This window comes from Cyprinodon tularosa, unplaced genomic scaffold, assembly GCF_016077235.1.
Source record: "Cyprinodon tularosa strain WSP-4 unplaced genomic scaffold, ASM1607723v1 ctg529, whole genome shotgun sequence".
Lineage (NCBI taxonomy): Eukaryota > Metazoa > Chordata > Actinopteri > Cyprinodontiformes > Cyprinodontidae > Cyprinodon > Cyprinodon tularosa.
In genome coordinates, this window is record NW_024039262.1 from 599,906 (window position 1) to 744,084 (window position 144,179).

The window sequence follows — 144,179 nt, forward strand, 5'->3', positions numbered from 1 at the left end:
CTGTGAGCAGATTGAGTTTCTGGATCATCACATTTGTGGGGTAAATTAAACGCTCAAAATGGCCAGAAAAAGAGAACTTTCATCTGAAACTCGGCAGTCTATTCTTGTTCTTAGAAATGAAGGCTATTCCATGCAAGAAATTGCTAAGAAATTGAAGATTTCCTACAACGGTGTGTACTACTCCCTTCAGAGGACAGCACAAACAGGCTCTAACCAGAGTAGAAAAAGAAGTGGGAGGCCGCGTTGCACAACTGAGCAAGAATATAAGTACATTAGAGTCTGTAGTTTGAGAAACAGACGCCTCACAGGTCCCCAACTGGCATCTTTATTAAATAGTACCCGCAACACCAGTGTCAACATTTACAGTGAAGAGGCGGCTGTGGGATTCTGGGCTTCAGGGCAGAGTGGCAAAGAAAAAGCCATATCTGAGACTGTCCAATAAAAGAAAAAGATTAAGATGGGCAAAAGAACACAGACAGTGTGAGACGCAGAACAAATGAAAAGATGCTGGAAGAATGCCTGACGCCATCTGTTAAGCATGGTGGAGGTAATGTGATGGTCTGTGGTTGCTTTGCTTAGGGTGGGAGATTTGTACAGGGTAAAATGGATTCTGAATAAGGAAGGCTATCACTCCATTTTACAACACCATGCCATACCCAGTGGACAGCACTTGATTGGAGCCAATTTCATCCTACAACAGGACAATGACCCTAAACACACCTCCAAATTGTGCAAGAACTATTTAGAGCAGAAGCAGGCAGCTGGTATTCTGTCGGTAATGGAGTGGCCAGCACAGTCACCTGATCTGAACCCCATTGAGCTGTTGTGGGAGCAGCTTGACCGTATGGTAAGCAAGAAGTGCCCATCCAACCAATCCGACTTGTGGGAGCTGCTTCTGGAAGCGTGGGGTGCAATTTCTCCAGATTACCTCAACAAATTAACAGCTAGAATGCCAAAGGTCTGCAATGCTGTCATTGCTGCAAATAGAGGATTCTTTGACGAAAGCAGTTTGATGTAAAAAAAAAATCTTATTTCAAATACAAATCATTATTTCTAACCTTGTCAATGTCTTGACTCTATTTTCTATTCATTTCACAACATATGGTGGTGAATAAGTGTAACTTTTCAGGAAAACACAAAATTGTTTGGATGACCCCAAACTTTTGAAGTTTGTATATATTTTTGTTATATATTATTATTCCCCCTTTTGAAATGATTTTATATTTAAAATGTTATTTTTGTGATATTTCTTTTCTATTGGTCTGTATTAGGGCGTTAGCCTTTATATTGGCCAAAAGTAAACGTTTTTATTGGGCATTCAATGAAGAAAATGTGACCTCTATAAAGCAATTTGAAAAGAATGCAATCTGTAGAACTCAGTTGAAAAATAAGACATGAATTTAAACGAAACCTATAAAAATGAAATAAAAATGTAAAATATGAAGATACGAGGTCTGTTATTTTTAAAAATTACTAAAAACACTAACAATATGGACAGCAAAATTACGTTCAACTTTTTGACAAAAATCTTTGAATTTTATTCATTACTAATTTCCATTTACTTTCTTTTTTTCTCAAATTTCCATTTACAAAGTATTTTCTTTGGTTCCAACAAAAATAGAACAAATTCACTTCATATTTTCATAACCTTAGACGGAAAAAATTACAATTGCCAAGTCCGATGTGATCAATTTCATCAAAACAGATTTTAATAATATTTAATTACAATTTATGGGATGTGCTTTACAGTTTGTTACATAAATAAGTACATTAAATTTAGTGTATTTCACCTTTTACAGTCACTACCACTCATAAAACAGTCAGCGGTCCTGGGGAAGGTTTCATGCATTTAAAACATGTTTTTAGTTCACCTTAGAAGCAACAGGTTTAAAGCATTCATGTGGACAAAAAGTCCTGATGAAGGCAGAAATTGTTTTGTTGTATTATATGTGGCACATGTTATAAAGTGACCGTAAGTTTACACAAAGAGAGTGAGGATTTGTTGAAAGTAAATGTCTGCAGGTTTATAGTATAGTTTCTGCACATGAGTCTCTGAAGTGGGCGTGCTGTTTCCTGGAACAGGTCCTCGGTGTTAGAGGTGGCGGCAGGTTGGGAGGGGCGAACAGGCTGATCTGCTGCTGCGTGGAGAAAAAGCAGGGCTCCTCACGGTCGCAGTCTGAATCCACCTGGATGCTGACTTTGGGGTAGGGCTGGTGAGGTGGCCTCTGAGGCAGGTCTTCCCCGGAGGCCAGGCTCGACTGGGAGTGGGTGGGTGAAGGAGGGCAGGAGATCTTTAGGTGCAGAGTGATGCTAGGGTACAACATGGAGGGAAACATATTACTTCTATGCTCAAACCAGTTCCACTGTCCTGCAGGAAATTCATCAGGAACATTTATTACTTATAACAGTAAATATTTTTTCTCCTAAGGAGGCCAAACTGTTAATAGATATGTTCCAGCATTTAACCCTATAATGCCAAATGTATCATATTTGATGCATACAGTTTCTGAAATGTTTTGCGTCTGACACCTTTTGCATAATTTCATGGTAAAAACTTTGCTCAAAATCCTATTGTACACAATCAGATTTACCTGATAACAGAGGGCAGAAGACTACACAAAAGATAATCTTGACTTGTCGCATAGTAATAAATTATTAATATCAAAAATGTATTTCTGTTTTTCCTTTTCACCTATTTTGTTAAAATGCCAAATAAGGACTTCAAACCAAAAAAAAGTAATTTTCTGTTTTGTTTTATTCTTGGACCGGGCTTTAAAGGGTTAAAATCAAATGTCCTTACAAGAACAGAACGTAAAATAAATATTTTTTAAAATGACGGTGTTTTAATGAGACAGAACCATGCAAAATAGAGGTAGAAGCATGGATCTATAAATAAATTCTATATTAGAAAAGGTAACTATAAACTTGCACCCTAGTTGACTCTGTTCAGGAAAGGAATGGCTAAGCAGATGAGCTCTGAGTCCTTTTTCATGTCAAAGGGATGAAAGAGAAAATATACAGTTAGTCGGAGTAATAGCTGAGCCCATAGCTGTCTCTTTGTCCAGGAGAGATTCTCCCTTGCAAGGATTTTTAAATTATGGAGGAAAATAAGTATTTGGTCAATGGACAAAAATTTCAACTCAACAATTTGTATCATAACCTTTGCTGACAATGACAGAGGTCAAAGGTCTCCTGTCAGTCTTCACCAGGTCTGTAGCTGGTATTTTGGTCCATTCCTCCATCAGATCTCCTCTAGAGCAGTGATGTTTTGGGGCTGTTGCTGGGCAACACGGACCATCAACTCCTTCCATAAATTTCCTTTGGGTGACTGTTTGGGCCTAGCCTGACGTAGTCCTACTGAATTCTAGTCAGAATATGAGTCTGATACTGCTCCATAGAGCTGTGATTATGGGGCGTGTTTCGAACGAACCAGGAAAAAAAATGCCTCTGCATTCAATTGGATAGACCTACAACCAATAAGAGCAACGGAGTGCCTGATGTATGTTAAGCGACGCATAGTTGTCAACAAAAATTAAAGCGTGCAGTTGCACGCCTAGAATAAGAAGATGAGACTTGATCGCGTTTCTGTTCCTCTTTTAAAATTAATTTGCTGTCGATATCTTCTAGAACAGACCTAATAGCAGAATCTATACACCTCAACTCTCCGGCGGCAGCCATTGTTGTTGTCACCCAAGCGCGCATTGGTGACGTGGTTGATTACGTTACTGTTGATCATCTGTCCATCATCGTATAAAGCCCGCCCTGACAATTTGATTGGCCCGCCACATATTATGCTAGCATACCCGCGCTACTATTGAGCAATGCCAGACCGAACTTCCCGACCTCAAACGTTATGGGCGGGACTAAGTTCGGAATGGTACCCAGGCTAGTTTGGGCCACTCCAGGAACTTGAAATGCTTTTTTACAAAGCTGCTCCTTGGTTGGTGAGTTTGTGATCTTTGTCTTGCTGGAAAACCCAGCTATGTTCCATCTTCAATGGTTTTACTGATGGAAGGAGGTTTAGCTTAAAAGCTCACCATACATGCCGTTTATTCTTCATTTAACAAGGATTAGTTGTCCTGTTCCCTTGGAAGAAAAAAGGTGCAAAGCATGATGCTTCCACCCCCATGCTCCAAATTAGAGATGGTCTTCTTGGGATGCAGCTCAGCATTCTTCTTCTTCAGTTTGTGCCAAAAGTTTTATTTTGGTTTTATCTGCACACATTATGTTCTCCCAATCCTCTTCTGGATCATCCATCTGCTCTCTGGCAAGCTTCAGACGGGCCTGAACCCGTTCTTTCTGAAGCAGGAGGACACATCTGGCCCAGTAGGATGGGAGTTCTTCCGGGTATATAATGTTACTGATGGTAGCCTTTGTTTCATTGCTCCTAGCCTTCTGCACTTCAATCATCAGGTTCCTCCTGTAGTTTGGGGATTTTTGCTCAATTCAATTCAGTTTATTTTTATACCTCCAATTCACAACACATGTCATCTCAAGGCACTTTACAGTTCACCAGATCAAACAGTCAGATTGATTTAAAGTTTTCTGTCTAAGGAAAACCAGTTGATTGCATTTGACTCATTAAGTCAAATGCAATCCCTCACACTAAGCATGCTTGTAGCGACAGTGGAGAGGAAAAACTCCCTTTTAACAGGAAGAACCCTCCATGAAGGATGAAGAGAGCACATCCAGTTAGTCACAGTCAGAGAAACAGGACTATACCGTTCTCATGATCTCTTCGACATCAAGGGATGAGATCCTGCTTTGGACCCCAGATGGAGGGAGATTATTCATGGTCTTCTTTGTCTTCCATTTTCTCCCAATCGCTCCTACAATTGATTTATTCTGACTGTCTGAGGGTGGATGGGTCTCATTTATACAGACATGTTCAAACATTAATAAAGGTAATTAGCGGTGAACCAAAGAACTTATTGAACAAAAGGTTAAAAGTCTGTGGAGGCCAGAATTCTTGCTTGTTTGTGCCTGAACGAATAATTATTTTCCACCATAATTGACAAAAAAAAAAATTATTTTAAAATCTTGCAATTTGATTTCCTGGATAATTTTTTCTTGTTTTGCTCTCTTATTAAAGTTAAAGTGAACCTATAACAAAAAGTACAGATTTTTTAAAGTAGTCTAAATACTTTTTTGCCACAATGTGTGTATATGTGTGGTGGTCTGGAAGTGTTCTCAGGCAGTGAATTATGAGGTGTCTGTAAGCGTCATGCGGCCGTAGCGCAGAGTACCTGCGGTCTAGTTCATTTTGATCAGATGTGACTGTTGAGTAAGGATTGATCTCCTGTAAGGAAGCACATAAACGTAACACGAGCAGAGAGAACGTGCACATAACAACACAAAGCAAGCATACAAGCATGTACATGAAAACAAACACAAAAAAGACATGAAGACAGAGTTAGATGATTGGAACCGTTAAAAACCGATTCCCACTGGGCAAGAAAGATTTTTAAGATTTACTGAAAAAAAAAAAACAATCTCTTATTTTAAATCAATAAATGCAACCAATAAATGAGAAAACAGTCATAACGTTGCTTATACAAAATACATTAAGATTTGTGGAGTGATTTTTGTTTCAATAATGGAAATTAAAAAACAAAAATAAAAGCCCACAAATTACATTTTCCGTAGTGCTTCTTAATGAAATAAATAAATAAATGTAAAACAGGCCTTGAGAGAAACTTTGCTGTTTTTTCAAATTGTTTCATTTCAACTGGTTTTATTTAAAATTTCTATAACATTTTATTTTTGAAATTTCTTTCTGTTTCAGGAATAGCGTTCTTTTTAAATTACATTTTAAAAATCAAATTACATTTTCTTCACCTCAGGAGACAGGCTTTCCTCTCAAGTGAGGTGGAAAGATGCATTTATTTTTTTACATCTGCTGGACGTTAAATAACAGCGTTTTATTTCTAAAGAAAGAGGGTTTGTGTTCGGCTTGAAGTGAAGAGAATATAATCTGTAAAATGCAATTTAAAAAAAGTTGAATCTCGTAAAATGCATAATATGAAAATTGCATTTAAAATAAAAAAAATGAATATCAAATTTAGATAAAAAATATTATCTTAAAAAACAGAAAAGTTTTCATCACACTTTTTTTTAAATTTATTTTACAACAATAATGAAACAAAATTGACTCCATATAGGTCAAGCTATGGTTTATCTGTCAGGTCAGTGAGCGTAAAGGAAGGTTGATCTCCCTTTTCAGCTCATCAAAGCCCTACACTCCAGCAAACAGTTCAACCTGTCACATAAACAGCATCAAATATAGAAATACATTTACAGATACTGAATCAGGTCGCAGACAGAAAGGAGGGAAGAGGAACTGGTTGTTTTACTCACTCAGAGGTCTGGTTATTAATGCAGGGGTTAACCTGGGTGGGGTCTGACTCTATGTGGGGACCTACGGCCTCCATTTCTATCTTCACTGAAGACGGACTGTTGGGCTGAGGGAAAGAGGAAGCAGTTGGCATGCAGGCAAAACAAAAGGCTTCAAGGAGCATTGGACTGTTTTTCAACCTGGGCCCCATAGCTGGATTAAAAACACTTTACCAAAATAGGAAAGTTTTACAAATATACCATCAGTTTTAAGGTTTTCATATATATGAAAAAAATTTATTGAATTGAATGGAGATCAGATCAATTGGCTTCCTGTTAAATCCAGAATAGTACTAAAACATGCTCTCTCTAATATCGTAGGTGTTATTGTTTGTTATTTTCCTGACAGAGCACTTTGCTCTCAATCTGCAGGTGGTTCCTAAAATTCCTGAAAAATAGAATGGGACGCAGATATTTTATTTATCAGGCTCCTTAACAACCAGTATAGTTAGTGAGGCGAACACCGTGTCAACTTTTAAGGCTAGGCTCAAAACTCTCCTTTTTAATGAAACCTATTGTTAGAGTCGCTCAGGTTATCCTGAGTTATCTCTATGGTTATAGGCTTAGGCTGCTGGAGGACATAGGGACCACTTTTCTTTAGGGAATCAGCAGCACAAGTTAGTCTAATTCTAATTCTCTGTGGCAGGCTGGGCTGGCAGTAAATTTCAGTAAAGTCAGTGCTAGTGAATAACGGCCTGATTTGTACATTGAGTTAATGAAATGAAATAGATCCAAAGGACCTATCGGTAACCATGTCTGTTCCAGCGCATATCATCAATAGAATTTATTTATAAGTATTATGTATTCAGTACAGGGGCCATTACAGAACCGGCCATGCAAGTCATGTGTTCTTAGATCTTAGAACTAAGAACACATGACTTGACCAAGTGTTCCGTGACATCATTCCTTTAGTCTTTATGACATCATCAGTGGGTTTGGTCTTCATGTAAGGAAATTCCACATTCCATTCCAGTCTGTGTAAATCCCTTGTGGTGTTCAGAGCTCTCGAGTGATTTACCCTGTTACGCGTTTTACTGTGAAGACAAATCAGTCATTAGAAAAATCTTTGTGTTTAAAACTAACAAGCAAACGTTAGAAAAATGGAATCTACATTGAAGGAACTCAGGAATCTGGAAAAAACCCTGAAATTTACAAACTCCTCCGTCAACATTACCAACTCTGGTCAGTCAAACTCTGTGCCATTAGCTGGTATGAAAGATTTTCCTGGATTTGGTCAGATAATGCCAAACAATACTGGAAACCCCACTGTTACCCAGCCTGAGAAAGGTCAGAGCCAACTGGAAAACATCGCATTAGGAGCAGTTGGACCTTCCTGGAGTGAAGTTTGTATCTCCAATCCTGTGGTGACCCCATCGCAGCCGGCCCTGGTTAGGACACCAACCGCTGATACAAGCACCACACCGCTTATTACTTTGCCAGAGTCGGATTTTTATGCCACTTTAGGCTCCAAAGACAATATCATCTCAGGAATTCGACAACAAAATGCCAACTTATTAGGAAACATAGGCTATCTTGGTAACAAGTGTCATAAATTAGAGACAGAGAACCAACAAATGAAAGAGAGAGTGACGCAGCTTGAGAATGAGTTAACCGCTGACAGGAAAAAGCTGGAAGACTCTGAAAAGACCTTAATCTTCAAAGATACAGTGATCTCAGGACTCCAACAACAAAATGCTAGCTTGTCAGGAAACGTAACATTTTACGGTAGCGAGCTTTCTAAGATGCATACTCTGAACAAGCTACAAACGGAGAGAGCAAAGCAGCTTGAGTCTGCATTAATAGCTGCAAAGAAAAAGCTGCAGGAAACTGAGCCCTGCTTAAAATCTAGTGAAGGTGATGTTTTACCGGAGAAAAATTATTCAACAGATGAAGTGATGAAATTGAACCAGATAATAGAGAATCTGAACATGGAGCACGAGAGCGAACTTGCTGTTTTGCATGATAAACAAATCAGGACAGATAAAGGCCGACGGGACGCCATCAGACGGGCCGACCAGCTGAAAGTTAATCTGATGTCAGAGAAGAACAAAGCAGGAGAGAATGAGATCTGTTTGGCCAAGCAGATGGAAGAAACGTCTGTGTTACAAGCTACTCTGCTCCAAATGCAGAAAGAATTTGATGAACAAAAGCAGCAGTGGGAGCAGGAAAAATGCCGGCTTCTCACCAACAAACAAGATGCAGCCGAGGTAGAAAAGCTGAAATATCAGCTGGAGTCGCAGAAAGCTACACATGAGGTTGAGGTTTCTGCGCTGTACAACGAGCTGGTCAAGAGGAAGAAAGACCATAAAGATGCCATCAAAAAGGCAGAAGAGCTGGAGAAAAACCTGACTGATGTGAAAAATAGAGCAAAAGAGGCAGAGGACTGCTTAGCCAAGCAAACAGAGGAAATATCTACCCTTCAAGCTGCTCTCATCCAAACAGAGACAGCGTTAGCAAACCAGAAACAACAGTGGGAGCTGGAAAAATCCCAACTCATGACCAGCCAACACCAAAGAGATGAGGTGGAGCAGCTAAAACAACAGCTGGAGTTACAGAAAGCTGAGGCAGAACAGGAGAAAGCCGCTCTCCATTTGGAGCAGCAGAAAATGAACCAATGCCATCAAGATGCTGCTAAAAAAGCCACTGAACTAGAAATGACTTTGGGTGCTGAGAAGGCTAAACACATACAAACAATGACATCCTTAGTCGAGAAAATGCGGGAAAGCTGTAAAATAAAGGCTGCTTTAGTCAAAATGGAGCAAGATATGGAGAAACAAAAAGATCTCTGGGACCAGGAAAGACTCAGACTCCTGGAGCAGCAGGAAACTCTTAGGAATGAGAAAGCAGCTGTGAAAGATGGTCTACTCAATGAAAGGCAGGAGCAGCAATCAGAGAACACCTGCCCTCAACAGACCATTTTAGCATCCAAAGACGCTCTGGAAGAGCTACAGGAGGAGAATATGTCAACAGAGAGCAAAGAGGATGAACTGAAAAATCAGCCAGAGAAGATCAACAACTTACAAGGAAAACCTGCAAAGAAAACGTTTGGGAGAAAATTTAAAAATCTCTTTAAACGCTCTAAAAAGGAACATTGAAACCTCATGAAACCTCCTCCAACCAAACCATCGGTTTCTCCAAGCTTCAATTTGCTCTTTTTTGTTTTGACACCCATCTAGGGTGTCACCTTTTCTAACTTTTTCTTTACCACCACTCTTTTCACTTTTCATTTAAACACTGTAGAATAAAAAAAAAAAATCTACAAAAAAAAACAATAAAAAAAAAAATATATTAAAAAAACACAAAAAAACAAAAAAACACACAAAAAAACCAAAACAAATACACCTACAAAACACACACACACACACACACACACACACACACACACACACACACACACACACACACACACACACACACACACACATATAATCCTGCCATGAGGATCACAGTACTATGTGCTCCTGATGCTGGTCCCAAGCCCAGATAAAAGGAGAGGGTTATGTGAACATGTCAGACTGATAGCTAGATAGAAAAATAGACAAAGCAAAAACATTTACATCTAATTAAGTTCTGCCAAGTTTAGTTTAGGGACCATGCAACGCTGCTAGCTGCTTTCAGAGAAGCTAAACCTGGGATCTGTTTCACGAAGCAGTTCAAACATTTGTTGGAATAAACATAGAATCCCAAAACTGTGGCCAAATTGTTATACAACGTCTGCTATAGCGCCCTCTAGGGGGGAAAAAACCAGTGCTATAGTTCCACCTTTGTAGGGGAGACACGTGCTAAAGTGCCCCCTTGGTAGGGGTTAGTATTGGCATGGGTGCTGTGATACGATACCAAATTCTCGAGAATCAAATTTCCTTCTGAGCCTGAACTAACCGCAGTGTCTTGCCCTCACCTTTCAGTTCTGGTTGAGCAGTGTTCAGAGCAACACTGGATTCTTCACCAACTCCTAAATAAACCTGTTAAACCTTTCCCTTGGTAAAGGTTTAACAGTAAAATCATAACATATTCATAATCTTCTGGTCAACAAACCCTTCCTGGGGTTTGCATCTGTGTTTCTAGAGTAATGTGTGTTAATGGATTCAAATGTTTGTGTCTAAAGTGTATTAAAACTGGACACTGCTTCATTCATGCCTACAAGGCATCACCAAAACCAAGACCTGACTGCTCTGTGCCGATGCACAGTTAGAGGCAGGAAGGAAAGTGTCATTTTATATCAGATTATATCAACATTTTTCAGACATCCCGAGTCTCCCGGAAGTTCGGGGAGTCTCCCTGATATCGTGTTGGATAAATTATTCCGGATTTTAGACTATGTGAGGTGGTGTTTTTTCAATGCGAGTGAGAGCATCATGTGTGGATAAGAACTACTATGATTGCACAGACAACAAAAGAGAGCTGCGTGTAAGGAGGAGGTGCTGGGGAAACTTGTGCAGCGTATCTGTCCAAAGCAATGCTCTGTTCAACCAGTGTTCCAGGCGACTGGTTGTCAGAGAGCTGATTGGATCAGTCTGAAAAGTTTCTCTGGGTTACTCTCTGGCAGTCACCTAGTTACCACTCAAAGCTGTGCATCCTGGGAAACGGCAGAGGTTGAATTCTCGAGTAAAAAATGAAAACATAGGACTAATCTTACAGCAGAAAATACTAGTATATCCACGTCTAGGGAAGGTGAGGAACAGGGGCGGATCTAGACCAAATGTACCAGGGGGCAAGGAGGGGGCCAGCGTGTTTTCATGGGGGGCACAGAAAAGCATGAAATTAAAAACAGGGCAAGGGATTCATATATATTAATATAGCTGCATGAAGTGAAATTTCTTTTCAATGAGGTTCAATGAAAATATATTTCTTATGAGGTCAATATACATTTAGAATTTAGGAATTTTACATATTTTGACTTAATTTAAAGCTACAGTGTGTAATAATTACAGGCATATAAATTCAGAAATTTTATATATTATACATAACTATGTTATTTATCATCACCTATGAGCTCAGCCTTTTAACCATAACATTTGCGTTGCCTTAGAATTCGTTATTTATAATTACATAGGAGCGGGTCTCGCAGCCATGGAGGCTGACATCTTTGCGCTACGGCAGCGCAGAGGCAACAAACTAGCGATTGCGAGATCTCCCATGACGCTCGAAAATAACTACGGCAAGTTGAGAGAGATGAACTGAGACGGTACTGAACAGTAGATGGCAGTATTATGCCTGAGAAGCGTTTAGTCTGCCTGAAACCAAAGAAGAAGAAGAAGACGCAGGTATACTGCGCCTCGGTAACAAGAAAGGTAAACAAGGCGGCAGGCGTGAGTGACTTTGCAAACTGTTTGGCACTGTGTGGCCAAACATCAGACGAATGGAGGATCATGCCTACTCTGTATCACAACGAAAAGCGGCGGACACCGAACCCCCGTCATCTAAGAAGCGGAAACACGACGAGAATAAACGCAAGAGTGACAAGAAACGACAAAAAACACGGATCAACATTGGCACGGCATTTACACGATGGAAGTCACTGATGGAGGAAAAAGGTTTTCAAAGTGACGCTCAAGTTGCCAGTTTTCTCTTGGACAGGTAATTAATCCTACACACACAATTGTCTAATATCACTGCAGTTTTTGGAGTACAGGATGCTCAGACCTGTCTAAAACAATAACATGCTGCGTGATGATGCTGTTACTCTCCAGTATACTTATTCAGCAACGTCCCTGACGTTTCACAGGTAATGATTCAGTAATTTTCTGTAAAATAATTTTCTGGATATATACCTCGGTTACTTCTCTCCGGCTCCTTTGGAGATCTTCAAGCCTTTCCTCCTCTGCTCTCACCCCGCTGGCACCCCTCTCTCGCCTGGCCCCAGCTGCACGCTCACCCCGGCCTCTCTGCCCTCTTCCTTTCCCTCTTCCTTGCCTTGTAACCCCCGTGCCACAAACAAGACTTGGACTCTGTAAACGGGGAATATATATTCTTCCAGCGAACACAATCTCGCTGTTAAACTAATGACTACAATTACTTCGTCTGTTTATATCACCATGCAAAGCAGCTCACCAAAACGTCACAACGATGTAGAAAAAATAACGGGTATATTTATTATCTTAAGTCTACATGAAATCTATACCCTACACAGACTAATGAAATACTATCTGTAAAATTATCTATATAAACAAACCTCATCACTTGAGAAGGTAGGTGATGCGGACGTCGTGGAAGACATTTTGTCCCGTAACGCTCGCCGTACTGTTGGGGGGGAGAAGCGGTGGGGGGGAGACGTTCATGTTGCTGCAGTCTGCAGTCTGACCGCTAGATGTAGCTGAAAATTACACACTGTAGCTTTAAGTTTAAACTACCGTTTTCTACAAAATGTAAATGGGAAGAAAAACTGTTAAATTCATCTGTAAAAATTAGAGCATTTTTTTTATTTGTTGTGAAAAACAAAACAAAAATTTGGCAGAGGAAAACTTGGATCCTATCTCAATACCACTGAAGCTATATCCTTATTGTTTTTGAATAATTACTAAAACTGAATTTGTAATGAAAAGAATTAAATAGATCAGTAACCATGTCTGTTCCAGCGCAGATCATCATTAGAATTTCTTTAAGTATTATGCCTTCAGTACAGGGGCCAGGACATGAACTACAGGGGCACTGGCCCCCGTTGGCCCCTATCTAAAACCGGCCATGGTGAGGAATGATGACACCATGGCGAGGTGCACTGTATGCTGAAACAGAAAGTACAACTTTTAAGAAAAAATGACTAGTAGTTAATAAACAGTTGTTGAAAAGTTGGCCCCCAGGGGTCGGGGGTTGATAAACATCTCCCTGAAATGAGTTTTTGGAACTTTGGATGTCTCAGAAGGCAAGATTCCAAGGTTAGTATAATCCCACCATTCAGACAAAGATGCTACATGGGGCGAGTCACGCGTTAAGCTTCTAAAAGGTTACTGAAAGCTAACGCATGAAGGTATAGATACTTTTACCCGTTGGTGGATGCAAATACTTTTTTGCTGCTGTTAAGTTGTGAGGTTTTATCTCAGAGATGATCTGATCTTAAAGATTTAGCTTTTCCTTACATCCCTTAAACAGAGAAAATATGAGGCCCAGGTTAAGTTCAACTTCAAACTGAATTTTTCTTTCAGAGAGAGAAGCCAGATGTACTCCATGTTTGTGTTACTGTCAAACAAAGGTAATACTTGTAATTTGTTTGTCAGGTCGTTAATTTCAATGACTAATAAGAGTTGATTTTGTTTATCAAAATGTCTTTGTGTCAAAGCGTATTCAATGCAATTTAAGAGGTAAACTTTTATTCTATAAGATCTTAGCCATCAGTGTACATCAGTGTGGCTATAACCATCCAACACTTACGGTTTCTTATAATGTCTTTGATATTTTGTAAGTTAAAGGAATAGTACACCCAAAACATGATTAGCCTTCATTTTCTACTCACCCCCATGCTGAACAACACTCTGGAGTACTTTTTTGATATCTCAAATGCATCTGGAGATCTGGGAGGCTTCTTGCTGTCTGCTGACATTCAAATAGTGGAGTTCTATGGTGCCCGAGGCAGAAAGGTCCATAAAAGTCCACAAAAAACGTGTCAATATTCCTCCATACTGCTTGTCCAATGTATTCCAAGTGTCCTGAGTGGGAAGCATCCAGAATTTACTCGAAACGAAGTCATTTAGAATGTTTTTAGAGCATAAACAGTAGTGTATAGGATTTCCTGAAAGCGCGCGCCTGCGCGTTCAGGACGCTACGGAAGCCGGCAGACCAAACCAGATGAAAGTGCGCATTCAGCGTCTGCTCTGCCGATAATGCAACCGTAGAAGAAGAAATGTGCTGTTTACCTGTGCAAAGAAAGAAACAACGAAAGAAAAATGTCTGAGGACTTCAGTGTTGAGGAAGAGCATGAGTTCTTTGCCGAGCTGAATGCGCACTTTCATCTGGTTTGGTCTGCCGCGGTTTCCGTAGCGTCGTGAGCTTGCAGTCCTATACACTACTGTTTATGCTCTAAAAACATTCTAAATGACTTTGTTTCGAGTAAATTCTGGATGCTACCCACTCAGGACACTTGGAATACATTGGACGAGCAGTATGGAGGAATATTGACACATTTTTTGTGGACTTTTATGGACCTTTCTGTCTCGGTCACCATAGACCTCCATCATTTGAATGTCAGCAGACAGCAAGAAGCCTCCCAGATCTCCAGATGCATTTGAGATATCAAAAAAGTACTCCAGAGTGTTGTTCAGCATGGGGGTGAGTAGAAAATGAAGGCTAATCATGTTTTGGGTGTACTATTCCTTTAAGGCTTCTAACTGATTCTTCTAAGGGTTGTCAAATTTGCAAGCACTGCTAACAGTAAGGAAACACAGAGTACCATAAGCCTCCTCTAAATTTAACAAGGCATAATGGGCATTAATTAGCAAACAGACAGTTTCTAATGTGAAGGAAAATGTGGAAAGTGGAGAGAAATCTTCGAAAATAAGGAAGGACAGACAAAAAGACAATAGTAAGTGTTATACAGTGCCTTTTCAGCAACACTGTGGGGAAAGAGAGGAGAAACATACAGTAATAGTCAGAATAAACTAAACCAGAAGCAACACACCCTCAGCAGATGGAGTGCCTAAATACTCCCATTTTCAAGATAAGCAGAGTCACAGTTATGAGCATTAGAGTGAAAGCATGTTTATCAGAGAGACGTTGGCATCACATCTGCTCACTGATTTACAACACCATTTTCTCACCTCTTCGTCACTCTCTGGCTCGACTGTCTTTTTCTTCTTCTTCTTCTCGTCCTCTTTCTTCTTCTTGTCTTTATCTGGCAGGATGTCATCCAGCCAGGCCAGGTCATGTTGTGAAAACATCAGGTCCAGTAGCTTTCGTACAACCATCAGACCCAAAATCTACCCAGAGACAGAAACATGAAACCTGTTTTCACACTTTTTCTCTTACTATGTCCATCAGTGTATCTAAATACACATTTAACCTCTTAGAACCCACAGGGTCGCTGACGACCCGGTGGACCTTAAGTCTGGGTAATAATTCAGAATGCATAAAATTCCACTGGTAAAATTTTTACCAGCAGGTGGAGCCATTGCACGCAGCTCCAAGCTGACACCAAAAGTTCCAATCCCTGCAGCTCTGGAACTGTTGTAGCTAGAGGTCTGAAATGTTCTGCCTTTGTGGTTGACAGATGTAGAACAAATATAATACAATAAAATGTGATGTTAAAAAAAAAGACCTATCATTTCCGAGACTAAAAAAAAACAACTTTGAGTCATGTTTGAACTGATGCAGGTTGGTCTGTGTTCTAGTCACCCAATTTTAATTTATATTTTAGGAAACTAGCTGGTGTTATAATAAATTGCACATGTTTTTTGAGCTAACAGTTCCTAAGTTATTTGCTTTTCCATTTGGGTATGCAAAATAGGCGAGGATTGCCAAAAATGAGGCTCCCTGGGGAGCAGTGTGGGTTAAGGGTCTTACTCAGAGACCCAGAGTGGAAGTATGTGGGAACTAACACTAGAAAAATGATCTAGAAATAAGTAAAAATTTCTTAAATCAAGTCTATTTACCCTTGATTTGAATAGATAAATGAGATAGTTTGCCAATGGAATAAGTATTTTTACTCTTAAAATACGATAATTCGTTAATATGCACTAGAAATAAGACAATGCAATTGTGATTTCTCTTTTTAAATATAAATTTTCTTATTCCATTGGCAAAATCTCTCTTTTTTTATCTCCTCAATCCAAGAACAAATGCACTTATTTTAATAATAAATGATTTATCTTGATTTAGATTTTTTCCAGTGCACACTGGAACTGTGAGCCCAAATTCCATGTGCACTACATTATTTGAAAGCTAACACCCTCTAGTTTCTGAATATATAAAATAAATAAAATTGGGTAAGTAGAACACAGACCAAGCTGCATCAGTTCAAAGATGACTCAAAGTTATTTTTTTATTTTCTGTCTTTTTTGAAATGCAGTACTAAAAATAAGCTTGAGAAAAGGCAGGTCTCATTGTATTAGATTTGTTCTACATCATGTCAACCACATATGCAGAACATTCCAGCTATAACTGGAACAGACCTCTAGTGCACACTGGAAAAATCCAAATCTAGATAAGTCATTCTTTCTTAACATAAGTGCATTTGTTCTTGGATTGTGGAGGTAAAAGAAATATATTGCCAATCAAACAAGACAATTTACATTTAAAATAAGAAAATACAATTGCATTGTCTTCTTCAAGTGCATTTTATCTAATTATCTTATTTCAAGAGTAAAAATACTAATTTTAGTGGCAATCTATCTTATTTACCTACTCAAATTAAGGGAAATATACTTAATTTAAGACATTTTACTTAATTCTAGATGGTTTTTCCAGTGTAGAACCTCTGGATTTCAAGCTCTATGCTCTAAACCATAGGCTGCCACTCCCCGAAAGAGCTTCAGTTTCTAACTGAAACTGTTTACAGTTTAACCGGACTCCGCCAGGTTAAACTGGCAGCCTGACTCCGCCTGCTCCGCATATCCATCTGGAAACCTTCCGTTGAAGTAATTTTGGGAAGGGGCGAAAATACTGGTTAGCTGATTGGCCTATGTTGGTGATAGACGGGCCAAATAAACCAATAAGATCAACGAAGCATATGACGTACTAACAGAGCAACGACAAAAACACAACCACAAGCCAGGCTACTCTTGCCGAAACCAGTCGGGAGAAGAGCAAAAACATCTTTTCCTCTGAGAAAAGCCTCCAGAGCAGTGTTTTGCTCTTCTTTCAGTGAAGAAATACTCTGTAATTCCGATGAAACTTGCTCGATAGCCACGCTAACGCTAGCTTCATCGGCTGAAGCCGCCATGTTCTTTAGACTGAACTGTCGCGCTTCTCGTTGCGTCACACCTCAACCCGCCTCAAAGCCAACGCTGATTGGACGTTCGTTTGGTGAACTGCTCCAAATTTTTTTTGACGGAAAGTAGCCAGACTGATCTGCGAGTGAAATCTTGAAAGCTCGCGAGATCAGGATTGTCTCACGAGGCTATTTACGGTTAGCATCGGGATCAAAATGAGTACTTTTACTCTTAAAATAAGATATTTAGATGGAATGCACTTGAAATAAGACAATGCAATTGTTTTTTGTCTTATTTTAAGTGTAAATTGTCTTGTTCCATTGGCAAATTGTCTCTTTTATTACACTTATTTTAAGGGAAAAAAAGAATTATCTAGATTTCGATTTTTTTCAAGTGCATTACCAATGACAATGTTTATGGTAAAAAGAAAAATTACAGGATATTCAGGCCAACATGCTGACAACTCAGGGATCCCTTCCAAAAACAAACTGATATGACTTTTTATCTTGTAATAAAATGTTAATACAGCTCCTACTTCTACCAGTTGGTAACCTCCAGCAGCAGTATATGACCTGGATTTTTACTGAATGCTACCATGATTCCATGCTATAGATGTCTCAGCTGATAAAAGTAACATTATAACAATAAAAGCTATTCAGACAAGAATAGTTATTGTAGTGAAATGTTAACTGTCTGTATGCATTAAAATTACCCACATTTGATAGAGAAGCAATAGATTTTACTCAGGTAAAGTAATGTGCATGATTATAATATAAACTAAGCAAGAGTGAAAAATATTGTGCAGTAAAACTGCTCCTAAAAGTACATTTTTAATAAAAAATTACATAAATCAATGTAACTGAATTTGTGGCATCAGAAGTGACTAAACTTAGGCAGGCATTCACATCTGACAGATCTTTTACTGACCGATTGTTTTCATTTTGAAATCCGTACTTCAACATATTTTAAGCAATTCAAATCAACTGACTGAACACATAAAAAGAACTTACCATTACTGGAAAGATTATGGCCAGGAAGGTGGACTTGAGGATCCAAAGGACAGCCAGACAAATAATCTGAACAAGCGTGAAAAGATGGATGCGTCTCAGGGGGACGTGGCGCAGGAAGGAAAAGTCTGGTTGGTGTTTGGGAGGCATCAAGTACAACTTCATGCGTTCCCAGAACTAGAACACAAAGAGGCAGAACATGTTGCCAAAAGGATTTCTGTTTACAGACTGGGTTTTCTTTTTAAATGATATATTTTCAGAATTAATCTTTATGTCAAAAACATTTCCAAAACTTGAACATAAGTCGTTTTTTTCTCCTCTGCAGTATAATTTGGAAAAAACAAGGCAATCTAGAAATAGTACTTTAAAAAACCTTTAATCCAAACAGGTTTTTGAGAGTAACTTTGCTTCTTACTCAGATTTTATTTATCTTTTATAGTATTTTATATCTTTTAATTTTTATCACAGATTTCACTCATTTCTTTTTAGGAATACAGTTTGTGTGGGTTGTTTGTCTTCTCTTTCCACCACCAGGTGGTGCCCTGCCTTTGTTGGTCCTCCCGGCACACCTGCGGCTCGTTGGTGCATTGCTGGAGGAGTATTTGAGCTGTGGGCTGTCACTACCTTGACGCCAGAGTGTTTGCCAGTTTTGGGTACTCTAGCCAAGCTGAGATTAGCAGAGTCTAACTTAGCTTTGTTTCTCTGAGTTTAATGTGTTTTTGTCTTTGCTCTTTGACAGGAAGCCTTCCTGGGAAAACTGTTTGCCTGGACCTTCTCCCCCTGGAAGGAATAACTAAGATTAAACTGAGAAGGGGAAAACCTCCACATGATCTGTTCAAGCTCCCATCGGAAATCTAAGTGACAGGCCGCTCCATTTCTCCTCTGGGTCCAACGAATGTCTACCTGTCCGCTCTCCAACGAGTTCCCCCCTTCTCTGGATTACCCCCACACTGACTGGATTCAATGATTAACAAAAAAGCCGCCTCAAACGTGAGTCCCTCATTATTCAAGCCGCAGTCAAATTTCCTACGGTCCCTGAACTGATCTCTGTGATCTCCCCATCAGACTTTCCAGTTCCGGTTCACCAGTCAACTGAGTTCCAGATCCTACTTCTGTATAGGTTACATCAAATAAACCTGTTTAACCATGTGGGTCAGATTCCTTAAACTGATCATGACATTTTTATTTTATTTTTTTTTAAAGATCTTGTGTTTTCAAAGTTTAATATCTGTTTTTGTGATTGAGTTTTACAAACTGACATTTCCTCTGGAGTGAGGAGAAAAGACGCATTTGCACAGCTTCTGCATTGACATTAGCAACACCTATTTTATTGTGCACGTCAAGAGCGATCCTTTCCTGTGTTTGAAGTGAAGAATTTAATATTTGAAATGCAACTTCAAAATGATGAATATTTAAAAAATATTTTGGAATCTGAGAGCAGATAGTTCTGGATCAGCAGACAGAGAAGTCATGGAGTTCTTTGTAAAGATAAGGCCACATGTATCCCTCTTGATTAACATCAGAGAACCAAAAATGTGTCTGATCAGGTTAGGTTAGGGTCAGATACGTTTGGATGGCTAGCTTTTATCTTAGATAGTTCTTAGGAGCTCAGACTGCCAAAAAGCGGCGCTCTGGTTAACATGACTCATTCAGTGACAGAGTCAATCCAGTCAAGTTACAGTGATGAGTTTTTGAGATGAGCAGGATTGATATGTTGCAAGAGCCGTGGAAAGCAGAAAAGTTCTCCATTTGGTTTGGATTCAGCTCTCTAAAGATACACAGGGGAAGTGTTTCACAAGCATCGATATGCACCCAGTGCAATATATTGACTTGAAAGTAATTAAATATATTTAAAAATAGCCATATATTTTATATATTACATTTTTATTCACAAATAGAAAATGATGTTATTATTTAGTTTCCTGAGCTATCTTTATAGCTGTGCTGCTATAGGCTTAAGCTGCTGGATGACATAGGGACCACTTTTCATCACTGCTAGATTCTATCTCTGTTTCCCAATTCTCCAGCATATTTAGAAAGACAAACACCTTTTCAAAAAAAGATTTTTTAATAAATATACTTAATGTCCATTGTCACTTCCTGACAAGACATTTATATTTCTGTCTTAACTTTCAAACATACCTGAATACCACTCAGTGATGCAACTCCCATGTAAAGGAAAACTCCGTAGAGGACTGGCATTGGAATGTACTACACAGAACAACAGAAGAAGAAAGTTTTAAAGAAAATAAGGGAAAACGGTTATTAGCTACTTCATAATTAGGACTGGGTATTTTCACCAAAGTCCTGAATCGATTCGATTTTGATTCATAGAGTTCTAAATCGATTAATTCCAATTTAATCTGTTTTTACAATAATGAAAGTGGGTTAACTGTGTTTCAAAATACTGCTGTATTTTGTTTTGTTTTTTTCCTGTTACATTAAACACAAAGTGCAAACTTGTAAAAAAGTATGACTTGTGAAAAAGTGAAGCCTCACTCAAACAAGCAGAGGTGACACAGCAGACATGCATGAGCTGCATTATTTTCAATGCACAAACCATATTTGCAGAGTTGTCTGTAACAACTACAGGGTGTTTTCTGGTCAGCCCCATTTGTTAATGTCTTCAATCAACCTATTGAGTATATTTGCAGCTGTCTGGCTTGAAGTCATCCTGAGTGCATCTTTCCTGCTTATTTGAAGGTGAACGTCACGCGCATCACTATAAAAATAATCGATCTCATTCCCTAGACATCGATTTTGCAAAAATGTAAAGGAACCCAGCCCTATTGATAATGGTTCTACTGACCTGAAGGATGGGAGCGAGGAAGACTGAGAGGCCAGTCAGCACAAACACCAGAACACCTGTCAGCCGTTGCTCTCTAAAAAAACAACAACAATTTTTTGTTTTATTACCATCAAATATAAAAAAAACCTTGAGCTCCGTCTAGATCCACCACATATACAGAGTTTACTCATTAAACTAGTTTCACCTGACTCCTAGGAACTGAGGCTGCTCTCCAGGAGCACTGCATTCGCTCTCCATCTTCAGAGAGTCGATGTGGGCGATGGAGATGACAGTGGCGGCAACATACCAAGGCAAACCCATGAAGGAACACACAGCCATCAACACACCCACCCAGAACAGGTCCAAGTGGTATCCACAGCCTTTCTGAATTATAAAAGAAATAAATACAGGGAGTGATTTTAAAAGATCTATCCAATATTTGAATGGTGCGCACTATATCTAACTTACACTGCAACTCCAAGTAATCTCAATTATGTCACTGACATGATTTTGTTTCGATGATAAAGGGAAACACGGGGAATTAACTGAAAAGTGACCTTTATGTGTGCTTTGTATTGTATCAATAAGGTTTGACTGAATGATTTATCTGACTGTTTTGTGGAAACACCCTTTAGCACAGCTCCTTATAGTCCATGCATAACACTAACCCCCGTCAAACCTTTGACTACAGCTTTTATTCTATGCGCCTTAAAAGCCGGTGGGCCCTAAATATGCAAACTGTTCTAAAATAGGCCAAATTATTGAAGGTGCACTTTGTAATCCAGTGCGGAAAATACAGTATTTATTTCATAGGACATTCATATTTATGTATTTTTATAACATATAATTTGACCCTCCATATACCTAAGGATCACAATGACTGTGAAAAACCATTTGTCACCCCCTAATTGTCGTCTCATTACCCCCAGAGAAGCCTGACTCTCATTTTGGAAACCCCTGTGCTACAGTAAAAGCATGCTATCTTTTGGGCTCGCTCTTCTCTTTGGCTCATAATCAGCTTATCAGCTGGCCTGAGGGAACAGGACGGCATGGAGGGATGCAGGAAATCAGACACGTAGGGTGGGGGGAAGGCAAATCTAAAATAAATCTTTAAATTTAAGGGTAACTGGTTTAGAGAGGCAAAAATGCAGTGAACATGATCAAACTTTAATTGATAAAAAAAGATGTGCAGCAGCTTTCTGTATGCTCTGAAGAAGGGAGATAAATGAGCCGATTGCAATGCTGCAAAGGCAGGGCTTTCTGTTGCAAAAAATAGGCTTCACCATAGCTTTACATCTGGTGTAATTCAGAGAAGCCAGAATTTTCCAGCTTGGTTTAAGCTTCAGATCTCATTTAATTCCTAACCCAAGCCTTCTTTATTAAATTCAGTTCAATTCAGTTTATTTCTATAGCGCCAGTTCACAACACATGTCATCTCAAGGCACTTTAGAGTTCACCACATAATACATACAAATTGATTCAAGGTTCAAACTAGTTGATTGCATATAATTTGTTGGCTCTCGCCGCCTTCTGTTACATAATAGCACAGGAAAACTACTATCCTGCTTAAAATATGCAGCAGAAATATTTGGCTTTTAAACCGAGGAGCAACTACTTTTCAGACCTTTAGCTTGTTTTCTTTGCGGTTGACGATTACGGCACTGATCTGTTGGTCCATGAAGATCAGGATGGTGACGAGGAGAGCCGGAACAAAGGTGGCCAGGTACCACCACCAGGGGTTCTTCCCAAATGGAAGCACGAACCAACCCCGGTCAGAACGAGTCGGCTGTAGCACACAAACACATCCAGGTATGGAAGGTAAATATATATCAGATTAGAAGATAACACACCCACCCATAATATATATATATATGTAAATCATTATACATTTGAAAAGGAAAATATGAGAGGTAAAAACATCTTTTAAGAAAATAAAGGTGTAACACCTGTGTTTTCACAGTTTCATTTCTTGATTGCTTTTTTTCAGCTTTCATTCAAACTAAACATTTTCTTAACTTGCAAGCAAGATACATTTTTGCAGGATTTGTGAATTCACAAACTCATGAAAATACATCTTGCCAGGAACCAGCCTCGACACAGAAATATTTCTGACAATGAAAAGCAGGCGGAAAGCTGAAGCAAAACAAACATGGCTGCTGGCTGGTAGACCCTCAATTTCTTTTTGAAAAACAAGCAAAAACACTGCAGGCCAGTCTCTCACAGGGCAACACAGAGACATACACACTCACACCTGAGGACAATCTAGAGAAGCATGTTCTCCCTGCATGTTGTCCCTGCAAAGATCCTGGGCTGGGGATCAAACCCAGAACCTTCTTTCAGCCCTCTGGATCGATCCGTGTTGTTCAATTTGAATTCTACATGATATCAATCTGGCTTTTGCCAGGTTAGTTCTTGTCAACACTAATGTAAAAAAAAAAATCACTCCATGGAAAAAAGTTAATCTTAATGAGGCCTTAGCTGGTTAGAAAAAAGGAAATCAAATTAATTTCAAATTAATTTCTTCATATTCAGAAGGTTGCATAAGTTTAATCAGTACTTAGATTTATTTTTGTTGTAACTAAGATCAAGGGCTGCACTGTGCTGCAGAACAAAGCTTAAGGGTTCGATTCCTAGTCTAGGGTGTTTCTGCATGGTGTTTGAATCTACTCCCAGTGCATTTGTAGGTCCTCCCCAGCTACTCTGGCGTTCTCCCACATTTCACATGACTTAGGTTAATTGATGTCTCTAAGGTGGAATCTCTGTGTTGCTCTGCCACAGACTAGCAACCTATCCAGCGTGTACTCTGCCTTTCACCCATTAATTAATGGAGATAGGCGCCGGCCCCACCGTGACCCTGACGGAACAGGTGGGAGTGGATGGACGAGATCAGAGGCAACTAAAAAGCAATGGCTTCTTTTTCCTTTAAACATTTAGCTAATAATTGGCTGTTATACTTGATTGCCTTATCTAAATAGGAAAGCCATCTCTGCCCGAACTTTCGGGCTTTTTTAAAAATAGTATCAGTATTTACACCAATTCACAATGCACATCATTTAAAGCATTTTACCAAGTAATTCATTTAAATCATACAAACTAATGAGTTAAAAACTTTTCTGTCTTAGTTTAAATGCTCATTTATACTTATTCCATATTCTTTAAGATAACATTTCCCAAACATAAAATCAATGCCAAACTGTGATATTGCATAATTTTGTTTATTATGGATTTTAACCAATTTCATTCATTTTCTTATGTGTAAATAGTAGCTGATTAGTTTAATTGAGTTTTACTAAATCAACCAAGATGTTTTAATTGAAATGTGTTTGATGTGGAGTTGAATGATTTTGCTGATAAATTCTTAAATTTCAGATAGATGTTATTGTAATATTTTTCCATGCAGTATGCGTTCAGTTAGCTTTTTGACCATAATTTGAGCTTGAATCAGACTTTCACATGTTGTGCAAACACACGACCAGTTGGGTTTCATTACATTGCGAAAACTATTCCAGATTTCCAGCTATACAGTCGCAGCTATTTAAACTGGCCCTTCCCAGTCAAATGGCAACCTATCTCACAGCCAAATCCCCTCCAAATTTCAGCCACTGGTCTCCTCCTGGGCTTTGATTTTTTTTTTTTTTTACTCTGACTTCACCCTTTCACTGAATTACAGGGACTGACCAGGAGAGGATGCTTCTCTTTAGATCTTAATGTCCACTAATCATGACAGAAAGAATATTTTAGGTGTTCAAAAAGGAATTGTAGGGGACGAGCTAAGGGCCCATCAAGAAAAGTGGGAAATTTTGAATGGCTACTACTGTAAGATGGTGGGTGGTACTCCTCTTGTTATACTTCAAATAACTTCTAACTTTATGTCTTTAAAGAGGGCAATGCTGAAACCCCAATGACACAACTCTGTAAAGTTGATCTAGCCTTATAAAATGTGTGTAGGCTAGACCCTTCCATCTTTTTCAACTACATAAAGACAACAAATATAACAAAAGCATAACAAAACATCACAAAAAATCACTGATTCGACATGTTTTAGTCAAAAATAAATACCTTAAACTCTGTCGGAACGATTAGTTTTGGGGTGTCTAAACCCATCAACATATCCAGACCCACAAAGGACATGATTGACATGAAGATGGCAAAATCACTGATAAGCTTCCTCATCTAGTCCAGCAGCATGAAAACACAGAAACACACAGACCAGAGCAGAAGGAGGACAAACATGGATTGGGATCATGTGCCCAGAAAATGTTGGAACATGAGAAAAAGAAAAATAAGAGGTGATAAACTCTGTCCAAACAATGTTTTAATTATAATGAATAAAATATGATTAGAAATCTACAAATGATTGATTATCAGGTAAAGAGGTTCAAGCAGCAATCAGAAGGTAAGGAACAATGGACGATGAATGCATGGGGGAAAATTGGACCTTTATCTTGGTGGGTACATGTAATTTGGGGGTGTCCACCGCCAGAAGATAATCCAAGCCACAGAAGACCATGATGGAGATGATGATGGCAAAGTCACTTATGAGGCAACGAAGCTGAACACATGCAGGGAGAACAGGGGATAAGGGAACAAGGAAGACACTGAGGTACACAGCATGTCCAGAAGTGGGGATTCCTAGAACATGCAATGTTTAGAATGCATCAAAAGTAAACACACCCCCATTTCAGGAAGCATCTAAAACTTTGTAAAAAAAATTATTAAAAGAAGCGTATTTACCCTTAATTTGAATTGGTAAATTGCAGACTGTATACAGGAAAATGATCTAGAAATTAGGGGTGTAAATAATAATGGTTTTGTATCGATGCATCGATCCAACAGCCGACGATCCGATGCATCAACACGTCCGCAAGAGTATCGATTCATGTTTTTTTTCCCTCCGGTCTATTTTTATCCGTTCGCTCCTGGACGTAATTCTCCTCCCGTGCTGCGGTGGTGCTAAACCTATTTTGCCCTCCTACCTCGCTTCCTGGTTATACTCTTACAGCAGTGTGTCACAGTGAGCTTGACACAGACATTTGTGATTTATGCTCAATATTGAAGCGTGGTCTGCGCTACACGCTGTGGGTCTAGATATGGCCGAGGCGGCGAGGAAGTGGGGGCAGGTTTAATCCGACAACGGAGGGACATGAGGGCCAAAAAGAGCCGAGATCCAGGTGGAAAAAGGGTCCCAGCGTTCTCGCGCACCTCCCTCTTCTAGCGGGTCAAACTTCACGAGTTGTTTCCCGCAATTTCGGTCATAAAAACAAAACAAGCCGGCCTCCTGTTTGCGGTCTGCTACAATCTGGGAGAGGTGCAGCGGACGGGGCGGGGACGCCTGGAGCCGACGTATTGTATTGCACTCATTGCACTGATTTTGTCCAGTATTTTTTTGATGCAAGGCTTTTCAGAATCTATAACGCAGGGGTATCGTTATTTTTCAGTGAATGAGGCTTTAATAGGAATAGGTGGAGTGCAACTTTTCTACTTCTGTTATTTGCTGTCGTTTCTCAAAAAAAATGCATAACGATATTACAGCTTTCATTAATTTATTTAAAATTTGAAATATTGTCTAGCCTTTAAGGTGTTAAAAAAAAACAAAAAACAACCGATTAATTGAATCGAATCGTGGTGTATTCTTGAGTATTGAAAATAATCGAATTGTTGTGGCAGGAAACCGATACTGAATCGAATCGCCATGATGGGTGTCATTTACACCCCTTCTAGAAATAAGTAAACATTTCCTAAATTAAGTGTATTTATCCTTAATTTGAGTAGGTAATTGAGATGGTTTGCCAATGATGATGATTGATGATTGATCTGAATGAGTATTTTTTATCTTAAAATAAGATAGTTAGATAATATGCACTTGAAATAAGACAATGGAGTTGTGTTTTCTTATTTTAAGTTTACATTGTCTTGTTTCATTGGAAAATCATTATCTCTTTTATCTCCTCAATCTAAGAATAAATGCACTTATTTTATGAAAAAAATGACTTATCTAGATTTTTTTTCCCAGTTTATACAATGCGACACTACAACAGCAATAACTTGTGCAATGTATAATGTGCAGTTACTATTTGATTATGCAATTTAAACTGCAGTTACTTTACTTACTTACTTTCTATTTTTTTCCTATTTTCAATGTAAATTGTCTTATTCTATTAGCAAAGTCTCAACTACCTGTTCAATCCAAGAACAAATGCACTTATTTTAAGATAAATCAACGTACTTAAATTTCAGTTTTTTGCAGTTTCTTTAAACCAAAAGATGCCTGAAGAGGCTTTGTTAACTTTACTAGCTATGAACAGAAATCTTGTCTGAAGAGACAAGATTTGTCTGAAGAGACCAGATTTCTAGAAAAGTAGCCAATAACATGCTGTTTATTTTCTCAGGCTGGCTCCACTCTTAAAGTGACAAAAGTTAACATGAGTACACAGAAACCAGCCCATATAGTTTGCAGAGAATGAATTCCAAAAAAGTAAAAAAAAACAATCCACTAGACTTTGTTTCCAAGTTTGAAGTCATAAACAAAGTTTTTTAACTTTTTTTTTGGAATAACTATGACCTGGATGACTAAGAATCTTTACCAGCAGAGAGAATATGTGGCACATTTGCAAACTTAGCGAATTTGACGGTATATTTAGCAGCTTGTCAGACACCTATTAAAAAGCAACTAGCGACAAATATTCAGTATTCTTTTTGTCTTGGGAATTTGGTGACAAAATATGATTGTTCTGACTGATTGTGAACCCATCCATCCTCCATAGCGGTGACAGGATAATAAACAATGATAAAACCACAAATAAAACCTGATGCTCGCAGTCATCTAGAGCTGCAGTTTTACATAAATGGTGAAGTTCACCAATCCTAGAGATGCTGGAATACTAGGCTGATGCAAAACTATAAAATTATGTTTTCATTATTTAAATCAGGAGAAACCAATTAAAAATCAGCGGTGTCCAAATAAAGATAATCAAACACTAGTAAACAGAATTTAACACTGAAATAAAATGAGGTGTTTATGCATTCATGTTATATATTGAACCTTTCAATACAAAATATAAAAAAATAGAAGGTTTTTCCATTTTAAAATCAAATTTTTTTTTAAAGTTTGGTATTTAGACAATTTCCTGAATAACTTTTTTTATAAAACACCTGAACTGACCCTTATTTGATTTCTTTTTTCCGTCTTAATGTTGGCAGTGGGCTTTATACTGCCCTGCAAGGCTTTAAACCTGGTTTGAATGGAGACTAAGCCATTCTAAAGCACATATCAAGGTGCTCATTTTCAGCCTGGATCCATATTTATTTTTGATTCTGTTCATGGTGGAGAATCCTGCTTCACAGCAGCAGGTTGAGCCAAACATCCTCTAAATGTTGAGGGTAATCTTTGAGCACCATTTCACTTTTCTTTCACCAGTTCACCACAGTTCTTCCAGCAGTCCACACTTTCTCTGCTCTCTTTTTCTCATCGTCTTGTTTTCCATCGACCGGCTTGCCACAGGTTTTCCTGCTGTGTTTAAAAGTAGCTTGCCTCGTGAGACCATCCTGATCTCGCGAGCTTTCTGTAATTCCAATAAAACTTGCTCGATAGCCACGCTAACACTAGTTTCATCGGCTGAAGCCGCCATGTTCTTTAGACTGAACTGTCGCGCTTCTCGTTGCGTCACACCTCAACCCGCCTCAAAGCCAACGCTGATTGGACGTTCGTTTGAAAGGCTCCAATTTTTTTTAACGGCAAGTAGCCATCCTGATCTCGTGAGCTTTCAAGGTTTCACTCGCAGATCAGTCTGGCTACTTTCCGTTAAAGAAAATTTGGAGCAAGTTTTATCGGAATTACAGAGTATTTCTTCACTGAAAGAAGAGCGAAACACTGCTCTGGAGGCTTTTCTCAAAGAAAAAGATGTTTTTGCTCTTCTCCCGACTGGCTTCGGCTTGTGGTTGTGTTTTCGCCGTTGCTCTGTTAGTACGTCATATGCTTCGTTGATCTGATTGGTTTATTTGGCCCGTCTATCACCAACATAGGCCAATCAGCTAACCAGTATTTTCGCCCCTTCCCAAAATTACTTCAACGGAAGGTTTCCAGATGGATATGCGGAGCAAATCCAGCAAATCCATCTGGTGGAGTCAGGTTAAAAAGCAGCAGCGACCCAGACGGACAGCAGTTCCTTGGATAATATGGATCACATGTAGCCTGGTGCCGGACGCTACGGAGGGCTTTACCGTATTAACAGGAGAAGCGGTGCAAGTGACGTTTAGACACCGTTGTCGGACAACATGCAGTAATTTATAAATGTTTTAAGTCTGGTTGGGTCCGGATCCAGACCCTGGTCTGCTAATTCGAGACCTCTGATTTAAATGAGAAACTCATGATATTGAAGAGGATTGTCTATGTTTTTAGATTCTTCCAAGAATATCACTTCTGCTTGACTTTATCATAAGTCTGCACACCTATATATTTTTCCTTCGCAATGTCACTTCAGAAGCTGGTAAACACTGGCTGTTGCTTCAAATTGTGGATTTTTAGGCTCAGATTAAAAGAACATGAAGATAATATTCAAACACATTGGAGGAAAACCACAAGCTCTATTCTACAAACCAAACAACTAAGGTGCTTTGAGGATAGCTGTGTTTCTCATGCTGTAGATTAGGTGGACTGAAGGGATTCCATCAGGTTGGGGAAAAACAGGGGAATTTTCTACAAACTGCGTCACATGAAAGAGGCCTTACCTTTGTTGGGAAGTAGCGGCTGAACTTGAACTTTTTCAAAGAAACAGTCATAGAGTAGGTGCCGATGAAGAGGATGAAGGACATTAGGGCCAGGTCGGGAACATACTTACAGGATCCTCCCACCAATGCACCACCATACTTCACACACTCTTTCTTACTCAGCTGACTCCAATCCAGGTCTGTCAAGTTAAACTAGGAGTGGAAAAGGAGAGCAGGAGCAAAGGAGAGGTGGGAGGAGGGATTAAGAGGAAACCAAAGGGAGGGCAGTGGATCGGGAAAGAAGGCAAACAGAAGACAGAAGAAAAAAAAAACAGGCGATAACAGAAGAAAACATAGCGCAGAACAAAAACCCAGGTGTACGGTTCCTTCTTTGGTTTTTCTTTTCAGAATGACTTTTCAAAATGAAAATAACCTTCAATATAACTGTCAGTCAAATTTCAATCGATTTTAAGGCTGATCTCTCTATAATGGTTCAAAACGTATCCTAACTTCCACAACCAATATCACATAGAGGATTGTAGCTTTTTCCATGCACAGTATATTTTCTGATTATGGGGTTTTATTATGCCAAAAAGTAGACTCCATTGAGGGGTTTAAGTTTTAGTCAAAGTTTGATAAAAAGCTGTTGCTGCACTTCTTACCAGCTACCAACACATTTCCTTTGCTTAGCAAAAAGACTAATCGGGCCACTTTGAACATTTTCAAGCTGCAAAAGACCAATTTTAACTGCATGAAAAAACCAAAGACGTATGGAGGGAATTTTCTTCCGTCATTGCTGCAAGTAAAAAACATCATTTTAACTTCCAAGTTGCTTCTCAAATTTCTGAGACTGTTTACCACTTTTCAAAGATCAAAATAACACAAAATATATGAGACAAAAAATTAGTCAATTTTTGTTTTCATAAATGAGAAAAGGTCAACAAAAAGGGTTAGAAATGTCATTTTTTTGTGCAGTTGGTCACTTACCAGCAGAGTTATATTATCCTCTGACACAGGAGCTGAAACATTTAAACCCAGAGCAGACGCTGAAGGGGGCAAACAGAACATCTTTCAGCATAGGTGATTTCATCCTTTAAAATACATTTTTATTTTCTTGGATTTTATGAGTGCTTCTTCAGAGTTTATGTGGTCTATCAAGGTGTAACTTACATTTCAGACAGCATCCAAGAATGAAGCAAAAAAAAAAAAAAAAAAACAATATATAAAAGATGTATACGCCGTATAAAATAAAGGTTTAATTTTGGCCAAATTAATATTTTCCCTACCAAAAACTCAGGGTGATGTAATTTATAAAATGGTAATTAGTGAGAACTACAGTAGTTGTATACAACCACAGTCTAAAACTCATAACTTCCTCCCCACTCAATCAAAGTAAAATAAAATCTAGTTTGCATTCATTTAATAGGTTTATTGGTTGACCTGGCATTAAAATTTAATTCAAACTTTATTACAGACTTGTAGTCCAATATCATGAAATTTGCAACTTTTTTAGGGTATTACTTATGTCCTTCAAAAAGGTTTCAACAATTGTTTACTGGAATCTTGAGCCATTTCTCCAGACGGCACTGTATGGAACTAGATCGGTCTCAATTGTCACAAATACACATATGTGATTCATACATGCATAGGACAAGATCCACACACACTCAGCACGATTCATGCAAGCACAAAAAAAATCTGCACACACAAAGAACAAGATTCACACACGAACAGCACAACTCATGCAAGCAGAGGGGAGGATGTGGAATCTGGGGTAAGTTATAACACATGGAGTACTTTCTTGTGATTGGCTTATACAGTGGGGGAAATAAGTATTTGACCCCTTGCTGATTATGCAGGTTTGCCCTCTTACAAAGAATGCAACAATCTACAATTTTAATCATATGTACATTCTAACAGTGAGAGACAGAATCCCAAAAAAAATTCCAGAAATTCACATCATATGAATTTATAAAAATTGAAAACCATCTGATGAGGAAAAACAAGTATATGACCCCCTGGACAAACAGCAAGTATTCTGGCTCCTACAAGCCAGTTAGTCTTTCTTTAAGACACAGCCCCAATCCCAACCATTTATCTACATCAAATATGGCTGCCTCACCTCGTTACCTGTATAAAAGACAGCTGGTGCAGAAATGGAAGAAGCACCACACCACCGCCAACCTCCCTCGGTCTGCGCCTCCACACAAGATCTCCCCTGGTGGGGTGTCCCTGATCATGCAAACGGTGAGGAATCATCCCAAAACCACAAGGGGGGAACTGATGAATCAACTGAAGGCAGCTGGGACCACAGTTACAAAAGAAACGGTTGGTAACACACTACGCCGTCATGGATTGAAATCCTGCAGCACACGCAAGGTCCCCCTGCTCAAGAAGAAACATGTACAGGGCCGCATGAAGTTCGCCATTCACCACCTGGACGACTCAGAAGACGCCTGGAAGAAGGTGATTCGGTCAGATGAGACCAAAATAGAACTTTTTGGCCTCAACTCAACTCGTCATGTTTGGAGGGCAAAGAACACAGAGTACAACCCAAAGAACACCATCCCCACCTTCAAGCATGGTGGTGGCAACATCATGCTTTGGGGATGCTGTTCAGCCAAGGGGACGGGACAACTCCATCATATTGACGGGAGGATGGACAGGGCCATGTATCGTGGAATTCTGGACCAACATCTCCTTCCTTCAGCACACCGCCAAAGAAACAAAAGAGTGGCTGAAGAAGAAGCACATCAAGGTTCTGAAGTGGTCTATCTTGTCTCCAGAACTGAATCCAATTGAAAATCTTTGGAGGGAGCTTAAAATTCGAGTTGCCAGGCGACAACCTCGGAACCTGAATGATTTGGAGGCTGTCTGCAGGGAGGAGTGGGCCAAAATCCCTGCCGAAATGTGCACAAACCTTGTCACCAACTATAAAAACAGTTTGACATCTGTTCTGGCCAATAATGGCTTTTCTAGAAAATATCAACATGCTGTTTGTCCAGGGGGTCAATTACTTGTTTTTCCTGTATTGAAAATACAGGAAAAATTGGGGCTGTGTCTTAAAGAAAGACTAACTGGCTTGTAGGAGCCAGAATACTTGCTGTTTGGTAGGCGGTCAAATACTTCTTTTTCCTCATCAGAAAGCCAGAAGTCTGCGGTTAAAGTCAGAATTCTGAGAAAAAAAGTCAGATTTCTGAGAAAAGTCAGAATTCTGAGATCAAAATCAGAATTCTGAAATTAAAGCCAGAAGTCTGAGATTAAAGTGAGAATTCTGAGATTAAAGCCAGAAGTCTGAGATTAAAGTGAGAATTCTGAGATTAAAGTCAAAATTCTGCGATTAAAATCAGAATTGTGACTTTTTTCCATATTAAACTGAAATAATATTTAAAAATCTTCTTTTTTTTTTTTGTGGCCCTAATCCTCTTACGTCAGTCCCTTATTGCCTGTTGCAATATGAAAATACAGAAAGATTCTGATTTTTAAACTGCTTCACAACCTGTGCAGGTGTGGTGTTGCTCTCGGTTAGATGTAATCACTGATAACCTGCCTTTCGCGTAACTAGAATCACATCCTTCACTTCATAGTACTCCTGCTCTGACCTCTACATAGTGATAGCACAAATCGTTTACCGTACAATTGTTTGGTGTGAACACACCTGTAAAAAAAAATGTATTTTTTTTCAGTATCTAAACTCCTGTTTTCATTTGTGATTAATCCATGGTTTCAATCACTGACCTTTTAGTTCACATTGACTGTTAGTTGGTGGCATTTCATCATGTTTTACATCCCTCTTATAGAGCTATCTAAAACATATGTTTCAAGTAAAGAACCGACTGTAAACGGTTTGAAGTCTTACCCTGATCTGGAGCCACGCATTCACACTTGTAAGATGTTATGTAATCTGGCTTAAAGCCCCGGTTGATTGGGTAATATTTAAAGGTTCCAACCTGAGAAAAAGAAAACATGTTGCTTCACATCTATAACAAGGAAATCTACAAATGTTCTAGCATGTTACTGACCATCTTCTTTATGGCATCTGAGATAAAGATGAAGGAGATGAGGCTGGAGAAACCTTCCTCTGTGAAGCGGGTCATATATTTGATGATGTAGCTGGCGTCTGAGATGACCAGCAGAAAGCACTGCAGACATGAGTGCAGACCGATCCACAGACGGAGCTCCATGTAGTCTATGTTATTGTTCCTGGGAGGGAAGTCATTCAGAAAAAAGAGAAGATGGTAACTATTTACTATTGAGTTTTCAATCCCTTACTGAGCAGCAGGAGAACATGTAGGTAGTCAGGGATGCGCGTTTTTTTTATATTGGCAAAATAATGTAAAATACTTTCTGTGAGACACAGTCCGTGATGACATCTAACTATCTATAAAGCGTAAAATAGTCTCTGTGGCTTCTTCGCAGTCAAGTCCCTGTGATACCATCCTCAGTGAGATCACAGTTCATGTTCTCACATTGCGGGTCGACACTCTGATGCGATCTTATGACGGCCGACTGAATTTTTAAACATGTTTAATTTTCCCCTTATCTTACCCCTCAGTCGTGAGAGGCTGATCGCCCCTTGTTACCCCCTGTATACTACAGAAGAAGCCGAAACTCGGTCTCAGTAAAAATTTCTCTCACGACTGGAGAATTGGCCCTAAAAGGGCAAAAAAGTTGTAGTTTATGCAATTCATGGGATTTTTCTGTAAAGGTTTTTTACAAATTGAAAAATGGGTATTAAACAAAGCACCATCTATTGATATTCACATGAAAAAAATAATAAATTGAGTGCACATGTGAGGAATATAGCATGTGAACACAGTTTCCATGTGATCAAAAGTGGAAAGGAAAATGAAATAAATGAACAAAATGCTTTATCATATGTGAAAAATGCGATGGAATCACATTTTAAATTAATTTGATTTTCATGAGGAAGATACATGATTTTGAGGGTTGTGACTGTATGCAGTGTTGCACTACAGACTCGGACTAAAACTAACCTTCCAACAATGGGCATTCCCATTTTAAAATACTTTCTTCTTCTCTTCCTTCCCTTTGCCGGATCGCAATCAGTACTCGAGTTGAGGGGTGATGAGGGGGGACGGCCTCCGCCTTCTTAAATGACCATCCCCCCATACCATCCCCTGTGACGTTTTATTACTGAATGTGTAAAATTTCTACAATATATTAACAGTAATGGCAATATTATTGCCATTTCAACATTTGGCAGGCTATGAGCGTACGAGTAGCCTGAGCCAAATAAATAAAATCGAAGAAGTGGCCTACCATGATTATAAGCTTATCCCAGTGGGAAATGAGTCCCTAACTTTGTAGGGGCAGGGATAGCCATGCTAACTATTTAGGGGCAGTGATAGCCCTGCTAACCATGTAAGGGCAGTGATAGCCATGCTAACTATGTAGGAGCAGTGATAGCCATGCTAACTATGTAGGGGCAGTGATAGCCGTGCTAACTATGTAGAGGCAGTGATAGCCATGCTAACTGTGTAGGGACAGTGATAGCCATGCTAATTATGTAGGGACAGTGATAGCCATGCTAACTATATAGGGGCAGTGATAGCCAAAGCTAACTATGTAGGGGCAGTGATAGCCATGCTAACTGTGTAGGGCAATGATAGCCATGCTAACTGTGTAGGGGCAATGATAGCCATGCTAACTATGTAGGGGCAGTGATAGCGATGCTAACTATGTGGGGACAGTGATAGCCATGCTAACCATGTCGGGACAGTGACAGCCATGCTAAATATGTAGGGACAGTGATAGCCATGCTAACTGTGTAGGGGCAATGATAGCCATGCTAACTATGTAGGGGCAGTGATAGCGATGCTAACTATGTGGGGACAGTGATAGCCGTGCTAACCATGTAGGGACAGTGATAGCCATGCTAACTATGTAGGGGCAGTGATAGCCATGCTAACTGTGTAGGGAGAGTGATAGCCATGCTAACTATGTGGGGACAGTGATAGCCATGCTAACCATGTAGGGGCAGTGATAGCCATGCTAACTGTGTAGGGGCAATGATAGCCATGCTAACTATGTAGGGGCAGTGATAGCCATGCTAACTGTGTAGGGACAGTGATAGCCATGCTAATTATGTAGGAACAGTGATAGCCATGCTAACCATGTAGGGACAGTGATAGCCATGCTAACTATATAGGGGCAGTGATAGCCAAAGCTAACTATGTAGGGGCAGTGATAGCCATGCTAACTGTGTAGGGCAATGATAGCCATGCTAACTGTGTAGGGGCAATGATAGCGATGCTAACTATGTAGGGGCAGTGATAGCGATGCTAACTATGTGGGGACAGTGATAGCCATGCTAACCATGTCGGGACAGTGACAGCCATGCTAAATATGTAGGGACAGTGATAGCCATGCTAACTGTGTAAGGGCAATGATAGCCATGCTAACTATGTAGGGGCAGTGATAGCGATGCTAACTATGTGGGGACAGTGATAGCCGTGCTAACCATGTAGGGACAGTGATAGCCATGCTAACTATGTAGGGGCAGTGATAGCCATGCTAACTGTGTAGGGAGAGGGATAGCCATGCTAACTATGTGGGGACAGTGATAGCCATGCTAACCATGTAGGGGCAGTGATAGCCATGCTAACTGTGTAGGGGCAATGATAGCCATGCTAACTATGTAGGGGCAGTGATAGCGATGCTAACTATGTGGGGACAGTGATAGCCATGCTAACCATGTAGGGACAGTGATAGCCATGCTAACTATGTAGAGGCAGTGATAGCCATGCTAACTGTGTAGGGACAGTGATAGCCATGCTAACTGTGTAGGGACAGTGATAGCCATGCTAACTATGTAGGGACAGTGATAGCCATGCTAACTATGTAGGGGCAGTGATAGCCATGCTAACTGTGTAGGGGCAATGATAGCCATGCTAACTATGTAGGGACAGTAATAGCCATGCCAGTCCAGGGACTAACTGCAGTTCTACTTTAAGGTGCCTCGGTCAAGGTCAATGACCGGCGTACCTGACATGTAATAACCTGGCATGTAATATGCCATGCATATTGCTTTCGGTTAATGGACTATATTAATAGACCTTTTTCACGACAACCGGAAGTTGCGTCTGAAAGGGCTGGAGCACTTCCTGTTTTACTCTGAAAAATGTCTCTCCTCCGGTGCTTTTCGTCATCCTTACTTAGTTTGCCAACACTTTCTTTCGCGGATGCGGAGGAAATCGCTGCGGCGAATTCCCCCACCAACAAATCTGTGAAAGGATACAAGTTCTTCCACGAAGAATATATCCACAGCTATCAAGGTAAGAAAAGACGTAGCTTAGCGAGCTAACCGCTAGCTGCAAGATATGAGCTACACAAACATCGTAATGAAGCCTAACTTAGTATCTAAATTATGTGGAATATTGGAGACGGACATAGTTTAAACTTTTCAGTTATATTTTGACATTCTGAAATTTGTTTGCCACTACAGTTTGTGAAAAACAGCATGCTAGAATGTTATGTTAGTTCTGAGATTCTAGATGATGCTTGATGTTGAAACTATGCTTTACTTCTGCATGCCTGTAGTGTCAAATATTGTCGAGGGGCAGGTAGTTGTCAGAGCTAGATGCTTCAGATCCATGAAGAAAAATGAGGAACCGCACAAGCTGCAGGTTTGAAACAGTCAGAAAGCCGGTTGGCTCTTGTTCGTTGGTTCGAGTTCCTGTTCATGTTTGACGGCTGAAGAACTTTCACGTACGACTTCTGGACTACTTAGAGCTTATTCTAACATTTTCCTGTTCAGTTGTTACTATTTGTTTTATGTTTCTGTTGCGGTTGCAACATAATCTGTGGGAATGCATGATAGGACAGATATGGCTGTTTTCTTGCCCCACATGAACAACCAGGTACAGAACAAAAACAACTGCGCCGAGACTGAGCCATTTTCTTAGACTTTTATGCTAACGCTATAGCCACCGGAAGTTGTCAAACCCCACATCCGCTTTAAAACCCGGAAGTGTGAAAAAGGTCTATTAGGCTTTGTATGCTTCCAAAAAAAAAAAAAATCCCCCTTTTTTTCTTCTTTTTTTTTAAACTAGACTACTGATCGTAATGGTAGATTATTTTTAAATGATGATTCCATCAAGTTAAGTGGTCCCTCTTTCAACAACACATTTAGGTTAACACGGCTTAATCCCACTCTTTACTCTTCTCTTTGCATTATTTGATATAATAGAGAAGTTCATTTGCTTAACTGAGAGATTTTAAACTTACTGGAAGAATTTTGGTTTTCTTAATTAAGAAAATCCCATGTAGCACCCACAGAATTGCTTTCATTTTTAATACAGTCCTAAGATAACATTCTGATTAACTGAGTTAAGAAAAAGGAATATCATTTGGCTCCTGGCTCACTTGCTGAACTCGTAAAGCAGTTTTTCAAAGATGAGGATGGGTCCAGTTGAACTGAGAATGATGAGAGGCTGTCCACCAAACAAACAGAAGACAGTCCCTGCCAAAGCAGTACCAAGAAAACTCTCCATCACTCCCTGAGAGAAGAAGACTTGATTAGTGAAATGCAGTTAGTTTCAACATTGATTAGATCTTATTGCGTATTCATTAGGACCTGGTAATTATCCGTTGCATCTCCCAGCAGTCCACCAAAAGTAATTGCGTTGGTGATGCAGCCCAGGTAAATGAAGAGCACTGCAGAGATGGATTGGATATGGAAGCCATCGTAGATATCGCTGCAGTAAAATGGGATCTTTCTTTTGATGTCCAGCCACAGTCCACCACAAAATCTGTTAACAACACACAGGATAAAGTTAAGAAAAAACAAAACAATTAACATTAGTGTAGTATGGAACAGTTTACTTATTGTGAAGCTCTATTGCTTTTTTTATTTTAGTTCAGGGTGAACCAGAACAGAAACAAGCTGCTACATCTGCATTGTTTTTAAAAGTTTTAGGGTTTTACCTCTGCCAAGGAGGTTATGTTTTTAGGAGTTTGTATTTGTGTGCTTATCAAGATGTTTGTGTTCAGGATAACTTGAAAATGTATTATGGATTTTAATGACATTTTAACTAGAGGAGTGCCTCGTGCCCTGGCACAATCCATAAAATTTTTGTCATGATCCAGATTATAATCCAGATAAAGAATTTTCTTTTTCTAAGAGAGATATGTCCGTTGCATTTTACTAACCTGTCTGTGTAGTCTCTTGGGTCCCATTTCCTGTACATTAAACATTCCTTCTAGCTGTTACTTACTTATTCATACCTGACTCTCTCAGTTACTCCCCACCAGAATGTCTCTTCCTAGCCTGAGACTCAATTCAGTATCAGTGTGCACTCGCCTTGCCCTCTCTATGTGGAAAGCCTGCATTTCTGGGTCACTGTGCTCAGCTAGCCCTGCCTGAATTCCTTGAATTTACTTCTGATTCTGGTCACATCTGGACTGTTTCTGCCTGCCACAAGCTTGTTCTACCAGCATCCAATCTTCTACGTTAGCCTCTAGCCAGTTAGCCATAATCCAGTCTGCTCAAAACCTAAGACCAGTGGGGTCTGTCTTCATCTGCACTGATTTGAATTAAAATAGAGGGTTAATCTGCTCATCCACACCAAACTTAATAATGATGCCATATCCAGACATAAAAAGGTAGAAAATAGTTGTATTCTACCAACAAAACTATTAAACCCAGGAGAAAATAACAGCTTTTCAAACAAATCAGCGCATGCTCTGGCTATCCTGATATCCTCCCTACAATCTTCCTTGAGAAAAAATCTGTCTTTCGATGCACCTGACCTGATCCAAACAGTAAACACATCCCTCTCATCAGATGCTTTCCTCTAGACTCTAAAAACAGAAGTTATCATGTCTAAAAAAGTAAAATCTGGATAGATCCCTTTTGCAAAATTACAGTTCAATCTCAAACATTCCATTCATCAGCACAATTATTGAAAAAGATTTTTTTTAAGTTGAATAGCTTTTAATAATGACAAACCACTTTAATATATTCTGTCCTGCTTCCATGCTCTCCATAGCACTGGGACTCCCCTCGTCAAGTGTTCATTAATATCCACATACATAGGGAAAACAGCCACGGCGATGTTCTGTTGGACTTCAGCACAGCATTTGGCACTGTTGACAATTATATGCTATTGAAGCGACTGTAGAACTGGGTCAGACCTCAAACACTCGACTGGTTCAAATTCTACGGAACGAACAGGAACTTTCAAAAGCTGACTTTTTTCCGAGTAGACAGGGTTTACATTTGGAGTACCCCAATGTGTAATCCTGGGGACCCTTGTATTTATATGTACAAGTTCCCATAATCCCAAATTATAAAAAGTGATAAGATTAGTTATCATAACTATGGACCTTTTTGGTTTCCTGTTATGTTCATAGTTTTTTCAAAACTATATGTAAATAATATTCTAGAAACATTTTTGAAATACTTTAACTGAAAGTTTTATAAACGTATTCAGTTTCTGTAGTTTTGGTCAATAAATGCAAACATTTAAGATAGAGCATGCCACTCTTCTTTTTTTATTTATAATACCTTCCAGTGAATTTGAGCTCCTCTCCCAATTCATGCTGAACAGGAAGCTCGTCATCCTCTCCACCAGCGGCTCCACCAGCCGAGCCATTCATCTGACCAAGTTCATTTAGGTTGAGTACTGACTTCCTGAAATAAAGAGAACCTTTTTATTTCATTACAAAAAAAGTGTTCTTTGCTTGTGACACTGATGGAACAACTTTCGCTCTATAAACCAAAAAGTAAATGTACAGAGACGATAGGTCATAAACTCATCATTAACTACTTCATACAACAGCTTATCCTAAATATCGACTGCATCTAAACTTTACCAATCGCACTCAATGGTTAAAGCAGAATTGATCATTTTGTGAACATGATACCATTGGTTCACATTGTAATCTTCCAGGACTTGCCTCATTTCTGCTGATGGGACCTTCTTTGGAGGTTCAATACGTATTTTGGGGTCCCATTCTCCTGGTGGAAGGACAATCACTTCATCCAGGAACTCATCAACTCCTGCGATTAGGTCATCACGATCCCGTGCTTTGTAGGCAACATCACTGAACAGCTGATCAAAACAAAGACCACGGTCAAACCAATACATTAAATTGGATTATTTGCATAAAGTACTGAGGTTTAGCTTCTTACATCATCCACCATTAGAGTTGCGATGGCTCTGCCGATTTCATTGTAGGACTTAGTTTTACCTTGAGGACCCAGCAGGATAAAGAGGAACCTGAAGGAACCGGAGTGAAATTTTGAGTTTCTCATGAACTCCAAAACGTTTTCTAGTTTATTGTGAAAACAGTAATATACGCACCGGGTAGGTACAGGGACCTCAGTAAGGCCTCCCAGTGTGGTGGCTTGAGCCAGACGTACAAAAGATACAAACGGCTTGTCCAGGAAGTCCACTTCACCAATTAAGACATTGGAAGCCTCAGCGTCACGAGGAATCTTCTTCATGAACTTATTCTTTAGCTGTAAGAAGGGAGAAAGAGCATAAGAGAGTGACCAGGGGGGAAAACCAGTATTCTCTTCCTGAAGAAAGTTTAGCTGTCACCACAAAGGTGTTTCTGACACTTGGGAAGAGGGCGTTTTTGTTATTACTGTAACAACGCTAAGCATTTTAAAGACCACTGGTGCCCTGCTAGCTTCCTGGTTCTAGGGAATCGTTATCAGAACTCTCCTTTTTCTTCCAATCATGTGTGGTGTTCAAACTGGAGGCTTTTTTGAAGGGGATTCAATCTGAAGCTAACCCATATTAACCCTTTATAGGGCAAGTTCATATTTTTGATCACTTGAATAAGTCTAGAAGTACAAGATCTATATCCAGCCATTCAGCAAAGATACTGCTATATGGCTGTACATCTTATTTTGGCATTCAACAAATTAGATGAGCCCTTGAATGATATATTACCTACTGTAAAATAAGTCAAGAAAAAAAGGTAAAAAGCTAATTCAAAGATTAAAAAGTTAATAAGTCTAGTTAAAAATTATATTCAGGTTTATAAACTAACAAATGTAAGTGCCGGTATCAGCATTAATGCCTCTTAGATTATGTTGTACCAAAAAATGTGTTTCTTTAACTCTTATAGAAGCACTTTTGTTATTTTCCTTAATATATTCAGGCAAGTTGGTGTTTCTTGTGATTACATTGACATTTATTCTTGCCGTCAAAATATCCATATTTTTTTAATGTTACAAAGGTAATAAGGTATCCTGCATTCCAACAACACCATTGGCTTGAAATTTGGATTATTTCACTGATTGCCCTATAAAAGGTTAAGGTAAAACATTCATAGTACATTATATTCCTATACCAAAAACACCAAAATCCAGTTACCATAGTAACAACAAAATGGCTACAGTATATACAGTTGTGCTTGAAAGTTTAAATAGTATCATCAAAGAAATAAATTCACACTAGAAATCCAAAATACAAAATTGAAAAGGGTAATAATAAATACAATTTTATTACATGATGATTTAAAAATATTAATTTTGAATTTTTATTTTAAAAAAAGTGAACTGAATTTCCTGAACATTAAAGAAAAAATGTGATATGAGGGATTACCTCAAACTGTTGCTCAACAGAATTTTCCTTTAGGATATGATTTTATTCTGTCTTTAATGAAAAGGTAAGTAAACTTTCAAAGTGTTCATCCTGACTTTGTTTTTAAGCATAAATAGAACCCTAGCACTGGGCACAGTGAGTCGACATAAACAGACCTGGCGCCATCTACTGGCAGTAATGCTGAATCCCAGAAAGCCAGATAGTGGCAACTGACACAGCTATTAAATATTTGATAGACATGTCATCATCACATGTCAAAAGGTCATCCTGCTGGGCCGGACCAGGCATTATCGGGCAGGTGGGGGGGAAGCAGGGGGGGCACCGGTGTCCAGGCTACCATCACTGCAAGGCTGTAACTTTATGTGATGAAAGTTGGTGGGGACACTCGGGTGGGGGCTCATGGACCTACAGTTACACTTTCATTAGGCTAATTTTCCAAAAATGAGCTCAAACATATAGTTGTTGAATGCTTTACTGTTTTTGACAACAACAAACTGATATTTATACTACAGATGTTAAAGAGATGCCTTTTAGTGCATTACTCATATAGGGCCTCAAAACATCAATGCATGAAGAAAAGAATTAAAAAGAGCCGATGCCAATGCTAAAATTGATATATCATGCATCCCTAGAAGTACAATTTCAATTCCATTCAGAAAATATTGGATATGCTGCATTTTAAATATAGCATAGCATATTTTCTTCTTGTAAACTTTGTGGTAAACTTGGAGAGATATTTTATTGCATGTTGCATATCCCAGTAAATCTGGTTGAGCTTTAAATCTGCAGCTGTCCCCGCTTCTCTCTGTGCTCCGTTTAAAAAGATTTATGAACCTATTTACTAATATAATGATGCCAGAAACACACATTCTAGATATGAAGAAACTCTGCAGTCTGATTCTGTCTGCACAATAAAAAACATGTTAATTTAGTAAAGAAGTAAAGAAGAACAAACTATGTTTTTTCAAGATTCTTGCGTTATAATACTAACTTGGATAAACTTAGAATCTGATACTATTTTTAGCTGAAAAAGCTACATTTCTTATTTATTTAAAAATGTTATGTATGACATGGTGGCATTTTATTTCAGTGTTAAAAGCTGTTTAAAGTGATGGATGAAAACGTCTCCAGACCTTTACTGGTTGATGATTTTCTTTTTTCAGACCCCACTGATTTTCAATTGGTTATCCCTACTCTAGAATGTGCAACCCATAAAAACTGGGCTCCAGAGTCACATACCTCTTAGACTTTCTCTGCTCTGTTTCTGAACAAGTGCAAATCATAAAATAAACAAAAAAATCATAATAATTTTGTCCTGCAGTTTTGTTTTCATGAAGTTCTGCCTTTCAGCCAAGAAGCACGTGGCAGTGGAGCAGTGGGCGCTTAAACTAAAATCTCCTCATAATCTGTTAATACTGCTTTCGGAGTCAGTACACCAGCTGGTCCTCTTTTACTCCTTGTCTTTGCATCTTGCTCCTGGTAACAAATTACAAGATGGAGGCAGGAAGGGAGGGAGGCGATATTTGTCAACATGTCCCCTACCTGATCCCATGACTTTGAAAACTAGAAAGAACAAAAGAAATTAAGAGCTGCAAAGCCAGCTTCTGGGAATAAATACTTATTTTTGACTCAGTGGGTCACATGTGCATGCTTCATTGTAGTTTGCTTTGAAGTTTTTGGCTTTAATATTTCTCAATGCAACACGCAAACATCACCTGATTTCACCAGCTTATGTAATGCGTCAGTCTCTGGGAAAGCTGGGTTTTGATTTAGCTAACTATGAAAATACAATTGGAGTTGTTACTCATATAATAGACTCAAAAGTTAAAATCTTACACTATTGCTACTATCAGAAGAATGACTAGACTGAAAAGATCCTCGTAAGAACAGGGCTTCCCACATGTTGGGTAGTGTAGATATTCCTAAAGATATCTATTATTAGTTGTAACTAAAGACTTTATTTAAGACATTTTGATAAAAATACAAAACAGTGAAATAGGATTTTTAATTATTAATGTATTTGACAGGGACAGTGTACATTAAAAAGCATTCCTGTAGATGCACCAGAATTAGCCAAAAGGCTATTTTTCATCTGTTGTCCCTGGAAAGATCTTAAAACTGTCTAAAAAAAAACACAACAGTAAGCATTTTACAATGAAAAATGCAAATATAAAACGAAATAAAAACAGCGTACGGCTGCCTCAGTGTGTTGGTGCGCTGTGTTTTGCTTTACAATTACAATCCGACCACGTCATGGTTCACTTGATTCCTGCTAACAAGCAGAAAACTAAAGCTCTGCAAAGCCATAGTGAAGACATCAAACAAGTGTAAAAGTGAGGGGGCGGAGGATCTTGAGGCGTGTCTGGATTCTAGTAACTGGGATGTATTCAGGGCTACTACCAACAGTCTAGATCAGTACACAGCGGCTATGACGTCATACATCAGCTTCTGTGAGGACTACTTTGTTCCATCACGTACCAGGGTGAGTTACAATAATGAAAAACCCTGGTTCACCACCAAACTCAGAAGGTTAAGGTTGGATAAGGAAGAGTGGGGGGAAATACAGATTCAAAGACGCAAAATTTCTTGTGAAAGTGGCTAAACTACTGTACTCTGAGAAGCTGCCAACGAGCTGCCAATGAGAAGCTGCAGTTTTCAGCCAACGACTCTGCTTCTGTCTGGAAAGGGCTTAAAGAAATCACAAATTACGGTACAAGTCGAATCCTCCCAACTCCATAAACGACCAACGCTTAGCCAACGACCAGAATGACTTCTACTGTCATTCCAAAAAAGGAAAAAAAAAAAACAATCCACTGGACTTTCTTTCTAAGTTTGAAAATGTTTCACTTCCCATTCAGGAAGCTTTTTGAATTCAAAATGTCATAAATAGTGTCGAGTTCGAGGCTTTATAAAGTGGACCAAAAAAAGCCTTGCTTGGCTTGGCTGAAAAGGTGAGGTGTTCTGTTCCCCTGCATGGAGATGTGGGTTGCGACGAGAGCGAAAGGAGTCAACTCTATCGCTGTATTGTAGGTGTCTGAAAGCTGAAACCTGAGCGCCACCCCTCTGTTTAAGAAGGTTTTTCTTTCTTAACTTAGATGGCTTCCTTCAACTACCTGTCAAACTACATTCTGGTCCTCAAAAGAATGTCCTTTGTCCATGAGGTGTAGATGTGCCGCCGAGTCTTGTCCGGAGGTCTATGGTTATGACAGACCAAGGGACAGTCTTGCCCCTCATGACACCTCCCCCACCTTGGACTCGGACACCTCTCACAATACCCACCTTGAAGACCCACCCTCCTCCCCTCCACCCATTCCAGTGACAACTCTTTCCATAAACCACAGAGAAGTTAATAAACTCTTCAGAAGGAAGAACACCCAAAAAGCTGCTGGATCCGATTCTGTCTCTTCGTGCACCTTAAAGTACCGTGCTGATCAGGTGTCTCTAGTGTTCACAGACATTTTTAACACCTCATTTGCGACAAGTCATGTTCCAACCTGCTTCAAGTCTTCCACTATTAATCCTGTTCCCAAGAAGCCAAGGACCACAGGACTTAATGACTTTAGACCTGTCGCTCTGACCTCTGTGGTTATGAAGTCCTTTGAGCACCTTGTGCTTTCAAACCTGAAAGAGATCACTGACCCCCTCCAGATTGCCTACAGAGTCAACAGATCTACAGATAATGCTGCCAACTTGGCCCCCCACTACATCCTCGATTACCTGGATTCTGCAGGTCCCTACGCCAGACTCCTGTTTGTAGATTTCTTGCCTTCAACACAATCATCCAAGCACTGCTTCAGGAGAAGCTCTCCCAGCTGAGTGTGCCTGACTACACCTGTAGATGTATTACAAACTCCTGTCTGACAAGGGGCAGCAGCTGGGAAAACGTGTCTCAGACTAACAGGTTATCATCACTTGTTCCCCCCAGGGCTGTGCTCTTGCTACCCTGCTCTTCTCCCTGTTCACCAACAGCTTCACCAACAGTCATCAGTCTGTCAAGCTTCTGAAGTTCGCAGACGACACCACTCTCATTGGAGCTATGTCCCTGGTGCAGAGAGAACTACCTGGAGCTCAATGCTCCAAAAACAGTGGAGATGTTTGTGGGCTTCAGTAAGAACTCAGCCCCAGCTATCCCTATCACCCTCTGTTACTCCACAATAGACACTGTGGAGTATTTTTGCTTCCTGGGGACTATCATCTCGCAGGACCTAAAGTGGGAGCTGAACCTCGACTCCCTCACCAAGAAAGCCCAGCAGAGGATGTATTTCATGTAGCAGCTTAAGAAATTTAACCTCCCGAGGACAGTGATGTTGCAGTTCTACTCCTCCATCATTAAGTCCATCCTCACCTCCTTCATCATCATCATGTACTCTGGTGAGACCACCAAGGACAAGGGCAGACTGCAGCGTGTCATCCGGTCTACAGAGAAGGTGATTGGCTGTAATATTTCATCTCTCCAGGACTCTAAGTCTTACAGGGAAGACTGTGGCTGATCCCTCTATCCCCAGCTAAAAAGTTTTTTAGTCACTTCCCTCTGGCAGAAGGCTGCTGTCCATCAGGACCAAAACCTCACGCTACAAGAACAGTTTCTTCCCATCAGCTACCAGCCTTATCAACAAGGCTCAGAGACCCCAGAGACCCTGACACTGCCTCTCTCCCTCCCTTGTTCAGGACCTAAAAGCTACACCAAAGTTGCATCTCCAGACCTCCTGCATCATATTAACGCATAGCCTACTGTCTATGCAATACATAGCTATATACTATATCGGATATAGTATATTGTATATTTATATAGTATATAATTATAGATCCTGTATTCTGTATATATACCTAATTTGTCTGCACCATCAACACCAGGTCAGATTTCTTGTACTGTAAGTGCAAACCTACTTGTCAATAAACTTGATTCTGATTTTGAACACTGTAAAGTGTGGAATCTTAATAAATTAAAATAAAATACTGTCACAAGGACTTGTTAAAGAAGGCTCTGTTTTGTCTCTCTGGTTCTTTTCTGGAGAATAGATCACTCGGGACCAACTATTTAAATAACACTTCATAATGTATATTTATTATATGACCATAAGACATGACAACAGGTTTTGACAGAAATTGTAATCTTACTCAGACCAGAGATTTGCTCAGAGTTATAGAAAGCAGCTGCTTACCAACTAGGCTCACATCTCATTGAAGTGGCCACGATTCACAGTTAAAGAAGCATTTTATACAACTCCAGTCTGCCACATCATCACATCAATACATATAACACTTTGTTCTTAGGTCAAGGACACCACTCTCATTTCATTCCCAAATCTTTACAACATGCATAATGAAGATACATTTTTATCCGGACAGAGGAGCTGTCCCAATAAGATAAACTATTTGGGAAAAAAACTGTAGTTCTGACACACAAAAGGCAGGAAATATTAGTGTGTAACAGACTCACACATCTTCAATAATAACCCTAACAGATGTCAACATGTTGTTTACGGTCCTGTAGCTCCATCCAGCCAAAACAGCGATAAGTAATTTTACCTTTTTTCACTTCGAACAGGTGCAGAAACCACAATCAGTCGAAACCTAGATAAGAACTAAATGAACTGGTAGGGTTGGTAGTGCTGGAGCAGTAATGGTTTTGATCTCTTAATGCATCTGAAAATCTTTTTGCAATGTTACTTTCTATAGTTCTTTGTTTTTATTCATCTGCTTTTGTTTCCTTTCTAACATTTTACTAATCTGCAGCGCATTAAAAACACAAAACTAAGGTATGCTTTGTCTAGAAGTTAAGATGATTGAGTGTCTCCAACTGAACAATTGATTCTGACAAAAACCAACAGAGCTGGAACATATGTAGGTTATGCAGGAAGTTAACCTAAGCAGTTCATGCCGACAAGTGGAGTTTGGATCAATGCATAGGTGACACGATTAGTAACCATGGGGACTTCATAAAGATATCGCCTTAATATGGGACGGGAGTAAACCAGTCGATTCACTTACATACCTAGATAAGTTTATTTTCCAGAAATATTAAAATGTAATCAAGTTCTGACAAATTCAAAATATTTGTCTGAACAAATCAACAGTGACTTATAGGTCTAAACCTGCATGTGCGTAAAGCACAGTTTAACAAATTCCCATTTTAATCCGCCCCACTGTGTGGATTAAAAGGGATTAGTTAGTTCCATTTTTTTCATCACAAACAAAACACCCCTATCATGAAAGGAGAATCACCAGGTTATTTCAGCACAAAAAGGAAATACTTCAATAAATTCAAGCCCTTTTAAAATAAGTAAAGTCCCTTTGAAAAACAAAGCGTAAATATGTGGAAACATGTAATTTTATAAAAAAGCCCAATTTTTGAGGCACTTGTGGCTTTTGTGGCATAGAGGAAAGGGAGTAAGAGGTGCAGTGAAGATCTCAAGTTGGAAAACTGAACAGAGCGCACCAACCTCTGTTTATGGGGCCCCCCACATTACTGCTCTACCACACACCTTCCCTTATCAAAACTGTAGTAAACACAAGAGGATTTGTTAAATCTGAAAAAACAAAGGTTTATAGAATATATATTTTAACTCATAATGTAAAAATCACCTAAATTACAACATTGTCTGCTCTATTCAAACTGTTTATTATTTGGTCTTCATGATTTTTAAGGACATTACCAGTCTTGTACACATGGAGAGAAGAGGTTGGTGAATTTTTAGAGGATCGAATTTTCTTTATTTGATTATTTATGGCCTCATTTAAATAAGCTACCGCTTTCTCTTAGTGTGTAGCAAGTTGCTCCTTTTAGGAACAATATTTCCCCTAACCCTTTTTTTTATGATTTCCATTTGCAAAACATTTTCTGTGCTTGCAACAATAGTGGAACAAAGTTCCCTCCATAGAGCTCGGAGTCTCTGCAGCTCCTCCAGTGTCACCATGGACATTCTGCTACTCTGCTCAACTTTTCTCATGTCTCTTGATAGTTTCCCTGAAAATGAAGATTTAACTGAAATGCTGGATAATGCTACATTAGATTAGCTAGAATGTTAATTTACTAAGAGGTGAACTCCGAAAGTAAATTTCCAGATTATTCGTTTTGTTCAAAACTAAGTATATTTTTCATCTACTTTGGAATTATACACCACTTTCTGTTATTCACAGCATAATTTTCACATAATTACAATAAAGTTTGAGGTCGTTATGTGACAAATTGCAGAATTGTTTAGTTGGCCTAATCTACATTTTTGTTTTTAAGGCATTGAAAACATCAGGAAGAGGATTATTATTGGATTTGTAGCAAAACGGTTCTGATACAAACAGTAATAATCCCTTAAAAAAAGACTGGAAGTTAAAAGTTTAATCAGGTATTAATGACCTGTGCAGGCTGAGGTGCTAAAAAACCCCAATTAGATAGATTTATACAAAATACTTTAAAACAAGGCTCACCTGGTCTGTACTGGGTGTGTCTGAAATATCATTCATGCTTCGGCTCTGGGAAGGATCTGTGGAGAAAGAGCAGACTCATTTCCTAAGAGGTATAGCATGTGTGCTGTTGGATGCTCTGTATCCTGACCAGGTCATTTCATCCGTACAAACTCACATACCCAAACCACAAGATGGTGCATTAAACAGAAGATCAGCTTCATAGAAGGGCTTATGAGTGCTATATCAATGAATAAAAACATACTCATAACAGATTTAGTCAATATTCCTGATCTACTTACCAGTTTTTGTCTTAGGTCTTGTACCTTTCTCATATTTCATGCAAAATAGTTGGGTTATCCTGAGCTATTTTCTATATTTATGCTGCTATATGTTTAGGGTGCTGGAGGACATGGGGACCACTTTTCATCATTCTACTTTATTCTATCTCTATTCTCCCATTCTGAAGTATTTTTCAAGTTCAACTAATGTTATTTTCTCTCATTTTTCCTTACATAGTAGCTTCTTCTGGTCCTTATATAATTCTTGAAATATAAGCTAGGCTGCCATAATCACCACCTTTGTTTATAGATGATGGAGTTTTGCCTTAGTCCTGTTTCTCTGACTGTGACTAACTGGATGGGCTCTCTTTCATCTTCTGACATTGGAGCTGACTAGCAAATTCTCTGCTGAGCTTTGTAGACAGGACCACCAATGGAGCTGGTTGAAAGTTGCCTTTTTTTTAAATCTCTGCTTCTTTCTGTATGTCTGCTTCTGTCTCCTTCAACCTCATTCAGCTTCACACTAAGCCTGAAACTGCTGGAGGTTTCGTCCTGTTAAAAGGGAGTTTTCCTTTCCACTGTCGCTAAATGCATGCTCAATGTGAGGGATTGCTGAAGCATCAACGACAAAATGAAAGCGAAAATTGTTGCAACTAGCTCATCCAGGAGGAGCATGTGTGTAAGTCAACGACTGGATATCATTAACTGGTTTTCCTTGGCAGAAACCTTTATCCAATCTGAATGTATTGTCTCTGTAAAGTGATTTCAGATGACCTGTTGCGAATCTGAATTATATACATAAATTGAATTGAATTAAATGTAACCAGTAAATCATAAAACTGATCTAATACCAGGTGCACACAGAGCTTTAAAATCAACAGAGCAGCAGACACAACAATTGTTTTGTGTTTTGGCTTTGATGACTGGCATGATTAGTAATTTCATTCTCCTGCCAGGCTCCGTCCAGTTTCTCATTACCACTCATCTGATCCACCTGTTCCCGCTTCTACTTAAACTGCTTGCTCCCACTCATCAGTGCTGCAATATTCTTGAGCGTTTGGTTTGAGAGTTTTGTAGCATTACTGATTGTGCTCTGATTTCCTGATCCTGACCCGTTTTGCTGTTGGACCTTTGAGCCTGCCTGTCCCTGTTCTGATCTGTTTGCCTGACTTGTCTTCGCTTCCTGACTTCGACCTGGATTATCCTGCCTTCCTTCGTCTGCTTCGATCTGACCTCCTGCTCATTCTGCAGCCTTCAAGGCTTCAGCATCTGTAACTCGCTTGTAGAGTCTGCTGCCTCTTGTCAGTCAACCACCTGGAATCAACCTTGTTCTCTGGGCACCTACTCAACCCTAAAATCAGGTTAGTGACTCACGCATTCATGATCATCCTCCATCAGATTATCGTGGTCACTAACCTGTGTTTCTCCCCTGTAGGGGTTCCTGCCTTAGACGCCATAGCTGCTGCTACTGCAGATCCGCAGATCTGTTGTTTTAATAAATGCTTTTTGAGTAATCCCACTATATGTCTTGCCTTGAATACTGGATCCCCTGTTCTGAGCCTTCACATTTTGTTTTTTATTATTCAAAACATATGCAATTCAAAGGATTGTGCAAAGCACACTGCAAAAACTGAAATAAATGTGTTAATTTTGTATTTCCCCCTTTATTTTACCAGCTACATAAGAAAACATACCATTGGAGTAAGACTATTTAGATGGAAAAAAATAGGAAAAACTCAATCATGTTTCGTTGAATGGACAACATCTTATTATGGTATTTTAATTGCATAGATACTAATTTCATTGGCTGATCATCTTATTAACTTACCCTGCTCATTTGAGGTTGAGTACATTTATTTTAAGACATTTCTATGTATTTCAAATCAGTGTTTGTAGAGTACTTGAAGAAAAATGTTCATCTTATTACGTTATTTTCTTAAAACAATCATTTAAACAGAGAATAAAACCAACCAGAGGAAGGGATCAGCTGAGCTGCTGCCATCTATACGTTAAATTACAGATGATAGAGTTCGGTCTGTTTCAGTGTTTAGTCCTGTTTCTCTCCTTGACATAGCTATGGGCTTTTACTGTGACTAAGTCTATGTTCTCTTTTCCACTCTTTTGCCATTAAAACTGGCTGGGAATTTCTAGACTATAGAGCTGGATTACTGTTACAACCCATTTTGTAATATTTATAGATCAGATGTTCCTTTTGTATGTCTGCTTCTGTTTCCTTGAACCCCAGTCAGACTCAGAGAAAGGCCCCTGATAGTGAGCCTGGTTCTTCTGGAGGCCGCTTCCCATTAAAAGGGAGTTTTTCCACTGTCGCTGCATGCATGCTCAGTCTGAGGGTTTGCTCTAAATTCAATTACATAAAGCAAAGGAATGTATACTGTCACCGCATGCTCATCCAGAAGGGGTAAATCCTGCAAAGTCAATGACTTGATGCAAATCAAGCTTTTTTCTACAGTTTTAAATATACTTTCAGTTTCAAATCTTTTTTCTGCTTACCGATGATCTTTAAGTTTCATTTTTTTCAGTGTTAACAAAACAAGAATAACATATTTTCTTCAACTCATAGCAAATCTTAGCAACGCAAATTGCATGCAATCACATGAGCAATATAATAATCATTAGGCATTTTATTGCCTTTTTAAGTGTTTGGGGTCTGAAAATGATTGGATGAGTAGATACTAACTGAATAACTGTAGGTATGTAAAGGTTTGGAAATGTTTGGGAAAGTTTTCTGCAGCAGAAGTATTCGCATAATAGTGGATATACAGTATGCTGAATATGCTACTCTACTCATGCTTTATAGTGCAATGCACAATTCAATGTGTGTAATAAGCACCAACTGTCCTACTTAATGAACAAAGCAAGGACCTCTTTTATTGCAAAACCAATGATTCTGAATATTTTGGTGCATTTATGTGCATACTACACCTCAGTACTTCTATACTCTTTCATATATCACCAGAGTACAGTATATGGGCCTTATATGTGTTGATGCCATGTGTTGAGACTCACGCAGGCGGCTGAGGGTGCTTGACGGCCGAGAACGAAGGTCTTCTGTGGAACGGTGGATCCCGGAAGATGAACTAGTACTACGAGTCAGATTGACTTGAGGGCTACGGTCTGACAGACAGGCAGCAAACATGTATATGAGTAAAGAGCTGATTTTACAATGAAAGGAAAATGCTGAAGGGAGGTTATGGGGCGGAAGATTACTAAGCCTTTACATCTAAGACTTTGCTGATTAATTACATGGAAATTCAAACCAACACAAATCCTTACTAGAGGGCGTGTTTGAGGACTTTCCCATGTCTGCCAGGGAGCGATGGATCGGTTTCTTGGTTTGGTGACGATGCTTTCTGAGCAACACAAAGATGATCTTCTCCTTCAAATCCGGAGGAATGAGGCCATCGGCGATTTGGTGATCCACAATCTCCTCTGAGGCAAAAAGTTTAGCCGTTAGTATTCAGATTATTTTACAAACATCAAAAAATAAAAAATCTAACCCAGTCTTACAACTTCCTAAAAGTTGAACATTTTCTAGCAGAGCATAAAAAGTGCAATATTTGCATCCTTTTAGGCTATACTAAACCCACTCACTGAAATAACTAAAAATGTTTCACGCTGTTAGTAACCGATTAGTACTCAAAATGCTTACACTGCAAAAAATCTAAATCTAGATAAGTCATTTTTTCTTAAAATAAGTGTATTTGTTCTTGAATTGAGGAGGTAAAAGAGACATTTTGCCAATGGAACAAGACAAATTACACTTAAACTAAAAAAACACAATTGCATTGACTTATTTCAAGTGCATTTTATATAATTGTCTTATTTTAAGAGTAAAATTACTCATTCCATTGGCAAACTATATCATTACCTACTCAAATTAAGGGTGAATACACTTAATTTAAGACATTTTTACTTATTTTTAGATCGTTTTTGCAGTGTATCCTCTCTGGAAAAAAAATGAAATCTAGATAAGCCATTTTTTATAAAAAGAAGTGCATTTGTTCCTGGATTCAGAAGGTAAAAAATACATTTTGCCAATAGAACAAGACAATTTACATTTAAAGAAAGAAAAAACTATTGCATTGTCTTATTTCAAGTGCATGTTATCTAATTATCTTATTTTAAGAATAAAAGTATTAATTCCATTGGCAAACTACCTCATTTACCTACTCAAATTAAGGGTAAATACACTTAATTTAAGATTTTTTTTGCTTATTTCTAAATTGTTCTTCCAGTGCTGTATATAAGAAATATTTGAACATTTGGAACTGCATATTAATAAATTAATAGTCTAAAATCTGCACAGGTTATCTGAAATAAGGCCATACCAATAAATGGCAAATAAAATGTTGTCTGCTCAAGAAGCTAGTGTTTAACCCTTTAATGCCAAATGTATCGTATTTGATTCATACGGTTTCTGAAATGTTTTGCGTCTGACACCTTTTGCATAATTTTATGGTAAAAACTTTGCTCAAAATCCTCTTGTACACAATCAGATATACCTGATAACAGCGAGCAGAAGACTACACAAAAAATTATCTTGACTTATCGCATAGTAATAAATTATTAATATCAAATATGTATTTCTGTTTTTTCTTTTTACATATTTTGTTAAAAGGCCAAATAAGGACTTCAAACAAAAAAAAAGTAAAAAAAAAGTAAGTTTCTGTTTTGTTTGATTCTTGGATCGGGCTTTAAAGGGTTAAAGGGACCATACTACGTTAATAGTCAACTATGGGAGTTTTAATCAGCAATATAAATCTTAGTAGGTCCCTTTTTATTCAAATAAGTGTATTTTCCCTTCATTTAAGCAGTTAGTAAGACAATTTTCCAATAGAATAAGACAATTTATGTGAAAAATAAGACAAAAAAACATCCAATTTCAATTGCATAATTTCTAGTTATCTAACTCTAAGTGGGAAAAATAGCATAATAATGGCAAATCATCCTTAACATCACACACATATTTAAAGATTTGTTTTTCAGGTCAGTTTTTGCAGTGAAACACATTTGATAAAGGTTTGTTTTAAGGACTTACAGCTCTATAGAATCCAAAATTTTGAAAAAAATCTGAAGTATGACATTTATGGTGTAAAAACTCACCAACGATCTGTGGCAGTGAGTAACCTTCCAGGTCGAGCAGGATGCTTCCTGTCTGCAGACAGGTCCTGAGCTCAAATAGGCTATGGAGGGTTAGCGTGGAGACATGAGGCTTGCTCCATCGTTCTCCTCCCTCTTCTACCTTCTCCTCAAACTTCACCCACCTAAAGAAAGATGATGAACTCAGTAAATAATGTTTTGGGTTTTATTTTTTAAGAGCGATTGAATTTTCTAGCCATAGGCTTCAATTAGTGTTTCAATTAGCATAATTACATCATTTTCCCTCTTGTTTTAGTCACTTGTAGAGTTAGATTGCTTCATGCCAGCCCCAGGAAAACAAATGGGATCTATAGACCCTATAAAAGGTCCTGTAATCTGAATGAAATAACCGCCTTGGTACCTTCCAGTAAGTATTCTTTTTGTGTGTGTAAATATACCTTGCAGACTCTTTCCACTCTAACTCTTCTCCATCTTGTTGCAAAGTGTCCATCTCAGTGAAAATGGTCGGTGTTGGAGTGGCGTCATCCTCACTCAGTATGTGGCGAAGACGCTCTGCAGCAGGGGACACTGGAAAACAAACACACTCTGTTTGCAAACAACATTATCAACTGACGGTTCAGCCAGGGGGTACCTGCATAACTATCATGATTCATTCATTAATTAAATGGTCACCTTTGTGAAATAGGCATCAATCTCTAAGGTTCTTGTATGTGCTTAAAAAAAACTTTATTGAAAGCTACACTTTCCAGTAGTACAGTACAGATTACCACAACACATTAATTCAGTTCAGTTCAGTTTATTTATATATTGCCCAATTCACAACACACCATCTCAAGGTACTTTACAGATACAATTCGACCAGATCATCCAGTCAAATTGATTTAAAGTTTGCTATCTAAGAAAACCAGTTTGTTGCATCGACTCATTGACTCTTCAGCAATCCCTCACACTAAGCATGCTTGTAGCGACAGTGGAGAGGAAGAATTCCTTTTAACAGAAAGAAACACACAGCCAGGCAGACGAGCTCCTAGCCAACTCCGATGTCAGAGGATGAAGAGAGCACATCCAGCCAGTCACAGTCAGAGAAACAGGACTACACTGAAAAACAGGCCGAGCTCTAACATCTATAAACAATGGTTGTTGATGGCAGCAGCATAGCTGATATTTCTCTCCAGGATGGAATCACAGCCAAACAGGAACAGGCCAGATAAAACACTACAATTAAGTGAACATTTCTTGCTATTTTACCACATCTATTAAAGCTACAGTGTGTAATTTTCAGCGACATCTAATGTTCAGACTGCAGACCGCAGCAACATGAACATCTCCCCCCCACCACTTCTCCCCCCCAACAGTACGGCGAGCGTTATGGGACAAAATGTCTTCCACGACGTCCGCATCACCTACCTTCTCAAGTGATGAGGTTTGTTTACATAGATAATTTTAATACTGCCATCTATTGTTCAGTACCGTCTCAGTTCATCTCTCTCAACTTGCCGTAGTTACTTTCGAGCGTAATGGGCGATCTCGCAATCGCTAGTTTGTTGCCTCTGCGCTGCCGTAGCGCAAAGATGTCTGCCTCCATGGCTGCGAGACCCGCTCCTATGTAATTATAAATAACGAATTCTAAGGCAACGCAAATATTAAGGTTAAGAGGCTGAGCTCGTAGATGATGATAAATAACATAGTTATGTATAATATATTACATTTCTGACTGTATATCCATGTAATTATTACACACTGTAGCTTTAAGTAAATACCAATATCTATGGAGTTAATTTATTTCCATTATATTTGCAAGACAAAATATTTTAGTAAAGGGAAATTGAAAAAAAAAAAAAAAAAAAAAAAAAACGTCAAATGAGATTTTTAAAAGTTTCTAGCAAGAAATGAAAGTTTAAGAATATTGTTCTTATCAAAAATAGGTTTCAGGTAATTTCGCAGTTATCCAATTTTCTTATTTCTTTTTTTTATGAATGTTATATTTTTTACTTTTTTTTATATTTTGTTTTTTTCAGATTTAGTTTTATCAATTGCATTTGTTTGAAATTATGTTTTACCAGATCACATTCTTTTCACTTCTGGGGCGGATTTTCCTGTTAGAGTGAGAAACATAGAAGCATTTCAATTGCTCTGTATGGACATAAGGGCCAACATTTTTATTGGACTTCAAGTAAAGTTCAAAATAATAAAATTATTATTATTAATTATTAAAACTCAGTCTGATAAGAGAAATAACAAAAATGACATTTGAAAATATAAAATGTGTCATAAAACAATTTTGAAAAACAATCTGGGAAACAGCATTTTTGTATTATTGAGTTTTTCAAACTTTCACTTCTTAATTACTCTTTTTTAACCTCCATTTGAAAAATATTTTATTTGCTTGCAACTATAATGGAAAAAGTCCCTCCATACTAAAAAACAGCTATGTATAGATAGTTAGCCTCATCCTTACCAAACAAACGTGTGCTTCTAATAACTGTCGGGCAGCCATGTGAGATCCATCACCCAACACCTTTTTCCTAATTTAGTTTTGGGCTGATCAATCTCCATTAACATCCTAACCCAGGAGGCTGTGGTTGACTCACAGCTGTTTATGTGCATTGATGTGTGTCTATTAACACCAGAAAAACAAGAAAACTCATTAATTTGTTCCCTTCAAAAATCTAAGCTGATGATGAAAAAAAAAATTACAGTTAAATTTATGAAGGTATTTCTTTTTAATTAATCAACTCCAGTTTCTGGTAAACCAAAAGCTGAATGTATTTAACTTTAGCATACAGCATCTTTTAGGTCAATACAATGTCCACGAGAGCTGTCACTGTTTCCAATACTTGGCCCGCTCAGAGTCAGAGTACGCATTCATGTGATCTCTGTCATCCACTGCCAAAAAATAAGGGCATGTTCTACTTAAGCAGCTGCCAGACCTTCCTTCGACGCCGGAGTGTTGACCTAGTTTGGTTAGCGAACCTGAGCCTCAGAACGTCTGAACTTTACTAGTAGACTCTAGAGAGGAACTAGTCTTCTAATCGCCTTTGTCTTTTGTGCTCACAGGAAATCCTGAAGCTCTGGATAAGCTCCACCTAGAAACCTGCCTGCCTGCTCATGAAAGCCAAACCTGAAGATCTCAGTTTGGATTCCTTCTTCAGCTCTTGGATAGAGCAAGGAACAAACCCAAGCCAGAAACCTTCTAGCTGGGAACTTTGACTGTATGATCTGGTTGAACTGTAAAGTGCCTTGAGATGACATGTGTTGTGAATTTGGCGCTATATAAATAAACTGAATTGAATTGAATTGAACTAGACGCTGCTGCTGCTTAAACTCTCTGCCACATCATTGACTCTGGACCTACGGTATCTCACCTCACGGCTCTGTTACAATCTCCTCAAGGTACATCTTGATTCTTCTCTCAATCAATCCATCATCAGCCTGGCTAACCAAACTCTCATCTCTCCAGAAACTCTGAGACCAGTCCCGGACCAGTACCAGAACCAGATCCAGTATTATATCATTGTACATCTTCTGCATGTGGGCTAAGTCCTTAAACCCAATCATGACAATAGGGACCCTTTTTCCAGGCCAAGGACCCCCAAACAGCTTAATGTTGGAGATCTGCCTGTTTTCCAGTGTAGTCCTGTTTCTCTGACTGTGACTGGCTGGATGTGCTCTCTTCATCTTCTGACATGGGAGCTGGCTCGGAGCTCATCTGCCTGGCTGTGTGTTTCCTGGATGGGGTCGCCTTTTACAGCTGCTTTTTGTATCTCTGCTTCTGTCTCCTTGAACCCCAGTCAGCCTCAGCAGATGGCAAAATAAAAGTAAAATAAATAGAATCTGTCTAAATCTAAGCCTAATGTAGTGATGTTTATTAAAGGAACAAACCAAAGATAAGAGGAACATCTTGATTCTTCTCACACTTTCCCTATTAAATCGAGGTTTAAGGTTGAATCTACTATTTATCTACTATCTACTATTTAATTAATCTTTCCAGGATTAAAGGACTAATGTCCAAGCAGGATCTAGAAAAAAACTCCTTCATACATTCATCTTTAGTAGAACTGATTACTGAAACAGTGTCTTCATAGTGGCGGCTCAGTGGAACCGTGGGTAGCAAGGATGCTCTGGGTTTGATTCCCAGCCCGGGGTCTTTCTGCATGAAGTTTGCATTTTCTGCATGTCTTAAAAAGTCCATCAAACCACTGCAGGTCATGCAAAACGTTGCTGCCCATGTTCTCACTATGGTAAATGGCCTGTACTTATATACTGTAGTGCTTTTTTAAGTCAGGGGACTTGACCAAACACTACTTTATTTCATTCAGTCATTCACCCATTCGCTCACACAAGTGGCAAGTTACATTGTAGCTACAGCTGCTCTGGGGCTCACTGACAGAAAAAAGGCTGCCGTACACTGGCGCCACCGGGCTCTCTGGCCACCATCAGTAGAACTAAGAAATGAGTTTCTTACATTTGTGGAATGTTATGCAAATCTCTAAAACAGTGGGGTCCAAATTCAGTCCTAAGGGCTACTATCTTACATGTTGATATTGCATTCCAGAAAGAAAACAGCAACAGTGAATTACAAAGCTAAGTCGCAGTTGAAGTAAATTGCTTTAGGTGTCCACAGCTCAACTATGGACCTTGGTTTTGACACGTGCTTTAGGCTAAAAAAAATTATTATACCTACATTATTGCACAATATCAGGGAAAGTAAATTATTAATGTTGTTAACAATATAAATTAAATTCTAAACATGTGAAACAGACAGTTACGAGCAGCAAAATATGAAAAAAGTAAAAAAATATACATTTTGAAAAAAAAAGAAAAAGTAAATTGGATAACTGCAAAATTGCCTGAAACCTTTTTTTTATTAGAACCCTGTTTTCAAACTTCCATTTCTTGATGGAAACTTTTTAAAATCTCAATTGACAATTTTTTTTCCCTTTACTAAAATATTTTGTCTTGCAAATATAATGTACATAAATTAACTCCATAGATATGGGTATTTACTTAATAGATGTGGGAAAATAGCAAGAAAAGTTCACTTAATTGTAATGCTTTATCTGGTCTGTTCCTGTTTGGCTGTGAATCCATCCTGGAGAGAAATATGAGCTGTGCTGCTTCCATTAGCACCTTTGTTTATAGATGTTGGAGATCGGCCTGTTTTTCAGTGTAGTCCTGTTTCTCTGACTGTGACTAACTGGATGTGCTCTCTTCATCCTCTGACATGGGAGTTGGCTCAGAGCTTGTCTGCCTGGCTGTGTGTTTCCTGGACGGGGCCGCCTTTTATAGCTGCTTTCTGTATCTCTGCTTCTGTCTCCTTGAACCCCAGTCAGCCTCAGCAGATGGCCGCTCACACTGAGCCTGGTTCGGCTGGAGGTTCCTTCCTGTTAAAAGGAGTTTCTCCTCTCCACTGTCACTACAAGCATGCTTAGTGTGAGGGATATGGAAGTAAGTCTTTGCCGCTGGGATTTAAATTAAAAATGTTACTAAAATATAAATGTTGTATGTTTGTACTTACTCTTCCTGTGTTAAAATATATTCAAAAAATATTTTCAACCAAAAAAAAATTCATTGTTACTATATCTATATAGTTAAAATTTTATTTATTTTCACTTCAAGCTGAAAATTCACATTACTATTTCACAGTTAATACAGTTTCAATACCTGTTTTTTTTTTTCAGTTTGACTTTTCAGTGTTAAAAACAACACAGCACATAAAAAATTTAGACTTTCAAAATTTAAACTCAATATTTTCAGCAACTGTGATTCAGCTGGCTCAATTTCACTGTTAAATTCAGCTTCTAAATTAAATTCAGTGTAAAAAAGGGAAGGGTTACTTCAGGTCACAGACATTAGCAATGAATTGTGGTGTCCAACACTCAGCCAATCAAGTAGCTGAGGCCGCTCACACTGAGCCTGGTTCTGCTGGAGGTTTCTTCCTGTTAAAGGGAGTTTTTCCTCTCCACTGTCGCTACAAGCATGCTTAGTGTGAAGGATTGTATTCGAGTCAATGGGTCGATGCAATCAACTGGTTTTCCTTAGATAGAAAACTTTGAATCAGTTTGACTGGATGAAATGGTGAACTGCAAAGCGCCTTGAAATGACGTGTGTTGTGAATTGGTGCAAGAAAAAATAAATTGAATTGAGTTAAAGTCAAGATAAAAAACTGTTCCAGGTCATAACTCAGAAGTAAAAGCAATGGAAGGTATTAAATGACTGTAAAAGAAAAGCATACCTGCTTTAGTGTCAATTTCTAGCAATTAACGGTGCATGATTACCTGTTCTGGAGCAAGGTAGGTTCAGATGAGAGGTCATGTTTGAGAGAATAGGGTTCACACTGGATTCTAGCAAAGATCCAAACACAGAAGAAGAGAGACGTCCTCTGGTTTGCTTCAGGAAAAATTATTCTCTAGCTCCCAGTCTTCAGCTCAGGTCTCATTAAATGGATCAAAAAAGTAACTTTCACCTTCTCACATACGTCCTTTAACTCTCTCCTCCCTCAGGTTTATATCCTAGCAGCTACTCCACCTCTCAGTTATTCAGGGAAAGAACAACAAAAAAATCTCCAAAGCAACAACAATCCAGAGGCTTTTTAAAAAGGTCGACTCACACCACAGGGCCCTCTAGTACTCTCCTCCCATGCACACTCATGTGTTCACATACCACAAAAACTTGAACTCCTTCTGCATTACGTTTACGTGTCTCTCTACGAAGAACATCATCAAATTTCCGCTCTCACACTTTTAATGATGTGAACGTTTTATTTATCACAGAAAAAAATCATATCACACATAAACACTGACAGTTTCTTCAGCTTCCAAGCACATACTGTACTTACTCACATGCACACTCAGCTTGGAGTTCCTCACCTCTAATCAGCTTACAGCTTTCAGACTTTAGGGTCTGTTGCTGCAAAATATTCACACAGAAGTGCTTAACTTTTTACAAACTGTTCTAGTAGTAGATCTATGCAGATTAGAGTACAAACAGCAACATCAGAGCAGGTCACACCAGGTTTGATGCTGATTTTTGATTTTGTTGTTGTTTTATAAGAAAATCCTTCACAAATATGGTTAACCTTTTATAGGGCACTCAGAGAAATACGTTAAAAATCCACATTTCATTGGAATCCAGGACAAGTGTAACAAGAAACACCAACTTACCCGAATACATTAGGAGAAATAACAAAAGTGCTTCTATAAGAAATTTATGACAAACACTCTGAGAGTGAAAGAAAGGTTTTCTTTGGTACAACATAACCTTAGAGGCATTAATGCTGATACTGACACTTACATTTTTTAGTTTATAAACCTAAATATAATTGTTAATTAGGCTTATTAACTTTTTAACTTTACTTTTTAACGTTTCAATTAGCTTTTTACCTTTTTTTTCTTGACTTGTTAACTTTTTTTTCAACTCAGTTTACAGTAGGTAATATATCATTCAAGGGCCCATTTAATTGGTCAAATGCTAAAATAAGATGTACAGCCAAGTAGCAGGATCTTTGCTGAATGGCTGGATATAGATCTTGACCTAGACTATAGATCTAGACCTCACTGAGGGACGGGGGGGACTCCATTTTTAAGGGGTAAGCAAGTGATCATAAACGGTAACTTATCCTATAAAGCAGAGGTCTTCAACAGGGGGGTCCGCGACCCCCAGGGGGTCAACGGAGGTACTGCATGGGGGTTGCGAAAGTTTTGGTTGATTCCCCCCGGCAATTTTATCCACAAATTGAATTTTTTAATCTTTAAATCCACATTAACATGAATTCGACACACTGTAGTAAACAGATAAATGGAGGCAGAAGATGTCTTTCAGTCATCAATGCTCACATTCAGAGACACACAGGAGCTCTTTCAAGCTGGACACCGTTTCATTCACAACACCTGTCCCCAGTGTCGTGGTCAAGACCACCTAACCCGAGACCAAGACAAGACCAAGACCAGAGTGTATCGAGACCGAGACAAGACCAAGACTTTTAGGGTCCGAGACCGAGTCAAGACCAAGACCAGCGCCAGTATGTGACAATAAAATGTGAAACATGATCAAAATCACAAAAATTGATCTGAAAGACCCACGTTCACATAAAACACCTAGATATTTAACACACAGAACTGGACTAAACATTAACATCTTTATTTAGTACTTCTGTGTAGTAATCACAGAATTTCAAACAATTAATCAAAGTCGATCAAAATTTTATTTTCTCTGCCGTTCATGAACAGTACATACATTTATGTTGTTTTTAAATGTGCTATTTCAAAACAATGTGCAAAATTCTGTAAAATGTGTAAAACTGAAAAAAATCCAGTAATTTCTCTTGTTTCTCTCTCATATACAGATTAAAGCTATATTATATAACTTTTCTTAAATAAATCTATATCTGTCACCAAGTTGTGAAAATATGTTATGAGAGATAATTTGTTGAAAAAATAGATTGATCTCCTTCACTGCATTTATCAATGAGACAGGTTATTGCTTGGATTTGAATCGAAGCATCCAATAAAAAGAAGGATCTTAAAGAAACTGATAATATTCTGATGATTAGTGTTATTTCCACAGTTGTGGTCTTGACCGGTCTTGAAATAAAATGCCGAGTCCTCAGCACCCGAGACAAGACCAAGACCAAATGCGGTCAAGTCCGAGACGAGACCATCAAAAAATGGTCTTGAGACCAAGACCGATCTCGAGTACTACAACACTGCCTGTCCCATCAACCAGGAATCAGAATCCGAAATACTTTAATAATCCCTGGGGGAAATTACTTTCGTTACATTACTCTATCTGTAATAGAGTGACTATAGGACCAGTTTGATATAACACAATTTCATACAATATATATAATTAGGGGGTCCCCGCTCCATCTCACCATCAGTTTGGGGTCCTTGGCCTGGAATAGGTTGAAGACCCCTGCTATAAAGGGTTAAATTGGTTATTCATAATTGGGTTTTATGTGTGCAACACGTTGCTGGGGATCTACAAAGATTGCTGCACAGATGTTAAGAAATCCAAACCAATTTCTTTTCCGGCAATTAAAATGAGCAGATTGCATTTGCTACAGGCAGTTTGAGTGTGGCCATAAAAGAAAGCTGAAACTCTAAGCTGTGGAGACGGATGTATAAATGATAATTAAGAATTGCCAGCTGTAATGCTAAAGGCTATTCATAGAGGGCAAACAAAAGTAAAAAGTAAAATTAATAAAGTAGAAATAAAAAAAATCTCATAAAACATTAGAAAGTTGTCTTTTTCGGTTGCTTAACTTGAGCTTAAGTTGGTACGTCCAGTAGAGACCGGAGTAGAACTGCTTTCCCTCTACATCTTGAGGAGTCAACAGAGGTCTGGCCGTTTCTCATTATATGTAATTGTGCGTTCTCATGTGCTCGTGAAACGTCATCACCCCTCAGCCCTAGTACTGTTCCAAATCACAAGAACAACAGACAGTGAAAGGACAAAGTCCCCGGATGTTGTTCACGCCCCTCCATCTTTACCCAGCATGCATCAGAGCAGACTTGTCCTCTCTCAAGATTGAAAGCTTTCCCAGCATGCACTGCGGCAGCAGCAGCTTCGAGTGCAGCGCTCACAGAGCTTTAAATATTAACTTAAAAGTTCCCTTTTCTGTCGCTGTTTTCTTATAAAAGTCAATTTAAGATCTTTTGGGGTGATCTTCATTTATATATATGTCCACTTACTCTTTTAGAGTGTAATTTTTAAAAAGGTCCGATGTCGAGAGGACCGTAGCAATCGGCGTCCTCTGAGGCTAACCACATCCAGGGCTAAGGTTAGCCCGTCTGCAACAGCCCTCTCTTGGCATAGTGTGAAAAAAAGCTGGCTCTTATGGTGATTATTATTTTTTTTTTTGGGTCAAAAGTTCATTCCATTTGTGTTTATCTGACTGTGTTCATTACTGTTCCTCCACTAAATGAAAAAAAGTCATTATTTAGTTTTATCTAGAGACTATTAATTAGTGTTGCAACGATACAATACCAGTATCGGGCGGGGCCCCGATCCAGCACTGAAATGGTGATATCGGTATGGTCGAGTACCAACAAATACCATTTTGAGAGCCAAAAGTTTATTCAACTATTGTCACCCATTCCAGGTAGGAAATACAAAGTTCTACAGGATTTACTTTGTATTAGTCTTTTTCTTGTTTCACAAAGGTAGGCAGCAGCTTGACAAAGCCATGATGACAATTATTTTACATCCAAGTAGTATGCAGTTCTTCATATATGCACACACATATCAATTTAAAGCAGATGGTATCAATATCAGCCGAAAAATGGCAAAAAAAAAAAAAAAATGGCAATGGTGCAACACTACAAATTATAACAGGAGGTGAAATGCAGCTCCAGACTAGCATTAAAAATGGTAATAAATGAGTATGCTTCTGTTCCAAATAACCCATATTTATGCTGCATGCTTCGTTCTCCCCGAATCCATACTTTCCTGTGTTCTTGCCAAGAATGTACTGAATGTACGAAAACATTACACTGCAGAAACAATTTTAAAAATTAGTAAAATTGTCTTAAATTAATGGTATGTATCATTAATTTTCGCAGGTAAATAAGATTCTTTGCCAATGGAATGAGTATTTTTACTCTTAAAATAAGGTATCTAGATATTGTGCACTTGAAATAAGACAATGCAATCGTTTTTTCTTATTTTAAGTGTAAATTGTCTTGTTCCATTGGCAAAGTGTCTAACTTAAATCCTTAATTCAAGAAAAAATGCACCTATTTTAAGAAAAAATTGCTTTTTTGGATTAATTTTTTTTTGCAGTGTAGTGCATGCATTCTCTTAGGAGCTAAGTCCTTTAGCAAAGAAGAACAATGAACATCTGAACAAGATCGCACACCTTCATAAATGGCTGCATAAAGGTTCGGTTAATGTGGAGACACAATTCCCATTTTTTTTCAAATGGCAATTTTAACAAAATTAAATCCAGAATATTTGAGAAACTTCAAAATCAAAAAAAGGTTTTGAGAATTACTCAGAACTCCCTACCTGCTTTCATCTTGTTTTTATTTTCACTTGCTTTTATTCTCCTTTTGTTGTCCTTCTAGTTTACTGTTTAATTCATTCTAAGCACAATTCACTCTTTACTAAACTGTTCCCTACAAATAAACTTGCCTGGCCTTGCCTAGATTCCAATCAATCTAGCTGAATACTTATTGGTTAAATCAAAAATGTTGCAACTTGGCCCGATCTCCTTATTTCAATGACAAAAGTAATGAGCAACAAGGGAGACAAGCAGAGATGGCAAAAGTACTCACTTTCCGTACTTGAGTAAAAGTACAGATACTTGTGTTAAAAAATACTCTGGTAAAAGTGGAAGTACTGATTAAACTTCTTTACTCAAGTAAAAGTAACAAAGTACAGGCTTGTAAATTTACTTAAAGTATAAAAGTAAAAGTAGAAACCACTTTTTTCATGCCGTTGCCTACATTTTAAATGGATGTCTGCCAATAGGACTAGATCTCCGTTGTGTTCATTTTCAATCATCTCGTCGTCCATACTACTATGCTAACGCCACCGCCACCAAGCTGCAATGATTTGCCGCGAATGAATACCGCCGAATCTGTCGATTCATCTTGTAGTGGTGCTTCAAATGCAACGTAGATTCCCATCCAATTAGATTGAATTTGGTATTGATGACGTGAAAAATAATAACGGTAACTCCATTGAAATGATTCAAAACTAAAGTAACGAGCCAATTTTTTAAAATGTAAGGAGTAGAAAGTACGGTACAGATATTTGTGTAAAAATGTAAGGAGTAGAAATAAAAAGTCGCCATAAAAATAAGTAGTAAAGTAAAGTAAAAATATCAGAAAAATGTACTTGGGTACAGTTGTGACGGTTTTTACAAGGTTAATTATTTTAGTTTTAGTTTTTTTTTTAACAGGGTATTTGTCACTTTTTAGCGGTGCCAGTCAGGTATCCCTCCTGACAAGTAGGATCAATATATATAGATTTTTAAACCAGTCACACAATTCAATTCAATTCAATTCAGTTTATTTATATAGCGCCAAATTCACAACACATGTCATCTCAAGGCACTTTACAGTTCAACCAGATCAAATTGATACAAAGTTTTCTATCTAAGGAAAACCAGTTGATTGCATTGACTCATTGACTCAAATACAATCCCCCACACTAAGCATGCTTGTAGCGACAGTGGAGAGGAAAAACTCCCTTTTAACAGGAAGAAACCTCCAGCAGAACCAGGCTCAGTGTGAGCGGCCATCTGCCGAGGCCGACTGGGGTTCAAGGAGACAGAAGCAGAGATACAAAAAGCAGCTGTAAAAGGCGGCCCCGTCCAGGAAACACACAGCCAGGCAGACGAGCTCCAAGGCAGCTCCCATGCCAGAGGACGAAGAAAGCACATCCACTCAGTCACGGTCAGAGAAACAGGACCACACTGGAAAACAGGCCGATCTCCAACATCTATAAACAAGGGTGTTGATAGAAGCAGCACAGCTGATGTTTCTTTCCAGGATGACGTCACAGCCAAACAGGAACAGACGAGGCAAAGCTACTCTGAGGAAAAGCAGAGAGAGCAGAAGGTTAGAGATTGAACTAACAGATTCTGCAGAATAGGAGAACAGAGAGAGAATGAAGCAGAATGATGAAATGGGGGTCCCTATGTCCTCCAAAAGTCTAAGCCTATAGCAGCATAACTATAGAGATAGCTCAGGATAACCTGAGCCACTCTAACTATAAGCTTTATCAAAAAGGAAAGTTTTAAGCCTAGCCTTAAAAGTAGACAGGGTGTCTGCCTCACGGACTAAAACTGGTAGTTGGTTCCACAGGAGAGGAGCCTGATAACTAAAAGATCTGCCTCCCATTCTACTTTTAGAAATTCTAGGAACCACTAGTAAACCTGCAGATTGAGAGCGAAGTGCTCTGTTAGGAACATAAGGAACAATCAGATCTCTGATATAAGATGGAGCTTGGCCATTTAAGGCTTTATATGTGAGAAGGAGGATTTTAAATTCTATTCTTGATTTAACAGGAAGCCAATGAAGAGAAGCCAGGATAGGCGAGATATGATCTCTCTTTTTAATTTTCATTAGAACTCTGGCTGCAGCATTTTGGATCAGCTGAAGGCTTTTAACTACAGTTTGTGGACTTCCTGATAGTAAAGAATTACAATAGTCCAGCCTTGAAGTAACAAATGCATGGACTAGTTTCTCAGCATCACCCCTGGACAGGATATTTCTAATTTTTGCAATGTTCCTCAGATGAAAGAAGGAAATTCTAGAAACCTCCTTGATATGGGACCTAAATGACAGGTCCTGATCAAAAACAACACCAAGATTTTTTACTTTATTATCTGAAATCAGTTTAATCCCATCCAAATGAAGTGACTGGCTAATCAGTTTCTTTTTCAGAGACTCTGGTCCAAAGACTATAACTTCTGTTTTGTCTGCATTCAGAAGCAGAAAGTTAAGAGTCATCCAGGTTTTTATGTCTTCAAGACATGCCTGTAATCTATGTAATGGGTTAGCTTCATCTGGATTTATAGACAGATATAGCTGGGTATCATCAGCATAACAGTGGAAATTAATTCCATGCTGTCTAATAATTCTACCAATTGGGAGCATGTATAAAGTAAAGAGAATTGGTCCTAGCACTGATCCCTGTGGTACTCCACAGGTAACCTTTGAGCGTGTTGAAGATCTATCATTAACATGAACAAACTGAATTCGATCAGATAGATAAGATTTAAACCAGTCTAGTGCTGTTCCTTTAATTCCAACAAAATATTCAAGTCTTTCTAAAAGAATATTATGGTCAACTGTATCAAATGCAGCACTAAGATCCAACAGGACGAGCACAGATACAAGTCCATTATCTGAGGCCATGAGAATATCATTAGTGACTTTCACCAGAGCTGTTTCAGTGCTATGATGAGCTCTAAAGCCAGACTGAAACTCTTCAAAAAGTTCATTATGGTGGAAGTGATCGCAAACTTGTTTGGCAACTACTTTCTCAAGAATTTTGGATAAGAAAGGAAGATTGGATATAGGTCTATAATTGACCAAGTCATCTGGGTCAAGAGACGGTTTCTTAAGCAGAGGTTTAATTACAGCAACCTTAAAAGCTTTAGGTACATATCCCTGTAACAGAGATAGATTAATCACATCTAAAATGGAGGAGGAGATCAAAGGGAATACCTCCTTAAATAACCTGGTTGGAACTGGATCTAACATACAAGTTGAAGGCTTAGATGAAGACAATAATTTTGCTAATTCAGAGAGTTCAACTGGATCAAAGCAGTCTAAACCCAGTTCAGATTCCATGACTACCTCAGGTACAATCGCGGATAGAGGAGTGCTTATGATCTTATTTTTAATAAGATCAATCTTATTTATAAAGAATCCCATAAAGTCATTGCTGCTAAGAGCAGGTGGAATGGACGGTTCAACAGAGCTATGGCTCTGGGTGAGTTTGGCAACTGTATTAAAAAGAAAAAACACAAGGACCATACACTTTTGCGTGTGTAGACCCTTACAAATAAGGAATGAAAACTTTTCACAAAAAGACAACAAAAAATTAGGCTTAACAGTCCTTGTATTTCAAAAAGAAAAATAAATATATAGCCATCAAAAAATAATCACAAAATTCTTCTCCAAAAATAAATGTCCATTATAATCCAACGGATTAGGGCTCCAATATAGATTGCCCCACAGCAAGAGCTGTGAAATAACAAGAGAAAATAAAAAACATAAGTGTCTATACACAACAAAAGTCCTACAATTGCATAAAAAAACAGCACAAACAAACATACATAGAATGGACTTACAGGTCTGATGAGAAAATAATCTTGCTCAGAGGCAGGCGCTGGAACAGGTTTTCTGTTGTTGGTTTCACTAGATGAATATATTTAAAATTTATTTTATTTTTTGTAATGGGGCAAAATTATTAATTTATATTATCAGTAAGTATAGCACTTACGGAGGACCTTTAACTGTGATGTCACCGGCTTCCGGGTAATTGTGATGACACGTCAGCACGGCAGGAGCACAGAATGAAGTTTCTTTGTTTGTTTGGTTTTCTCCTTTTCCTTAATGATCGGCGGGATCCAGAACAGTGGCAAAATACTGAAAGCACGAGGGATTAAACGGCCTCGGACTGACTTTGTTACTGGTCGATAGAACGGAATATGCAGACGTAGTAGCAGCAGCTGTTTCTGTTACGCTGTCTGCTGAGACACTGACATTTTCAAACTGGAGCTAGGAGTCAGATTGAACAGCGGACCAATCAGGTAAGTGCATGTGTTAAATGGGCGTAAAGAAGGTGTGTCTTGAGCTGTGAAGAAGCAGGAGGGTTTATGAATAACGGTGCAGCCAGCTCTGTGCAACAAGCAGGTTGTCACACACCCCCCCCCTTGAGAAGTCCCGAGCTAGTAGGGTGAAAAATCCTTTATACGCCTCATTCCTTCAATCTTAGATTTTCTCCAAGCTTGCTGTTTTGTATGCGATCAATGTGTTGACATTCTTATGAGAGAGGTAATTTAAATGCTCAACTCTCTATTAGAAGTTATCTACTTTTATTTAAAAGTCAGAAGAAGTGAAACCATGGAAATCTTCATGGTCGCTTTCCTCATGGAACAGTTCCTGAACTTTTCTGTGTTGCTCTTTTTCCACTTCATCTGCTGTAGGAAAACAAGGTTTGATCTGCGATATATGAACCACGCGGAGATCTTCTCCAGTATCCTCCAGAACCACTTCATAATTTACAGGGCCAGTCCTTTTCATGATTCTGTAAGGACCTTTCCATCGTGGAGCAAGTTTGGCCATAAAAGATTGATCAGCCTTTGATAAAGGGTGTGAACGAATCCATACACGGTCTCTTTCTGAGAAGTTTCCATCTCTTCTTCCACGGTCATAGTTGTGTTTCTGTCGCTGCTTAGCTTTTTTCAGATTGACATCAGCAAATTCACGGAGCTCAGCAATCTGTTTTACTGTAGCATAGACAGGTGTGTCAGGGTCACAAAGGGTTGGACTCAGCTCTGCATCCAAAGGCCCTTTCAGAGGTCGTCCAATGTTGAGTTCAGCTGGAGTCACACCAGTAGATTCATGCACTGCAGAGTTTAAAGCAAACCGAAATTCCGGTAGGTATTTATCCCAACTCTTATGTTTGTTACTGACATAGGATGAGAGCATAGCCTTGATGTTGCGATTAACTCTCTCCGTAAGGTTAGTTTGTGGGTGATATGCAGAGGTTTTCTTTGGTGTGAGATTCCATCTTTTACAGGTCTCCTCGAATACAGAAGAAATAAATTGTGGACCTTGATCAGAGAGAATGTATGTTGGCACTCCCCATCGTGTCAAAATCTCTCTGGTCAAGTATTGGGAAATTATTTCTGCAGTAGCTTTGCGGAGGGGAAACATTTCAACCCACCGTGAGAAATAATCCACAAAAACAAGTAGATGGACATTACCAGTAGAACTCCGTGGAAAGGGTCCCATAAGGTCCACGCCCAACATCTCCCATGGTGCACTCACCTCTGTCTGTTGCAACTTGCCAGGAGCTTTTCGGGTTTCAGGTTTGTACATTTGACAGACTTGACAGGATCTCACATAGTCCCGAACATCAATGCTCATCCTCGGTCAATACACCAAGGCTTGTAACCGTTTGTAGGTTTTGTATCGTCCAAAATGTCCAGATAAAGGGTCATTATGATTGTGATGAAGTAACTGTTGACGGAGTGATGGTGGAATATAGACTTGGTAAAGAGTTTTGTGTGGTAATTGAACAACTCTGTAAACCTTGTCTTCCAGGATAGTGTACTTTATTGTTGGCGACTCATGTACTGTTCCTTTGTCCATTATTTGTTGGTAAATGTTTTGTGCGAAAGGATCCTGCTGCTGAGCCTTCCAGATGTTCTCATCTGTCACTTGGAGTGGGTGAGAAGTGTCACGTTGCGACCGGAGTACGACAGCACAGGTAACTGGTGAATGGTCAGAGGCATTGATTGGGGCTCGTGACAGAGCATCTGGAACAGTGTTATACTTTCCTTTTCGATATTCCACTGTGAAGGAGAATTCTTGCAGACGAAGAGCCCACCGGATCAGCCGAGTGCTAGGTTTATGAGTTTTAAAAACCCAGATCAGAGGTGAATGGTCAGTCACAACGGTGAAGTGTCGTCCTTCAAGGTAATATCTCCACTTTTCAATGGCCCAAACAACAGCAAGACATTCTTGCTCAGTGGTAGAGTAGTTCCTTTCAGCTTTATTTTGAGTTCGGCTGGCAAAGGCCAGGACTTGCTCGGTGCCTAACCCAGTCTGCTGAGCTAGAACGGCTCCCAAACCCACATCACTAGCATCAGTATAAACAATGAATGGCAGTTTGAAATCTGGATGACCCAGAATGGGTGGAGAGACCAGGTGAGTTTTCAGAGCATCAAATGATTTTTGGCAAGATGGTGTCCAAAGGAATTTGACTCCTTTTCGCTTTAGAGCATTGAGTGGTTCTGTCAAGGCAGAAAAATCAGGCACAAAACGATGATACCAGCCAGCCATTCCCAGAAATCTTTGAAGCTGTTTAATATTCTGGGGTACAGGAAATTCTTGAATGGCTTTAATCTTGTCTGGATCTACCTCAACACCAGATGAGGATACTATGTGTCCCAGAAATTTTATGGAGGAACGGAAAAACTGGCTTTTCTTCATGTTGACTGTAAGGTTGGCTTCACGAAGTTTGTCCAACACGGCTTGTATATCGGCACTGTGCTGATGGTAAGTGGTTGAGTAAATGATGATGTCATCCAAATATACAAAACAAATTTTACCTCTGAGTTCACCCAATACTACTTCCATAAGTCGTTGAAATGTAGCTGGAGCATTTTTCAGGCCAAATGGCATAACCTTAAATTGGAAGAGGCCATATGGACAGACAAATGCAGTTTTTTCACAGCTTTCTGGATCCATGCGGACTTGCCAGTAACCACTGTTCAAGTCTAGTGTAGTGAAAATCACTGCTCCAGAAAGAGACTCCAGGATTTCCTGAATGTTTGGCAATGGATATGCATCTGTATGTGTGACTGCATTTAGTTTTCTGAAGTCGACACAAAAACGTAGTTTGGGGTCATTTTTTTTAGGCACCAAGACAACAGGAGCGGCGTATGGAGATGTGGATGGTTCAATGATGTCATTCTCCAGCATTTCATCTACATGCTCCCTAATCATCTGAAGTTTAGCAGGTGAGACTCGATATGGTTTTTGTTTAATTGGCACATCTTGAGAAAGGTAAATCTTGTGAGTAAGTACATTCGTGCAGCCCAACTCTGTGGTACATACATCAGAATTGTTACGCAGTTGGCATAACAATGACTGTTTCCCAAAGTCATCCAGGTGTGTAGTGTGAACTACCCTCTGCAACAGTTCATCATTGGTCCCAAGGGCAACCAGAGTAGCAGGAGCCACTGCAGAGAAAAAGGCAAGTTGCTGATGGGGTTCATTTGGCCAACATGCAAACTCTTGAAGAAAGTTGTAATGTTGTTTTCTGTTGAACTTTAACCAATAACGTTTTTCTGACACATCAAACTGCAGGCCAGAGAGGGAGATGAAATCAAGACCAAGGACAGCAGGAAAAGTGAGGTTTTGAGCAGATAGAATAACGCATGGTAAGGTGATTGACTGTTTTTGCAATGTGATAGTGATTTCGCTCCATCCCAGGGGATGCCGTCCTTCACCATCAGCCAAATATAATGGTCCTCTCGTCCAAGGCTTTATCACTCCATTGATTTCATTCCATACTCTCTCATTCATCAGAGTATAAGAAGAACCTGTGTCCAAGATAGCAGCTCCTTTCCAGGAACTGACGGTGATGGGAACCATCAACTGAGAAGGCAGAGGTTTAGTTGTTGATGTGGCTGGAGAACAGGTTTGGTCCAGAAGTTGAGAGTTTGTGAGGGAACCAAGAGTTGCTGAACTTTGAGCTGATGGGAGTTGGGATGAACTGCTACTTGGCTGAGGGAGGTTTGGAGAAAATGATCGATTGTTACCACCATGGGGGCAAGTTGCTGGAGGATGATTTCCTTTACAACGCCAGCAGAATGGTTGGTGTGGCCGATTGTTATTTCGGTTGTAATTTGGTTGTCTTTGCCTTACTGTGTTTTCATTGTCATGAGGTTTAGGTTCATTTATTTTAGATGGTAAACTTGCTTGTTTCCGGTACTCATACTGTTGCTGATGTTCTCGATCCTTCTCTAGCTGTTGTCCCAGGCGGACAAGTTCATCCACAGTAGTTAGCCTACTACTCCTTAGCTGACTGGCCAGTGTTGGATTTATGTTTTTCAGAAGCAGCTTGACAATTTCTTCCTCTGAAATTTGTGGTTTCCAGCGTCTGCATAGGGATTGGTACATGTACACAAAATCCCTGATGCTTTCATTCTCTCCTTGGACTCTGGTCCTTACACGTTCTGCAAGCTCATAATCTTCAGAAAGAAAAGCAGCCTGGAACTGTCTTCGGAAGTCAGTCCAGGTATGCACCTTGTGTCTGGCTACGTCCCACCAATCTCTGGCTGTGCCATGCAACACATTCCGTAGGGTAGCCATGAGTTCCTCATCAGTTAAGGAATGAAGGGCCAAATAATCCTCACAGCGTTCCAGATACTGCAGAGGGTCGGGGGTGTCTTCTAATTTTCCATAAGTTGGAAATAACAATTTAACAGGACTTTTCCCCAGGTCTCGACTTCTATTAAGTAAAAAGGTAGCGCCACCTGGTGCTACTTGGACACCTGTCATCCCAGGCTGAGCAGTAGATTCCCACCGGGGTTTGCTGGTAAGTGATGTTGTTTCTGTTAGGCTATGGTAGATTGTCTGTGCAGTTTGATCCATTTCTGTATTCTGTTGACAGGTTTGAGCTGGTTTGATTCCGGCTCTAATGTCCTCAGTCATAGTCTTTATGGATAGTTGCAAAGACATGAGCTCTCCCTTTAGGCGAGAAACATCATCTTGCAAAGTGGAAATGCTGGTTGTAACCGGGACAAGTAGCTTGCTGAATTCCTTTAGCAGCTCAGTTTGTTGATGCTTCAATCTCCAGCCAAGGGTTGCTTTTGTTTGTGTGAGTAAATACTCAAACTGTGAGTCCATGCGTTCATATTGTTGCTTTGCATTGACTTGAATGATTTCCTCTACATGTTTTATTGTTGAATCTCTCATATTGCTCATCTCCTTTTTAAAACAGGACTTTACTTCCTCCATGGTTGCTTTTAGGTCCAGAACTTCTGGTGCAGCCTTTGTCTCTGCTTGAACCTGCGGAGGAGGCTGTGGTGATAAAGGAGAACCCAACACCAAATCCAGACCAGTCAACTCCATGTCTAGGAGAGAGTATGCTGTGGAGCGATTAGGAGGCATTATCATTGGAGGGGATGAAGTGTTTGAAGGGGGCTCGATTATATTTTCTTCAGTGCTCATTTTTTATTTTTTTGTAATATTTTTATTTCTTTGTATATTTTTATTATTTTTTTTTATTATTATTTTTTTTTTATATATATATATATTTTTTTTTTTTTTTTTTTTTTTGTCTAAGTGCTCAAAATGTCATTCCCTTATTTGTGAAATAAAGATGTCCCATGTTAGGTGCCAATATGATATTTTCGTTCTTAAAACCTTGATTTACCCAACATTGCAAAAAAAAATTAAGATCTAAATAAGTCATTTTTTCCTAAAATAAATGCATTTTTTCTTGTATTGAGGAGGTAAGTGAGACACTTTGCAAAGGGAACAAAACAATTTACATCTAAAATAAGAAAAAGCAATTGCATTGTCTTTTTTCAAGCACATATTATCTAATAATCCTATTTTAAAAGTAAAAATACTAATTCCATTGGCAAATCATCCTATTTACCAACTCAAATTAAGATTAATTTCACTTATTTCTAGACCATTTGTGCAGTGAATCAGGCAAATGTAGCAAAGAGAGAACGTATAAAAGATTATACAGAAATGCTTAATTAATTAACATCATTGCAAATAAATTTTCAAATTAAAGTTTCAAATTTTCAAATAAATTTTCAATTATACAAAATGTATGTTTTTTTATTTCATTTGTCAGAAAGATCAAAGACAAATCTTATTTGATTTTATTTGTATTTTCTGTCAATTATTTTATAGTAGAGGCTTTAAAAGGTTAAAGCCTCTACCTCTCTAGAGGAACCTGGTTTTCAAATGTCTCATCTCAAGATGTTTCTCTTTGGATCTCTGATGTGCTGTGGTTACTAACCTGTGGGATCAAGGTGCTCCTGCTGCCCTGTGCTGCCTCCGTCGTCATTGTAGCACTCCTCCTTGTCATGGTAATATTGTCTGTGGGAGCGTTCGTGGTGCGCATGGTGGTCGTAGTGCAAATGTCGTGAGTCACGGTCAACGTCGCTGGTGTTGGAGCGGTGCCTGCGTCTTTTCCGTCTGTGAGAAACTGGAACACCGATGTAGAATGGTTGGGCCTCTGACAAGGAAAAAAGGAGAATATTAGTAAATCATCAAATTATAAAAAATATATCATTTCATATTTTGTAGTTAAATCTATTATTTTTGATTTTCTTTGTTTGCTTTTATTGAATTTTCCTGTGAGGGTTGTAACAGTTTTTTTTCCCTCTCAATTTCCATAAGCCCAGTTTTCATTGGGCCTAAACCAACCATTACTTCCTATAATGAGCTCTGTCTCTATGGAAACCTATTTCTGCCACTCTGATGAAAACAGTAAACTTGTATCTTATAGTCAATTATTACATGCATAGAGAAAGTACAGTATTTGCTCTATTGTATAGGAGGATATCTGTATACATAGCCTCAGAGGCGATTCTAGAGTCTGTGGGGGCCCCAAGCAAAAAATCCTAGGGGGCCTTACTGACCAGTGTTCATCACCATTATGTTAGGCTATAAATAATCTGACACCAATGAAAAATTTATTAAATAAAACCTTTTTTTTTTATTCCAAATGTTCTAAACATGAACAGCCTTGTTATTTTGGAAAATATAAAAGAATAAAAGTAAAGAATAAACTAATAAATCAAAATAAATGTATAATAAAATAAAAAAAAAACAGTAAATTACTTTAAAAACCCAATATAAACTGTACAAAATATAAAGTAGTTATAGTAAGTGTAGTGAAATGATTGGGGTCCTATACTGCTTCCAGAATTGCTGCTTACGGGCCTTGGCTTGTGCAAATGCAGACATAAGTCCTCCAGATCCAAAGACCTTTGCACACTATACTCTATAGAAATAAGCGCCAGTCCTGAAAGTCTCTCTTGAGACATGGAAAATGAATCATTTTCCTTCAGCTGAGTTACATAATTGCTTTCCAATTTACTGAACGATAGGCCTACAATGTCACCCATTCGCTAGGCTACGTTCATTTTCATTAAGGGAAGTCATCCACCTGGGCAGGGCTGGATTTTGACTGGGCAAAGCCAATGTCAATCAACATTCCATCCAATCTGAATTTTTATATGCAGTTGTGCATCTCCTCAGTTACTATAGCGTTGCCACTTCATGCTCGCCTGTTTCTGTTTATCTACCGGGTGTACAGTAGCTGGCTCTCGGGGGCCCCCCAGCGGCTCGGGGCTCCAAGCAGTTGCTTGGTTTGCCTGTTGAAAAGGTGCGCCTCTGCATAGCCTAAATGGTCATCCAGAACTTTGCTTGTGTGATGTCATATCCTGTTTTCCATTGCTGCTCATAGTACTGTACATCTACATAGATTTCTGTCCTGGTGCGTAGAAGCAGAGAAAAAGATGCAATGATCCGCATGTTATCAAGAGGCTTCAAATGATGTATGACAAACCAAGATGTGCGAATTCAGGTAAAGATGTAAAAAAAATTAGAAAATAAATACAAATAATATGAAGGCAAAAATTGAGGGAATTGAGGCAGAAGAAACTTTCCAAACCAATTTCCATTTTATTATAAAACTTATTAACCACTATGTGTTCAGTACCTCCAGTAATAACTCCCAACTGTAGATTAGCTGGACTTCTAGATGTTATGTTGGTGTCATGATCTGCCCTGATAGCTGACCTTATTCTTCACATCATTCGCCTGCCTAACTCTGCCCAGTCTCTAATTATCACTCATATCCTCCACCTGCTTGTTCTGCTTTATATTAGGCTCAGCCCAGCTATCGGGGCTAGATCATTGTTTGATGTTTGGTTGTTGTTTGTCTGTTTCATTAGTGTGAGTTATTCCAAGGTTTATGTCCCCGTCCGCGGAGGCCAGTGGTTTTAGAGGGTTTTAGTGTTTGTCTTGTCTTTCGAACATGTCCTGGGTTTTGGATTAGGCCAGTTTAAAGTCCAGTAGTCCAGGCTCCAAGGAGGAGTACAGTTTAAAGTTTTCCAGTTATCCTAGTACCATGCCTTGTCTCTGTCCCTCAACTGCTGAGCCTGCCTGTCTGCATCTGTGCATTTCTGTCTGAGCTCGTTACCGGACTTATTGGAACTTTGAACCTACCTGAATGCTCTGTGGATACCTGGAACCCTGGATCTGTCTGTTCCTGTTTGGATTGAACCCCTGACCGGGCTGCGCCTCCTGAATTCCAGAACTGCTCCTGTCTGATCTGTTTTCCCTTACCTGGATCCAATTCCTGCCTCCTTACTGAGCTTGCTGCATCAGGGACACTCTGTGCTGCAGTTTTTTTGGCAGTATCCTGCCTTCCTCTGAGAGGATGGACTGAACTGTGTAACCAGGTAAGTGACTCACTCTGAAAATCATCTCCCATCAGATGATTGTGGTCACTTACCTGGATTTCTCCCCCCAGAGTGTCAGTGAATGGGTGGTGCCCCAAACACCCTGCAGCCACTGCGGTCCACAGATCCACAGTTGTGATGTTTAGTTAGTGTATATTATTCAGGTGGAAATACAATAGTAAAAACTGAAAAAAAAAATATTTGTTTATATTCTGAATTGAAACAATTGTAACAATAATAAAATTGGGATAAAAGTAATTGTCTGTTAGTTTGCCAAAGGAAGCTATAGCTGTTTTGGTGGTTGAAAAGCTTGGGAACCTCTGTCTTACATGAGTCTCTGGTCTTCTCACTAATATCTCTGGTGTTCCTGTGTTCATCTGCCTCACTGTCCTCTCTATCCACCTCTGGCTTATTAAATAAGCAACGAGAAAGATTAAATAACCCTAAAAAATAACCAGTAGATGTTTTATACATAGTTGACATCATGCCTTAATTTGTTTTACAATTTTCCATAACAAAGCTACAGCTGGAATTCCTTCATTTAGTCTCCTGTAGCCAAACCAAACAGACCTTCATTTGGACTCACCATCATCGTCATCATGGTGCCTGTGGCCTCTACTCCTTCCCCGCTGCCAGTCATTGTGGTCCATCCTGGAATGTACAATTTAAAATCAAAAGAGAAATTAACAAGGGAAAGATAAATTTGAATGTACTTTGACCAATTGTCACACTTAACCTCAATCCTCAGATATCTTGCAATCTAAGGAAGCCCATGTCCTCTACTTAAAAAATAAAAAATGCACATGGTACACTATACTTAAGAGATTGAAATTCATAATTTCACCTTTTAAAGTCATTATTATAATAAGACTGCTTTGATTTATGACTTTGAAAGTCGAGATTATGACTTTGCATCTCCTAATTCTGACATATGATGCGTCAATTTTTACTATGAAGTGTCCGAACTGGGCATTATAATCTAGCTGTCAGTATTTCTGTGGAAACCCTTTAAGTCTGTTTAGGGAATCCTCCTGCTCTGACAGCAACTCTGACTTGTGCCTTAGGACCTACAGGCCCACATGGTAACACACGTGATATCACATCCACGACGAGTCAATAGATGACAAAAGGGAAAACTCAATGGAAAAAAACAGCAACCCTCCAGAACCCTAAAAATCTTCAGAAGACAAAAATAGAATGAAAAGAAGTCAGCTTTGGATTCCCACCCCCAAAATTCAGACGTCATTTAGATGTTGGATTTTAGGCTAAATATGATCTGTCATAGTCTTGACCTAGTCCAGAAATACTTAAGATTTGGGCTTTGTTTGGTTGGTCTGATTTTGTCCCACTTTAGTCCAATAATAGATGCTGAAAAGACGATGAAAAACTGATTTTAAACGTCTTTACAATGATCTGAAAATTATGGCTTTTCACTTTTTGACCAAACGTAGACGTCCTTTGGACATCTTTTTATCCCATTTTTACTCGGCGGGTACCATTACGGCCAGAGTACTGAAGAGTAACCATTACCGCTACTCGGCAGTAGCTACGTGGTTGGAGGAGAGACACACAGCAGCACTCAGTGAATATTAACATAACAACCGTCCCTTGAAAAACGGAATTGTTCCGTATTTAGAAATAGAAGTACCTGTTTCATATTTAGTGGAAAAGGATTACTGTGAGAATAAATAAAATAGTCAGTAAAAAGCTAATGGAAAATGAAGAACAAGGGCACATTAGATACAAAACTTACGGTAAAGTTGTTCCTGGGCCCTGCATTGTGACTAATGAGCTGACAACACATCTGTTTTTACAGCTGTAGCATACAGTCATTGCATTAAAGGCACAAATATGTTTACAAGTTTGCACAAGTTTGCTGTTGCACCAAAACTTTGCAATATATATATTTATTGTTTGATATTCATTTTTACAGTTTGAAGTTAAGCAGGACAGGCAGTTTATGATACTTATTTTATTCAGCAAAGTTTTTTATTTGTATTAAAGCAAATTATATATAATCAATTACGTGTTCATGTCACTCACAAATATGCATCTAACTCAATGCAAATTTGAGTCAAATAATAAGTTAAAAATAATTTCACGAGGGGTGGGGGTAAAATAAAATCAAGCTAGGAGGGTCAGCTGGCACGCACAGGTATCTCTTTTTTTTAGGGAGTTGCCAACCCTACTGGGGATTGTAGTCTCTTTAGAATCAGACATATTTGTAGCCATTGAATTTGTTCTTGAGTTTTATCCTAAGCAATTATGAAGTTTAATGACTTTAGAAAGAAGCTGATTTGTCAGTCACTTCATTTGGATGGGATTAAACTGATTTCAGATAATAAAGTAAAAAAATCTTGGTGTTGTTTTTGATTAGGACCTTTAAATCCCATCTCAAAGAGGTGTGTAGAATTTCCTTCTTTCATCTGCAGAATATTACAAAAAATTTGAAATCTCCTGTCCAGGGGTGATGCTGAGAAACTAGTCCATGCATTTGTTACTTCAAGGCTGGACTATTGTAATTCTTTACTATCAGGAAGTCCACAAACTGTAGTTAAAAGCCTTCAGCTGATCCAAAATGCTGCAGCCAGAGTTCTGATAAAAATTAAAAAGAGAAATCACATCTCTCATATCCTGGCTTCACTTCATTGGCTTCCTGTCAAATCAAGAATAGAATTTAAAATCCTCCTTCTCACATATAAAGCCTTAAATGACCAAGTTCCATCTGATATCAGAGATCTGATTGTTCCTTATGTTCCTAACAGAGCACTTCGCTCTCAATCTGCAAGTTTACTAGTGGTTCCTAGAATTTCTAAAAGTAGAATGGGAGGCAGATCTTTTAGTTATCAGGCTCCTCTCCTGTGGAACCAACTACCAGTTTTAGTCCGTGAGGCAGACACCCTGTCTACTTTTAAGACTAGGCTTAAAACTTTCTTTTTTGATAAAGCGTATAGTTAGAGTGGCTCAGGTTATCCTGAGCTATCTCTATAGTTATGCTGCTATAGACTTAGACTGCTGGAGGACATAGGGACCCCTATTTCTTCATTCTGCTTCATTCTATCTCTATTCTGTGACTGGCTGGATGTGCTCTCTTCATCCTCTGACATGGGAGCTGGCTCGGAGCTCATCTGCCTGGCTGTGTGTTACCTGGATGGTGCCTTTTACAGCTGCTTTTTGTATCTCTGCTTCTGTCTCTTTGAACCCCAGTCGGCCTCAGCAGATGGCCGCTCACACTGAGCCTGGTTCTGCTGGAGGTTTCTTCCTGTTAAAAGGGAGTTTTTCCTCTCCACTGTTGCTACAAGCATGCTTAGTATGAGGGATTGTATTCGAGTCAATGAGTCGATGCAATCAACTGGTTTTCCTTAGATAGAAAACTTTGAATCAACATGACTGGATGATCTGTTTAACTGTAAAGTGCCTTGAGATGACGTGTGTTGTGAATTGGAGCTATACAAATAAACTGAATTGAACTGAAATGTACCTATAAAGTAATGGAGCTGCCTTAAAATAAGCGGTAAAATATTCACTGCAGAAAGAGACCTGCAAGGATTAGCCTATAAATGTGTTGCTTTTGTAGGATTCCTGAAGCCACCAGGACTATAGCGGGCCCAGTGGCCTTTAGCCAGTTAAATACACTCATTTACTCATATGACACACTTTGGGCAGAGATGGCTTTCTTAATGTTAACTGTCATCAGATCAGACATTTTACACATCATGCCTCCTCCAAGGAACCTGTCGTGTTTGAACTGGTACAGTTCAGGTGCCACAGTAATTTACCACTGTCAGCACTGTTGTGTCACATGATCAATTAAGTGTATTTGTTTGGCTAAAACCCACTGAACACACTTTCGTCCTGGTAGCTGCTGTAATCATACAAGGATAACATATTTTGCTTTTCTGCAGCTGAATTTTAGTTTATGATTTTTGAAATTTTTGTAGCTACATTTTTGCAATTCAGTTTCTGTAGCTTATATTTGCAAGTGAATTTCTGCAGTTTTGCTTTTGCAGTGGGAACATTTCAGCTGTTTTCTATAGGCGATTTGGAGTAAAAAAGTTAATGAAAAACACAAATACATTTAATGAAGAAAATCTGTATTATACATTTAATGTTTAAAAAACCTCTCAGTCCCATGAGACTATACTTCTTCAGTACTCTACTATGGCAAAATCTAAAGCAGAAATGAAGCTTAAGCGAAATTCAATCTGGAAGACTCTTATCAGCTTCCCCTGTGATGTCCCTCGTTCAGCTGCAGCTAATCAAATTGGGGGAGGCGGACTTTCTCCAAAGCCAATCATCTTACATGTTTCCTTTCATTTAGCTCCTGGTCCAGCTAATTTCTCCCACAGACAAGCAAACTTTCACCCCCCTCCACCCCATTTCCTCCCTCATTCTCAGTCCCACTAACCCTCTGGCTGATTCCACAACCAGTGTCTCAACCCTGGGGAAAACCTACTCTAATTCTTTTCTAGGTTACTCATCAAAGAGAATGCTGATTCACAGCATCAAAGTCTTCTGCCGGGGACTGAGTGCCGAAGATCTTATTTCATTTATGTCTTTATCTCCTTCTGTCTCCTTGAATAAAGCTTTGCTGTAGCCTTAGAAGACCTGGGGCTCATTGAGAGAAGCAGGGCTGCCATACATGAGCCCCACTGTGCCCTCCCGCCACCATCAGCAGGCGATGTTGGTAAAGAGTCTTGTCCAAGGACGCAACAACAGAGAGAGAAGGAACAAAATATATATATTTTTTTCATTTGAAATAAGGCTGTAACATACCATGTAATAAAAATAAAGTGAATAACTTCTGCATCCATTGTACAAGCTCAAAAAATACCTCAGATCTGAACCCTAACATACTAGAAAAGCACTAGAAGAATGTATCTCTGCCAGGCAGTAATTAGCTAAAACTTATACATCTGGATCATGACTTTTTGAGTCCAATGTTGAAGCTGTCAATAGTCACTTCTGCCATCCTCTGGTTTAGGGGGGCTCTGCTAGTTTCCTCCATATATTGTCTCCTTGAACCCCAGTCGGCCTCGGCAGATGACCGCTCACACTGAGCCTGGTTGTACTGGAGGTTGCTGTTATAACTGAGTTTTCCTCTCTACTGTCACTATATGCATGCTCAGTGCAAGGGGTTGCAGAGAGTCAACCATGTCCTCGCAATCAGCTGGTTTTCCTTAGATAGAGATATTTTGAAGAATATGATTGTGTTACCCGTATAAATAAATTGACTACTTTTCTAATTGCAGTTTTCTCTGTGTGAGTCTCTCCAGGTTGAAATCCAGGTAATCACAATGTATGATTTCTTTGGGTAATAAATTTTTATTTTAGTCAACTTTCAACTAGTACGACATTCAGCTCTCACAGGTCTGATAATTGTTCTGTAAGAAGTCATCCTTTTCTCCTCTCATTACTGTTGCACCTGTTTGAAATCATTATCTGTATTAAAGACATGTGTCCCCACATTTAATTTAATAAACTCCAACTTCTCCAGTGCCTAAAAGAGATGAGTAAAGACAGAAGGGATGAAATACTATGGACTAAAAGAAATTAGCAAGTAGCTTGGTGAGATAGGAACAAATGTTGGTGCAGTAATAAGAAAATTGAAGAAGTTTAAGATATAGTTGCTCCCTCCAACATAACCTCACTTGCAGTTATTTATGATTTAATCAGTCTGTTTTATAAGGTTCAAGTGGCTGAAATAGGGATTACATTCAAAAAAATGTAAATCTAAATAATAAGTAGTTTTTTTCTTTAAAAAATGCATTTTTTCTTGAATTTAGGAGTTAAGTGAGACACTTTGCTGATGGAACAAGACAACTTACATTTAAAATAAGAAAAAAACAATTGCATTGTCTTATTTCAAGTGCTTATTATCTGATTATCTTATTTTAAGAGTAAATATTATGAATTCCATTGGCAGATCATTTTATTTACCTGCTCAAATTAAGGGTAATTCACTTAATTTAAGAAATGTTGACTTATTTCTAGATCGTTTTTAGCAGTGTAGAACTACAGTAGTTGAAAATAAGCCATAAAACACTGTTCAGGAAAAAGCATAAATATTAATAATAATATGTGAAATATGATTAGGTTATCAATATTTATCTCCAAATTAATTATAAACCACACTGAGAAACTAGTTTGTGTTCAAAATTGTTAGTGAGCTTAAAACAGATTTAGGCAAAACAGAATTTAGACAAAGTGGAAATTTGTCTCACAGCTTTTCAGTTTTAAAGCATATTGTTGTTGTTAGTGCAGCAAAACCTGACAGCTGCGGTCCTCTGATGAGGTCGTCCTGATGCGTAATTGGAATAGTTTTCTAGGCTGATCAATACGTGTCATTTCGCATTGCTTCAAAGTTCCTGAAGCCTGATCACTGACTGTGAAGGACAGAGACACCAGTGCACTCATGTGGACACCCCCTCTGCTCACAGAGTAATGAGTCATTACTGTTTGCCCAGCATTGGGATTTTAACATTCTGATTGTCTTAAAGCAAAGCTGGGATTTAACTCGGGAACAGAAACCATCATTAGTTTATAACACATGGCTGTTCAGAGACTCGTGTCTCTAATCTGGTCAGACGATCGATCGGAGCTTTCATTGTCCCTCCTATTATCATTTACTGAAGATTTACCTACCATATATGACAATTCAGTGATTTTTTTTTTTATCTTTTATGTCAAATCTATCCAAATCAACTATTATGTTGTTTTTTTATTTTATCTCCTGAATCAACTCTTTTTTATTCTCCTTTCTAACATTTTACGCATAGCTTTTCCTGTCATAAAAGCAGCTCCTTTCTTTGTCCTCTGACTACATATTCCTTTTATGGAGTCAATTTTGTTCCATAACGGTTGTAAGCAAAAATATGTTTTGTGAGGGGAATGAAAAAACAAAACACAAAGAAGAAATTAAGCTTTGAACACTTTGTAACAAAGAAAGTTTTCATCAGATTTTGTTTTTTCAAACGTATTTTTTCATATTCATTTTTCATATCTTCATTTTTTAAATGTTGATATATTTTTTTTTGTTTACAAATTTCTGTTTTTCAAATGGGGTTTTTATGAACTGCATTCCTTTTAAGATTGTGTTTTACAGATCACATTCTCATCACTTTTAATGGCACGATTTCCTCTGGATGGAGGAGCGAAAATGCATGTATATTGGTTTGCAAATAATAAAAGTTAAAACAAAAAGAAAAAAAAGCATATTTACTCTTACTTTCATGGATTGCATTTTTTTTTTCAAACTTCAATTAAGAAAACATGTTCTTAGCTTGCAACAATAATGGAACAACATTAACTCCATACTTTTCCAAGTTTAAAAAAATTCTCAGAGCTATGAAGGAACCACATTTTGGTTTCCATGTTTTTACAAAACTTGCTGATTTATGCCAAACTTAATATATTTATTTTCAGACATGTGATCAGCTTCATATTATTTCAGATATTTTCCATTTTTTCCACAGCAGACGACTGTTTCTGTCACTCATCAAGCTTAAAATATTGAAACTGAGCAGTTAATTTACATGTTTTGACACATTTTAATGACAAACCTCAAATAAAAATGAATGTTGCCTCTTACATATCATTACTTTGCTGTCATTCCTGTACATTTTATGTATCTTCAAACACTGTATCATAAATTTGATGAAGGTAAAAGTTTACCCACTCCATATTAAAACAGTTGTTTAAATATGACAAATAAACACAATCAATACTTTGTCAAAGACCTTTAAAGTGTTTTTGACTGATTTCTTACCTTGTTTGAGAGATGAAGTTGAGACGACCTGACTTCAGGACTTTTTATCAGTCAGTTGTGCAGAGTGGTAGAATAAAAGCAGTTTACACATGCATCTATTAGGAAAATAATGCTGCAACTAAACACAGACTGCCCAGAAAATCTGTGTATTGAGTGCTGGATGTTCCTGCAGGGTATGTTTGTGTATCTGTGTTTGTTATTGGAGGAACTGGATGTGGAGTCCAATCGATTCACTCAGTTAGACATCCATTCACATTTTCCTCCCTTTTTATAATGAGGGAACCATTGATTTTGAAGGTAACTCTGTGAGCTTTGTTGCATCAATGTGCTAAAGCTATGGAATGGAGGATTTATTTATTTTTACGTAGAATAGAATTATTTGTCCCTAATGAGGGATTTTAGCAGCAAGCTATAGAAATAAAAGGATGCAGATACTGATTGACAGTATCTGCATTATTGATACATTATTGACAACATAGAAATTGTCAATAATGATGAATTTTTAATAAGGAATAAAGATATGAGTGTATAATATTATGACATGTTTTATATTTAATATAATGAACATAATTAGTTATTGGGAATTTAGATTTTCTTCTGTGCATACAGATTAAAATGTTTGTTGTAGGATTTTCTATGTTTTTTCAAAGAATAAAATTAATAAAAATGGGGCTGCATGGTTAGACAGTTAGTAATGCTCTTGCCTTGCAACAAAAGATTGATCAGCTAATTTGAATAGTCTAAATTACTCATTGAGGTAATGAGTAATTTAACACCCTTTCATGTGAATTTATGGCCGTCAATCTCTTCAAACCCAATTTAACCCAACGACAGCCGGAGCTAGAACATTTTGATATAATGGCCAGGCAGTGACCAATGAAAGGTGGCCAATTACTTCTAGGCACTAAAAGCAATTTAAGGTCAGTCTACAACAGGGATCAACAACGTCTTTAAGGCAGAGGGCCACTTCAAGGGTACCGATTCATAGGAAGGGCTACCGATACTGACCTGTGAAACTGCAAGGAGATATTTTTAATGTTTCGTTTCATTACTAATTTCATTTTAGACATTGCTCTATAAATGATTAAAAAAGAAGAGCAACAGAATAAAATAAAATTTAAAACTTCGCCCACTGGTGAGTTGTTCTGTTTTCAGGAGACTCTGAGGGGACCACATGTGGTCCTTGAGGGCCCCTTGGGCACCATATTGGTGACCCCTGGTCTACAATAATCACACTGTAACAACTGGAAAATAAACAAGAACAAAATGGTGTCGCTCTGTGGCACTGATAGTTGTGGGTTTTGGGGGGTCGCAGTACTCTGAGTGTCAATGTACAAGGAGGCAAGTGTGGATTTTGGCCTAAGTATGTATATGTTTGTTTATATATATATATATATATAACTAAAAACTTTTTCTCACCTCTCGTGGGGTGGTATGTGTCATCCTCAAGCTCGGGTCCTCTGTTCCTAGGACTGCGCTCTTCTGGACAGAGACTTCTGATGTTTTACCTGGAATCTGCTGTAGCCACTCTCCCAGTTTGGGGGTCACAACCCCCAGTGCTCCAATTACCACTGGCACCACTGCTGCTCTCACTTTCCACATCTTTTCTAGCTCCTCCTTCAGCCCTTGGTATTTCTCAAGCTTCTCGTGTTCTTTCTTCTTGATGTTGCTGTCGCTTGGGATTGCCACATCTATCACTACTGCCTTCTTCTGCTGTTTGTCAATCAACACGATGTCTGGTTGGTTAGCCATCACCTGTTTGTCAGTCTGGATCTTGAAGTCCCATAGGATCTTAGCTCGGTCATTCGTTCCATGTAGCGACTGGATACCTCAGTAGGTAACACCGACGACTCCGATACAGGTGATCGTGAGTTTGATTCCTGGCATGGACATCCAGGTGGACCCTTAGGCAAGGTCCTTAGTGCTTAGGGGCCTACCTCAGGCATGAGTGAAACCAAAAATACAAGAGCCATACAGGCTCAGACGTTGCCCGGGTTAACAAGTTCCGTGTCAGTTGCTAGGGAACCAGGGCAACTTGATGACAAATTGGCTACTGAAACGTATATATATATATTTTATAGTCTGGCATATATATAATATATTTTTTGTGTGTGTGAATATTGGAAGAGAAGAACAAGTTTAACAGGAACGTTACTTTACTTTAGGTTAATGTTTAATTGGAGGGAGAGGGGGTATGAATTATAAGTTTTATTTCTTCATAGGCCTACCCTTTTTCAGACAATTTACATTAATCAGTGTTAGTTATCTGGCTGTATATACTGGCAAGTTTATCTGGTGGATGGTTTTGTTTCTATTTATGTTCAGGCGAATTTAGTAAGTTTGGAAATTGGTATTTGGTTAGTATTTGGTTGGTTGATGTTTACTAGTCTTTTTTGTGTGTATTTAGTTTATTAATTTATTGTTGTTCGTCAAATTGTCTGTTTGAAATAGTCTGGAATAAATTCCTAATCATTCATCCTATTCATTCATTAATTCAAAATCCGTATTATCCCCAAAAAATCTGTAAAAACTAATGCTCTTGCTAATAAATCTACATCCATATGTTCTCTATATGCATAATAAGCACATTGAATGGGTTGAGTAGCGGTTCTTTATGTGTAATTTCATAAAAGATTTGTAGAGAGACACTTTTCTTAAATGTGAAAATATTTACTCCCTGCTTTCGAAAGACACGTCTGAATTTTGAGCATAATGTTTGTGGGAACTAGGGAAGCCGTTTTATTATTTAGGTCTATTCTCATCAGGACTTTTTAGGTTCTTAAACAAACAAACTTATGGGCTTGACATTTCTAGCAGGTTTCCTTGTTTTAGCTCGTTTTGCCACTAGATGGCTCCTCTCTCCTTTTCATTATAAGCAGATGAAGCCTGAGAGCAGAAAAGTCAAACTGCTTTTATTTAGTGTTGCAAAAAACCCTGGTAAACGCCTTAGCAGAAAAAACAAATTAGGGAGTGCAAGCCTCCTTCTGGGGAATTAGACATTCCCTAAAAAAAGTCATGAACTGACAACATGTTTCAAGAGATGCTTTAATTTAGTTTGTTTGAAGAATATGAGTTAAAGGAATAGTACACCCAAAACATGATTAGCCTTCATTTTCTACTCACCCCCATGCTGAACAACACTCTGGAGTACTTTTTTGATATCTCAAATGCATCTGGAGATCTGGGAGGCTTCTTGCTGTCTGCTGACATTCAAATAATGGAGGTCTATGGCGCCCGAGACAGAAAGGTCCATAAAAGTCCACAAAAAACGTGTCAATATTCCTCCACACTGCTCGTCCAATGTATTCCAAGTGTCCTGAGTGGGTAGCATCCAGAATTTACTCGAAACGAAGTCATTTAGAATGTTTTTAGAGCATAAACAGTAGTGTATAGGATTTCCTGAAAGGGCGCACCTGCGAGCTCACGACGCTACGGAAACCGCGGCAGACCAAACCAGATGAAAGTGCGCATTCAGCTCGGCAAAGAACTCATGCTCTTCCTCAACACTGAAGTCCTCGGACATTTTTCTTTCGTTGTTTCTTTCTTTGCACAGGTAAACAGCACATTTCTTCTTCTACGCTTGCATTATCGGCAGAGCAGATGCTGAAATCGCACTTTCATCTGGTTTGGTCTGCCGGCTGCCGTAGCGTCGTGAACTTGCAGGCGCGCGCTTTCAGGAAATCCTATACACTACTGTTTATGCTCTAAACACATTCTAAATGACTTCATTTCGAGTAAATTATGGACGCTACCCACTCAGGCCACTTGGAATACATTGGACGAGAAGTATGGAGGAATATTGACACGTTTTTTGTGGACTTTTATGGACCTTTCTGTCTTGGGCGCCATAGACCTCCATTATTTGAATGTCAGCAGACAGCAAGAAGCCTCCCAGATCTCCAGATGCATTTGAGATATCAAAAAAGTACTCCAGAGTGTTGTTCAGCATGGGGGTGAGTAGAAAATGAAGACTAATCATGTTTTGGGTGTACTATTCCTTTAAAGCATCAAAGAGACCAAGTAGTAAGTAAAGAGAAAATAAATCAGTTCGATTTGGGAGAAAATATAATTAATATGCGGATGAAAAGGTGTTAGTGAAGTCGTGTCTCTCCACTAAATTATGATCTATGTCATCGCATCTGTTTGCTCCTTTATGAAAATCCACATTTTTGTTTATTAAAAAGCCACAAAAACTCTTTTTCTTATCTTTGATAGCAGTCTGTTTGGCAACAGATCTGGTGAAGCTTTTGACGGAAAACACTTTTATCTGAAGGCTTATCTTTTAAAGGAGAAGTCCGGTTATATTCAGAATTAAAAGTACTTTGAATATGAAATTATACTGAATAATAGTACTAAAAGTACTTAAAATACTTTGAATATGAAATAATTACATACTGTTCAATAAATAATAAGTGTTTTTAATTAAGAGTCATTTTCATTTGAATGTGCTTTACTGGAGGCATCCATGTTTGTCAAAGAACACTACTGCCACCTTCTGGTTTGTGACGTCATGGTGCGGTATCGGCTATTGATCAAGTCCCAGTGCTGTATCTGGTGTTTGTCACAACGCGCTATTATCCAAGTCATCTTGAAAACATTCTTCTTCCAAATGTTGGCTACATATTACGTGTTTTTTCTCTGGCCAGAAGTTCGATGGCAAATCCTCTCTCTTCAAGTTGGCGATCCAACGACCAACCCGTCCGTGGAGGATCAGGAATCAGAAAGGTAAAACGACAAATTTTTTTTCACTTTTACCCGATGTATTCCAACATCCAACTGCCATGCACATGGGCATTGTCAGTTTCACTATAGCTCTGGTGAATTTCAATGGTGAAGTCCTCTGGAAATCTTCAATAATTGTTGTTGATTGCAGATGTGTCTAGTAGTTCCCACTGATTTAGCTTGGAAAGCGGGGAGAATGGAGCTAGGCTTACCGCACCGTGACGTCACTGCTGGAAGATGGCAGGAGGGAGGTGTTATTATATTTGGGCAAAAATAGCCGCTCCCAGACTCAGTGATCAAATGAAAATTATTGTTTTTATTTCTTTACTGATTAAAGCTAAATTCATTAAATCACTGCGAACGTATTCGTTGTAGGTATAGATAATGATCCATGCTGACCAGACTTTTCGTTTAATAAGAACGAGATCGGTGCTCTTCATTTAAACAGCATTTATTAACACTCAACCAAAACAACAAACAGGTAAATGTTAAAGGTTAAGAGGAGGATTTTCTTTTTCCGGGTGGATCATCTAAATAAGTGGTCCTCCTAATTGTCAATCATTCTGGGGATATGTTTACGTAAGGCCGTCCTACGTGTTCGTCCCCTTTTTTACTTACTGGAGGCGACACTGACATAGTGGAAAAATTACAAATCTTCTTTTGGAGAGTAAGGTTGTATGAGCGATGCAAACAGCAACTTTTAAACAGAGCGTGCACGAGGAGAAATGGGCTTGTGCACGCTCTTGCACACTTTTAATAGTCATTCCCTCTCAGGAGCGGGTACAGAGAGATTCTTCCACTTTACCTTTAAGTAACACTGAACATAAATATGTCTGGACCCCTTTCCTTCTTCTCTAGTGTCATTAAGATAACCTTCAGGCCCAGCCTTGTCTAACAGGTCGACAGCCTGAGAAACAAATACTGTAAACAAAAGAAGCTGGAATAGGATTAGAAAATAATTGTTATTGTTTAACATTCTTCTGAAGAGGATGTTCACTGTTGTCCATGATGTTTTTCACTTCATGAAGAGCCAGCTTTTTTTCCTTTAAAATATTTGCTTTGATGGTGTTACCCCAGCAGATGATGGAGGAAGAAATCACATGCTGCACAACAGATTTATAGATTATGTGCATCTTGATTTTGCAAAGACCAAAGGAGCTAAACTTCCTTAGGAATAACAATCTGCTTTGTCTCTTTCAGCCAGCTTCACAGTTGTGCCTTCAGTGCCGTTTGTTGTCCAGGTGAACACCAAGGTATAATAATAATATTAATAGGACATTATTGATCTCACATTGGAGAAATGTACCTCTGGATTTAACCAATCCCCTCGGGGAGTAGTGGGCTGCTATCCTGGGCAGTGTGGGGTTAAGGGTCTTGCTCAGGGACCCAGAGTGCAGGCTGCTAGTAACAAACTGGGTACTTGCAACCTTTTCAGAGCACAAGTGCACTGCTCTAACCACTAGGCCAACACTCCCCCAACTCCCTTTTAACAGGAAGAAACCTCCAGCAGAACCAGGCTCAGTGTGAGCGGCCATCTGCTGAGGCCGACTGGGGTTCAAGGAGACAGAAGCAGAGATACATAGGACAGCTGTCAACCAGCTCCACAGGCGGACCCTTCCAGGAAACTCACAGCCAGGCAGAAGAGCTCCGAGCCAGCTCCCACGTCAGAGGACGAAGAGAGCACATCCAGCCATTCACAGTCAGAGAAACAGGACTACACTGAAAAACAGGCTGATCTCCAACATATATTTTACAGCCAAACTCACACAGTAACAGATAAAAACCTTTTGATAAATCAAACATTAACTGTCACATATCTGAATCAATAACCAGTAAAACAACTATTTTCATACATTTCAGATGGAACTATTCACACACTTGTATTATATTAAACTGCACTTCGAATATTTACCACTGTTTTGTGCCAAGTACCTTTTACCTCTAATCACTGAGCAGCCGGGTTGCTTGGACTCGCAATGAATCATGGGATACCTAAGGCTACATAGGATAAAGCAGACCGATCCTTAAAGTCACGCAAAAAGATGGATGCATTTGTAGGCCGCATAACGAGGAGCCCAACAAGGACTCGGTGCAGCGCTATGATGTAATCAGCCTATGAATCTGGCCTTCGGAGGAATCTGGCATTCAGAGGAAAGCAGCCTTTGAATTTGATATCAGCCTTTGTCTTTGTGGAAAACCTGGGTAGTCTACTCAGATTGAGCTCATCAGTCTTAACAGAGTGTTGGGCTTTAAAAGCGCAGCAGAGCCTTCATTCAGTGCCGTTTTTTTTGTAGTTGTTTCGTTGCTTCCAAGTCTCTTGCTTCCCTCAAGTATTTTCCCGTTTTTTGATTTTGTTTGGTTTTCAGTATTTTTGCATTTTTTTCTGGATTTCTGCCTCAGTTGCCGGCTAGTCTTCATTAAATCAGCAAAACTCACATCTGCCTCCTCTTCTCTGTGTTTGGGCCCTCAAAGCCTCCAGCTAACCCGACACACGTCCTCTAAAGGGCACTTTACAGAGACTCATGTAATTCCGTTGTGACATTTCATTTTGCATACTATCCCCCATTTTGCAACTTTAGGATTTTTTTTAGCAAGCAGGACAGGCAATATTCAGAAGTGTCACATTTCACCACACTTAATGAAAGACCGTAGTGTAGCATTAAAATGTCAGTCTCAATGAAATATTCACATAGGTTGATTATAAGTTTGAATCCTGCATGATGATGAATAGCAAACTCTGGTACCGACTCCTGCTGTATGGTTAACCAGTCCACTAATCAGTGTATCAGATAAAGAATGCTTTATGCTGAGTCTGAAGAGTCCTCTGTGGAATAATTCAATGTGACTGTGTCAGCTTGGCTTCCCTCACACCGCTTTTCCTCTCTTATCTGGGTTATTGACACCTCAGGGCCAAAGCAGCTGATTTAACTTTTTTTTTGTCCTCTGCTTCTGCTGCTTTCGAAGAAAGACACAATGAGATGTTGTTCAAATGAATTCTGTCTCCAGAATGATTAAAGATTGTTTTAAACTATTTGTCACACAGCATACAATACCCTATATATTCTAAAATTGTTGCATTATTGCAACACAACATCTCCTGACACAACAGTGTCAGGAGAAATAGTAGCATTGCAATGAAAGCATGTGAACCAATAAACAAAAATGGGGAAGAGGTGCTTTTGATGGAAAATATAAAACTGCCTTTTCCTCCTTTTGTGAGCTGCGCTTTCTATTTCTCACGTTGCTGTTTGAGTTGGATTGTTTAGAACCTTCAGGATAAAAAGTCAGTCAAATATGGCAGCTGACCTTGGACTTGGGCTACAAGAACTGGCTTCAAGCACAAAGGACACATAACCTCTCTGTGAGTGAAGGAGCAGATTTACTGTAGGCTGTAGCTGTAAATCTGTCTCTACTCAGTGTCCATTCTGAATTCCCAAACATTCATTTGAATCCTCACTGATTATTAGAGGATAAATTAATGAATATAATGAAACAATAAATAGAAATCAATAGAAATAATAATGATAGGGAAGTTCATTAAGTTTCCATGTTCCCAGAGTTTCCTCCATTATACCATAGAAATTGTAAGGGCTTAGAGACCCCCGAGACTTTTTTGTGAATCCTTCACCTAGTTTGGATGAATGGACAGCTCTTAGATCCTACCTAATTTGAAGTTATCCTCGCCTATTTTGCATACCCAAATGGAAACGCACATAACTTAGGAACTGTAAGCCCAAATTACATGTTTGATGCATCATTTGAAAGCTAACGCCTACTAGTTTTGGAATACATAAATGGAAATTGGGTGAGTAAAACATAATCCAAGCTGCATCAGGTGAAATAAGCCTCAAAGTTGGCTTTTTTTATTCACGAAAATGATAGGTATTTTTTGAACAGCAGTAATAAAGACATACTCGATAGATAGGCATGACTCATAGCATTAAATGTGTTTAACGTCATGTCAACCACAAATGCAGAAAATTTCAGATCTCTAGCTACGACAGTCCCATAGCTGTGGGGCTTTGGCGTCAACAGCGCCTTCAAATCTCTCCAAGTGCCAAATGCTTTTACTCAACTACTTGACCCATAGAATAACACTGAAGCATTTTGATGGCCACAAAACATTTATGAAGCAAGTATTTTCCACTTTATTTTTTAGAATCAGTGTATATGACAAAATGGAACATTTTCACACCAACAATAACATAAATGTCAATAAAAAAATAGTGAAACTGCTGCTTTTCAAGCTAAAATAAGCCCCAGTGCCTTAGGCAGTGTAATGAAAGAAAATCAGTGTAAAAAAGTGTTTAAAAAATTTAGACCGTTGTTATTACTCAGCTTGGAGCTGTGCGCATGGCTCCATCCACAGCAGTGTGTTTCACTCTTACTCAAACCGGTAACACAGCTCTGCTTTATATAACCCATCCATGTCTAGGCTTTTCTGAAACCTTATTTCATTGGCTACAAAGCCAAACAGCCCACGTGGTCTCAACCAATAACAGCAGGACTCTATGAGGCGTAATATCGCTCTACTCGGTGCGATTTATAAAACGGCTTTTGGATGCCTTCAAAGGTATGTTGTTTTGACTGCTTTGTCATGTTTACATTTTGACATGCTGCTATATCTGTGTTAATTGTGCTTTGGTGCTGGCTAGGTCCATGAATTGAACTTGATGGTTGAATTGTGGAGAATTAAAGCTTTCCAACGATGTCTAACATGTCTATATTGGTAGACATTTTACCAGTCTAATTTTCATACATTCTGAGGTATTGGTTGTAAATGCTTTGGGATTTAAAGAGGCTGGGGTCATTCTCCAGGGAGTTCCTTGTCACAATCTTAGAGATATTCTAATCACCTGCTGAAATCTCATTGTACAATGAGACACAAGAAAAGTTGGATGAATCCTCATAGAACGAGGGAGCTGGAAGCGTATGGCCACCAGGTTCACCACCTTAGCAATAAGGAATGGGCCGAAGAACTGAGGTGCAAGCTTCCTGTTTTCCACCCTCAAGGGCAGGTCCTTGGTGGAGAGCCATATCTTCTGACCCTCCCAGTAATGAGGTGCCGGGACCCTTCTGCGGTTAGTAGCCTCGTTTTAATCTCCTATGCATTTCACATATCTCCTAACCCTACTACAGGCTCGCTGGCAATTTTGTGCTGAATTTTGTGCTGAAATTCCTAAAAAGAAAAGGTGATGACATGTTTGGACAAAGACAAGGCTGAGCAAACGTGGCTACTACAGCACCCCCCACCATGCGTCTGTGTTTACATCTGAGATGAAGAAGAATCCTTGTTTACCCACTGAGCGATTATTTCCTGACCTCATGATTGCTGCTGATCGGGATGTGGTCGTGAGAGGCTGATCGCCCCTCGTTACCCCCTGAACACTACACCACGCACGACGCATGATAAGGCTGAAAGTTGACTCGATCTGAAAATTCTCATACGATTGGAAATGTGACCCGATAAGGGATAAAAATCGCACAGTGTAAGCCCAGCTTTAAGTGTCACTATGTGGCCCATTGACCGATTTAATGCAGAATAAAAAAAATTAATTCAGAAGTTGAGAGTACCGCTGCAATCAGCTTAACTCTGAGGGTAACCGCAGCTAGGGATAACCACTGCCCTCTCTCTGCATAGCCGTGTATGAAACACTGCTGGCTCTGAAAGCAATATTTTTGTTTTATTTGGCAAAATGTTCATTTGATTTGTGTTTATCTGACTGTGTTTACAATTATTACCCCATTAAATGAAAAAAGTAATAATTTATCATCTAAAGACTATTAACAACAGGAGGAGAAATGCAGCTTCAGACGAGCCGAGCATGCAGTGACGTCACGAGTAATCTTCTGTTCCAATTGACCCAGATTTATTTTGCATACTCCCATTCTCCCAGAGTCCATACTTTCCTGTGTTCTTCTCAAGAACATACTTGGCGAGGACACAAGTCCGTACTCACGTTCTAATGAATTGAGAAACGGCCATGAACTGAGGACCCCTTTCAAACACTAAGTCTGACGGGAGCTACGGAGGGGGAAAACCTTTAACTCAAGAATCTCCTTAGCGGACAGGGGTTTGGGCAGCAGAACCTAATGGACCATCTGAGAAAACCTTTAGATGGTTGTCAGAATAACAGTATTACATTTAGAGCTGGGTAAACCTGTGATGAAATCCATAGCGATATTTGACCAGGATCAAGACGGAATAGGTACAATAGTAGCCAATCAAAATTCCCCCACTTTCCTTGATGGGCCCGTGGCTGATTCCTGATATTTATGTTTACAACAGGATGACAAAATCAACAATCTGAATACACACAACATTGGGCTATATGAGACAATAAATACAGGCTGTTGCTTGTATTCTCTTTAAAAATCTCTCTCAGTCTCCCTCAGATTAGACCCATTCCCCTCTCCCCTCAATGTTGAGCAATGTTAGCTACTTTAGCCTTTGAAAGTTTGAGGTACACCATGTCCGTCAAAAACCATGAAGTACGAGAGACGCTGGCCTTCTTTAAGGGGATGCAGCAAAATGTGTCAAAGTTATGCATATGTTTAAGCGCAGTAGTGTGAGCAGGACCATCAACATTCCACATTTGAATGGCTTCAAACAGCTCGATAAAAAGTAGCTGCATCTGTAGGCATCAGAAGATTGAATTAAGAACTAAGTGTACCTTTTTTGTCTACAATTAAAACTTTCACCATTTAAGCAGGATTTCTAAACGGCAAGGATTAAATCCTGGATTAAGAACATGAATAATATGGGGACTATAATGTTTCACTTTTCTTTTGACCACCAGATCAAAATGGTCATAACACGTCAACAAATTTGAAGCACAAATAAGCAACAACAAAAAAAACAATGTTTCGCATTTTATTTTGAAGAAACTGCATGGCCTTGAACTGGTCTCCACCAAATTCTTTGTGATGTGTTTCCTGTCCTGTGGAACAAACTACCAGTTTTAGTCCGTGAGGTAGACACCCTGTCTACTTTTAAGGCTAGACTTAAAACTTTCCCTTTTGATAAAGCTTATAGTTAGAGTGGCTCAGGTTATCCTGAGCTATCTCTATAGTTATGCTGCTATAGGCTTAGACTGCTGGAGGACATAGGGACCCCTATTTCATCATTCTGCTTCATTCTATCTCTATTCTCCCACTCTGCAGAATCTGATACTTAAATCTCTAACGTTCTGCTCTCTGCATTTTCTCATAGTACCTTCAGCTCGTCTGTTCCTGTTTGGCTGTTACTCCATCGTTGAGAGAAATATCAGCTGTGCTGCTGCCATCAAAACCTTTGTTTCTAGCTGTTCCAGATCAGCCTGTTTTTCAGTGAAGTCCTGTTTCTCTGGCTGTGACTGGCTAGATGGGCTCTCTTCATCCTCTGACAAGGAAGCTGGCTCGGAGCTCGTCTGCCTGGCTGTTTCCTGGACAGGGCCGCCTGTGGAGCTGGTTGACAGTTGTCTTTTGTATCTCTGCTTCTTTCTCTATCTCTACTTCTGTCTCCTTGAACCACAGTCGGCCTCGGCAGATTGCCGCTCACACTGAGCCTGGTTTTGCCTGAGGTTAAAAGGCACTTTTTCCTCTCCACTGTCGTTACAAGCATACTTAGTGTGAAGGATTACCTCCCAGTCAATGAGTCGATGCAATCGATTGGCTTTCCTTATATAGAAAACTTTGAATCAATATGACTGTATGTTCTGGTGAACTGTAAAGTGCATTGAGATGAAATGTGTTGTGAATTGGCGCTATAGAAATAAACTGAATTCATATTCTTGTTTGTTTTTCTTTAACATCCAAATTCTTTACGATGCACATTCACTTTCTGCGAGGAAAGAAATTAAATCAAACACCCGCTGAAGCAGGAAGTTTGAGTCCTCCTTCCTGCATTTGGCCTAATCTTTTATCTTGAGGAACTCTCAGATTAACCTTGCTGGTTAATTACTGGGGAAAAAACATACGAACCTAAACATCAGCTGATTAAAGTGGATTATTGATTCAGCTTTAAAGTTGTCTATCAGAAGAGATGAAGCTGACTGTACTGATTGATGAAAGCTTAGGTCATTCTGTGAGATGTTTGAAGCTTGCTTCATACCATCACCATGATTTAAACTCCTCTTAAAGGTATTGCTGAAGATTTTTTGCAAGTTTATTAAAAGAACTGCCCTCCCCACTTTAAAAAAATGCACATGCACAACCCTGCAACCGCTCCGGAGAGGGGACACCAATTAAACGCATGCAAGAACATGCACAAGCCCATTTTGCCTTGTGCACGCTCTGTGTAATAGTTGCTGTTCTCATAGTTCATACAAGCTTACTGTGTCTGAACGTCCACCCTAACCCCTAAATCCCTCAATCAATTTATAGCAAACTCAGTTAACTTATCGTTCAGACAGATGATCACTGCTTTTAGCTCCCCATTGGTCACGTAACTCCTCCTCCACTGCACAGTACTCCTCCTCACTACAGTTGTAGCGGCAGCCTATGGCGACAGCGGGCTGCTGTGACAGCAAATCCGATATTGCTTTGCGAGGAGAGCTCTCCGTGCAAAGCATCGCAAAGCAGATATATTTCCGCCTCTTCTGAGGCCTTTCTTTTCTTCTCATAAACTTCGTAGACACTTTTTCCCTTATGACCCTCGGCCGTTTTCAAAGAACCACGGTGAGAAAGGTGAGCTTCAATGACTGAAACCGTAGCCACCACAGATGCCTGAAAGTATGCATGTGAAGAAAAAGACAGCTAACGGGACGAGCACGTTGGACGGCCTTAAGTAAACATATCACCAGAATGATTGACAGTTAGGAGGACCACTTATTTAGATGATCCACCCAGAAATAAAAGATCGTCCTCTATACCTTTCAATCTAATTTGTCACATGTTTTTTTTTTAATGATGATGTTTTAATAAGAAAAATATCTTAATCATGCACCATTTCCTTCCACTGCCACAATAAAAAAGTATTTTTTTTGTAAAACGAGTACGGAAGCTTTTTCAAGCTTGTTATGAAGCTTGTCAGTGCTGAATTATACCCTAATTACTCTAAAACATTTAGGATTTCTCTTGAAATGTTTATCTGTGGGATAGAATATTAACTTATTCAAGCAAACGATGACAGCTACATTACTGCATCACATTACTGAACCTCTCCCTTAAAGGGACATGTTTTATACCGACACAAAAAACACACAACAAAATTTGATTATGATAAAATACAGTTATAAACACCAAGCATCCATCCTGATAGCATTTCAATGGTCAATTTTGAGTCTAAATAGAATTTCAGCACCAGATGCAATAAGAAGAAATAAACAGATCTGGCGCCATTTGCTGGCAGCATCAAATACCTATCAAAAAGTCAGATGGAGACTACTAAATGGAAAGAGATTGTCCGTCAATGTCTCCCAATTGTCAGGACTCCTGTCTGTCTGTTTGTGTTTTCTGTGTTTGTCTCCCTTCCTCCACCAGGAGGCGCCTGGTTCTGGTCCGCCTCCTCACACACCTGCTGATGGTTACTTTGTTAACTTTGAGTGTTCTTAAGCTGCTGACTGCCACTACCTCGACGCCAGAGTGTTTGCCAGTTTGGGGAAGTCATCCTGCTAACTGGATTTTTCTGACCTTCTCTCCCTGGAAGGATCAACTGAGCTTCAAACTGAGCTGGGGTTCAAACAGGAGGTTTGGATCCACTTTCCCCAAGAGATCGTTTGAGGTTCACACTGAGAAAGGGATTATTCTCCACTACGACCCGTTCAAGTACCGCAGGAAATCTGAGTGGCAGTCAGTTTCTCCGTTCACCTACTAACAACCGCATTCTGGGTAAACCCTGTTCCGCCCTCCACCAAATCAGACAAACACTGGAACTACAGCATACAGACTGGAGTCAAGGATTCATCAACTTCTCTGGAAACGTGAGTCAGCAACCAAATCCTCTTCTCAAAGTTTCCGAGTCAAATTTCCCACTGAGCCTGAACTAACCGCTGTGTCTTCCCCTCACTTTTCAGTTCCGGTTGAGCAGTGTTCAGAGCAACACTTCTCCCTGAATTATCTCTTCAATAAACCTGTTAAACCTTTTCCCTGATCTCCCTGTTTGGTCTTCTGCATTTGGGTCTGAACCTTAGTAAAATCATGACACCAATAAAGTGACAGCTGGATGTGTTCAAAGACCTACTAGTAGTTAAATCAATCTACAGAAACTCTAAGCTCTAGTCATCAAGGAAAAGGAAAATTCCTGTTTCTGAGCAACACAAACAGGGACACAACATCAACATAAAAAACAATCAATCAATCAATCAATCAATCTACTTATAATATTAGTTTTATTAGACTGTAGACACTAAGAATATCAGTGCTATCAATAGCATACGCATTTTTGATGACACATGCATCAACTTAACGGCTACATTTAAAACGCCTCGGCAGCTTTAACTTCCTCTTCAGTGAAAACTAATGTTCAGACTGTGTTCCCAGAGCTGTTGCACATTTATTCCTCTTCGAATAAATTTTTGGAGTTCTTTATTTCCATATCTCACTGGGTGAAGCTAAATCTCACATTAGGGTAATTCCTTGTTTACTTCCTGCATGCAGGCCGTGCAGTGCCTTAACTCTTTTGTTATTGTCATCATATACAAATGGCTAAAGTGCATCAAAAGCAAGGTGTTAAATAATAATAATAATAGAATTAGGTGATTTCTCAGAGAAAACTTTCACCAGAGTGAGTTACTGGCGTATAAATAAAAAAATATGTCATATAATGTGACTTTGCACCTGTGATGTAAATAATTATTGCCTCTGCTCAGTTGTTCTCCCCTCTCCATCAACCATCAGGAGATGTTACTCCCCATAGAGTCGACACTTCCCTACTCACTTTTTTATTTTATTCGTTATCTGTGAACACAGGTGTTCGGACAGATAAACAGACTAATTAGGAAGACTCATAGTAACTATCAGGGGAATTCTACCTCTTTTATTCTATTCCACATCATTTCTTCTGCACTTGTTCAAACATGAGCACGGACTACCTGCGCTGTGGTCAGAGATTCAGCAGCTGAAAGGGGAGCAGGTGAGGAATGAGATTGAATTCCTGTTTTCCTGCAGTGGAATCTGATAGAACTGATGAGATGCGACAGACAGACATGGGGTCGCAGAGGGACTGAGGCCCAAAAGGCCCTGATTCATGCGTATTTCCATGCATCTGTTTTTCCACCAACCTGCTCAGCTACCGTGCAGTTTGGCCTGGTAAGCTGATGACACGCTTAATTACCTATACTGGTTGAGCTTGTTGTTCACCGCCATGATAGATATAAGCATTTAGACTAGTTTTGAGGGTGATGAAGCCCCATTAAATTGAAACATAGCATAAAGTATGGGTTGTTGTTTTTTATTGTATGTGCTTTTTAAATGGAAGAAAGTAAAACAAAAACAAACTGAATATAGAACAGTGTGAAAACTATACAGTACTTGGATAAGAAAAATATCATATAAAAGGGTCTAAATTAACTGAAAATCATGCCATTAATTTTGAATTTTGGTTCAAAAGAAATATTGATGATAAACAAACAAAAAAAAACAGGTAAACCAGCACGATGGAGCTCCTAAACTAAAATGTTGAGCAACCCTTTGAGGGAATCACTGCAATCAGGTGTTTTCTTAAATGTTCACTCAGATTTCTGCTCCTGTTGATGGTTTGTTGGTCAAATGTTCTTGAGCTAGGTGCTCTAATGTGTCTGGGACTTTTCTTTTTAAACCATTATTATTTTCAAAATCACAATTCAAATCTATATTTCAATCAATCAAAGCATAATTTTATATGTTTTTATTCATATTTATTTTTTTATCAGTGTTCTGTTATTAGAATTACTTTTGTGAATTTCTCCTTTTCTTCATCGGGAGTGTGGCTTAACTTTCAAGCAAAACTGTATATATTTACCTTGTTAAATACATCCATTTTAGGATTGCCCTTCCAAAGAGGGAGAGGTTTACAAGGGGAAGAAGAGGAGCTGGGTCAGAAAAAAGCCAGGTAAGTTTTGGTACAGCTCGTCCAAGAAGACAAAAACACAGGAAGACAAAACACAAAAGTCTCAGATGCGATGTGTTGGAAATGTATGATGTATGATGTAACCCTGCTGAGGCCGACTGGGGTTCAAGGAGACAGAAGAAGAGATACAAAAGCAGCTGTAAAAGTCCAGGAAACACTCAACCAGGCAGATGAGCTCTGAGCAATATGCAAATATCTAAATATGTGAATCAGGAAATTGTCTCTATACCAAACTGAAAGATTGTTGTTTTCTACTTCAAAAAAATTTTAGATTTTAAAATGAAAAAATTTTCTTTCTTTTTTTTTTTTTATTTATTTATTTTTTATAAAAAAAATCATTTTATAACATTGTGCCTAAACATCTAATTTTATTTAATTGTTAAATTATGTTTGAAGTAACAGATTATAATTAAAAATGTCTCCAGACCTTTATTGGTTGATGATTTTCTTTATTCGGGCCCTGCTGATGGTTAACCCCTGGTTTAACGTTTATAAATATTTATTTCACGTCATGTGCGCCATCCAATGCAGATCTTTGGCGCCATCCACATCTCGTAAAAACTAATTGGATTTTACCAAAGTGTTTTTAAACTGCAATATCTAAACTTCTACTTAAGTAACAAATGTACTTTTGACACCACCGACTGCGACACACTGTTGTGGGAGTATAACCAGCCATTTAGTACGATAGCTCATCAGACAAAACACGGGACAATATGGGGACATATTGTGTTTCCTACACTTTTGGATCTAGTCAGGGTTCTGGACAACCAGGGGGTTCTTAAAACAGACTATTGAATGGTTCTGGGGATATTGAAACATTTTTTTTTTATTTAAGGAGAACATTTTTAGTGGACTATGACTGGAGACTGGAGGCATTGCATAGAGGAGATGGAGACGAATTCAACAGTTTTAGAAACCGTGAACCGCCGAGCTTTGAGAACTCAGAAACTAGTCGGGGTACAATTCTGTGCTCCGAACAGATGTACATTAAAATATGACAATCCACTTCAATTCCATTCAATTCAGTTTATTTCTATAGCGCCAAGTCACAACACATCATCTCATAGCACTTTACAGTTCAACCAGATCATCCAGTCAGATTGATGCAAAGTTTTCAAAGGAAAACCAGTTGATTGCATTGACTCAACTGCAATCCCTCACACTAAGCATTCTTGTAGCGACAGTGGAGAGGAAAAACTCCCTTTTAACAGTAAGAAGCAGAACCAGGCTCAGTGTGAGCGGCCATCTGCAGAGGTCGACTGGGGTTCAAGGAGACAGAGGCAGAGATACAAAAAGCAGCTGTAAAAGGCGGCTCGGTTCCAGGAAACACGGCCAGACAGACGAGCTCCGAGTCAGCTCCCATGTCAGAGGATGAAGAGAGCACATCCAGTCAGTCACAGTCAGAGAAACAGGACTACACTGAAAAACAGGCCGATCTCCAGCATCTATAAACAAAGGTGTTGATGGTCACAGCACGGCTGATATTTCTCTCCAGGATGGAGTCACATCTAAACAGGAACAGACCAGATTAAGCTACTATGAGTTCACTTGCAGGGAGGATCCCATTTTCAATACCCTGCTTCATTCTACCTCTGTGTTATGATGCCGTTGCTGCAGGTCAAGACTTATCCCTCAGAGACTTTGGTAACTGAGGGTAACCTAACATTGGCATTTACAGGTAACTGTTTTGCATGTTGTAGAGGATCAATACTCCAAAACACTTTCTGTTCCAAGACCAGTCGTATGGGGGGGGTGGTGGGGGGGGGGGGGGGGGGGGGGGGGGGGTTGGGGCTGACCAGGTTCTCCCGGAAACAGAAACATACACACTCACATATAGGAAACACAAAGGTTCCACACAGGAGAAATGTTCTTTCATACATTGAAATTCAAAGCTACTAAGCCTGCCGATGGAACTTGGAAAGGGAAAGGGTGTCAGCCTGACCGGCGGAGGCCCAATATTTAATTGAGAGGCAAGACAAAACAGGTTTTGGTGGCTTTATTGAACTCCAGCTTGTGCACACCAACACCTTCTTCCACCAAAAATAACAAACAGCATGTTATTCCAAACTCAATTCAGGTGACACGAAGGAAGGAACCATGAAGAGGGATTATTGATATGATTATTATTGATGTTTTATTGTTATCTCCCTTTTTTCTCCTCTTTCTTTCATCTTTTCTCATTTTTTCTGTTTTTCCTTTCCTGTTCTACTTACATTGCAGTGACCATATAATCTCTAATCCTCCCTGCATGAATTATAATAAAGCTATTTATATGCATAAATCAAGCAGAAAACTATGGCGATAGCCGTACTGCTCCACTTGTGAAAGCAAAAACTGTTGGGCTCTTATTGGCATCAAGACAATTATCCTTATTGCCACATCGCCAGACAGGATACTGTAAAAAAACAAACAAAAAAACTTAATATACATACAAACCTAAACCAAAACAATAAACTATACACCCAATGTAATATTTACATACATAAAAATCAATACAATAAAAAAAATCTAAAACCAATCACAAAAAAAACACATCGAATTTAATACCACTTAACCAAAACTATCCTCCTGATCATTTTGGTTTGCTTCAAGTGCATTGCAGCGCCTGGAGCACTTCTACATTTTTCTATGAGGTGCCCCCAGGGACATAAATCAGAATTAACTTGCATATACACATATTAAATTACACTCTTCCATATAATATACTGAAAACCTCACACAAACACTAGTAAAAAGCTCTCACATAAACTAGTGAAAACATTTACCTTATATAATCTACTCAAAAGCTCTCATACAAAGTAGTGAGAACTGTTCATATAAATTGGTGAAAAGCTTTACCTTTCATACACACTACTAGAAAGCTTTCATATACACTATTAAAAAGCTCTCATATACACTACTAAAACGCTCTCATATACACTATCAGAAAGCTCTCATATACACTATTAGAACGCTCTCATATACACTATTAGAACGCTCTCATATACACTATTAGAACGCTCTCATATACACTATTAGAAAGCTCTCATATACACTATTAGAACGCTCTCATATACACTATTAGAACGCTCTCATATACACTATTAGAAAGCTCTCATATACACTATTAGAAAGCTCTCATATACACTATTAGAACGCTCTCATATACACTATTAGAAAGCTCTCATATACACTACTAGAAAGCTCTCATATACACTACTAGAAAGCTCTCATATACACTATTAGAAAGCTCTCATATACACTATTAGAAAGCTCTCATATACACTATTAGAACGCTCTCATATACACTATTAGAAAGCTCTCATATACACTATTAGAAAGCTCTCATATACACTACTAGAAAGCTCTCATACACACTACTGAAAAGCTATTAGCGGATTTCAGTTGAAACGGAAGGTGTTTCAGTGAAACAGGAAGGACCGTCATTACACCGGAAGTTGTTTTAAACGGAGGTCATTCTGGCTAGCTCCGTACATTTTGTGCTATCTCCGGCCGAAATTGTATCAAATAAAATTATTGATTCATGCTCAGCTATCCGCTAAACAACTCACAGAAGCATGGGCATTACTCGACTGTATTTTTTATGTTTTTGCTTCAACAGAGATCCTTTTTCGGTGTTGTGCGAAATTCTGTTCCCATGTGAAAATCTGTTCCACCTGTGTCGGGAGCGCGCCGCGCATTGCAGCCACATAAGCGGATCTGATCATTTCCCAGGCCTTTCGGATCATTTCTTGGTTAAATAAAAAGTCGTAAAATTATACAAGGTTGAGACATTTAGTTTAATCAGCCGCTGTTGTTTACAAAATTGTAAAATAAAAAAAATAAATGCGGTTTTCTTATGCTGTTTTGTGTTGTTATTTTAAACGCCAAGAGAATCAGTCTCTTTCCAAGTTTTTTCACTTCAGCCTGACAGAAATAAAAGTCAAGTCACCAAATACCAAATTTGTATTTATAATTTTTTATTACTGATATAAGATGATGGGAAGTGCCTGATAGCAGTTCCATAATATGGAAACAAATTAATTTAGCTGCAAATCTTAAACTGTGTTTATTCCTCTCTTCATCAACAACAAACCATCTGGATTCGGTGATATTTGAGCAATGTTTGCCTAAATTAAAGGAGGGGGACCATATATTTTAGCTTTCTAATAGTGTGTATGAGAGCGTTCTAATAGTGTATATGAGAGCTTTCTAATAGTGTATATGAGAGCGTTCTAATAGTGTATATGAGAGCTTTCTAATAGTGTATATGAGAGCGTTCTAATAGTGTATATGAGAGCTTTCTAGTAGTGTATATGAGAGCTTTCTAATAGTGTATATGAGAGCTTTCTAATAGTGTATATGAGAGCTTTCTAATAGTGTATATGAGAGCTTTCTAATAGTGTATATGAGAGCTTTCTAACAGTGTATATGAGAGCGTTCTAATAGTGTATATGAGAGCTTTCTAATAGTGTATATGAGAGCGTTCTAATAGTGTATATGAGAGCTTTCTAATAGTGTATATGAGAGCTTTCTAATAGTGTATATGAGAGCGTTCTAATAGTGTATATGAGAGCTTTCTAATAGTGTATATGAGAGCGTTCTAATAGTGTATATGAGAGCTTTCTAATAGTGTATATGAGAGTGTTCTAGTAGTGTGTATGAAAGGTAAAGCTTTTCACCAGTTTATATGAACAGTTCTCACTACTTTGTATGAGAGCTTTTGAGTAGATTATATAAGAGGTAAATGTTTTCACTAGTTTATGTGAGAGCTTTTTACTAGTATTTGTGTGAGGTTTTCAGTATATTATATGGAAGAGTGTAATTTAATATGTGTATATGCAAGTTAATTCTGATTTATGTCCCTGGGGGCACCTCATATTTTTCTGCCAGCCCTGCTGACGAGCCAAACCAGGAAAAGGTGACAGAAACAGAAACTAAGGAAAAATAATTGACATTCATGTTTACACTTCTTTGCACAGGCAGGATAGACATTCTTTCTGCTTCACAGGAAAGCATGTAAAACTGTCCAAACAAAACTACAATATAGAACTCAAACTACCCAACTATTTGTTCAAACTTAATACTACATAACACAAAATCATTTATCATATTACATGGGGTAATGAGACTCCTTGTCCCCATTACAAAGGAGGAATCAGTGCTAAACTATTTATTTTTAAAAAATTAAAAACTTTTTATCAATTTCAATGGGGAGTTAATAAGAATAAATAAAAAATGCAGTTGTGACATTAGTTTGCTTGAATGAGCTGTAGGGCTCAGAATAGTTTTAAAATGTTCCTTAGATTAAACATAATTCAAATGTTAGAATGCATAAAACAAGATTAAATGTTTTCTTAATATCTGTAGGTTTCTTTACAGCTTCAGTGTAAATCATTGTACAAGATTATTGTGTATTAAATGTAATGGTTGGAGTTTATAATCAGAATAATGAGCTAAAACGACCACAGGATGACAGGAAGATTTCAGCTGCCAGGCATTCAAAGGTTAAACATAGTTGGTGTTCTGTGATTCAAACCTGAAGCATTCTGTATAATAATCACTCAGAAAACACATGATTTAAATGTTATACTTTTAATGGTGACTTTAAAGCTAAAATTAAAGTAATTGTGTATAAGAACGTCTGGTTGTGACTGCACATAAGTTTTGAGTAAATGATGAATTATTGAGTAAAAAGGCAGTGCTGATCTTGATAAGAACAGTAATTAAACTCTGTTTTGTGTCGCAGGATCCGGAAGGAACGGATTGCTGGCTGTGATGTGAACATGGCGGACCAGCGTGTGGATTCTGCATCTGCACGCCATCATGGAGACAACATGGAGACCAAAGGGGACTTGAGACCCTGATTGAATAATTAGATTGATAAGTGATGGAGACACTGAATGAATTTTAGGAACCGACAGCTTTATGCTCAGCTATGTTCGCCATTTGCCTTGAATGTTAACTCGTCGTGATTTATGGCTTTGATTCATTTTGATTTATCGTTATGAAGAAAATGGAAACATTTTACTCCAGACCCACATCAAAATCAGGTTTTATGCAACTTTTGATTTGCTGTAGAAAGACTCATGAGTGGATTGGCGTCAAAGGTCCTTAAATTAAAAGGTAACGGTACTTCCTTTTTTTTTTTTTTTCCACCTTGCTCAGATTGCCTGAGAGTGGGATTTTAGGAAGTCATCTTCATTATGTGCGTGGCAAAGATTTGGGAATGGAATAAGGTGTCTTTGATCTGAGAACATAGTGCATGTTCAATTCAATTCAGTTGATTTATAAAGCACCAATTCACAACACATGTCATCACAACGCACTTAAAGTTCAACCAGATCATACAGTGTAGTGAGGAGAAAGTATTCAACTATTCACCCTAGCTAAATAAACAGAGATTGATGGATTTCACTTAGTAGGTGCATTTATTCATATATTTGCAAAGAGAGAACAGTTCATCATACAGCCCTTATGGCACAGCAATCTGCCCTGTTCTGCATGAGAAGCATTCGTTCCCCGTTACTTACAACAGTGGAAAAGTAGTCAGAGTCAAATTTATTATAGGAAGAAGCTATATCTGGCCTACAAACAACATCCTGCAGAGAATTGTGTGGCGTTAAAAGTGAAACAGATTGAGCAAAAAATGAGAAAGTTTAGAGTGGGTAAATAGGATAAATTAATATATAATGGAGGACAAATCTATATTTTTTGACAATAGTCACATTGATTCAAAGTTTTCTATCATAGAAAAAAAAACAGTTGATTGCATCGATTCATTGACTAGAAGGCAATCCCTCACACTGCATGTGAGACGCACCAAAAATAGGTGACCACACTGGTTATAAGTTTCTTCATTTGTACAGGGAGAGCAGTGGGCAATTTACCATTATGCAATACTAGACAGTTGCTTAGGGCCCAAAGTTCCTGGGAGCCCCATAAAACTGTGTTTATGTATGGTTAATACAACTATTCCTTATCTGTGCACATTAATTATGTTTGTGATAAAAATCCTTTCGCTAAAATGCCATCAGAATGCTTATAATATTAAGTGTGTCTCAGCCAAATAAAAAGGGTTGGGGTGAGGTATGCATACAAATGAAAAATAGAGAACAGATAAGCAGATCATGGCTTGTCTGCAGTGAAAAGAAGGATTGGGTTATTTACTTTTGCCGTCGCCTTTTTGGAATCACAAGAAGGAGCAATCACCTAAGTGAGCTTAGTGGTTGGAAAATTGTTTCATTCCTTTTGAGACGGCATGAAAAGTCACAGTGTATTCCCATTATGAGTTCGTATGAAATCTTACGATAAGTTATGCACTGTAATTTCGTACGTTTTAGACGTTTTTTTCATCTTATTTCGTCGTATTTTTACGTCTTGCCTCGAGACAAGATATCCTTGTGCATGCACATCTTACGCACCATTCAATAACATAGAATTTAACATACAATTAACCCTAACTGCTTTTTTCGTCTGTCTGCCTGCGCATGCGCACTGATCTGTTTTTTCGAGGAAAAACGTCCAAAACGTACGAAATACTGTGCATAACTTTTCGTACGATTTCATACAAACTGATAATGAGAATATGTTGAAAGTCAGTAGAGTACAAAACATAGAGAGGAAAACAAAAAGAAAAGTGACAAGCAGAGAGGGATAAAATGTAGAATAATGAATGTCTATTGTATTAAAAAAGTTTCTATCTGTATAATGGGTCTGTTTTATGTGTTGTCTTCTCAATTCAGAGGGGCCCCTGCCGGTTTTTGCCTAGGGCCCCAAATATTCTAAATCCGCCTCTGGATGTGGGTCACAGCAGAACATGAAATCAAAGCTTAATTTTTAATTGATAAAAGCTTATTTAATTTTTCTGTTGGGTCCTCAGAAAGCAAAACAGATCCCAGACTTATTTTATTTCACTACCTAAGAAATCAGTGATGTCAGTCAGAGTCCTGGCCTGAAGCAATCTCCCAGTCCGGCCCTGACACCTTTAAGTTCACAGAAAACTGATTTTTCAGGCAAGGAGATTGCCTTTTTTCTATTATTATTAAAATTAAATTCATTTTACGATTTTTTTTATTCCTGCTTGCTTGCTCTGTTATTACATTAAAACAAGTCATTATATAAAACAATCTAATCAAACTGGCTCAGATTAAGTTTGCAGGGATTAGACCGCATTTCCATATAAATCAGGTTTGCTTACTTTGCTCTGGCAGCAATAATAACCTGGAGGAGCTTCTACAGAGTCTACATGAATCATGGTTGTTGATTGAGGAGAGGAGGTGACTATAAGTGCGTGATTAGATGGTGTCCTGCTGCGTTAAGCCCTTTGGTGCCACTGGTAACAGCGGAGCGCTGCACGCGCGCTGCGTAAAACCAGCAGAGACGCGCGGAGCCACGTCCCAGGTTTCAAGCATGAACATCTGAGTTTATATTTACACTGGAAGCTCTGATAATGCGGTAATGCCATGAAGATGGAGGAAGTCTTTAACGCCTCAGACTGTAGCGGCGCGAACGTCTCCGCAAACTGCAGCGACGGCTTCAACAAGTTCGTCCAGCCGCTTTGGCAGATCGCGCTGTGGGCCGTGGCTTATTTGGGCATCGTGCTGGTGTCTGTGGTCGGAAACGTGGTGGTCATTTGGATTATTCTGGCGCATAAACGCATGAGGACTGTCACCAATTACTTTCTGGTGAGTTCTGACTGAAATGAGAGTGAAGAAATTTCACTTATTGGTACAACGTCTCAAAAATAAGTGCTTCCTACGGTGGCTGAAATAATGAAAAACGTTCAGGAGGTGCAGTGATTTAACAAAATCAGCGGATTTCCGTGTAAAATCTGATTGGTTGTAGTGAAATAATAAAAAATAAAGTGTTTTCTCAAAAAAAATACACAAGTGATCATTTGATGGGTATATTTACACTGAGAAATATAACAAAATGTAGTCTGCTTTTTCATTTTAAGTTCATAAAAAATATTTGAAAACAGCAGCACCAAAGAAGTCACACTAAAATACTCCCATCAATGCGAATCATCATAATTCACATTTGGCTACAACAATCTCTTCTGAAATGTTCATCATTCATTACCTAAATGATAGGAGAAGGAGAAATCTTCTGAACTTCTGAAAGTACTTAAAATACGATTTTATTATATACTTTCCAATAAATGATAAGTGTTTTTAATTAAGAATAATTTTGATCTAAATGTGCTTTACTGGAGGCATCCATGTTTGTCAAAGAACACTACTGCCATCTACTGGTTTGTGACGTCATGGTGCGGTATCGGCTGTTGATCAAGTCCCAGTGCTGTATCTGGTGTTTGTCACAACGCGCTATTATCCAAGTCATCTTGAAAACATTCTTCTTCCAAATGTTGGCTACATATTACGTGTTTTTTCTCTGGCCAGAAGTTTGATGGCAAATCCTCCCTCTTCAAGTTGGCAATTCAATGACAAACCCGTCCGTGGAGGATGAGGATTTAGAAAGGTGAAATAACTGTTTTATTTCACTTTTACCCGATGTATTCCAACATCCAGTTGCCATGCACGTGGGCATTGTCAGTTTCACTATAGCTCTGGTGAATTTCAATGGTGAAGTCCTCTGGAAATCTTCAATAATTGTTGTTGATTGCAGATGTGTCTAGTAGTTCCCATTGATTTTGCTTGTAAAGCGGGGAGAATGGCGCTAGGCTTACCGCAGCATGACGTCACTGCTGGAAGATGGCAGGAGGGAGGGGTTACTATATTTGGGTAAAAATGGCCGCTCCCAGACTCAGTGATCGCAACGAAAATGATCATTTTCATTGTTTTACTTATTAACGCTAAATTCATTAAATCACTGTGAATTTATTAGTTTTAGGTTAATATGCATTTATTATTCTTCGCTGACCAGACTTCTTTAAGAAGAACCCCAAAGGTAAAGGAATCCTACCATAGCCTTGAACCTAACCATTAGCAAAATAGCACATGAGGCCCAGCAAAATGTCCTCCCTTTGCAACAACTGGTCCACAGTTTTGATGGGGAAATTGTAAAAATGGTCCTCACTCTGAGGGCTAGACAGGTACACACACACGTTTCAGTTTTAGACAAGAGGTTTTCTCTACATTTGCAAAAAAAAAAAAAAAAACTGTAGCAGTTTAACACTTGCTAATGCAAAGAATTGGACCAGCGATTATGGATGAGTTGTAGCTGCTCATCTAAGAAAGAATGAGCAGCTGATACAGGTGGAACACAGTGGAGGACATTTAGAAATTTATTTAAAAATCAATAAATGCTTTTTCCCCTGGCTTTTATTCTCTTTACACTGTCACAGAACAATAAAATTAACTCTCTGCATTTAACCCATCCCCTTGGGGAGCAGTGGGCTGCCATTGTGCGGCACCCAGGGAGCAGTGTGAGGCTAAAGGTCTTGCTCAGCGACACAGAGTGGCAGTCTGTGGGAGTGGGGCTTGAATTCAGAATCTCTGGAACCCAAGCCCTAAACCACTAGGCTGCCACTCCCCTTAATAAATACATAGACTTGCTATAAAATAAAGCTAATAAATAAATTAAACCATTGATATGATATATTATATTATGATATAACCAACGATATGGTGAGGCATAAATGTATATCTCTCCTATTTATTACGCTTTTGTAATATTTATTTTATTTATTCAAACATGTATTCATTTCTATTGGTACTTTAACATTTGCGTGTGTTTTTAATAAATGCTCAACTTAATCGAAGGAGGGGAGCCTATAAATCAGCTTAAAGGAAATGAGGAAAAACTGATGGGAAGCGCAACTACAGAGAGATGATGAAGCACCAGCTTCAACGTCAGCGCTGTTTGGAAATTTCTTGGAAATTTCTTATAACAATCTCAGGTCACATTCAGAACTGCCAGACTGTAGATAACTTAGGTCAACAAGCTGAACCAGTACCAGTGCGTTCTTGGGTTTGACCAGACACTCAGTCTCTCCCCACCCCAGCCTCCTGTGCTGCATCCTCCTTCATCGTTAATGGTTCCCTGCTTTGCTTCCCTGAACTGGACAGCTCCTGACTGCTGGCAACCAACCGCCTTCTGAATTCAAAGGACTTTACAATTGACAATACATCTTCTCTCCCCAGCCTGTCTCTCTCAACACTTCTTACTGACTAATTAGTTGGAAAAGGGGGATAAGTATTTGGCATCATCTCAAGATGTGGTGTAGATTAGCTGTGCAGCAACTTGGGATAAATTCAATTAAAAGCCAGAACAAATACTACTGCTGTGAAAGAGCTGCTGTTTGGTTTCAGCATCTAAGACAGCAGCTGACATGGAGCGCCGTCAACAAAAAGACACTTGAGGGAATGATCCATGTCTGCTATCTCTATCTATCTATCTATCTATCTATCTATCTATCTATCTATCTATCTATCTATCTATCTATCTATCTATCTATCTATCTATCTATCTATCTATCTATCTATCTATCTATCTATCTATCTATCTATCTATCTCTATATATATATATATATATGTATGTATATATATATATATATATATATATATATATATATATATATATATATATATATATATATATATATATATATATATATATATATATATATATATATATATATATATATATATATATATATAGATTTATAGGGGGAGAGAGAGAGAGAAGGACCGTAATACAAAATGAGTGGGATTAGTATTGAAGCTGTTTGTTGCAATGTTAAAGAGAAATTTAAACCTTTAAATTCACAAAGTGTTTTAATTTTGTCTGCTTCATTATACTATTTTACCTTAGAATCAACCTTTTTTCCAGTATTTAACCAAATGTCAAAAAAGGACAGTTATCAGGACTAACATGTAGTGACAGAGAAATCTACTCTGAATTCCCCTTTATAAATCTTTGTGGATCCTTACCATGGTCACAACTGGTTTATTTTTTTATATGGATATTATAAACTATTTTAGGTGTATGAATCATAATAATGTATTTCTTTCCTCTGCAGGTGAACCTTGCCTTTGCTGAAGCTGCCATGTCAGCATTCAACACAGTGATCAACTTTGCCTATGCCGTTCACAATGAGTGGTACTTTGGATTGATTTACTGCCATTTCCACAACTTCTTCCCCATTGCCGCCATATTTGCAAGCATTTACTCCATGACGGCCATAGCTCTGGACAGGTGTGTTCTCTTTAAAGCATGTGTGAGTGAATCACAATCTGTCATTAAACAATATGCCTCTAAATACACTGTGTGGCAACATCCAATGAAAGATTGAGCTGTAATATCATCATATCAATCATAGCAGTATAAGGGAAAATATCTGGAGATGATGGCAAGGGAGAAAGCTGATATGAAGAAGTGATCGTCATCATTAAATTTAGTCTAACTTTGCTGATTTTATCATTCACACCTTCTATTTTGGTTTTAAATGTTTGATTATGACTAAAAGGTGTAGCTACTCTTTTATTCTTCTCAAGCCCGTGATAAAAATCTTGCAAAACGCTGGCATACGTTGGATACGTTATGGGCACGTTTTGTATTAATTATGAGCACTCTGAAGTACGCTGGCACACATCGACATACGTATGTCTGCCGACATATGCCATACGTGGGCCATAGGTTACAGGTAAGTGTGAGTTACTCATAAGTCGTGGCGTCTAGCTTATCTAAAACCTATGAGTAACTTTTGCATAACTTCTGCATAACTTACTAAGAACTTCTCTCCAATGCATATTAAGGTATGTGACGTGTTCCAGACGGCTGCTGAATGTGTTTCTAACTTCTAGCTACTGTATAATGGCGTATGGGAGGTATTTTTTTTGGTATAAAGGGGGTTCACAGGAGGAAACCATCAGTTCTCCTCCAGACTTCATCCCCCATGATACAGTAGGGTGAGGGAGAATGTGAGTGTGATGGCTCCTCCCTGCGTTCACGCCCACCACCAATAAACTTCCTAGCAGACATGACGCTGAATCTGCTGCTACAGCAAACCTGCTGTCTTTTTCTTTTTTCTTTTTATTTATTCTTTTTTTTTTGGCAGGCGGTAAACAGCAGGTAATTTAATACCGCGATCAAAGACATCTTTATATGCAGGCCGGGTGCTTCCCAGCAGATCGCTGCCCCCCTCAGGAAACTGGCTTATGAAATTTCATGAGCATTATGATGCCGTGCATTATGCATAAGTTAGGCTGTCATTGGACATAAGTTCAGGACTCATTATGAATACTTTATATTGTTATATTTATATTGTATACTGCTTGTTTATTCTTTATGCACCTTTTCCTACTTGTTTGCACCTTCTTTAATTACTAGGCCAATATGTGACCAGTGAATTTTTCCGCTTTGAGATCAATAAAGCTCATCTAATCTAATCTTATATATATATATATATATATATATATATATATATATATATATATATGTGTGTGTGTGTGTGTGTGTGCCCAAAATTAAAAAAACTACATACAAAGTTCAGTGTATGCCAGTGTTTTAGGAGATTCTGGGATGTCCGGCATATGCTGGCTACATCAGCAAGGTTTCACTCGGGCTTCAGTCCTTTTCAGCAAACTCTTTTCCCTTCACCTTTGGTTAATTACTTTTAGCTGTTTTCGCTTCTTCTGATTGCCTCCCCTAATTCCTTTATTCTCACCATCTCCTCTCCCTGTATACCCGTCATTTGTATAAATATCATGGTCAAATCTTTCCATTGTGCTCCATGTTCCAGTCCTGTTTTCCTTTTCCTAAATTTGGTTATTTGGTTTATACAGATGCAATTAACCAGATCATACAGTCAGATCGATTTATGGTTTTCTATCTAAGGAAAACCAGTTGATTGCATCGACTCATTGACTCAAATACAATCCCTCACACTAAGCATGCTTGTAGCGACAGTGGAGAGGAAAAACTCCCTTTTAAAAGGAAGAAACCTCCAGCAGAACCAGGCTCAGTGTGAGCGGCCATCTGCTGAGGCCGACTGGGGTTCAAGGAGACAGAAGCAATCATAGATAAGAAGCTGAGATAAAAAAAAGGCAATTGTAAAAGGCGGCCCCCAGCAGGAAACGCACAGCCAGGCAGACGAGCCCCAAGCCAGCTCCCATGTTTTGATGGTAGCAGCACAGTGTCCTGCTGGGAGGAAAACTTGTTACTAACAATATTAAGCATTTTAAAGTAGGTCATCATGGAATTGCTTTTAGTGAGGCTACTCAGAGAATCTCCATAATGTTTTGTGTGTGTCTCTCTATTTGGTAGATACATGGCTATAATCCACCCTCTGAAGCAGAGGCTGTCTTCCACTCAGACTCGGATGGTGATTGGTGTGATTTGGGTGCTGGCTCTGCTCCTAGCCTTTCCTCAGTATCTCTACTCTTCGACAGCAGTGCTGCCCGGACGCACGGTCTGCTTCATAGACTGGCCAGAATACAACTCTGTTGACTTCAGAAAGATGTGAGTGTATGAGCTGGCATTGCCTTTTTTCTACAGTATTATCTTTTTGTCGCTTCCATATTTAACTTTTTTTAATTAGATACTTTTTTATTTCATATTAAAGAAAACTGGTTCCTAAAGTATTTGTGGAAATAATACAATTTTAATATCAAGAAAATAAATATTTGTCTTATGTGAAAACTATTAAAATCATTAGCCTTTCTAATTTCACAAACATCAGGGCTTGTTTGGTTTTTAAATTAGAGTTTAGGTAACTTTTAATGTAGTTTAAAATCAACAACTGGCATCCAATTATTGTTTTAAGGCCAATATTGGCAAAAGTAAGATTTTGCCAATAGGACTGAAAACAGTCCTCTACAGGTTTACCAGCTACTGAATGGTTAACTGCCCCGTTTCACAGAGTAAGGGTAGTGCTAACCTATGGAGTGAATTTTGTTCCATTATTGATGCAAGAAAAAAACATATCAATAGAACTGAAAAAATGCAACCCAGACATAACATTTTGAAAAACTTCCTTATTTAAAACTTTGCTGTTTTATTCTTTTGAAACTTCATTTTTTACATTTTGAATTTTTTTTTTTTTTTCAGATTAACCTATAAAAATTACATTCAAAATTTATTCCATACATTTTCTAGATTAACTTCTGGGGTAGATTCCTGCATACCCTGCTGGATTTTCCATTTCAGAAAGCAGTAAAGTTATGACAAATAACTTTTTGAAACATTACTTTTTAGTAGGCAGGTTCTAACCGTTGTTATTTCCCACTTTCTATCTGAGACCTGAACAAAAAAATTGTTAAAAAACTGTGTCTCGTTCTCAATTTCAATCAATTCAATTTAGTTTATTTCTATAGCACCAATTCACAACACGTGTCATCTTATGACACTTTACAGAAACAATTCAACCAGATCATAAAGTCAGATTGATTCAAAGTTTTCTATCTAAGGAAAACCAGTTGATTGCATTGACTCGTAGACTCTTCAGAAATTCCTTACACTAAGCATGCTTGTTGTGACAGTGGAGAGCAAAAACTACCTTTTAACAGCAAGAAACCTCCTGAACTGGGGTTAAAGGAGACAGAAGCAGACATACAGAAAAAGGGAGAGATACAAAAGGAACTTGTCAACCAGCTCCACAGGCGGCCCCATCCAGGAAACACACAATCCTGGCTCTTCCAGGTTTTCTGGAAGAGCTTGTTAAGGTTGAAGCACAAACACTCTGAAAATATCTCTGTCGGGAAAAGGTGATTAGAGCACAGCTTAGAGCCAGATCAGATGATTTTCCAATGAATATCTATTAAAATTGACTTAAAAAAATACATTTTTATTTTTCAGTACTAAATTACCGTAAATCCTCTAATATAGGACGGGACCTTTATTTCACTCAGGTACATCTAGGCCATTATTGGAAGGAGGCCAGAATTAGAGGCACGCCTTTACTTCTATTTGATCAAAACAGACTACCAGTGGAATGAATAAAAACAAGATTTTGTGTCTCTTTGAACCTATAAAATACTAGGTTCATATATTGAAAAAGTACAGTTACCATAACGGTACACAGAACATTATTCCGACATCTTTCAGCAGCTGCAATTTTTATGCACGGCAATACGAAAAAAAAAAGACAGAATGGAATCTTGGCCAAGCTGACTTGCAAAACAACGTTTTTTTTTTTACAAAAAGCAGCTGTAAAAGGCCCCATCCAGGAAACACACAGCCAGGCAGACGAGCTCCGAGCCAGCTCCCATGCCAGAGGACGAAGAGAGCACATCCAGCCAGTCACAGTCAGAGAAACAGGACCACACTGGAAAACAGGCCGATCTCCAACATCTACAAAAAAAAAGAGGTTGTTGATGGCAGCAGCACAGCTGATATTTCTCTCTTCAGGATGGAGTCACAGCCAAACATGAACAAATGAAGCGAAGCTTATATGAGAAAAAGCAGAGAGAGCAGAAACATTAGAGATTGAAGTAACAGATTCTGTGGAGTGGGAGAATAGAGATAGAATGGAGCAGAATGATGACTGATTATTAATGGAGCATCCTCTCACATGATCCAGTCCCAGACCTAAACAGCTGCATGTAGCAGGAACACAAGCTCCAAGTGGACAATTTTTCTAATGTAATGTATATCAAATATATCTGACACTTTGTATAAGAAAAACAAAAATGTCCTCAAATGTCACCAATGTTTCCTGTGTTGGCATTTCAGAGTAAAACTAAGAGAAAATTTCTAAACCTCTTTCATTTACCCTCTTATTTCCCAATTATTTATGTAACTCTTCCTAATATGTTTTCATTCCTCGCTGCAGATCATGAGATTAACGTCTAAAGTTATCCACACCTCGTAGATCATTTTAAATTTGCAGCCTCAGCATATATGATCCTTCTATCTGTAGTCGAATGCCTTTGAAGTCGGAGATAATATGGACACTTAACGCACTTTGTATAATTCAATTCAATTCAGTTTATTTATATAGCGCCAAATTCACAACACATGTCATCTCAAGGCACTTTACAGTTCAACCAGATCATACAGTCAAATCGATACAAAGTTTTCTATCTAAGGAAAACCAGTTGATTGCATTGACTCATTGACTCAAATAAAATCCCCCACACTAAGCATGCTTGTAGCGACAGTGGAGAGGAAAAACTCCCTTTTAACAGGAAGAAACCTCCAGCAGAACCAGGCTCAGTGTGAGCGGCCATCTGCCGAGGCCGACTGGGGTTCAAGGAGACAGAAGCAGAGATACAAAAAGCAGATGTAAAAGGCGGCCCCGTCAAGGAAACACACAGCCAGGCAGACGAGCTCCAAGGCAGCTCCCATGCCAGAGGACGAAGAGAGCACATCCACCCAGTCACAGTCAGAGAAACAGGACTACACTGAAAAACAGGCCGATCTCCAGCATCTATAAACAAAGGTGTTGATGGAAGCAGCACAGCTGATGTTTCTTTCCAGGATGACGTCACAGCCAAACAGGAACAGACGAGGCAAAGCTACTCTGAGGAAAAGCAGAGAGAGCAGAACGTTAGAGATTGAACTAACAGATTCTGCAGTGTGGGAGAATAGAAAGAGAATAAAGCAGAATGATGAAATGGGGGTCCCTATGTCCTCCAGCAGTCTAAGCCAATAGCAGCATAACTATAGAGATAGCTCAGGATAACCTGAGCCACTCTAACTATAAGCTTTATCAAAAGGAAAGTTTTAAGTCTAGCCTTAAAAGTAGACAGGGTGTCTGCCTCACGGACTAAAACTGGTCATTGGTTCCACAGGAGAGGAGCCTGATAACTAAAAGATCTGCCTCCCATTCTACTTTTAGAAGTTCTAGGAACCACTAGTAAACCTGCAGATTGAGAGAGAAGTGCTCTGTTAGGAACATTAGGAACAATCAGATCTCTGATATCAGATGGAGCTTGGCCATTTAAGGCTTTATATGTGATAAGGAGGATTTTAAATTCTATTCTGGATTTAACAGGAAGCCAATGAAGAGAAGCCAGGATAGGAGAGATGTGATGTCTCTTTTTCATTTTCATCAGAACTCTGGCTGCAGCATTTTGGATCAGCTGAAGGCTTTAACTATAGCAGCATAACTATAGTGAGAAGACAGGATAAACTGAGAAAATCTGTAAAACTGTTTTTGTAAAACCCAGATTTTAATTTAGTTATTCTTTTTGTTGATTTTATGGAATCACACAATTGCTGCAGATTTGTTCTACATCTATGATATGATTGTCCCAGTCCTCTTTTTTTTTTTTTTATTAGAGCCGATGGCCATAAAAGAACTTAAGTCATAATTACAGTATATTCATAAGACCGGTTTTAGATGATATGTGGAAGAAACCAAAGCTAAAAGTGTCATCACAAAGGGATGAACATAACAAATAATAAAGGGTTATTTATTTATTTATTTTTTCTGATAAGAAACACTTGAATAAAATTAACATTTCTCAAAAAGCATATTTTATTTACTAATGAACAACTATTGCACATTTTAAATAAATTGTAAATAGTGCAAATATGAAATTAAAACTCAACTATTTCTCATAACATTTTGTTAATTGACTTGTTTGTAGATTATTTTTTAATTAAGAGATTGATAATCTTGTAGCAAAGGTGTTTCACACCTTACTGGATTATAAAAACCTGAACCTAAAACTAAAGCAAAAACATAAATTCAAACCCTTGATTGAACGGTTTGGGATTAATTACTGAACTGAGTTGGTTATTCTTTCAGCAAATGTTTTAGAGGCTGAATAGTCCAGCAAATCATTTGATTTGATTACCAAATTAATTGTTTCAACAATGTGAATAAATGAATCTGATTAATTCTTTCAGTTTTAAAGTGATGCTCAGTTAGTAAGAGCTCAGAGGTTTACAACCATCACACCAGACCTACAGAACCATCTGACCCTACCATTTGAAAGCTGAAGCTCAAAGTGATATTCATTAGACCAGAAATGTTTTTCTGTCTGTTTATCAAGTTTTAGTGAACCTGCGTTGATTGTAGGCTTTTTTCCAGAAGTTGAAAGCTCAAAAACCCTAGCAGGTTGTTAAAGTTCAGCATTTACAAAAATAGAAAATAGCTAAACAAACTTTGACCCAACATGGTAGACTTCCTGTTGGTTTTAGGATATGATGTTAGGAGACTTTGACTATGATTTATGGACTATGGGGGACCAACATGTCTGCCAAATTTAGATTTTCTGCGACTTAATGTTTGGCCCATCTGATTTTAGGGGGCGTTTGACCACGCCTACTTCTTATTCCTTTAAAATGCTAAAATTTCAAACGGGGAAAATTTGGGCAAAGTATGGTTGATTTTCATAAATCTTAAGGTCTTCAAATAGGTGATTTTTTTTTGGTAAAGCTTTCTTTTACAGTACATCAATAACCATGTGATAACATGTTACTAACTAGGGCTGGGTATTTTCGCCAAAGTCCTGAATCGATTCGATTTTGATTCATACAGTTCTAAATCGATTAATTTCGATTCAATCTGTTTTTACAATAATAAAAGTGGTTCAACTGTGTTTCAAAATACTCATGCATATTATTTCTTCCTGTCATATTAACCACAAATACAAACTTGTAAATCAGACTGTTTAAAATTGAGGTATGAACAAAACTGTCTCAAAAGTGCAAACTTGTTTGTGAAAAGGGAAAAAGTGAAGCCTCACTCGAACAAGCAGACGTGACACAGCAGACATGCATGAGCTGCATTATCTCCAATGCACAAACCATATTTGCAGCGTTGTCTGTAACAACTACAGGGTGTTTGCTGGTCAGCCCCCATTTGTCAATGTCTTCAGTCAACCTATTTGCTATATTTGCAGCTGTCTTGGCATGAACTAATCTTGAGAGCATCTTTCCTGCTCATTTGAATGTGAACGTCACGTGCATCACTATAAAACTAATCGATCTTATTTCCTAGACATCGATTTTGCAAAAATGTAAAGGAATCAATTCAAAATTGATAAAATTGATTTTTTTTACCCAGCCCTATTACTAACATAGCATGTTACAATACATTACTAAGTAACAACAAACACTTTATAGAGAATTTTAGGCGGACAAGGTAACGTCAGACTTTTTAGATTTAAAACCCTTATTACCAGGTAACTCAGTAATTTCACCGACAGCAATAAATTAATGTGTTATTATTTAGCAAAATGCAGTTTATTACTTGGCATATAACAGAAAACCAAACCTAGAACACAGCAATCCGATCTTCTTAACTAAACTCTTATTTATATGTAACTGGAGTTCAGTTTTATAAGGCATTATTTACCCGATCACAAGTTACAATTTACTTTGTAAGCCATTGGTAGGAAATGGCTTATAAAGAAATAATAGAAACTGTTGTGTGGTAACATAATGGTAATTATCCACGAAAAGTCTGCAATGTTGCATAGTAACATACAATTGTAGTAATCAAATGCAGGTAACTACTTTCAAATATTATTATACGTTAATTTTGGGGTAATTACCAAAAAAATTTTTTTGTTACCAAGTACTATTGTGTGACTTGCTATGTTATTACCTTGTTATTACCTTATTATTGTTATTAATGTACTGTAAAAGAAAGCGTTAACAGGTTTTTATTTTGTGTATTTTTTTTTTTTCAGAGAAACAATAAAAAAACATTGAATTATAACAGCTGGGCTGTTCAGTGGGGCAGTGTGTAGCACTGCTGCTTTGCAGAAAAAAGGTCCTGGGTTCAAATTCAGGGTCTTTCTGCATGGAGTTTGCATGTTCTCCCTCTGCATGCGTGGGTCCTCTCTGGGTACTCCGGCTTAGTCCAAAATCCTGACTGTTAGGTTGATTGGATTCTCTAAATTCTCCTTAGGTGTGTGTGTATCTGAATGGTTGTTTATCCTGTTTGTCTCTATGTGATGGACAGACAACCTGTCCTAGGGGTACCAGGGTGTAGACAGCTGGAGATAGGCACCAGCACAACTCGCAACCCCGCTTGGGACACGCATGACGGAAAATAGATGGATAAATTATAACAGGCCTTTGCAGTGTTAGCTGTTCCTTCAGATGTGATATGCTTTCTTTTTTTTTTTATATCTGTTTCTGTTGCTGCAGCTACTATGTGTGTGTGACGGTGCTGATCTATTTCCTGCCCTTGTGCATTATGGGATGGGCGTATATGACGGTGGCGGTCACACTCTGGGCGAGCGAGATTCCCGGAGATTCCTCCGAACACTACGCGGAGCAACTCACGGCCAAGCGCAAGGTGACCCAAAACAACAGCACAGCGTTTATCACTGCACAACATCTTTTAACACAATGTCGTCCTAATCCTCCTGTAAAAAATGTAGACACCAAACAGCTGAGGAGATTAAGCAGATTATATACACCTCGCCTGCATGCTTCCCCTGCTAGGTGGTGAAGATGATGATCGTGGTTGTGTGCACCTTTGCCGTTTGCTGGCTGCCCTACCACGTCTACTTCCTGCTGCACCAGTTTTTCCCTGAACTTTTTGAGGAGCGCTACATCCAGCAGGTCTACCTAACCATCATGTGGCTGGCCATGAGCTCCACTATGTACAACCCCATCATCTACTACTGTCTAAACAGCAGGTGGGTTTATCAGGGTGAGCTGCTTACCGTCCAAAAGGCGAGTCGTCTGTCAGCGTGGGTGTTTATCTGTTTCTATTTCATATGAGTTGGCTGTAATCTGGGTATGAGTGCACAATCCTCTCTGTTTATTAATCCGACCCACTGAGAAATATCCCTGGTGTTTCTCTCTCGGCAGGTTCAGAGCAGGCTTTCAGCAGGTATTTTGTTGCTGTGCTCCTACTGTCAACAAAGAGGAATTGTTGGAGCTTAAATCCCCTCGTTACCTGCAAACCCAGGTCTGTCTACGAACACAAAAATATATCTTCCTAAACATGAACTATGTACTGCTTTTACCAGCTACTCGTGCCAGTTTACAGAAAATGTATCTCCCATTGGGGTTATAAGAGCTCGAAATGCTCATTTCTTTGTCTGTGCATCACAGCAGCTTCCTCTGAACAGGCCTTTGCTCCTGGTCAGACTATTTTTAGCCCAGTTGTACCTCTGTACAGATATTAAGAGATATAGCGTTTTCATTAGAGCTCAAGGGGAGTCATAACACACTGGTTTCTACACAGCCGGCTCAGAGGTAAGAACCGAGAACAAAACTGAAAGGAAATAACGAATATTATTTTAGGTTTTATATCTTTTGTTGTCCCTAAAAGATGAATTATCCAAACAGCGGGTAAAAAAGCAGATCTTTTCTTAATGGGGTGTTTTTCTAAGAAAAAATTGTCCCTGATTTTATCTCCTGCCTTTGTTTTGACCTGCCTTTTTTGTTATCTGCGGATGTCTGACTGTCCCTGCTGGTGTGCACAGCCAGCGCAGTCACAAAAATCTTGGCTGCCCAAAGACATCTGCATAGCATCTGGTGGGTGGGGTATGACTTAGGCTACGTTCACACAGCAGCCTGAAGTGTCCATATGGGACCTGCATCTGATCTTTTCAAGACAGCCTTAAAAACATGGATCCGATTTTTTCCCATGTGACCCAGGCCACTTGGCTATGTGGTCCTGAATCCGATTCGTATCTGATCAAATGCGACCTGTGTCTGAACAGCCAGGTCGCATTCATCCAACCTGAACTTCATTAATACTTAACAAAGGTCACTGTTGTGCGTCTTGCTACACAGAAGCGTCAAGAAAAACAATAACCATTGTGGATGATGATGAGAACAGTAGTATTTATGTTTAACCACATTGAAAAGATTGTGTTTTTAATGTTATAAAAGATCGCTAGATGGGCTCCAGCACTACCATCCATGTTTACTTCCGTCAACACAGAGCACACTGGCTTGTCACGTCATTGTGTAGCACTTAAGGTGCTTCTTGTACCCTTTTGGCTATGTAATGATGGCAATATAGCTACCATGAACTGATATAGCTTGAAGAAGGGACAGCTGGGCCTAATCAGAAGACTTTAGATTCGTAAGTGCCAGAGGGTGTAGCAACAAAGGACATGTACACCAGAATTATGAACAAATTGCATTTAATTGCAATATTTTAAATGTGCACAATAAAAGAAAAAAAAAACAAAGCGCGCCTGATATAAAAAAAAATAACCCCAAAGTCTTTGTCCCTAGTCTTAAAGTGTTTGTCTCTCAACGTTCGTTCAGTCTTTCAATGTTCGTCTCAGTCTTTCAATGTTCCTTTGTGTGATTGTGACCAGTCGGATCACAAATACCAGTTCGCTGGGTAGTTCGCTTCCAGGCTTTGACTCGCCATCCAGATCTGGAGAGCCTTGTTCTTCGTAAATCCAGGCCTCTCAAAAAACCAAGCTGCGCAACGTGTGCCTCATAGCTAGGGGTGTTTCAGCTTGCGTGGTTCAAAGCCTTCGGACTCATCAAAATCCAAGTGTTTTCAACAAAAAGGCTGCTACTACTGCGCTAGCTCCCCCACCTCGGACAAGCGATCTCTCCAAGCCTGCGTCTCTGGCGCGTCTGAGCAGCAGACACAAGCCAAGCACAGGCTGGGAGAGGGAACCTAAACTTATTGGCTAATGCTGATATTGTTCAACACAGCTAATGGTTGCTAGGTAGATCACACACAATTATATCAAAACGAGAAGAACTCTTTTACTATTATTACGTTTGATATATTTTTAACTATTTCTGAACTATTTTTATGAACTTATATTTAAATGTTTTTATCAATGTTTTGTTATATTTTTAATCAAAATATATTTATATTTTTATTCACAGTTTTTAACACTGGGTTACAATTGCGTCCTCTACTGTGCATGCAGGACACTTAGGTTATATGAATGCAGTTCAGAGGAGATCTCATACAATTCGCATATATTTGGAAATGTGAATGGCAACGCAAATCAGAATTGAGCATTAAGCCCTGCAGTGTGAGTGTGGCCTTAGAAGTTGAGTTAGTGGTAAAAAGGACGGAGGTATATGTTATGAAGCTAATTAAAAGCCTGTAGGTAGAAGGAAGGAAAAGCAAGGGGTTGCTTTATAAATTGAGCTTATATTAATTATATTACAACATTAACCCATGACACACATTTTTGAAACCCTTCCAATGAAACTGATTTAAATAGTTAGAGTTACAGGCTGTAGTAGATTCAAACCCTCCTACCTTCCAGCTTTAACCTAATTACATTCACACTACAGATGTGAAATGCATTCTTTTGGTTAAGATCCAGATTTAATGACTTTAAGGTGGGAGAAGGAACATAGATGTCCCGCTAAATTGAGAGCTGTGGCTTTAGGCTCAGCTCTCTATTCACCTTGACAGACTTGCCTATTCAGCAAGGCAAACAGTTCCCTTTAACAACCCCCCCTTTCAGAGACTTAGACAGATATGGGGCATGCAGGCTTAGAAAAGATTCAAGCGACCCCCATTCCAAAAGGGTGGACCCATTCATTGGTTTCAATTTGCATGTTTTCAAAATCTGTGTCGATGGGATTTGAATTAAAAATGCCACTGAAATTTAAATGTTATATGTTTGTACTTACTGTTTCAGTGTTAAAATATATTCAGAACACATTTTTGACCTAAAAAGAAGTTCATTGTCATTTCTACACAGTTGAAATGTAATGTTATTTTCTCTAAAAGCTAAAAATTCACATTACTATTTCAAAGTGATTACATTTTCAAAACTTATTTTTCAGTTTAATATTTCTGTGTTAAAAAAATCTGCATATAAAAAAAATTCAACCTTTCAAAATTCAAAGTCAATATTTTCAGCCTCCTGAGATTCAACTGGCTCTATTTCACTGTCTTAAATTCGGCGTCTAAATTCAGTGTAAAAAGTGTACTTCAGGTCACAGACATTAGCAATGGATTGTGGCGTCCAACACCCAGCCAATCCCGTTAAATTTTCTTAGTCACGTGACGTGACGCTTGTGGTGCTCATATTGAAGGAAAACCAGCAAGACGGAGCCGGTCATGCACGCTAACGCTAACTCAACTACAGAAAAATGAAAGTAATAAACTCACCGTTGACAGTGAAACTTTCAAGTTTTGAAAATGTAATCACTTTGAAATAGTAATGTGAATTTTTAGCTTTTAGAGAAAATAACAAATTAAATTTCAACTGTGTAGAAATAATGACAATTGATTTTTTTTAGGCCAAAAATCTGTTCTGAATATATTTTAACACTGAAACAGTAAGTGCAAACATACAAAATTGAAATTTCAGTGGCATTTTTAATTCAAATCCCAGCGACACAGATTTACTTCCATAGGCTCCTGTATAAAACCTCGAACTCAACGCTATTCCTGACATTTTAATCGAAAAATCTTGCTGGATAAGAAGCAAAACGTCTTCAAACTTGGAAACAAAGTCCGTTGGTCTGTTTTTTAGGTTACTTTTTTTTTAACCTCAACAGACACAGCTTCTTCACTATAGCGGCAGCCGCACTGATCCGTCTATCGATCACCCACTCCATTCTCCCATCTTGTGAACAGGACCCCAAGATACTTGACATCCTCTACTGGAGACAGGAACTTTCCTCCAACCTGAAGGACATTAAGCACTTTTTCCAGGCCTGAACCATGGCCTTGGAGGAGCTGATTCTCATCCTCAGACCCTAGGCTGCACCTAGGGGTGTAAATCACACCCATCATGGCAATTCAATTCAGTATCAATTTCCTGACCCAATGATTTCATTATTTTCGATACTCAAGAATACACCACCATACGATTCGATTCGATTAATTGTTAACAGTTTTTTTTTTTTACCTTACAGGCTAGGCAATGTTTCAAATTGGAAATAAATCAATGAAACCTGTAATATCATTATTCATTTTATTTGAGAAACAAACGCGAATAACAGAAGTAGCAAAGTTGTACTCAACCTAGGCCTATGAAAACCTCATTCATTGAAAAATAATAATGCCTCTGTGTTATAGATTCTGAAATGTCTTGCATCAAAAAATACTGCAAGGAGTGCATAAGTGCATTAGCAGATTAAGTAACAAAGATAGGCCTATAATACATTCACTATAAAATAGCAATACTTAACAAAATCAGTGCAATGAGTGCAAGTGTGCACTAACAGCAAATGTTAACTAAAAATACCCCTGCACTTCATTCACTATGAAATAACAATACTCCACAACTCCACCAAGTCAGCAAAATTAGTCAAAATGTCTACTAGCAACAGAAAAGTTGGAATGTACTTAATTCACTTAAAAGTAACAATGCTTCTGTTTTATACTGAAGGGTTGAGGAAAAGAGAACAGTTAGTGAAGCTGTAACATTAAACTACAGCATTGTTATAGTTCAATACTTTCAATTGTGCTTCTTGACAGATTTTTCTTTAAAAAAATCAGCTGGTCCACATGCTCAGAGGACAAAACACTACGTTCTGAATGCACAATGTCACCTGCTGTGCTAAACACGCGTTCTGACGGTATACTTGTACCAGGTATGTACAAGTAGGTCTTGGCCAGGTCAGGAAACTTGGCCTGATGATTCTAACACCTTACCACCCAGGCTCAGAGATGCAACCTGTACTGCCTAATTTCATCATTGGCTAGCTGTTTGGATGTGTTCTTCCTGACACTTTGGTCCTCAGTGCTGAAGGAGTCACCAAACAAGTCAACCAATACTTTTGTTTTCTTGGAAACAGGGGGTGTCTCTAAATTAAACAAAAATAAGACAAGAAAAGGAGTATAGTTACAGTGAAAGTATAATATGACAGTAGGCTTTAGTCATATAGTACAGTTTTAGTATATATACATAAGTGTGTGTGTATAAATATATAAAATGTGCATGTATGATATAATATCTATATAATATTTATGAAGTATATGTGATATAAGTAGGTTAAAGTAGGATCTTTATGATGTATCTGAATATTTGTAGAACCTTCCATAGTCTCAGTTTTTCACAAATCACACATCTGGGCATAAGGAGGTGTTTTCTGGGTCTGGGCCTCTGTTTCATTCTGTAACATAAACTAACATAAGTACCAACTTACCACTACATAAGAACGACACACAACAGCTCAATGTATTACCTTAAAACTCAGCAACACCACAACCACTACTACAACTAGTAACTACAACTAATAATGATAAATAAATGTTTAACTGTATTTTAAAAAGTATATCATGAGAAACAACCTACCCTCTGTTCCTTCAGCTGTACTGCTACTTCAGCAATGCCTTCAAAGGTTTGGTTTCTTCTTTCATCTCTCAGGAACGGGAGCTTTTCAAACCTGGGGTCCAACGTAGCTGCTCGGAGTAAGAATGGTTCCTCGTCCACATACCGTTCTCAGAGATCCTCAGCCAAGACTCATTTCATGAGTCTTTGATCAAATGAGTGTCGTCTGGTGCACATTTGAAATGATGATTGACACTGTAAGTTGCTTTTCTTCACACATGAGTGTGGTGGCAGCTTTCAGTGGGGCCAACAAGCTAACCATTTGCTCTGCTGTGGTTAGGTCACTTTCCATTAAGAGTGTGAATGTCACTTGTTGCCGTCACCGCAGGCTGTTGCTCCAGAAACCGCTCTAACATCTAGAATGAACTGTTCCACCTTGTCTTTACGTCTGCTTTAAATTTGTGGCACAGGAGGTAAAGCAGTTTTTGCTTTTGCTTGTACACTGTAGTGGCAATTGCACTGCAATGGAAAAAACTCCCAATTCTCCTAACTCGTCCCCAAAGCCTGTTGGTGGCTGAGATCCTAAGACAATCTTGAGTAGACAGATTGTATGTGAAGCACGTGATGTGGGGTGACATCCCAGCCTCTTACCCAGCCCTCTTCATATTAGATGCATTATCCATGAAGAGGGTTGATGCTTTGTCACTCAGACCACACTCTTCACATGCAGCTCGTAGGACATGTCTAATGTTCACTTCTGAATTTGTCTCCGCCAGCACACGCATCTGTAACACATAATTGTGCATTTCCCAGCCATGGTGAAAGAAGTGGCATGTCACCCTGATGAAGGATTCTGTAGTGCAGGAAGCCCAACCGTCACATGTTACAACTACATGCTGTGCCTCCTGAATAACACAATCATGAACTTCGGCATATAACTTTGGAATCAATGATTGGCTGAAGTGCTGTCGTGATGGAATGCGATACCTCGGCTCCAGAGTGTCGAGCAGGTATCGGAAGCCTTCGTCCTCCACAACGCAATAGGGACGTATGTCGGTACATATGAAGAACGCCATTGCCTTGGATATATTCCTAGCCCTCTTAGAGCTGTGTGAAAACTTCTGAGGGAATTTTGTCAGTGGCGATGTAGAGGGCTGTGCTTTTGTCTTCGCCTTGGACACCATCTTCTCAGGTGAGCTAACAAATTGGATGTCTTGCCACAGTAGCAAATTACGCAAGGACAAGTTCTGCATATAGCCATATCCTGCATCAGTTTTCTGCCATCCTCATGAAACCTGAAATACTTCCACACAAATGACTTGAACCTGCAAAGGGTGTTTAAGTCATCATCTTTTTCCTTGCCTACCTCCTCCGCCATGTCTGTCGTGTGTTGTGTGTGCATGCGGAAGAGGGTAGTGGCTAAAGGGAGCAACGTAGAAGGGCAAAATAGGTTTAGCGCCACTGCAGCACAGGACTCAGAATTACGCTCAGGAGCAAATGGATAAAAATAGACCAGAGGAAAGAAAAACATGAATCCAAACCATTGCGGTGTCGATGCATCGGATCGTCGGCTGTTGGATTGATGCGTCGATACAAAACAATTAATATTTACACCCCTAGCTGTACCTAGAAATTCTTTCCACAAATGTTACGAACAAGACTGGTGACAACAGTGTTAGGACAAGTCCATTAGGTTACCCTCTGTTATCACAGCAGCCTTGAACCATAAGAGTCTTGGGGTCCAGGTGTCCCCACACCCCCTGATGGATAAGTCTTTACATGTTTTATGAGCATCATAACAGAGAGGCAGAAAGAATCAGATCGTCAAAGATGGGAATCCTCCCTTCAAGTGGAATGTCATATTTAAATGTTCATTTGTTCACGGCACAGGATTGTACAACTGTTGCACCGTTACCAGTATCAGGCGGGGCGCCGATCCAGCACTAAAATGGTTGTATCGTTAAGTACCAACAAATAGGGCACCGATACCATTTTGAGAGCCAAAAGTTTATTCAACTATTGTCACTCATTATAGGTAGGTAATAAAAAGTTCTACTGGATTCACTTTGTATTAGTCTTCATTTATACACACACATCAATTTTAAACTGATGGTATCTGTATGGTATTGGTATGGGCCAATACTGCACAGCCAGGTATGGGGTATCGGGGTCAAAAAATGGCAGCGGCGCAACACTAGATTGTACCCTGACTTGTTTCTGCACTCCCCAAACTCAGCAGTTCCCAGTTCCTGAAACTGCTGAATTTCAGCTCCATCGTTTCTATGCAAAGTGTCCAGCTTTAGTCCATTGAAAATATACTCTATAAAAAGGTGCCCAATGTAGCATGGTAAAAGACAAAAAAAAAAATGTCTAACATCCCCACAACCAGTCAATAGTGTGTTGTACTGTAGATAGTCCGCATATCTGGAGCTGTGACCAGATCCAAAAATGTGAAGGAAATATAATAACTTCCTATATTTGTTAACTCCTAACAGGAGGTAGCCGTAGCAGAGTCCAACATGCACCGGGAACAGGTCCGACTTAATACAGACCAAACTCCTGTTTTTTTTTTTGCAAGAGTTAGGAAGGAAGAAAAGGCTGTGAGTACATTAAAGCCCAAGGGAAGGGAGCAGATTGTCCCTGCTTGTGATAGAGCTCAGTTGCCACAGCAACTGCAATTTGCAAACTTGGGTCAAAGACTTTGGGGAAATCAGACTAAAAAACACTATTACCTTTTCCTTCATTGGATTTCCTGATATTTCTGGCTTGTGAATGGACAAACTGATTTCTGTTGCCCGCTCTTGCATTCATCCCTGAGTGTCGAATTACAGTTAAACTAAATTGCCAAAAATCAACCTATGACCCAACATGGCCGTATTCCTGTGGGGTTTAGAGCACACAACCAAGAGACTTTTTTTCATGATTTTGGGAGATCTACTTACATGCCAAATTTAAAACCTCTGCCCATCTACTTAAAAAATCTAAATGCTATGTTTAGAGATAGTACTCTGTATACCTTGATTCCAAGAATTAGTTTTAACAAATATTCTTGCTAAATCTCCTCTAAAACCATCAGACAGGCAATTCAGACACAAAAATTATACTGACTCGACATTTTCTCTTCCAAAACCCTTCTGTGTACCTGAGAGACACTTGTGCATAAATATCCCAGTAGATTAGCAGTTCCCATTGCACCTTTAGATTAACCTGAATCCCTCTTTTCCTCTTCCTCATAGTCACTTTAAGCCTCTGCACAACATCTAGATTCTTGACGTCATTGACTGTTAAAATGATGGCTGTTTCTCAATGCACAAGAACACGTGTACGGACTCATGTCCTCGCAGAGTATGTTCTTGAGAAGAACACAGGAAAGTATGTACTTGGGGAGACCAGGAGCACGCAGCATAAATATGGGTCATTATTGTCAATATTGGAAGAGAAGCGTACTGATCAAATCACCACACACTCAGCTCGTCTGAAGCTGCATTTCACCTCCTGTTTTTTTCTCATGGTGAGAAAACAAATGAACACAGTCAGATAAACAATAATCAAATTAACATTTTGCCAAATAAAACAAAAAAACTGCGGTCAGGGCTAGCGGTACTTCACACACGGCTTGTCATGGTTTTAAGGTGTTTGGCCCACATGGAAAAGCAGACGGAGAACAAGAAGCGGTTTAAGATGTTTATTTAGGCTACACGCAACAATGAATGGTTCAGAATGGGAGCCGCAGGCGAAGTTCGGAACGAAAGTGTTTGGGGCTCTGTGGGAGGAAAGAGGAAACTGATTAAAACTAAGAAAGTTAGGAGAACCTGCGTTGTTGCCGCTTCGCTTACTGCCAGGTACGGAAAACCTATCCGGGGAGGGTGAGTGGAGGAAAGGGTTCTGTAACTCACAACTTTCCGATGGGAGGAGGGGATTGAGCGGCAGGTGCGACGTAGGCGGGGGCCCTAGCAGCACCACAGCGCAGGCAGGTTCGAGGAGCAGCTGAAGGAATCAATGTGAATCCAGGAAAGGAGTTCTCTTGTACACGCCAGAACACCAGAGCAAAATATCAGCAGCAATTTAGAGACCAATCTTCAGAGCACGGAGACAGAGCAAGATGAGCAATCCAGAGCACAAAGAACTGAGGGAGACAGGAGACAAGTTAGAACCAGGAATCCAAAACATCAGGTTAACGAGGATCTGTCGACAGGACAGAGGCCTAGGCCTACCACAACGGTTTAACACTCTGGCGTCCATCAGCTGACTGAAAGCTCCTCTTAAGCTCCAGCAGGGCAGCCCCAACGAGCTGCAGGTGCAGGGCCACGCCCACCTGTCAACAACAACCACCTGTGGTACAGAATCAGCACAGCACACAGAACCCTGACACAGCTATGCAGAGAGAGGGTAACTGCAGACGGGCTAACGTTAGCCCTGACTGCTGTTAGCCTCGGAAGTCCGCTGGTTGACGCGGTCCTCTCAACTTCAGAAATTGTTTTTTAAATTAAGCGCTAAATCGGCAAATGGACCATATAGTGACACTTTAAAGTATAATGTTCTCACCTCAAATGATCTTTAAACATACTTTTTTAGACCAATGGCAACAGAAAAGAGAACTTTTAACTTAACACTCAGAGCTCAATTAATCCTCCACTTGAAGCTGCAGCTGCCACAGTGCATAATGGGATAGCTGTCAATCTCAAGAATTGATAAGTCTGCTCTGATGCATGCTGGGTAAAGGGGCAAGAACAACATCCCTGGACTTTGTCCATTCTTGGTCTGCTGTTCTTGTTAATTAGAAGAGTACTAGAGGTAAGACTGATCACAAGTACATGAGAATGCACAAGTAAACATATTGAGAAATGGCCAATGTTTCTAATCGAATGGCCGGATCAATATAGCTTAAAATCTGTAAAACCTTGACTCATGTAACTATTTACATTCAGTATTTAAATATCAAAGTGTTAGTAGTTGCTTCTGTCTTTATTTGATAGTTATATATTTCATTCATCCCACTGTATCCCTGGAATCAATTATATTAATACACATGAAGACTTTCCAAAAAAGTAAAAAAGACAATCCACAGGACTTTGTTTCCAAGTTTGAAGACGGTTCGCTTCCCATCCAGGAAGCTTTTTCAATTCAAAATGTCAGAAATAGCCTAAAGTTCAAAGCTTTATGGAGTGGACCAAGAACAGAGCCTTATTTTGGCTTAGAAAACATGCAAATTGAACCGGAAGAACGGGTCCACCCATTAGGAATGGGGAGTCATTTGGGTTCTTAGTTAGCCTGCAATACCCAATACTGGTCTATGCCTCTGAAAGGGGGGTCGTTAGGGTAAATTGTTGGCCTGGCTGACCACGCAAGATGTTTTGGACCCCTGCATGGAGGCACAAAGACATGAAGACGTCACATGTCTTTGTGCTGTTTCTAAATCGAAATGGGGTTTAATTTTTTTGTTTGTTTATATTTCACACAGAAACCCAACGTGTTAGGGAACTTGGTTGTTTTGGAAGTTTTTGGATAGAATAAGAGAAATTCAGAGTGAAATTGAGCTGAAGGACGCTGCCATCTATCTTCAGTCCATGGTAAATAACTCTACTCTGACTGGGTGTATTTATATCTTCCCCCCCCAAAAAAAATGTTTACCCTCTCTGCTTCCAGGTCAGCATATACCGTGCAAGCCGAATGGAGACGGTTGTTTCAACTGCAGCAACCGAGGCGACAGCTGTTGATGCGGACTTTCATTCTCATGTGGATGTCACAACGAACGGCTCAGCTTCTGACACTCTGCCCAAAACCTCTCATGTTTCCACAAACCGGGACAACGTGTGGAGATGTTCCAATTTGTCACAGGAGAAAGCCGGTACTTAGAGACCTATGTAAAATACATGGCTGTAATATGTTCATCCCTGATTAATCTCATGAAACAATATGGTTGTGTATGAGACCTGAGAGATATTTTATACACGCATCTGCTGTGTCATTCATCATTAATCAACTCCACAGCTTAGCGTCTTTATCCCTTTTGTTCATGAGCAGAGAGGGACCCTTATTATTTGCTTGGCAACAGTATAAAGTCAACTTGTTTAAAGACGGGGTTGGTGTACTGCCTACAGACTACCCACGGGTACAGAGCCAGCACCTGTTGGACAAGTTTAGCCCCTTGTTTTGACAATGTGTGGAACAGGGTTCAGTTTGCAGCAGCCAGGTCACGGGCTCAGCTAAATATAGAAGTTCACAGATGGGAAAAGGGACATAGCATGACAGAGACTTTGGTGAAACAATGAATGTAAAAGGGAGAAGTTCCATCTGTTAGGACCAGGGTTATTAAAGTTTAATGCTACAGACATAGAAGGAAATGTCAATGTTACAGGTTAACATGCAAATGTTTGTATTTTGTGTTTGTATCCAGCCTTTTGATTGACTGCTGATCTATTTAGAGTCTATCCAATCTCTTGCCAAGGATATTTTTAAATTGGCCCAGTGGCAGAGCATGTAAGCGGAGTGGAAGAAATATGGTGGAGCGCAGAGCTCCGCTACAGTTCGTTACGATGAGCTCACGTCAATTAAAAATGTTGAAGTGTATCATTTGTAAAATAAGATTTAGTTGATGTAAGTTTGATTTTTTTCAACATGTTTTTTTAATTGTAAAACACTTGCAGTTCAACTATTTTTTTTTTTCCTTAAAAAATATGTGTTGCACAAGCCGTGCAATTGTGTGATAAAAACTGGGATAAAATATCATAAAAACATACTCTAATTATACTTAACAATACAGAGTGAGTTTGCATAAAGTGATTGTTGTGGTAAGAGCTTGTTTTTGAAAATGGATCACATACATGCATTATACGCTATTATCTCATTTCCAATGTGCTGCAAAGTGACCTTTTTTAATGTTATCTAGTAAAATAAAGTAATAATTAAATACGAAAAGCGGGGCAACATGAATGGAGCGAGGTGTTACGTTCACAGCTGGGAAACAGTGCGATCATTTAATAGCAAGTTAAATAATTTCAATTCAGTTTATTTCTATAGCGCCAATTCACAACACAAGTCATCTCAAGGCACTTTACAGTTCAACCAGATCATCCAGTCACAATGATTCACAGTTTTCTATCTAAGGAAAACCAGTTGATTGCATCGACTCATGGACTCAAAGGCAATCGCTCACACTAAGCATGCTTGTAGCGACAGTGGAGAGGAAAAAATTCCCTTTTAACAGGAAGAAACCTCCAGCAGAACCAGGCTCAGTGTGAGCGGCCATCTGCTGAGGCGATTGGGCTTCAAGGAGACAGAAGCAGAGATACAAAAAGCAGCTGTAAAAGGCGGCCCCGTCCAGGAAACACAGAGCCAGGCCGACAAGCACCGAAACCAGCTCCCATTTCAAATAAGACAATACACATGTATCTGTCACATCATTAAATCAAACTCTTTGTGTCCCAGGAGCCCTGGCATAATTACATGAAGGAAAAATGTCAGAAATAGCCTTCTTAAAATTTTAGCGAGTGGGGAGTGATTTCACCAGAGCGACGAGAAGGTTAAGGTGAGTGTGGATTGGATTTTGAGCGGAGTGTCCTGGTGCAACTTTAAGCGGCGAGCGAATAAGCGAACAGGGAGCGGGAATTGCGAGGTGCTCCCTCCGTTCACATGCTCTGTCCAGTGCAGTCTTAAACGGTGCGATCACTGCGTTTATATCCTTAAAATTTCACAATCAGATTAAAATGGGTTCAGATTAAAAGGCAAATATAATTTGACCTAATTTTCACAATAGGACAGTGGCGGCTGCTGCCCTCTGGAACAGTGGAGGCTCAAAGGTGTTAATTAAATCCAAACCTCACCTATTGCATTAACAAAGACATAAAACACATGCTGCCGTGAAACGCTCTGGAAAAATAAGTTTCAGAGACCAAGAACAGAGTTCATGGATTTCTCATAGAGAGGCTGATAAGCAGAGTCCTGCTGCTCCACAGCAGAGAGATCACCTCTGAGAGCTGAATAAACAGCTTATTAATCAGGTGCATTTTAGCACATCTTTAATGCAGTTTAATGGCTACATTTATGAAGTTTGCCAATGCATATTTTACCAATAGTTTATGGAATTTACAGAGGAGGTTTAGCTTCCCTAGTATTGGATGAAAAATACGAACCAACATTGGATGCAGAGACCACTGTTGAATGCTTAACTTGATCAAACTCCGTCATTCTGGACCGGTCAGCTGCCTGAGTGAAATTCTGAATTTAAATTGGTAAAGCAGCCTGGGGAATCCCAACTTTGGAGTTACTGCACTGAACCTAAAACCTTCCATTCAGACCAAGGCTCCAAGCATCCCTTTAACTGGCTATTTAACTTAGAATTAATGGCCGGTCCTAATGGCTGGTCCTACAGGGACCAGAGCCGACGTAGAACTGGTCCTGGCTCCTGTTATGGCCCCTGTAATGAAGATGTAATGTTAATTAAATTTCTTGTTATATGCTCCGACACAGAAACTAAATGATTGCTCTTTTGGATCTAATTCTTTTTTTTTGGATAGTTTTATTGAAAAGTTTATGGTAAAAAACAAATTACAGTTTTTAGATGTGCACTGATGATCATTTTCTGGCTGAAAATGAATCTGTGTCTCACTTAAAGGAGAACACCGTTTTTTTTACATTAGCCCCTTGATTTTACGTTATTACATCATGTTCTACTCACCCGTATGAGTTTTGTGTCATTTGGAACTGTTCTGAAGATATTCGGTTTAGCTATATCCAAGTACTGTCTTTCTACGGGCAACGAGTTGAAGGCACAGACTAAACTGTTAATAATTTATTCTTTATGGTACGCCTGCATTCATAACATGTAGGCGAATCCCCCAGACATCCGCGGTTATATTTCTTATATTTATATCTTTTTAAACAAAGCGGAGTGTGTATGACGTCCTCCGCGCGCTGGACTGGAGTTGTGACAGGCAGGTCGGGCCACAGGCGGCTATGCTCTACCCCTTCTATTCATTCTAGCTAATCTCAATCATTCAATTCCATTTGGAGAGCGAGATCATCTGTGGTAGTAGCTCTAGACATCTTCCAGGCATGTGAGTAAAACTAGCAGCCGTTCAGCGGGCACGATGAATGAATGGTACCCATCCGATAGTTGCGTATCGGAGGCCTTTCAAGATTAACTTTGGATGCCGATTGGCTGTGGTTTAAAGCTGATTGGCTGTGTCGCAGGTTGATGTAGAAGAGTAATGAGTTTCATCAGTTGAACTTCCGCCTAGCCTCCTTATATCAACAATGAAAAAACCCTGATTTTATGTTTGAGAACTAAATTTTACAGTTTCAAATGAAGTCAAATTAGCTAGACCTAGCTACTTTAGGCAGGTCTGGTAAAACAATGGACCTAACAGTGAGCAGGAACTCATTTTAAAGTCCGGTCAGAAAGGAATAACCAATGAATCATTATTTATACCAAAAACTAACACATTGGAGGTGATTTAATTAATTTAGCATTAATCGGTAAAATAATAAAAACAATAATTTTATTTTTTCTAACTGGAGGCATACATGTTTGTCAAAGAACACCACTGCCACCTACTGGTTTGTGACGTCACTGCGGTATCGGCAGTTGATCAAGTCCCAGTGCTGTATCTGGTGTTTGTCACAACGCGCTATTATCCAAGTCATCTTGAAAACATTCTTCTTCCAAATGTTGGCTCCATATTACGGGTTTTTTCTCTGGCCAGAAGTTCGATGGCAAATCCTCCCTCTTCAAGTTGGCAATCCAACGACCAACTCGTCCGTGGAGGATCAGGAATCAGAAAGGTGAAATAACTAATACATTTTAACCGATGTATTCCAGCATCCAACTGCCATACATGTGGGTATTGTCAGTTTCACTATAGCTCTGGTGAATTTCAATGGTGAAGTCCTCTGGAAATCTTCAATAATTGTTGTTGATTGCAGATGTGTCTAGTAGTTCCCATTGATTTTGCTTGTAAAGCGGGGAGAATGGCGCTAGGCTTACCGCACCGTGACATCACTGCTGGAAGATGGCAGGAGTGAGGGGTTACTATATTTGGGCAAAAATGGCCACTCTCAGACTCAGTAGTTGTGACAAAAATTATTTTTTTATTTTTATTGATTAACCTTAAATTCATTAAATCAGCGCATTCGTATCAATTTTAGGTATAAATAATGATCCATTGATTGTTCCTTATGACCGGATTTCTCCTTTAAAAGCGGTGAACATTTAAATATAGGCCTACGGTGAAAGTTACAGTCGAAAAAGTTATTCAGTCTGCCTTATTATTTTATCATCATAGTTCTTTCTATAAATAACTAGGCTCTGTCAGCTCTGAGGACCATTTTTACAAGGTTTTCTTTGTAATGTACTTTTAATTATGTAAAACAATGATGTTATTTGTTTGTACTATAACTGTTAATATATGTATATGTATGGAATTGCATGTAATGTTGTTTTTTGTCACATTTTAATATTTTTGATTACTAAACATTTAATCTCCGAGATAACCCGATTAAATAGATTTTTGTTTTCATTAAATTTGGTTATTTAAATAGTTTTAATTCACAGCAGGATTGTCAGTGAGTTCAAACCAATCATACATACAGGTTCCCAGTTAATAAAAGCATTCTAATTGTTATCAAGCAATGCAGTTAAGTTCAGCTCATTATTAGTCATAATATGTAAACTACTGAAAAATGTATGTAATTATATCTTTTAAAAAAATAAAAGGTTCAAGTTGTTTGACGGTGTTTTTATTATTTTCATTATTTATGAAGCAATCACGGGCCGGTATTGCCAATTTCGATATCAATATTAATACTTTTTAATGTCAAAGTATGATATTAAACTTCTGACTTTTAAAGTATACTTTTGGCTTTAACATTTTTCAGAATTTTGAACATTTTGATTTTTAAATGAAAAACATTTGCATGTTTTCTCAGCTGCTGTTGCATTTTTGACGAAACAGCAGTGGTGCATTAAAAAGTGAATCTAAAACTAAAGTATGAATCTCATCATGATGGAATCATCTGATACAGATAACTTGGTATCGATATATTATAGATGGGAAATATCCACCTCCAGAAAAGTGCCATGAATTTCACATGTGAAATTAACATGTGTTCACATGGGATTCCTGGGTAAAAGTAAATGTATTCAGTGGATTTGGAACATTTTTAGTTATGAATCCAGATTAACTGACTGTAATCTGCCAAGAATGGCATAATTAATCAGTAAGTAGTAACACAAATGTTTGCCTTCTCTAGCCTCCCTGGATCATATTATGAACATTTACCTTCATGTAACACATTCACTTTTGAATTGAGACCATTATTTAACCAAGAGAGTTCTACACATTATACGATATGCTGTTTATTTTAATTTTATTTTTAATACATTTCAGTAATGTAGTTCAACCTTGCAGGGTTCACAGTAAAACATCTCTTAATCACTTGGAAGCTCTGATGAAGAAGAAAGCAAAAAAGCTGCCAGGAAAATAATCCAGTGAGGACTTCAAAAAGGCAGGATTAGCAGTTGAGCAAATCTGCTTTCTGTGCAAAGATACCAAAATATCAGGCAAACACAAAATCTCATCTGCGTTTACAGTTTCAGTTGCTGCTTTCATTTAGAAATGATACTTTCAAATATTTTAGAAGCTTAACTAACGCTCTTGTGAGTTTAATCATATTTATCTTATTCTTTCATGATAATAGTGCATAATGATGCATGCTAACACAAACTGGACCTACAAGTGTCATTAAAATCATAATTGATTCAGCATAGAAAGTTAAATTAGATATTATATGGTTCAGTCCATCGCAGGGCAACACAGAGACCAACAGGACAAACAACTATTCACACACACACTCACACCTAAGAGGAATTTAGAGAAGCCAATTAACCTAACAGTCATGATTTGGACTGTGGGAGGAAGCCGGAGTACCCAGAGAGAACCCACGCATGCTAAGGGAGAACATGCAGACTCAATGCTGAAAGACCCAAGGCCGGGAATCAAACCCAGAACCTTCTTGCTATCCACTGCTCCATTGAGCAGCCCCTAGCACACACACACACACACACACACACACACATATATATATATATATATATATATATATATATATATATATATATATATATATATATATATATATATATATATATATATGTATGTATATATAGTTTTGCACTGATAACGATCAAAAGTTTCTTCAACTATTGTCACTCATTCCAATTCAATTCATTTCAGTTTATTTATATAGCGCCAAGTTCACAACACAAGTCATCTCAAGGCACTTTACAGTTCAACCAGATCATCCAGTCAAATTGATACAAAGTTTTCTATCTAAGGAAAACCAGTTGATTGCATCAACTCCTTGACTCAAATACAATCCCTCACACTAAGCATGCTTGTAGCGACAGTGGAGAGAAAAAACTCCCTTTTAACAGGAAGAAACCTCCAGCAGAACCAGGCTCAGTGTGAGCGGCCATCTGCTGAGGCCGACTGGGGTTCAAGGAGACAGAAGCAGAGATACAAAAAGCAGCTGTAAAAGGCGGCCCGATCCAGGAAACACACAGCCAGGCAGACGAGATCCGAGCCAGCTCCCATGCCAGAGGAAGAAGAGAGCATTCCAGCCATTCACAGTCAGAGAAACAGGACTACACTGGAAAACAGGCCGATCTCCAGCATCTATAAACAAGGGTGTTGATGGAAGCAGCACAGATAGGCAATTCCAGATTCCAGGTAGGCAATAAAAAGTTCTACTGGATTCACTTTGTATTAGTCTTTTTCCTGCTTCACAAAGGTAGGCAGCAGCTTGACAAAGCCATGATGGCCATTATTTTACATCCAAGTAGAATGCAGTTCTTCATTTATACAAACACATCAATTTCAAACGGATGTTATTGGTATGGTACTCATTTAATGAAAGAAAAACATAATACGGTAGTCCCTAAAATAACTTAAATCTGACAAAAGTAATTATAAATAACAATTTTATGAAATTGAGCAAATGAAATTCTGATATTGCTTTTCTGTTGTGCTTTAGAAGAATAACTGATAAAGATAAACCTGTGAAAAAGGCCAGAACCAAAATAATGGTACCCTTATTGGTAGTTTTATGGTCATTGAGACTTCTGCTCCTTCCCCAGCAGATGTTGTTTCCGCTCCTCATCAGCAAACTACTCCAGTTGTCAAAGGTTTAAAAGCTGCCTTTTCCAGTCGGTCTGTTAAGCTCCTTCCAAAGATGGGTTTAGGTCAGCGCTCTTAGAGGCTCCTTCAGAATAGTCCAATGTTTTCCTCTGAGCCATTAATTGTTGTTTCTAGCTGTGTGTTTCAGGTCATTACCCTGCTGAAGTCCTTTTACCTGCAGCTGAGGCCAAGTTTTCTAACACTGGGCTGCACATTTCTCTCTAGATACCATTAATAGTCTTGAGATCTCATTGAACCCTGCAGAGATTCAGATTAAGCAAAGCAGCGCAGAGCATAACAGAGCCTCTTCCATGTCTCACATTAGGGCCGGTGTTCTCTTAACATGCCATATTTTTCCATCGATAGGGCTGATGTAAATATGCAAAAGTAAATTTTTTGTCTTATCTGTCCATTGGACATTTCCCCAGAACCTTTGTGGTCTATCAACATGTAGTCTGGCAGACTCTAGTCCAGCTTTTGTATTATTTGTTTTCAACAATAGTGTATTTGCATCAACAATTGAACCACTTTGGCTCAAAGTTCACCTTCAATATCTTTAGAACTTTTTCTTGGCTGTTTTTTTTACCATTCGTATTATCCATCTCTATGATTTGACATCAATTT

The 144,179-nt window shown here is 38.9% G+C and overlaps 2 protein-coding genes and 1 long non-coding RNA gene across 6 annotated transcripts; 1 reads left to right on the top strand and 2 right to left on the bottom strand.

Annotated features, from left to right (window-relative positions):
* Nucleotides 1–2,172: 2,172 nt before the first annotated feature.
* slc4a5b (solute carrier family 4 member 5b) lies at nucleotides 2,173–79,479 on the bottom strand. Of its 3 annotated transcripts, none has more exons than XM_038304229.1 (27): nucleotides 79,416–79,479; nucleotides 76,375–76,593; nucleotides 55,575–55,704; nucleotides 55,141–55,301; nucleotides 53,311–53,466; nucleotides 53,044–53,151; nucleotides 49,760–49,815; nucleotides 41,081–41,238; nucleotides 40,909–40,996; nucleotides 40,674–40,828; nucleotides 40,282–40,407; nucleotides 38,350–38,524; nucleotides 38,139–38,272; nucleotides 33,773–33,953; nucleotides 33,610–33,700; nucleotides 30,738–30,769; nucleotides 29,772–29,963; nucleotides 25,104–25,217; nucleotides 22,669–22,830; nucleotides 21,250–21,428; nucleotides 21,066–21,138; nucleotides 20,399–20,467; nucleotides 18,260–18,433; nucleotides 15,141–15,299; nucleotides 6,358–6,461; nucleotides 5,247–5,299; nucleotides 2,173–2,310 (listed from the first exon to the last, which is right to left on the bottom strand). In XM_038304229.1, exons 1-26 carry the CDS (start codon nucleotides 79,477–79,479, stop codon nucleotides 5,254–5,256), a joined length of 3,306 nt encoding a protein of 1,101 aa, XP_038160157.1. In that variant the 3' UTR covers nucleotides 2,173–2,310; nucleotides 5,247–5,253. The 3 variants fall into 3 exon arrangements, with proteins under 3 accessions (XP_038160157.1, XP_038160155.1, XP_038160156.1); XM_038304227.1 differs by having other exon boundaries at nucleotides 30,738–30,796; XM_038304228.1 differs by lacking the exon at nucleotides 25,104–25,217 and adding an exon at nucleotides 25,483–25,596 and having other exon boundaries at nucleotides 30,738–30,796.
* Nucleotides 69,679–70,219, bottom strand: LOC119795965. The gene is made up of 3 exons (XR_005282398.1): nucleotides 70,099–70,219; nucleotides 69,947–70,013; nucleotides 69,679–69,839 (listed from the first exon to the last, which is right to left on the bottom strand). It is a non-coding gene; the product is annotated as an uncharacterized LOC119795965 (long non-coding RNA).
* A 32,182-nt stretch (nucleotides 79,480–111,661) lies between the features above and the next one.
* Nucleotides 111,662–137,486, top strand: LOC119795964 (substance-P receptor-like). 2 transcript variants are annotated; one of them, XM_038304230.1, is made up of 7 exons: nucleotides 111,662–112,016; nucleotides 115,317–115,492; nucleotides 117,563–117,757; nucleotides 124,346–124,496; nucleotides 124,646–124,842; nucleotides 125,018–125,117; nucleotides 136,027–137,486. In XM_038304230.1, the coding sequence occupies exons 1-7, from the start codon at nucleotides 111,795–111,797 to the stop codon at nucleotides 136,234–136,236; spliced, it is 1,251 nt and encodes a 416-aa protein (XP_038160158.1). In that variant the 5' UTR covers nucleotides 111,662–111,794; the 3' UTR covers nucleotides 136,237–137,486. The 2 variants fall into 2 exon arrangements, with proteins under 2 accessions (XP_038160158.1, XP_038160159.1); XM_038304231.1 differs by lacking the exon at nucleotides 117,563–117,757.
* The last annotated feature ends 6,693 nt before the right edge of the window (nucleotides 137,487–144,179 follow it).

What these genes read in the sequence shown, in the direction of transcription:
- LOC119795964 (XM_038304230.1), top strand. Translation starts at nt 111,795, where the DNA reads ATGAAGATGGAGGAAGTCTTTAACGCCTCAGACTGTAGCGGCGCGAAC. An exon ending in CTGTCACCAATTACTTTCTG is followed by an intron (nt 112,017 to 115,316) that starts GTGAGTTCTGAC and finishes TTTCCTCTGCAG; the next exon opens with GTGAACCTTGCCTTTGCTGA. An exon ending in CTCGTTACCTGCAAACCCAG is followed by an intron (nt 125,118 to 136,026) that starts GTCTGTCTACGA and finishes CTCTGCTTCCAG; the next exon opens with GTCAGCATATACCGTGCAAG.
- slc4a5b (XM_038304227.1), bottom strand. Translation starts at nt 79,479, where the DNA reads ATGGACCACAATGACTGGCAGCGGGGAAGGAGTAGAGGCCACAGGCAC. An exon ending in AAGCACCCTCAGCCGCCTGC is followed by an intron (nt 49,816 to 53,043) that starts GTGAGTCTCAAC and finishes CTTTCTCCACAG; the next exon opens with ATCCTTCCCAGAGCCGAAGC. An exon ending in CTGCTTTACGAGTTCAGCAA is followed by an intron (nt 33,954 to 38,138) that starts GTGAGCCAGGAG and finishes CTTCCCTCCCAG; the next exon opens with GAACAATAACATAGACTACA.